This window comes from Molothrus aeneus, chromosome 6 (assembly GCF_037042795.1).
Source record: "Molothrus aeneus isolate 106 chromosome 6, BPBGC_Maene_1.0, whole genome shotgun sequence".
Taxonomy (NCBI): domain Eukaryota; kingdom Metazoa; phylum Chordata; class Aves; order Passeriformes; family Icteridae; genus Molothrus; species Molothrus aeneus.
Genome location: NC_089651.1, coordinates 21,969,333 through 22,113,511, shown reverse-complemented (window position 1 = coordinate 22,113,511; position 144,179 = coordinate 21,969,333). Strand labels below are relative to the sequence as shown.

The 144,179-nt window shown below is 42.9% G+C and overlaps 3 protein-coding genes across 3 annotated transcripts; all 3 read right to left on the bottom strand.

Annotated features, from left to right (window-relative positions):
* Nucleotides 1-26,943: 26,943 nt before the first annotated feature.
* On the bottom strand, nt 26,944-28,089 carry C6H11orf96 (chromosome 6 C11orf96 homolog). Its single transcript, XM_066552202.1, has one exon. The coding sequence runs from the start codon at nt 27,662-27,664 to the stop codon at nt 27,302-27,304; it is 363 nt and encodes a 120-aa protein (XP_066408299.1). The 5' UTR covers nt 27,665-28,089; the 3' UTR covers nt 26,944-27,301.
* An 11,689-nt stretch (nt 28,090-39,778) lies between these two features.
* ALKBH3 (alkB homolog 3, alpha-ketoglutarate dependent dioxygenase) lies at nt 39,779-58,349 on the bottom strand. Its single transcript, XM_066551760.1, has 9 exons — nt 58,260-58,349; nt 56,877-56,989; nt 55,698-55,732; nt 54,777-54,824; nt 53,082-53,185; nt 51,821-51,909; nt 48,768-48,977; nt 41,633-41,731; nt 39,779-41,089 (listed from the first exon to the last, which is right to left on the bottom strand). The coding sequence occupies exons 1-9, from the start codon at nt 58,327-58,329 to the stop codon at nt 40,997-40,999; spliced, it is 861 nt and encodes a 286-aa protein (XP_066407857.1). The 5' UTR covers nt 58,330-58,349; the 3' UTR covers nt 39,779-40,996.
* A 1,379-nt stretch (nt 58,350-59,728) lies between these two features.
* On the bottom strand, nt 59,729-142,842 carry HSD17B12 (hydroxysteroid 17-beta dehydrogenase 12). The gene is given in 13 exon segments (XM_066552824.1): nt 59,729-61,431; nt 61,590-61,739; nt 68,155-68,220; nt 71,571-71,652; nt 77,047-77,081; nt 87,140-87,184; nt 88,055-88,119; nt 92,810-92,920; nt 106,630-106,705; nt 111,008-111,054; nt 142,410-142,583; nt 142,586-142,748; nt 142,750-142,842. Coding segments are annotated over 13 exon segments (1,212 nt in total). The 3' UTR covers nt 59,729-61,326.
* Nucleotides 142,843-144,179: the final 1,337 nt, after the last annotated feature.

Sequence of the window (144,179 nt, the reverse complement as noted above, 5' to 3'; positions counted from 1 at the left end):
TATTGGAGTAAGGAACTCTGCCACAGTTAACATTTCTGCAGGTCAGCCCAAGTCCTTGTTATGATTGCAAATGGCTTTTCAAGTACAGCGCTTCCTGTCAAGGAATGTGCGTGTGGAATATCGGCAACGCGTCGCACACAGACGCTGTGTCCCAACAGTGCACATGCACGCTCACTGCTCCAGAGCTGCATCCCTACAGTGCACATGCACGCTCACTGCTCCAGAGCTGCATCCCTACAGTTACCTCATGCTCCTTCCCGATCAACAATCTTCCAAAAGCCAGAAAACTTTTCGGGTTTGGAGAGCAACCTGGACTTGCTAGTTAATGTCACATCAGCTTGTTGTGACAAATCAAGAGGATTGATGGGCTTTCTGTGGTCCTGGCAAAGCAGATTTCTTTCAGACTAAATAGTCCAGTTTCTCTGACTGTTCCTGCCACCTTACAGCTACCTGGCACAGAAAGCTGACAGCCCTGGTGAGGGAAAGGGCCACAGAGGAACACAAGACTAGCAGGCAGTAATTCTTGCACTTGTTTAGAGCTGGACTAAAAATAGAGGTTCTTGAGCCCATTTCACTGTAAAAAGCCTGCATAATTCAGACAAGTTTTACCAGTAAGTTGCAGCTACAAAGGAAAAACCCCACAGCCTTAAAAGGTCTCTGGAAGCCCATCCAAAAGAATGTTCTGTCCAAGTGCCCTTTACAAGAGGGTGGTGGAGAACAGGGTGGGAACTCAGATGCTAAAGACAGCTCTGGCCTGTCGGGAAAAGAGCAAACTTTGCCCCCTGTCTCTGGTGTGTGCCTGCCACCAGGACAGCATGTCCAAGTGCTCTGAACTCCAAGCAAGAGGCAGCCCTTTGCTTACTCATTTCTGCATTGCCACCCCCAGAATACGCGCACACTGTGTACTGCCTCTGCCCTGGGAGCTGACTTTAAGGGAACTCTGGGAAATGAGGAGGAATCTTTGCTTACCAGACTGCAATGAGAGCCTTTTATGAAAAGTTCTACCCCTGTGTTTATATAATTATCCAAAGACAAAACCAAACATTAGGTGCATTTTCAAAAAAACCTAAACAAATACAACCCCCAGATACACAGACCTTGCTCCCCTCATTGCTCAGGTAAGAGCTCCCCTTTGTTTCTGCAACACTGTGAGTGTAAGGAGTTGACACTCTCAACCAGTCACCAGCCTTCAAGTGTCATTTCTGGTTTCCTCTCCTTTTATTCCTTAAGCCCCTGCTTGCTTCCTCTTTCCTTCTTACAGTCTACCCTCAGAATTTCCTCAACACAAAACGGAGACTGTGACCTTCTGCAGATGGTGTAGTCAAGTATGAACTGTCAGAGCTCATCCCTTCTCATTTGGCCTATAAAGATTTCCCCACAAGTACTCAGTTTTATTTCATCAGCTATCACTTTTAGATGCTCAGAGATGCAAACTTTCTTTTAATTCTAAATGCCAAACCCTCTACTTAAATTCAATGCCCCCCTGAATGCCCCTTCACTAGGTGAGGAGCAGCACCAATCCCTGAAAATGCAGGGGAGAGAATTCAGCTGAGCCAAGATGAAAAAAGGTGGGTTTAGTCCCCAGTTGAAAGTATTGTAGAACTTTTAGTTGTCACAAGGATGCCCAAGCTTTACTACATAACACCTATATCAAAGCTGACTTCCATGAAAAATCTGCATCAGGGTTAATCCATCTTTGTCCTGAGTAGGAATAGCTGTGACAAGGCAGTTGGCACTTCAGGCTCTGAATTCAGGAGTGCATGAGTGGAAGGACATCTGTGACTCAAATCTGCTGGTAAGACCATAAAATGTCCTTTCCAGCTTTCCATGAAACTATTTGGACTGCTGTCTGACACTGCTGGCACCAGCCCTCCCTGAGAGGGGGATGCTTTCATCTGTATTTGCACTGGGGAATTTACTGAGCGATTAAATCAGCAGCAGCTCTCCCAAGGCTCCAGCTGGCACAACAAGTAAGGCACCAAGGCAGGAAGCAGCCAAGAATGTGGGGCAGTGAGCCAGGAGCAGCTGCCTTCTCCATGGGACTTCAGGTGCTATCCCCAGTCTCAGCAGAGTGGTCTCTGACGTGTTCTGGGCACTCTGTCGTGGTGCAGGGCCTCGAGTCATGCAGGAGTCGTGCTGCTGGGGTTTCCCATTTAGGCCTGCAGCATCATCAGAGAGACAGGTGCACTTACAGATGGCAGACCCAATTTTTTGATTGAAGATCCCCCTAGAAATAATGGGGGAAGCCCAGGCAGGGAAAACAGGCATGGTGACATTCAGCAAAACTCCTCCACTTTCATGATAAATTAATTAGTCTGGAGGCAGTGAGCAGAAGCATCCTCAGCTTGCTGCAGCAGTGAGTCATCCCCTACTCTTTCCACTGTTTAAAGACTGCCCTGCTCAACAGCCAATGCAGCCAATCTGTGGAAACAGAGTGAAACAGAATTGACATGAGCCAGTAGGTAAGGGCTCCCTTATACAATCAAGTTAAAGGTATTTAATAGGAAAATTTTAACTGCCCTACTGGTGTTGAGAGGATGACACACAACTGGCAAGTCAGGTTTATTGGCATTTCCCAGGCAACAAATGACAGGTCATGAGACCCTGAGAGTGCATGGATGGAGGTCAACAGTAGCCACAAGGACTGTCTAGTCAGCCTTCAAACTTGACATAATTAGAAATATAATCTGCCTGCTCACCTCCAGCCAAATCGTCTTTCCTCTCACAGTGAAATAAAATAGGGAGACAAAAATTGGCTAATATTCTTTGAAGGCTTGTTTGTATCTACACATTAGCATGTCTGATGGGTTCTGTTGCTACTGGGCTTTATCCTCTCAAAAAATAAAGAAACAAGAACCTAGCAATATTGTGAAAATTCCCAGATCATCCTGAAATGTTTATTGTGACAGTCAAAACATACAAACACATATTTTGCACATCGTAAAACATGTAACTGGGTCTCAGGTCAGGAGAGAGAGAAAAGTGGATCTGTACCATTGTATTCTTGCTTAAATGCAACAATTCCCCCCTCACAGAAAATAATTTATTATTATTATGCTGACGCAGGGCCAGGATCATGCATCCAAAACTGTCTCAGGTATCAGAGACTCAACAGGCTTTCTGCATAGTACTGCTCATGAACTCCTGCTGATCTGCATTTCAGATGCCTGGTTTTGAATACAAGAGATATAAATAGATCACGGCCAGATCAAGTGGTCTTCAAAGCCACTATGACAAATGCTGGAGGACAGCAATGCACCATGAATGCAGCAATATTTTCCTAAATTTCTCCTATGGCAACCTCGATCAGATCCCAAGATCTCTCATGTTACCCCCAGCCCTCTGTTGAACTTTCTCCTTTCCCAGGGAAGTCAGGCAATAAGTCACCATACATATTATTCCTAAGACACGTTATAATTGACTTAGAATTGATGAAAGATTACAGCCCCAGAGTCCAGGACAGAGCACCAAGGCAAGCTGCCCAGGTACTGCCTGGTATCAAAATTTCTCCAGGGAAAGGGGGCATTTAATCTTTTAAATAATTAATCATTCAAGCTTCAGCCTGCTCCAGGTGTCCTTCCCTGGGAATGCCAATTAATATTCAATATGGCATTTTCTAAAATATAACTTTGAACAGTTTATGAACTTGGCAAAGATGGTGAACTCACCGGAGACCATGGAGTGGCCATGAGATGACTGTCAGCAAGGATTTTGGAACACAATTAGCTAGGGTCATGTTCTAAGCAGTGACTCAGAAATGAGTGACTCTCTAACCTTTTTGCCAACCTTGCTTCTTTGCCTCCTAATGATTGCTAAATTGAATCTGAAGCAACCCTACTGATGACAGGAACAAGAGCTCTGATTCCTGGGAACAAGTGTTGATGACAGAGGAATGGCTGGTTTAGTAAAGCACTGGTTCCTGGGCTCTGCTCCATCAGATGAATGTTTCCTTATTATGTTCCCAAAATCCCTTGGGCAGGGGAACATGCAGCAGAAGCACACTCAGTCTATTTTTCAGAGACTTGCCCCTCCAGGCTGTCAAAGATCTGAAGGAGCTGGCAACCAGCCCACACTTATTCTGATAAATGCTATTTGCAACTAAAAATAGATTAAAATAACCTCTGAAAGCTTGTCTGAAGGGGAACAAGCAGTCTCTTCAGAGATGCCATTAGCAGGAAGATGTGGAGAAGGCTGTTCTGAGGGCTGTTTATTTTTGCCTTTCACCCCATTTTGTCATTTGCCCTGGCCAAATATAAAGAATAAGGAAATTATAATTAGCACTTGGGACAGTGTCAATGGGAGCAGCAAACAGTCCATGGCCAAAATTCAAATTCTGGTCTCCCCTGCTTCTTCGTCCATTCCTCTCCCCATGGTATGGACCCAGGGAAACTGAGCTTTGGCCACTGCATCCACCAGAGAGCATGAATTTTCCATTTACCACAAAATGGTGATATATCAGGAATTAGGCACTGACCATCTTTTTTGCCTGCCTAATCCTGCCCTTAGTCTTGTGGATATCCAAATATTCCCTTCACAGCTATCTGGAAGTGAGAGAAGTGGAGAAGTTTGAAGAGAGAAGTTTTAAGGGTTAAGAGAAGGAAAATGCCAATTTCCCATTACATTTTAAATCATTAAATAGCCATATACAATTCAATGGTCAAACTGGGAGGAAGATATGAGCTGATGCTGTGAGAAGACAGGTGCACATTGAGAAATGAAATTGAGCCTTTGGTCCTAGAAGACAAGCTGGTAGGTCAGGATTTCCAAAACTCATCCCACTGCTGTAAGACAGTAGCTGACAACAGTGGTGGGAGCTTTGCCATCACTACACTGGGAGCAGAGTCTCTGGGCCTAATATCCACCACAAATTCAGGAGTTTTTGCTGTTTCCAGAGTTAGCTGTTGCAGCTCAGCTCTCCAAATGAATCCTTCTCAGAAGGGACAACCCCACCAAATCTCAGACATGACCAAATAGAGGAAGATGGGGATCCTGTCTCCATCTGATTAGCTGGCTGGTCTGCATGCCCACCCCTCAGCACCATGAGGCCCCCCTGGCCAGCAGACCAGATGCCCATTTCAGTCTTAACAAACTGCTTGTTTCTTCTTCCCAGCCTCCTGGGGGTCAGTGTACCTCATTAGACATCACAGGTCACAGGCTGAGCAATATATTTTGGCTTCATGGTGAGGTGTGATACACTCTGCCTCTTGGAATAATCCCGGGTTGCTGGGACCTAGGACACTGGGTTTGCTCTTCATCATTTACGTCCTGTTCCTGCAGCACCTCAAAGTTGTTGCAGGTATTATCCTCTATGCTGCAGGTCTGAAGTTAGTTTGCAATAAATTCACTGTGTGCAGGGAGTGCTCAGTGATCTGGGCTGGGAGGGATGCAGGAGTCAGGCAGGAAATTCCAGTTGTGCCCTTCCAGACAACAGGGTACCCCACTCAATGGCAATTCTGCTTCAAGGTACACTATGACTCAACAGCTTTGCTGTCTTTCCCTGTTTTCCACAGGCTCCAGACTCTTCCTAGGCTACAGGAGTCAGCAGTAAGCCTACATTAGCAGCCTTTTCTTCTCCTAGTTGATATTCTGGTAATCATCAAGCCATGAAGGAAAAATTCAGTTATAGCTGATACTGATATTTAACCCAAGGTGCCAAGCTTACTACTGCTTAATAGCAATGGCCTCCTGCCTCCATGTGAATATATTTTTGCACTGAAATACCTGTGCTTTACATATTTATTAGTTAATTACAAATAAGAAATTAGAAAATCAGTCCTGTGCATGTAACAAATCATAAATTAATGTATTTTCCCTTAAAAGCATCATGGGTAACTGTAAGGAGCTAGTAAGAACTTGGCTGCCTGTTTCACACATCTTCACAATCCTTACCTTCCTCCTCCACTTATTTGCTGACAATGATTCTTTGCAGTCTTCCTTTTGCTATAGATTTGCAGTTTGTGGGTCTTTGCACTGAAGTTCACAACACTCTGCTCCACTGGCTGATCTACTAGGATTCTTCCAGTCTTCCTGCTTAGAAATCCCACATTAACTCCTGTATAAAGACTAAGAAAGACAAAATGCCATTAGTTTTCTGTTGCCTTTTAGTTAACAGAAATAAATTTACAAAGACCCATGGTTCATAAAAGGAATAAACAGAACAGGTTGTTTCTAAACCTCTTTGTCTCCCTCTGTTATGAAACTGCTGGAAAGTCATTATTACTTTTTTAATAGTTGATGCATTTCCTCTCTGTCTTCCCAGCCTACCAAGAATACTGGAATCCCATTTTAATGCTCTTTCTTTCCATAACAGGAAGTGTGGAAAGTGTTATAGAAGCAAAAGGAGAGATATTTGCCAGACCAGAGGCTTCCAGAAGCCAAGACAGTGAGAAAAAATCCTGCACTAGCATAAGATTTACAGTCAAATTGCCAGAGCTGGGACTCAGAGCTGGGTTAGGGTGACATGAGTTACCATGAGTAACCAGCCATGCACACAGGACGAGCCAGGACTATTGCAAGGCAAATGAAATTCAGCTCAGCCCGTGATGAAAGGCAGTAAGTTGATCTGCTCATCCTGGGCTGCAGCACGTACACTCAGCTGCCCCAGCTCAGCAGCTGCACTGGGACCTGCAATGGCATGGCAAAGCCAGGGAGAGTGGGAGCTCCTCAGGACCCAGAGCCCTTCAAAGTAAACTGTCCCTTAGGGGTGTCTTTGTCACAGGGACCTGAGCACACAACAGAAGCAGGAGAGATGGCCACAGGACACTCTGCAGCACCTTCCCAGAGCAGGCTGAGTGTGCAGCCAGGGGCAAGGGCTGTCACTGCAAGAGGAATCACTGCCCCCAGTCTTTGCTCCCTTTGCCCTCTCACATGTCACCTCCACCTCTTTCCCTTACCTGCAGCCAAGCATGCTCCAGGTTTCCCTTTATGAAAATATTGCCTGTTCAGCCTTAGGTTAGCCACGTTCTGTCCCCATGCAGCCAGGTTAAATAGCAGCAGTGGCATCAGCTGTACTGCAAACACCTCCAAAGGTTTCTGCTTTAGGAAGAGGGAAAGCCAATGCAGAATCTCCAAAATTTGCCCTGGTCTGCAGGCCAGAAGCAGCATTTCATTCATTATGCCATGCTGGTTCCAGGAAGTGTGCTGGCACAAGATAAATGGGATGCACTCCTTGATCCTATCAGCTACAAGAGAAAGCAAAGCTCAGCCCTAGAGAGGACAGAACTGTGTGTACCTGGTACAGCAGAAGAGACTTAGGATAAGTGTCCTGCAGTATCCAATTCTTCTCCTTACTCCCCCCATGACCACAGCTGGCTCTGGAACAGCTGAGCTGCTGGGCTTTCATTTTACAGAGTGGTCGACTCTGAATGCTAAAAATTGTCCTGGAGACATTTTCACCTGAAATGTTAAAGAGATGTTTTAGTACAAGTGTCCACCTCACCTTTTGCTCACAGCAGGGCACAGTACTGGGGAATGCCCCATAGGAAAGTTTTCTACCCTGTTCCCCCACTTTGATCCCAGGGCTGACAGACTTCACTGACCTCACAGGGCCTTTTGTGGCCAGAAGACAGCACTAGAAATTGGTAGCAAGAAATGCACTGCAAGGGATATATTTTGAGCTGGGCTAAAAATAGAGCTCTGACCCTGCTTGTATATATATAGCAAGATCTATATGTGCTCCTGCTGGCAGTCAGTCAGTGTAGGGGCAAAGACATCCCTGCAATGCACCCCCCAGTTCTGCTGAAAGAGCAAAACTGTTGGGTGCAGCTCCTGGGTGGCCCCAAAGCAGTGTCTCCCAGGGGCAGAGGGGCAGCAAGCCTGGCTGCCATGAGCAGAGGTGGCAGCTCCTGGTGTGAAACAGCCCTGACAATACCTTCTTCTCCAGGACATGGGATGGGACAAATCCACAACAAGGGGGAGCACCACCAGTTCAGGACTGCACCTGGAAGGTTCTGCAGCACCCTCCTGCACAGGATTTGTGTGGCCTCCCGCAGGCACCTTGGGAGAAGCTGCAGAGTGAGAAGGAAGGCACAGTGCTGTAATGTGGAAGGTGTAGAGCTTGCAACAGGGGTGCAAACTTCAAGTGCAAGACTTCTGGTTTGTGGCTACCATCCAGGCTGCAGAAGAACAAACCCTTTCCTTTCACCCCACTGCACCCAAACACTCACACTCCAGTCTGGAACTTCATCCAGACCCGTGTGCCTTGGGCTTTTATCCTGATAGCTCAAGACAGGTTCATTACTATCTTTAAATCCCAGTCTTTTTCTTTGCACAAAATTCTCAATTTCTGCTCAGAAAAAACCACCACATTTTTGGTCCTCCTTTAGAAATTGTTTGAATCTCTTGAATTGTAGTTGAAAACAAGGAAAAAAACCCAAAATTAATACTTAGTTTAGTCTCAAAATTTTTCTGCACAAAATTCCTATTTTTCACAGCCTGAAGCCATGGCTGAGCAGGCAGGGGCAAATGGGGCTGATTGCCTGAGTCCTCTATGCAGAAGGGAAGCAGGTGTCTGATCCTGTTACATCAGGACATTGCTCTGCTGAGCCTCTATGGAAAGAGTAATCCTCTCTCTTGCCTTGGGCCTCTTGAGTCCTCCTTGTGCCCATGGTATTAAACACACCAGAAGAATTGCTTTTAAAATCCAACAGGACTATAAATATCAAAGAGCAATACAAAGCCCTGTACCCTTCCTCAATACCACATTGCCCATAAGATGTGGACCTTGTTGCCTGAGACCAGCCCTGTTTTTGTAAGCACTTCCTGAGATGTCTGTGAGCTTCAGAATCAGGAGCTAGTTTTGCAATCATCTTCCTCCTCTGTGATTCTTTGAGCAGCCATGAAAGGCTTAACTAGCTGTGCACTGTGCTGCCTCACCGCCAGCAGCTTCCCACATGGCTGTTGCAATCAGGGCTGCCAATGGCCCATAAATAGCTCACAAGTTGCCTGGCAATGCCAAGCTCCTTGGTGTCTGCTCACCCTTGGGCAAGTTCAGTCAAGAATCAGGTTCCCAGGGCTCACTGTACAAGACAGGGAGATTGTTAAGGCAGCAGCAGCAGAGGAAGCTGGAAGTCAGCTAGATAGCAGGAGGGGCCAAGACAAGGGCTTTGGTGGCAGCTTCTAGGTCAAGGCAGCATGTCTCTCTCCTCAGGGCCATGGAGCTTGAGACCTTCCCTAGGGTGACAAAACCGGACACAAAGCTGGACAGGGGTTCCACTGTCTCCTCTGCCTCCACTTCCCTCCAGGATGTGGTGGAATCAGGTTTAATCCCAGCGCCAAATCAAGCAGAGTAAGGTCAGGACACAAGTCTTCATCTCTGTCCCACCAAAGGTTAGTGCTCTGTCTGCTGGCTGCAGGACAAAGTAACACAAAAATGCCAATGTTTGTTGACCTTTACCTGAGGCCTATTACAGGAGACTTGGTCTGAGTTATGGGGTCAGGCCAGTCTGGGACTTCAGAGAGTGTGTTGTGCAGAAACCCAGAAACTTCATTATCGTGATTAGCTGAGCATGTGGGTTTAAGGTAGAATGATTGTGATACTGAAATGTTAGGTACAGAATCCCAAAGACACAGTGGGTCCCATTTGGATTTAGTCCTTCAGGACTGGAAGGTGCTGCCTTTGGGGTGGATGTTCAGCCTTAGCTTTGTCCTCTGAGATCTGGCAGGACAAAAAATTCAATATCTGGTCAATACATGACTAACTCCAATGCCTGCACAAAGCAGATAACTGAATGGAGAATGCATTAATAAAAACAAAAAGAGAAATGTATTAAAGAAGAAATACATAAAAAATATTAATAGAGATCAATAAAAATAATGAATTAAATTAATAAATAACAGCTCCTGGAGTTGTCTGGTTCTGGGATCCTGTTTTCTGAGACTGCCCTAAATAACAAACCTGCTTAGAGCTAAGCACACTGGAGGGTCTCACACTTGCAGCATGGCTCCAGCACCGCCCTGCCAGCCAGTCCAGGGAAGAGGCTCCCTTCTTTGACTGCTGTAGCCCTATGAAGTCTGTGGCAGCCCCAAGGCCACAGTAAAAAGCTTCTGCCACTGCCCATCTGCACACACAACTGCTGCAGCCTCAGGTGCCACATGGTCAGGTGTAGGGGAGCTTGCCTGGATGACACAGAGTACCTCCCTAACATACCATACAATTTCCCTTTGTGGGTTATACAGCCAAGGCCCCCAGAACAGACAGATGGCTTTCTTACCTGAAGGTTGCACTGCTTCATGGATAGATCCATCCTGTCTGGGCTAAGATGTCCTGTCACACCAGCCCAGAGAAAAACCCTTCTGCTGCAAGCCAGTCCCCCCTGCAGAGTGCAACATGCTTCAATCCACATTGCTTCCCTTTGAAATATCAGCACCTCCTGGGAGTTGTTTCCTACCCAGGAGATAAGGGCTGGATCAGACTTGTGGCAGAGTTACATCCAGCCCCAGCCTGCTTCCCCTGGTTCGTGCCCTGCAGACAAGATGCTGATGTGCATAAAGTGCCTACAAGGCCATGGCCAGGCTCTTGGGAAAAGAAACAGGCAGCCAAGGAGTAGGGGCTGTGCTTCCCACTCACGCAGAGACTTTGGAAGAATCACAAATAAAATGCTAAGCCCATTCCTCACCTCATCACAAAATCCTCTCTGCTGACCCCTTGTTAGAAGCAGAAGTCTCAAGCAAGGCCCCGGTGAGAAGCAGCAGCCTTAGGTCTGCCATGCAATGCCCTGGCTGTATTTCAAAAGCCAGTATTGGATTTTATTGCTAAAGATACAAGGATATGTGGTTCCCACAGCCATGAGGAGCATTTTGTTCTTTCCAGTGATCAATAACCCACGACTGAGCAGAAACCCCTCTTCTAAAAGCCTTTTTGGATCCCCGTTTGCTGGAACTTGATATGTAAGGAGCTGAGCATTTTGTCTCCAGGGAACATTGCACAGAGGGAGAGCTGCTGGTTGTTAAACAACAAATCCAGTTCACTGGAACACACAGAAAGGATTAACAGGCACCATTTATCTCTTGGATTTTATTTGGTGTCTTCTTGTCCCAGCTAACAGCAAAAGAAACCTGACCTGAGCTCAGCTATAGCCCTGCAGAAAGCATGGAGAGCAAGAAGTGGGGCTCAAAGCAGGCTCAGTGGGGTAGCCAAGGGCAAAACAGATCACAGAGGACACTTTTGGATGTGTATTACCATGCTGCCCATCTGCACAGCAAGCCTCCCAGAGCCCAACCTGCCCTTCCACAGCCTGGTACTATCAGACATCATCTTTCACAGTGTCACCCGTGGTTTTCCTGGGATACAGAGCAGATACCTGTTTCCACAGCTTCTCACAGATTCAGCATTGCTGTGCATCAAGGGTCAACAAAGATGCCCCCAGTGTCCAAGCCTTTGTAGCATTCACCCCTGTTTTCTTCCAGTCTTACACTATTTTCCTGCCACATTAAGCCTTCCTGAAGACAGAATGGAACAGACAGTTCTGACACCTTCATACTGCCTCCAGCAAGAATCCTTCCCAAAATGCTGAAGTTTTTTGGAACAAATAGCACTTACCTCACCTGACCATTCCAACCTTGAATATTTGAGCACCAATGGCCAGAACCCCAAATTACCATAAGGTAATGCTGTTCTGATTTTGTTTTGCAGGAGAGGAGTGGCGTGGTACATGAGTGATTATGATAAGGGCAATATATTTGAGATTTCTGTTCTTTATTTTCCATCTCAAAAGACTTAAATGGAACTACTTATGCCTTCAATTTTCCTCCAAGGAAATTTGCTCCTATTAACAGCCTCCTGCACACTCAGTCTTGTTCTGGTCTTCCTAGTTGTGTCTCTGCTTCAGCATGTACATGAAGTATGAGAAACCTGGGGTGAAACCTTGGCTCAGAGGCATGCTGTGACAGCAGCTGTGCAAGACAAGAGGAGCCCTAACTTCCTCCCTCAGCCTCAATGGGCTGACAGAGATCTACCATGATGGAGCTGAGCTGGCAGGAGCCCAGCCCACTCTGTGCCTTAGCAAAACCCCCCTGAACCCCTCAGTTTACTCATGGCCACTTCAAACTCCCAGGGCAAGAGAAGACTCCAGAAATTTCTCCCCCAGCCCAAAGAGGTATGAAATCAAAGCCTTAGATTAAGTCCTTGTGAGACTGCTGCTAAAACACAATGATCATGGTCCAAGAGCAAGCAGTCATAATGGGAGGGCTATTTGTGCTCTTTTTATGGTTTTCAGTTTCAAGGACCAAGAAATAAATCCCTTCTCAGTAAGCCAAAGGCTGATTTTGTCTTGTCAGAAGTGCATCCTTGTGTCACCACCATTAACAGCAACCCCCTTCCCCTCTGGTTATCCCTTCACCACTAGCCAGCTGATGTCCACTGCTAATTACAGAATCATAGAACCAGCTAGGTTGGAAAAGACCTTTGAGATCATCAAATGCAACCCACGACCTAACACCACCTTGTCAACTAAATCATGGCCCTAAGTGCCACATCCAGTCTTTCCTTAAACACCTCCAGGTACAATGACTCCACCACATCCCTGAACATCCCATTCCAATGCCCAGCCACCCCTTCTGTGAAAAATTTCTTCCTAATGTCCTTGTTCCTAACAAGAGGATACATACAGAGTATTCAGATGCCAGGAACCAGAGGCTATCCCACCTCTAAAATCCCCATGGCATTTCAGTTTGAGGTCTATCCACTGGCCATCCCTAAGAGCCATGGCCACTCCCGTGCCATGGACAGAGCCAGAGGCTGCAGGTTCCTCCACATGGATGGGTTTTCATTGCCATGCTGGCACTCAGGTGTGCAATGGGTGTTGGAATTTGTTTCTGTGTGCTGCATAGGGCACCTCTGATCTTCTGGATTTCCACGTGGAAGCACATGGAAATGTGTGCACAGGGCATGCACTAAGGGCACACATTTCTGGATGGCACACAGAGCTGTGCCTATGGCTCAGCTAAGCATTGACACAACAGTTTTCCCTGCAGCTCAGTCTGGCCACAGCAGCCCCAGACTGTAAGGAGCCTTTGTCTTCAGCTGGCAGCTCTGGCTTTGGCAGGGGCCAGAGGAATCCACTCCAGCAGCAAAACTGGGCTGGAGGCTGCTTCTCTCAGGGAGCTGCTTGTGCTGCTCATCTTCTGCTGCACACAAAAGCCACCTTAGGGTACCCTTTGTGCTCTTTGGAAGACAAACCCTATGCCATGAGGACACATTTTGCATTCAGCATACACATGTACCACCAGGGTAAACAAAGCTGTGGGTTTGTGTTTGTGCACTCAAGCAGGAGTAACCCAGGATGTGCTGGGTTTGTGTTCCAGTACCTGTAAACGGTGGCTAAAACAAGAGGGCCTTGTGGTAGGTTGTAACCCATGTTTTCCAAGGTGTGGGCTTGTGTGGGTGTTTAGGTGTGTTTGCAGGTGGCTGAAGGGTCTCCAAGGAGCAGTAAGAGCAGCTGGGGCTGGCACTGTATTAATCATGCTGGAAAAGCAACACAAGGGGATCAGAGCTCTTCCTGAGCTTTCGTCAGGTTAAAGCATCCACAAAGGCAGGCAGGGCTGAGGCATGCTGGCTGTAGGTGTGTGCATGGGAAGACTTTACCCAGAGCTGTGTCCCCATGGCTCATGGGTCAGCAGCACACACCCCCAGGACAGAGGAGTGTCTGTCTGTGCTGCAGCTTCTCCCATGCTCACACAGCCTCCCGCAACACATCAGCTCCTCCTGCCTTTTGCTACACAAGGGAGCCCTAAAGTTTTCCTGGTACAGCAGCATTAAATAAAAAGCCTCATCAATGTTTTTTTTTAAAGTCTGAAGGTTCTGACAGAGACACTGGAACAGTTTTACAGGAGTAATTGCAAAGGTTACCTCAGTCCGCTGTCCCTGCTGGTGTGCGGCAGCAGCGTCTCCTTCCAGCCCTCTGCCTTCACACCAGGCTCTCCTTGCCAGACCTGAAATCAGCAGTGGCTTGAAGAGTTAGAGGCAAGAGCAATTCCCCCCTGAAAATTGCTGTCTCTCAGGTGAAACAAACAAAAGCAGAACATTTTGAGAATTTGACTTTATCTGTCACTTGGGCATCTCCAGCTGCCCTTTTTCCCAGGTGACCCCCCCAAATGGTCCACCCACCTCCCCCTGTGCCAGCAACCTTCTTGGCAGCACTGCCTCAGGAGGCTTGCACTGCCCCAGGGTGGGGAATGGGATGGGATGCCCTCATCCACTGCAGCCAAGAGAAGGGCAGTGTCCGGGCACAGAGCCGTGCCCCCCAAGGGACACTGCTGCAGTACAGGCACAACTAAATTTTTCCAGTATTAATCAAAATCAGACATTTAAGCAAGGTAAAAAAAATCAAGACAGCAGAAAAAATATATTTCTTTTTCTATGGCCAGCAATTTCCTGGCCAAAGAAAAAGAAATAAACTCCACAACATTTTCAGAGGAAATATTTACTTATTAGTATTTTTATTTAATTCTGTGTGCTGTGGTAGTCAGAGATAGGATGAGAGATCTCCATAATGCATCAAGTGTGACATAGAGGTTTTTTCAGGCACACACAAGGTGAAGCACGAGGAAGGCCTGATTCTGGCTGAGGCTGCATCATGGGAACTGTGAAGTGAGGCTGGCGATGAGGGGAGATGCCCCATCCCTCTCCAGGGCACAGGCATCCCTGACCCTGCCTATGTGATGCTCCCATCTCATTAGATGGAAGCTGTTGGCCAAAGCATCTGTTGGCCAGGACACTGCTGTGAGAGCTGCTTCCAGATCAGTGCCACCAGCAAGCAGAGGGAGGTGGTAAAAATAACCCCTGGTTGGAGAACTGTGATGTACTTACAAGCTGCTGAGAAGGAGGCTGAGCCTGGTGTGCTGTCCCACTTGAGAGAAACACAGCAAAATGGAAAAAGTGAATCTGCTGGGGTACAGAGACAAACAGTCTCTGGGCAGTAAATCAGAGCTGAGAGCACAGGGAAGACAGGGGAGAAGCAGGCAGGCAGTGCAAACACTAAGCAGAGTTACAGCTTTCCGTGAAGTTTGTTCATTTTGGGATGATGGCAAAAAAGAGCAGAACACTGTGCAATGTATGGGGCATATGGCTGTGGAACGAGGGGCCCAGCTCTCCAGTTTCAGCCCTGCACCTTCAGGGCAGGTTATATTCTGCTAGGAACATTGACAAACCAGAGCTTTACAAAACTAAATGTACTTGGGAAAAGCTGTGCTAAGAATTGTGTCAACCATATCTGTATTTTGAGGAACACACAGCTGAAAGAGGTAGCTCTCTGTGGGCTGGACAGCATATACTCCTTTAACAGCCTCTAACTGGTGTTTCACAGGGACACAGCGGCAGAAGGTGTGACAAAATAGTCCCCAAAGATCCTGAGTCTTGTCCTCCTTTCCCTGCCAATATGCAGGGAATGAACTGGGACAGGCCAGGAGGAGCTCATGGATCGCAGTCTGCAGCCAGCCCAGTGAAGCCCAGAGGAGCTTGCTGCAGTCTGGCCTGGTGGGCTTTCCCTACAGACCTCGGGTCCAGCTCTGTCTTAAGAGGTTCACAGAGGACAGGGCAGCATGTTGATGGCTTCAGATCACAGAAGCCTGAGTTGGATTTGATGATCCTGGTGTGTCCCTTCCGAATCAGCTTATCCTACTATTCTATGCTTCTATAAGCCTTAAGGATGGGCAGGATCCAGAGGACTCCCAAGAGCCTGTGGATGGGCAAGGGAGCTATGGACACTTCCTTGCTTTAACAGCATCTGGTGTGTTTAAAACCTGAACAGTATTTAAAAAAAAAAAAGTCTGAAGGCCCTGGCAGAGAAGTGCAAACAGCTCCTGCAGGAAGCCAACAAGACCTCCCAGCTCCAGGGGTTTCCACAGGGAATTCTGCTCCTGCCCGTGGTGCACCAGAGACAACTGCAAACAGCAGCAGCCTTCCTCTTCAGCCTGCCTCCCACTCAGATGGCCTTGACCCTCTGGAACTGTAAATCAATTCCAAAATGCAAGGAAACCACAGGCACAGGTCTCCTGGGGAAGCTGAGCAAGGAAGGAACTTGGAGAGCTCTGAGCAAAAGGTTCAGCAACACAAGGACCCTCTCCAGAATTTCACTGGCCTGGTCAAGCCTAGCAGATAAGAAGCAGGAAATACGTCAAGCCAAGCTCCAGAGATCAGCCAAGACCTTCACACATGTATGAGTTTGTTTGTGCAGGAAGCAGGGGCATCACACAGCGATAAGGGCTTTCAGCCCATGGTACATGAGCTAAGAGAGTACTTGACAAAAATAGGCACTGCACATTTGGCAACAGCAGGGAAAAACATAATCCTGGGTTTTCATGTACAATCCCATTTACCTGTTATTATTGTCTGGCCTCCAGCAGCAAACCCTGAGCCAAATTCTGAGATGATTTATTCCTCTCTCAGTATCACTCGATTTATTGAGTGGAGTTACTTAGTCATTGCAAAATTTGGCCCAATTATTTTATTTGGACATCTACTTAATGCTTTTAGTCTTGTCTCTGAAATGTTAACCCTGCATCTTATGAAAATAACCATTTTCTCTAGCAGGACCAACACGGCACTTGGAAAAGAACCATATGCTAGCACTCAAACTCTGCTTTATTTAGCTGTGTTCTGGAGGTGGTGCTGATGCGCACTTGAAGATCGGTCTCCAAGTGCCTACGCAGGAATTAAACACAGGATAGGAGATAAAGCTCATGTCCATAGGGACACAGACATGGCAGAACAAGAACATACATCTTAGCTTTCCTCTCATAAATCTGAATTTCCAGGCACTTGAAAACAGACTAACCTGTCAGCACAAACACACACAAATGCACGCGCTGGGCATGGCATTGCCACGGGGGCAGAGAGGAACAGCACAGGGACAGGGACAGGGACAGGGACAGGGACAGGGACAGGCAGCTTCTCCCTTCAGCCCGCCTGTGGTGGTGCCCTGCCAGCTGGGGCTCAGTGCAACCAGCCTTGGGGGAGTCTTGGCTCCTAACAAAACTTTCCCTCAGTTTTGGGTGTAACTCAGCATTTGTGCAGCAAACACCACAGCCTTGAACACTTCCTCCATGGCAGATACCTATGATGCTCTTGGAGGGATCATGCCAGCAGCAGCTCCCTGCTGGATTCCTGCTGGATTCCTGTGTGGGCAAGGAGCTGCTGCTTCACCATAGCCATGAAAAAGCCTCAGCCAAGTTTTCCACTGCCACTGGGGGAGCATTGGTAGGTGATCGGCACCCCTGACCTGCCCTTGCTGTGCCCAGACAGACAGACAGCTGTGGGTGCCACACAGGATGGGCCAGGCAGATGGACTTCCCCTGGAGAAGTGCAGGCAGCCAGCACAGCTGGGCAGCAGCTCAGGGGTGTCCAGAGGCTGCTGCCATTTGGATAAAAGTCCCTCATCCCAGCTGTAATTGTGGCCATGTGCAGAGGCTGCAGGGAAGCACTGGGACATCACTCAGGAGTGCCCACCTGGCTTTTGGACACCAGGGGTTTGGAGAGCCTCTGTCCCCCATGCCCATATGATCACTACTAGCTCTGCATAAACCTGCCTCCTAGGAATCTGCCTAACTGCATCTTGAGTGGGCTGGTCCTTCTGGCATCTTTGACAGTGAATTTTGGCATTCTGTTACTCATTTGCAAAAGAAGTTTTTTTTTTTTTTTTTTTGTCCCATTACTCATTGCACAAAAGAAATATTTCCTTTTGATTGTCCTAAACCTGCTGTCCAATAACTTATACATTGCTCCAGCTTTAGTATTGTCAGAAATAATTAAGAAGATCCTCACTGATCTTCAGAAACTATTCCTGCATCTCCCTCCTTTCTTCATGTTTGTTTTTGGGGTTTTTTTTCTAAACAAAAAGGTTCTACTGTTAAGTTTCTGTTCAACAGCAGGAAATACAAATCTTTCTTTGATTTTTTCCTTTTTTAATTACTAGGACTAAATAGAATATTCGCAATACTACACCAATGTCATTTTAGATGGCTGCCAGATTAGGATTTTTGCTTTGCTCTTGATTTTCTCCTGTCATGGTTTAACCCCAAAAAGCTACCAAGCCCCACACAGCCACTCACTCACTCCCCACCAGCAGGTTTGGGGGGAGAATTGAAAGGGTAAAAGCTGGAAAACTCATGAGTTGAGATAAAGACAGTTTAATAGGGAGAGCAAAAGCCACGCACACAAGCAAAGCAAGGACTTCATTCACTGTTTCCTGTGGACAATTCATTAATTCACTGTGAATTCACTACTTCACTGTGGACTTCCAGGTGTTCAGCCATCTCCAGGAGAGTGGGGCCCTATCACATGTAATTGTTATTTGGGAAGACAAACACCATCAACTCCAAACATCCCCCTCTTCCTCCTTCTTCCCCCCTTTATATACTCAGCTACATGGTCTGGAATATCCCTTTGGTCAGTTGGGGTCACCTGTCCTGTGTCTCCTCCCAACCTCCCATTCACCCCCAGCTCCCTTACCACTGTGGCAGCATGGAAAGCAGAAAAGGCCTTGGGCTGTGTGAGCCCTGCTCAGCAATAACAAAAACATCTCTGTAATATCAACCGTGTGCTCAGTATAAATCCAAAACACAGCCCCAAACCAGACACCATGAAGAAAGCTACCTTTACCCCAGCCAAAACCAGCACACTTTCCCTGTAATTGTCAACATTCCTATCACTTAATAGTTGCTGAGCAGCAAGTTGACTTCAGACTATCTGCAATGACTCCAGCATTTCTTTTGCCATCATAATTGCTCTTTTAGACTACATTGTATTGCATATATAGTCAAATATGCCTAATTGACAGTGTTCCAGGAACAGAGTTAGATTTTATGAAACTGTCTTATTCTCCTTGAGTGTTCACTTTAGTCTCCATTCAGGCAGGGGTCCAAAGACTTTCTAGTGAGCATAGAACATATCTCTTTCAAGGTGTTTGCAAAAGTTTATAGCAGAAAATTCTAGCCTTTTTACAAGTGATTTTTCAAAATCTTATTTTAAGCATGTCTCCTTATGATTTCACATTTAACATCCGAGTATCTATGATCCTTTCTGTTTTCCCCCTTTGGACATGAGTTATGCTTTTTGTAGGATATCTTTTTACTTCTAATAATATTCTTTCATCTACTATTTAACTATGCTAGCTATTTTTATTCTTTTTGAAAAGGCTTTCTGGTAGTTTATCCATTTATCATGGACTCCTAATATCCAGAACCTAGATATCCTCAAGCTTTTTTTACTCTTTTGGGTTCTTTTAATTTTCATCCTTGAAGCTAAAAGTTTAATATAGAGGATGGAGGAAGGAAGTTTCACCCTGCAGAACTAAAAAAATTGAATGCTTGATTATCTCTACTGCAAAGTGCCTCTTCGTTGCATCTGTGCATTCACTGAGCAAAATCAAGAGCTCTCTGCAGCTTGTGGGTGCTCAGACCTCTTGCTCTAGGAAGCACTGCTTGAAAGAATAGTACAAAACCAGCATCACTATCATTCCCTTTTGTAATATTTACTCAGTCTGTGTCAAGGTAAGTGAAACCTCTTGTTACTGCTTTATTGGCCACCTTTGCACGCTGTCTTTCTGTCAGAATAGCTCATTCATTGCAGTATCCTCTCAGTTTTGGAGGCTGGCCATATACAGATGCTATGGAGACAGACACCTCTGCCTGTAAAGACTCTTGTGTTACTTGCTGGCCCTGTTTAGCTCAGGTTTGCCTTCACTGGCTGACCCACTCAGCCACCATGCAGTTCCTTTCCTTAAGTAAGCATATTTCAGCTCAGGCACCATGCTGCTCTCTTCCCTCAGATGTTTACAGGAAGCCCTCCTTTCTCCCTAAATCGGACTCACATTCATGCCAACAAAACAGACCCTTTCCTAACACAGAGACACCATGGGATCCCTGCATAGGAGAAGGAAGAAAGGCACCACTCTTGGGTTCCTGAGCAAGGGACACCTGAGAAGGCCACATGCAGTCCCAGTAATGTGTACCTACCATTCATCAGCTTCCTCAGCCTGAAATCCAGTTCACCAGCAGTGGCAGAACACTGTTTTCCCTCCAGTTCCTATAAATATCTTTGAGCAGCCAAAAGAATGTTTGTGTCCCCAACGAGCAAGTGCCTCTGGCCAGCCAAGGGCTGCACACAGCCTCTGACAGGTGACATGGGAAATGGTTTTAAACTGAAAAAGCTCAGGTTTAGGTTGGATATTAGAAAGAAATTATTTACTGTGAGGGTGGTGGGAACCTGGAACTGGTTGCCCAGAGGAGTTGTGAATGCCCCATCCCTGAAAGTGTTGAAGGCCAGGTTGAATGGGGCAATCTAGTCTAGTGGAAGAAGTCCCTGCCCAAGGCAGGGCAGCTGGAGCTGAGTGATCTTTAGGGTCTCTTCCAAGCCAAGCCATTCCATAACTCTATGACTCTGGCCCAGAGGGGCTTGGACCCTGTGCCAGGCTCTCCAGCAAAGCAAAGCCTGCTTCCATGGCACAGGTGATCTCACCAAACAGCTGGGCTTTTATAAACCTGACATCACATTGCTAGGCATTTGTCCTCTGAATAAATCCATATCCTTCCCATTTGCCAACCAAACTTATCTCCCATGGCTACAAACCAAAAGATCTCCATCTGCATGGATTCATGAACCAAGCCTCAAAAATTCCCAGCTCTCTGACGTGGAAACTGAGGTCCAGAGAGAAGCACTTTTGTCAGGATCAGGCAGTGTGTCACTAAGGTCAGGAATAGCACTCTCTCCTGACCCACCTCCCTTCATCTGTCCCTGAAAGCACGAGACCAAATTCTGCTGCTTAACAAGAAGCTGAGAGGAGGCCCAGCTGACAGCACCCTTGCTCTGAGACCTGGAGCACGTTGGCATCTAAAGCTGAGCAGAAATCTCTGCAATCCTGCCACCTCCCCTGTTTTGCCTGCTTGCTTGCTTCCTCTGTATGGTAAAAATACACAGGAACATGATATCTGGGAGTAAACACATACATAGTCACAAAATTCATAACTAAACTCATAAAACTAGTGGATTTGTTATTTTGGTTTGATTTTCTGGGAAAAGGAGGAGTTGGTAGATAACTCCACAACTCCCACATTTATTTCAGGAAAAAGAACTAAAAATGTCACATGAAAATGTCAATATGCTTCAGAACTTGTAAAAGCTGACAAAACTTCATTCTTCAGTTCATTGGATCCCAAGGGTGTATATACTGTGGGGTACTACTGACAGAAGTTGATTAAAAACAGGCTCTTCTTTGCTGTCTTAGGCAGGCAGGCCCCATCCAATTTTGCTCTGAGTTTGGGTATTTTTGTCTTCACTCCTCAAATGACAGAGCTGTGTCCTTCCAGGTTTCTGTGCTGCTGCATCTTTCTGCCCCTTCAAAACCCAACCATCCCGTCTGCCTCTAGAGCACAGGAACCTCAGGACATCCCAGCCAACAAATGTCAGCCACTTACAGTTGAAATGCATCCAACTTCTCTTAACAGCAAATGCTTAACAGTGAGCACACGTGATAACCTATGTGTCCAGTGCTGCTTTCCTTCTGTTTGTCCTTACATAGAGAACAGTGAAAAAACCATGTTACCTTGCTGAATTTCCCCTAAAACATTCGAGCCATCAGATTGCAGACTCCCTCAGACATTAGAGGTTGTTGTGAAAAGAGCCTGAAATGTATCTTTAACCATCACGGTCAGGACATCCAAATATTTCTCCAAGGGAAAACTCTCACTTGCAAGAATCCAAGATTAAAAGTAACAAGCACATAAACATCCTTCACATGGTTTTGTATTAGCCAAGAGCTGTTTCACAAGCAAGCTCTACTGCCTCTCTCCCTCTCTCCCTTCTCACCAATCCCCTTCCCTCTTGCCCAAGAAAGGTAATTTTCTTCACAAGGAAGAAAAAAAATCCCCACTTCTACAATGACAGTGTTTTAAATCACACTAAAGAAGAAAACTTCCCTTTCACCAGTTCCTAATAAATAACTTCAACCTCTTTAATGCAAGCATTTCCAAACAAAGAATCTCTGTTTAGGACAGAGTAATAAATTACTGAGGTAGATCTTGTTTCATGTGAAATCAGATCCAGGTGAACCTCACCTTGGTTTCAAAATAAGTCATCTGCGGTCTCATGTTAGTATGGACGGACAGAGGAGACAAAGGAAAGCCCCCTCCCCTCTTGCTGCAGTTTCCCCAGCTTCTCACCATTGCTGCTGTTGGCTCTTACTCCATGTGGGTGAAGGGGACAGATGTCCCAGCCAAGGGCACGTACATCATTCCCACTACTTCCAAAACACAAGGATGGTTAAAGTTGTGGAAGGTTGTCTGAAACCTCAGAGCACCCTGAGCATGATGGAGCAGGGAAGAAGTGTCTTGGACACTTCAAGCCAGTCCAGAAACATGCTCAGCAACATCAGCAAATAGCACGAATGCAACAAGAAGCAAATCCAGATTGACTCCTGAGTACAGCTGAGCCAAAGCCAACATAACACCAGTGCAGCCAAAATCAGGATTGTCTCTAAGCTGTTTGTAACATACCATGATATTTGCTAACACAAGAGTCACAAATGCATAATTACCAACTTTACACATTTAATAGCCTTAAAGCTAATATTCTGGCACAAGAAACCATTACATGACTCTGATTTCACAGCTCTTGATTTTGCAGTAAGAATTTCCTTCTCACCTGTGACCAGTTAAGTAATTGCACTTCCAGTAAAATATCTGGCAGTGCTTTGTTGTACAGTCAAAGGTTGGCCAGCTTTGCTACTAGCAGCATTCACTCCAGACTACACAGACCAGGCACAGGGACACACACATATGGCAAGATGCTGCTTGAGAATTAATTAATTCTCACCATTAATGAATTCTTCCAAATTCAGTCACCTGACTTCAGGCTACTCAAGAAGTCTGTCTACTTGACAAAGCCCTCAGGGTTGACCTGGTAACCTCCCTGTCCTGTGCACTCGCTTCCTGCTTCAGGAGAAAGGAGATCCTCTTGTTGTGTGGTTATTGGACACCTGGTTATTTTCTGCTCAGCATGTAATCTTGCATCTTTACAGCTTAAAAAAATACCCTAAAGTTAGGAGCCCGCCTTGCTGAAACACTTTTTTCAGCTTGCACACTCTATTTAAAATGGCTGTGAAAAGTCAAACTGCAAATCCAGGGCACCATCACTGCACAAACAGTCTGAGCCCAGCTCAGGGATTTCGGGTTATCTGCACCTCCCCAAGGTTTTTCTCCCCACAGAAATGCAAACCCAATGTACAAAAGACAGCCCAGGCTGAGCCATGCCATGGGAGCTGAGGTTCAAGCAAGGCTCAGTGCAGCCTGGGGAACCATGCTGGTCTCTCTGATGGTGACTCAAAAGCCTAAGACCAGGGGCCTTGGAGGCTGAGGTCCATGCACGCTGCCAGGGAGCCAAACTTCATGGAAGGCAGCCAGCAAACTGCTGGCACTGCTGACATTTGAGAAACCACAGCAACCAGATTTGCTAGAGCTCACTCACTGGCCTCTGTTACACTGCAATTTGTTTGCTGTCAGCCTGACAATTCAATAGATGCCTCAGTTTGTGTTGTGTCCCATGGCTCTGCTGTCACTTTGGAGGTTAGATAAGAACACTGTGGTGCTTCTTACCAACAGCAGTGCCCCAGTCTGTCCACTGTGCTCCTGCAGGATCAGATCCCCAGCACTGGTAAGGGTCATCATTAACCAGCTCGTAAAGCAAATGCATTTTCAGGATCCCAGCACAAAAACCTGCAGGAATTGGAAGAACCTTCTCATATTTGTTCCTGATAACAGCTCTACTCTGAAGTGTTGCCAGTGAATTATTGGAAGCCCAGGGGTGAAAGAAGTTATGCAAGAGCAGAACTGGTGCACACACAGCTAGGAGAGGAGACTGTCCTCAGCCTCTTGAGGTGAACACTAAATTGCACCCAGAAATCCTCCATTAATTACTGAACAAGCCTAGCTAAAATGTTTGCAAAAAGAACAGAAAAAGCTTTCTCATAAGATGAACAGAGAGGATTTTTTTTTCCTGATTCCAGTAGAGCAATGATACTGCACTGTTCCCAGATCCCCTCTACACTGATCAGGCCAAAATAAGCATGGAGGTACAGATCCACCACACCAGCATGATGAGCTTTACAATAACACAGCATTTAAAAACAAGCACATGGGAGAAATGCTGACAGGCATGGAAGGGACTGGACACAAAAGAGAAAGAGAATAAAAGAATTGCTTTCAAGTTCAAGTTTTTACTGACCGGATGAACCTCTTGACACGAGGACAGAATGATTTATATATGAAGTGATATGAGAATAACAGGCAGTCCTGTTAAAGACAAATTCTCCAGTGCAATTTCCTGTAATTTGGAAAAATAGTGTTGAAGACACTCCAGGGCTGCTCAGTCTCACCTGTGCCCTGAGACATGTCCTGCTGCACCAGGGGTATTTGGCTTACAGCTCCTTCCTGTGCAGGCATGGAGTGCTCATGCCTACTCACTGCCGTGCCGAGCATCACTGTAAGTGGCATCTGTGGATGCTTTTAAGCTGTGAATTGCTGAAAGGAAACGTACAACCCACATCTCAAGCCTAGGGAGTGGATGACAGACTCAAACCCCTTTGATGCAGTCATTACCCTCACTAAAGTGAATGTAATAAGTCATCCTGCAATCCTTACAGGACAGATAGACACGATAGCCATGACACTAAAAAGCACAGCACAAGAAACCTTCAAAATTAGCAGCACAGGAAGACTGGGAGGGAGGTTTATTTTTCCAGCTGCATTCAGGAAGGCCTCTCCAGGACATAGCTAAATCACCCTGGCTTTTCACCCTTTTGCCTTGATTGCAACTGTTTGGAAGATAAACATTGTCCTATCTTTAGCATTGGCATCTCCCATGTTATTCGCTCTGAAATGGAACAGAAAAATGTCAACAAAGAACAGTTGAAGAGAAACTCATTTATTCAGCCTAACCACTGGAATATGACATTTTCCTCAAACATGCTAGGGCAGATTTTCAAATGCTCTTTGTAGATGTGTTAACATCTACATTTGTCTCTTGAAACAGAAAAGAGAATACAGCTATTCTCACCCTTCCAGGAAGAGAGTATCCATGGCTCTGCTGCTGGCTGGTGCAGCACAGCCTCCTGTGCCTCCTGCATGGTGGCAGCACAGCTGCACGCTGAAGGAGGGATGGCAACAGCAATGGTAAAGGGCCTGCTAGCAACCCCAGCTGCTAAACAAAAATTAGGAGCAGAGACAAGGATCATGTGCTCACAGCCTCTTGAAGCTATACCCCACAGTTTGTGTATCACAGGGATTTGTACCAGACCTGAAAGCAAAGGGAGACTGAAAAGTAGCCTAAAACCTCCAGTATTGGAAGGACACTACACAATCTCTGGAAATCTTATGGGGCTTTTTAGCTGTGTACATTATGCAACATAAGACACATGGCTAGAGTTACCACATGATGTTTGGGAAAGGGTTTGCAGATGTTGCAAACCCTTTCCCAAACCCAGAACTCCCAGAATTGAATTACTGTTAGGAATTTGATGAGGAAAATTAGCCCAGCTGTTGACAACTGATTTTGTCTTACTGATTCCAGTTGCCTGCCTGAATTAAAGTTGTTCTGGAGGTCAAGTTGCTTTGCTTTGTGCATAGATATTATGTACAGGCATGCCATGCAGAGAAAGCAGCCACAAGGGTCTAACTGCAAAGGGAGAAAAGCTGTTTCACAGGCTGCATGCAGGGAGGCACACGGGGTCATTTAAATGCTTTTTCATGAGGAGGTTGGGTCAGAGTCCAGACCTGTTTCCTTACCTGCTGAATTGTTTGCAGAACCCTCCCCTGGTGCTGGAGGTCAGCTGGAGGTGCTGATACTGTAAGGAACTTGTGAAGGACCTGTCCAAAAACAAGCCACACCCCATGCCCCCGGGATTTTCCTCAGCTTTAGGCTAGAAAGAGATGAGCTTCAGTTTTGCTGTGTCCAGGAACCAGTCACACGGGTCATCTGCTGTACTTCAGTGCCCAGAGGGCAGAGGTCTGTGCTTCTCAGTCCTGCCAAGACACCCTGCTCACCAGCACCATGTCCATCTCCTTCCTCCACCCCAGCCCTTACCCCTCCAACAGATCAGTATGACTGCACCTCAAACCACGACATTGGAAACACCATAATCATACCAGAGAAATATTAGCTACAGCTCAGTATCAGCTAATACCTTCTGAATGGGAAGTTTTAATTTCCAGAGGCTTGCCTTTAAGGAAGGTGCTACTACAGGATTACACTATTAGCACAGGAATGTTTCAAGAAAATGGAGAAATAGAGGCAGAATATTCCCAGTCCAGGAATTTGTTTTCCATTCTGCAGAGGGCTTCAGATGCTCTTCAGCATGTATCCCACAAACAGAGAAAATCTTACATGCACCTGCACACACACACATGCAGCAACCCAATAGAAGCCTCACTCCTACAAATTTACCATCATCAAAATCCCCTTACTTTTAAACTCCAAGAAAAGCACATCCACATTGTATCAATTGCTCTGGTAAATAAAACTGCATGCTAACCAATTACCAAAACAATCTAATCAAAATCAAAACCATCTGCAGCACTAAGTAATTTATGGGTCAGAAGAGGAAGGGGAGAAGAGACAAAACCAACTTAGATGAAAATAGAAACTATATACGCAATTTTTGTGAATGCAAGAGTCTTGCCCAGTTTCATTAAGGCTCTTGGGTATCAGTTATAGACGCTCTTTAAACCTCAATTCACATTCACTCAAAGATGTCAAAGAAGTAAATAGTTTTAAATCAGTCAACTCGACTTTTGTCTCATTAAGTACATTGACAGTACAGCCTGCAAAACCTCCCTGAGCAGCATCACCGAGAAAAGCATTGCTGGCTCTGCACTAGCTACCGACAGATTTTAAATCCCTTTACCCCTGAAAGCTGAACAAGGACAGTTGGGTCCCTGAAATAAGGACAGCCCAGTAAGTACTGTGCAAATATATCAGATTTATTACTCTTTTATGGAAATAATAACAGACATTCAGGTAGAAACATATTAAATTAATGCAGTCAACAGTTTAAATGCAAAAATAAATATAAAGTCCGGCAGCTCAATGCATCTAAAACAGCTCATTTCTTCTAACGAATAGAAAAGATTTTTTTTTTTTTTTGTCTTTTAAATGGTGAGTTTGATACAATCAAATAGAAACGAAGGTACAAGCGCTTTCTTAGAAAACATCCCGAGCCGGCCGCCCGTCCGGGCGCTCCTGTGCGGGCGGCGGCGCGGCTCCCCGCAGCTCCGAGCTCAGTCCGTGCGGCCGCTGCCGGGCCGGGTCCCGCCGCGCTCAGAGGGCCGAGTCCGAGTCGCTGGAGTCGAGGCTGTTGCGGAGGCGGCAGCTGCCCAGGCGGTCCCGCTGCAGGCAGAGGTTCTGGGTGCTCCGCCGCAGGCACTCCAGCGACTGCAGGAAGGACTTCTTGGCCTTCTCTTCCTCCATGGGGGACACCCCCTCCTCCTCCACCTCCTGGATCTCGTCGAAAGTCACCGGCTGCGTCTTGAAGCGCGACTGCCGCGGCCGCCGCAGCTTGCCCTTGGGGGTCTTGGCGGGGCGGGCGGGCGGCGGGAACTCCTCGGACACGCAGACGAAGTGCGGCATCACCGCCTGGTAGCTGGAGCAGATGCCCATCAGCTCGGCCGGCTTCGCGGCCATCCTGCCGCCCGCGGGAGCGCCCGCCGCGGGGGCCGGGGCCGGCGGAGCGGGGCGCGCTGCCTCGGCCGTGCCGGGCGCCGAGGCTCCGGCGGGCGGCGGCGGGGCAGGGACGGGCCCCGCGGGGCCGTGCGGGGCCGTGCGGAGCAGTGCGGACCGCGGCTGTCCGGAGAGACCTCGGTGCGAGCGGAGCGCTGTGCTGAGCGGAGCGCGGTACGGAGCGCTGTGCTGAGCGGAGCGCGGTACGGAGCGCTGTGCTGAGCGGAGCGCGGTACCGAGCGCTGTGCTGAGCGGAGCGCGGTACCGAGCGGCGCGCTGCGGTACCGAGCGGAGCGGAGCGGTGCAGAGAGGCGCAGTACGGTGAGGACCGGAGCGCAGTGCCGAGCGGAGCTCCCCCGCTGCCTCAGCAGAGCCGCTGCCGCCGGCCCCCCGGCCCCGTTATATAGCCGGCGGAGCCCCGCGGGAGCATGCTCAGACGGCAGCGCACTCGGGCCGCAGCGGAGCCCACTCGCGGCCGGCCGGGCTCCCCGTTCCGCATGACGTGTCCCGCACCGCCGCCCCCGCCCGCCGCGTCCCCTCGGAGCGGGGGAGTCGGGCACAGCCCGGGGCGGGGGAGCCATCGCGCTCCAGCCCGTCGCCCCTCCCGCCTCCTCTCCCCTTAACTCCAGGGCATCCCTGTCCTGCCCAGCGGCACCCGATGGAGCTTCAGGCGGGTCCCGGACTGCCACGGCCGTACTTCGGCTTTCTGCGTTTCACCGCGCTGCTTTTTCTATCAATATCCTGATTTCTATAGCTATGAAAAAGTACCGACAGACCCGTCACATCAGCTTTCAGCTTATCGCTGCCAGTCAGAGTGACAAACCCATGCTCAAAGGAAGCCCAAATCCGAGAACCCTAACGTTACAGTGACCCAGATATAAGCTGCAGAGGTTGCACGGAATGGACCCAGACAAGAACCATCACCATCAGAGGGTTAAGCAGGATTCTGGGATCTTGTTCCCAAGTCTGCCACCTCTATCGAAGCTTAAATACCTCCTTCAGTGTGACTCCATTTTTTTCCATTTAGTAGAGATCCTAAAATTTTCCATTCCCCTGTGGGCTCTGTGGTGCTTCTTTGATATGATGCAGAATCAGATCCTCAGACAGAAAATGGCATATGAGTATTACTGAGCTGAAACAAAAGCTTGCAAATTAGTGACAGCTGGAACCATGCTCTAAAGCTGTGTGTGCCAAGCACTCTCAGTGATAGAAAATCCCAACGGCATAAGAAAAACATACAATAGGAATAGGAAAGGAGGTAGAGGGAGGAGGAGTAGAAAAGCATGAGGGAGGAAGAGCCTGAAATGGTTAGTCTGTCCCCTCTTCAGGGCTCATGTTAGATGATTCCCATTCAGACACTCTCCATATAGCTTCACCCACTCGAGGATATTTTTGAAGCTTGATTAGGAACCAGGAAGGAAGTGGAGGCTTAGCAACTGTGTCAGGAATTCTGTGATGCTCAGGGGACAAGGACAATGCACTGAGGGCCCGAGGTTTGCCAAGCAGTCAGTCCCACAGTCCCCCATGCCCAGTGTGCACATGCAGCACAGCACTGCAGTGCAGAGGCACCCAGGGCACTGCAGGCACACACTGCCAAGCAGCCCACAGCAGAATCTACACTTACCCCAGCAGCTCTGGCTCTGTGCCCAAGATGGGGCACCTGCAGCCTGCTATAGTCAGCACACAGAAATGGCCTTGGTTTTGTGAGCTCACCATCAGAAACTCTCAACTTTGCCTTTGGGTAACTCTTAGGAGTAGTCCCAATTGCCTTAGCAGTGGCAGTGTTTCGGGACCTGCACTGGAAACAAACCATTTTAATTACAGCCCTGTCTCAAAGGGATAAAATGGAACAAGAACAGAAGAACACACAGTTTCAGGAGAGCAGGGACCAGAGGCACTTGCTAGTGTCTTTCCAGAAGGCTGGCTGGTTTGCTCCTTGCCAGTGCAAAAGCAACACGAAGAGCCTTGGCTTTATGAAACACCTGGCTGCAATCTCTTGGCTTCTTGGCTCCCCAAGGTAGCTTTAGGGCCAGGGTCAGTTTGAAGCCTTTTTGTTGGGAGATACTATTAGCTTAATAGGGGAACAATTTTATGTTTGGTCAAATTGAATCATTCCAGCTTGCAGAGGCTGTGTTTTTTACAGTTTATTTTAGTGGCTAAATTTAGCCCATACATCCCTGCTGCAGTTCAACAACTTTCTCTCCAAAACTCCATTTACATATAACCACTTAAATTCCTGACAACTTGATTCTGCAGCACAGGAAAGGCCGAAATCTGTTTCCTCAGTACAGCCCTCCAATACAAGCCTGATAATGAACTTGGAGGATTTCTGGGGCTGAGCTTGCCTCTCATGCAGAAACAAGATGACATAGGAGCCTTGTTCTGGCGTTACATATCCCAGTACAAACTGCCTGTCTGGTTTCCTACAGAAAGTTCAGTATGAAGGCAAACTCAGATATATTTAATACCCTCACAAATATGATTATAAAATGCTTTGGGAAATTTCAATGCTGAGTTGGAGCAAGATCACCATGGTAATAACTGAGAGGACTTGAAGATATTATTTGAGAAAATTTAGAAAATATATCCTATGACATAATCCCTAGAGTTAGATCTCCAAGGTACTAACATAAAAAAGTATTTACTCAAGCAGTTTAAATAATGGCCTTCATTTCATTTTCTCCCAGATTATTTAATGAAAGGAAATGAAATCTTGTGATTTCAATGAGTAACATTTGGGCAAGTTTCAGTCCATTTCACTGCACTTCATGTCAACCCATTCAATTTAATTGTTTTAATTTAATTTCAGATATTTCCTTTTTTTTTTTATTGCATTTCATTTTATCGTAATTCCTCTCCTGTGTGTTCAGCTCACTTTGCTCCCTGATATGGAGAATTCAAGGGGTATAATTTAGAAAAGTTTTGGAACTTTTCAGTGCAATTTATGTAATCCCATTCCTCTTAAAAGTTTTCACTTAATTTCAGAATTTTCAGGTTTTCTTTCAATTGTTTTTCATTTCATTGTACCTCCTGTCCCATGTGTTTGGTTGCCTTCCTTCTATGGTTTGGAGATGTCATTTCCTTTCATGAAATGAAAATTCTTCGTGAATTGAATTTTCATTTCATGAAAGGAAATGGAATTGCATGAGTTCAATGAGTACCATTTTGGTATGTTCCAATCCATTTCACTGCAAAAAAAACCCCAATGCACTGCATCACCCTTGCTCCCTCCATGCTTTTCTCCTTGGCAGCACCCATGGGCTGGGCACCTCAGCCTCAGAAAATGCTGCTTTCAGCACTGCTCCTCTCAGGGTTAGGATTGAGAAAACCCCTAGCCCTAACAAAGCCCAGAGCTCCGGGGACACTGCAGCTGCAGAAGGCATTGCCAAGTGGACCACAGCTCCCCCCCAACACTGCTCCCTCCACACCTTGCTCCTTGCTACCGCCCACGGGCTGTGCACCTCAGCAAATTTCATCATAATTCTTTTTCTGTCTCTCTGGTTCACTTTGTTCCTTGATTTTGAGATTCCAATATGTGTCATTTCACCAAGTTTTGAAACTTTTCACTGTACCTCATGTCATCACATTCCATTAAAATATTTTCATAATTTTCTAGTATTCTTTCATTTCATCATAATTCATCTCCTTTGTGTTCTGCTCATTTTGTTCCCCAATGTCAAGATTTCATTTCCTTTCATGAAGTCACATTGTATGCCAACACACTGCACAGGCACGGTATGGAACCTTTACCAGAGCTAGGAACATTTTATATTCATATTTGGGGCCTTGTGTAGTTAAATCACCAGTTTTATAGGAGGAGACACAATTATTGCTGCTGAAACAGCATGGAAATTACCAGCATGGAAATTGTCATCTGGTTATTCCTTTAAAAATGTGATTATTGGAAAACACACACAGCCTTTTGCTGGCCATCAGATCTCATGCCATAGAAGGGAAAGGAATGATTAAAAAGAGGATGTAGGGATGGATAAAAAGGGATGGATACCCACCTCTTCCTGTAGGAAAAGAAACTTTTGAAGGGCCAGAGCTTTTACAGAAACCACCTGTAGCTGGGCACTCACAGTGAACACCACAGTTCATGCCCCAAAACAGAGCAGTTACTTCACTGTCTGTCAGAGCTGACGGGGTCCCTTGAGAGTCAGCAGGATAAGCTGCTTCCCAGCAAGATGCCTTAATCCATGGAAGTTTCAAATATCCTCCCAAAACATACTCAAGAGTAAAAGCTGCTTCTTGCTGCCCTGGCAGGGGGCATTTCCAGCCACCTCACTGTGTACATCTCCACTCAGCCTCCTGGTCTGGGTACCCATTTCTGTCAGGAGAGAGGAAGGAGTTGCTGCTCTCTCTCCACTAGAATTCGTATCTTGGAACAACCATTTTTAAAATAGCAATAAAAACATTCAGCAACTGTGACCTAACAGATACTGCTTACAAACTGGAGAGGACACACCAATAAACAGGCATAAAATACAAACTACCTCTGAAAGCAAAAGTCTTTGTGTCTCTTTCTCTGCATGCACATCTGATTTAAATTCCAAAGTGTACCTTTCTGATGGGGGAACCCAAGTTACCCAAAGAGACCCACCTGAAACCCACTGTTACACTTCTGCTTGGAAAAAACAAACTGTTGTTTCTTTCTAGCTATCCTAACAAAACTGCAGCACACAGAAGGCAGCTTACCTGGGCAGCCAGGCCTCTCTCCAGCACACGTGAATGCGTTTACACCAGGGAATTAACTGGCTAACAACTCACAAGAGCTATGCACTCAGGGCTGTCATATCCCTGTCCTTATGTATTTGGTTGGATATCCTTTACCTTCCTTTCCACTGTTTTGACTTCAGTAGCTTTTTAACATTTTCTCCCCTTGAAATAATTAAAGCCAAGCCAGTCCAGCAGCTGACTGCCTGAGGGTAATCCTACAGTAAGGATCACACACCCTCACACTCAGGCAGCCAGCAGGCCAACATGCAGCCAGCATTTTAAATGCTTGACATGACCCTTGAAGTGTTTTTCTAAACTCGTCACATTCCCCCGGGCCATGGCAAGGGGCATCCTGCCTGGCATCATTTGGGGGCAGCCATGGAGAGCCCTGGAGCCATCAGCACAGGGGAGGAATAAGCACATCTCCCCTTGGCAGCAGGCAGGTGTTGGCAGAGCCTTAGCTGCAGGATTGCAAATCTCCAGAGGCAAGGGAAGATTTGGCTTGTTCTGCAGCACACTCTGCTCCCAGCCCCCTGCAGGCTGGGCTCTCCTGCACACCCTGAGCACCACGATTTCTGTTCCCTACAGCAGGAGATGGGGGAGAAGCCTCAGGTAGTAAAGCATGAGGAAATTCCCTACCAGCCCTCGCCATGCACTGCAGGGCAGCCATGCAGCAAGGCACCTGCGAGGGGTGAGGAGCAGGAGGCTCAGGCTGCTGCTGCTGGGGTCTTTGCAGGCAGCTCATGGAAACTTCCAGCAGAAAGCTCTTCCCAACGCAGCAGGGAATTGCTAGGATGGGCAAGTTCTCTGAGGGATGTTTCAAACTGGGTATGTCCAGTGTACAGGTTCTAGGAGCACAGAAGGATTTTTACATCTCACCAAGCAATCTGCCACAGAAATGGTGCCCTCTTGACACTTACTGAGGTTTTAAGGTAAGTTTTAGATAAAATAGCATTTTAAGAGAAAAGGTTTGTCACATTTGTATATGTCTCATATAACTTGGCTATTTTAGCTGAAATAATTTCTTTCCAGGTCTTCCTAAAGTAAGGAGTAGAAAATTCAGCCAGGTTATTGATTCCTGACCTTTTCTTTTTTTACAGAGAGCTTCATGGTATGATCCTGATAGACATGACAAACACTTGTCAGCACTTGTGGGAAGTTCATGATCCCACACAGTTAATACAAAATATGTGTGTTCAAAGCTCCTTTTCCCTCAAATATCTCAGTTTCAGTCTTGCCTGCCTTTTTATGAGCTGCAATAAATCCCATAAACATTCTGCCCCATAGCATTAGGAGAAAGTACAGACTAAAATATTTGAATGTACGAATGCTTCTCAGAGAAATGTATTATTTTATTCTCTACATAGAATTGCTTCAATTGTAAAGTGACAGCTGAAGTGAAAAGTCAGTCTTCCAGTTGCACTTCACAAGTTAACAACATTTGGCTGTCAGCACACCAGTAATAATAAATGTAGTAATAAAACTCTTTGTTTTGAAAGAGAGCTGCAAAGTGTTTCCTGACAAAAAACTGCTACATTAAATTTCCCTTGTTTGGCCTCAAAGGCATCAGAAGGGGTGGCAGCCTTTCCCAGCATTGCTGTTGATACATCAGGGCACAGTGATATGAGGACACAAGAAAAAAGTGGGGTTCCAATGACCGAAGACCAGCGATTGCAAAAAACTCAACTCTTTAAAGAATGAAAGTACACTTTAAACTAATCAAGATACTGACTCTTCTTTGGATATTCCTCCTGGTACAAGTTGCTGTCACATGAAGTAAAACCTCTAACCTCCCATGGCTCTAAATGTCAAGGTATTACCATGTCCAGCTGTTACTGTGACCCTATCAAGTAAGCAGCACAGAAATTAGGATTTCTAGTTCAGGACATTCTATCTCAGGTCCAAAATCCAGAAGAAATATTTTGCCCCACAAAATTATTTAAAATTTCTAGGAAGAAAAAAGACTTTCTGTGGGCAGGGAAGAACTTTGCTGATGAATCCTGGGAATTCCCAGCCCTCCACATGCTCCACACTGAGCTGGTGGCTGGGACAGTGCTGATGGCCCTGCATTCTGAGCTGCCCTCTGGGACACGAGTCAGCTGGAGAGCACAAATGCTACAGGCAAGGCAGGGAGGAGAGGAGGATTCTCCTGCTCCTTGCCAGGGAGGCCCAGAGTAACCCAGAGCTGTCAGAGCACAGAGCACTTGTCTTGGTTTCTCTTCTGTACCCAACTGCTGAACTTTGCAAGAGTGGAATTAAATTACTTCTGAGACCTCCCATCTTCTCTCAGATTTGGACAAAACTGGCCACACATCTCAAATATAACAAGGAGGGCCTGACCTTGTTAGGTCAGAGACACCTAACAGAGAGCATGGCCACAAAGGTTCTGTCTGCTCTGAAGGTCAGACAAAAGGAAAATCCTTTCTGTTTGAGTCAAGATTAAAAATCTTGAGTTGGTGCCACAAATAATATCTTAACACTTCTGATGGATTTCATCTTCCATTTTCCTCTGCAGCTAAAAGCTCTGTAGAGCATCCACTTATTTCAGCAGAATAAATTTCATTTTTTCTTCTCTTTAAAAGTATATTTGCAAGCAATCAAGAAAGAAATCAACTGTGGTCTAGAGATTAAAAACAGAAGTTTCTAGACAATTGAACTATCAGGCTTCAAGTAACCTAATCCTTGAGACATTTTTGTTCAATCTCTAAACGTTTCTGGGGACTTTAGACAAAAGTTGTAACAACCAAAGTAGTAAATTGCTGAGTGATGGTTCAGCAACTGAAGCCCTGCCTTGCCAAGAGGAGCCAGAGTGGTGCCAATGCAGACAAGCTGTGAGAAAAAAAGCATAACCCCATTTCTGTCAGATAAAAGCCCACAGTGCCCAAAGCTGAGGAATGATCTTTTCTAAGGTAAAATAGAGCCACTTTGGTCTCTGCAAGGGAAGCAAAGCCAGGAGATAACTGGCAAGGTCACCAGGAAAAAATGTTTAGTGCAAAATACGGGGGTGTTACAGAGGAGCAGTCAATGCTCAGGACATTCTTTTTTACCCATGGCTGCTGCAGCACCAAGATGCTGTGTCCTGGCTACCCTGCCCTGCCTCACTCAATCGCTCTCCTTGCCCTGAGGCCTGGGAGGATTTCCTCAGGCTGGCTTGTCAGCTTATTCCAGGGTAACAATCTCTTCTCTGCCATGAACTGGCATGGCTCCATCAGTGCTCTGGAAGTGCAAGTATTGGCAAATTTTGCATTATATAGTTTGTCACACACTGTCTCACTGATGTGACCACCACTTCTCCACCCTCTCCCTCCCACTTCCACCATTTTTTGTCCCAAAAAACTGGGGAGCCTGCACCTTCCTGCACTCTCCTCTCCAAGCTCCCACAGGTGTCCCAAGCTAAAGGCATGCCACGTCAGTTGGCCTGACTGTCTCCTCCTTCACACAGATCTGCCCCCAAAAAGCAGGAGGTGGGGAACAGAAACTGGGAACCATGTAGATTCTGCACCCTAACAAACCAGCCAGCAAGTGTGGGCTGTACATCTGGCCCAGTACACCCTCTAGCAACTCATGTCTCTGCTCACTCCTGCTTTATCTTTTGCTCTCTGCATCAGAAGCTTTCAGGACAAGCCTTCCCACAGCCCTCCCTAATGATGATGAGGACCCAATGATAAGGCTCTGATAAGTCACAGCTACAAATCCCATCCCATCCAACACTGAGGCTCTTTCTAGTCCACGTGTTCTTCCAGCTGCATGGCAGCTTGCCTTGGCACAAAGCATTTCTGGAAACACATGCCCAGGGGCAGAGGGCATTTCAGAGATCAGCTGTAATGTCAATCCACTCTTCAGCATGGATCTATGCATTGCCTCCACAATGGGAGCAGAGCAACAGAACAAGCACCACCCTCTGTGACCAGCAAAGCAGCTGCACACCCAAGTTTAGATGGAAACAGCTTCCAGCTGAGCACCACTCTGGATCCAGTGAGCACTGTCTGTCAGGAGGATCCTGTGATGCGAAGACTTTGCTCTAAGTCTCGCTCAGCCAGCAATGTCTCCTGTGTGAACAGAACAAAATTTGTGTTTCTGCTGGGAAACCTGAATCAAACAAACAATGGGAGAGCCATGGAACAGACCTCATTGCTCCTTATTCTGATTTAAATTCTTCAATACAGTCCCCACTGTCTTTACTTAAAACAAGGCCTCCCATATCCCTCGTGAGGTGCGTTTCCAGCGTGAGCCACCAAGGACCTGCCAGCTACAAGGGAGCTGGCAATAACTCCACAAAGCTCTTCTGAACACTACACAGGAGGAGGAGGTAAATCAAATTGGAACACAGGGGAGAAAGCACACATCTGTCACCTTGATGAGTGGGTGACTCTTTGGGAAGGGCCAGCGCTCTCCTGGCCAACCATCACCAGGCACTCCCCAGCATGTTGAGATGATACCTGCAAGATCTCAGCAGAACTTAGGTGCAGACAGGACAGGCCAGGATGCTCCAATTTAAACAAATTATCCAGGTTGCTATGGAAACCTCAAGGATGGAAAAGCACTTTGAAAACAAACCATAGTGAGGTAGATTTCCCATCCATTCTGAAAAGGTTTATGACCAAAATAGGCAAAGTGGGTGTTAAGTGCTTTTGAGCTAAGGCAATAGTAGCAGCACTTGAGGAGGAGGCATTATGGATTCACAGCACCCATCATACATGCATCTTTTTTCCCAAACCCCAGGAGAACAGTCCTCTGTGTTTTGCCAACACTACAGTATGAAAATTCTGACTTCTTAACCCCTTCCTGGCACCCTGTCTCCTTTTCTATTACTATTGTAGCTATAAATTACCATTTGTAGCTATACTAACCCTGTAAGTCATGGCAATCAGAAAAGACACAGGTAGAATTCATCTGACATAGATGAAGTAAAATTATCAAATTATCTATGGCTTTAAAGCTAATCAAAACTGAATAACCTAAAGAGTTCTTTTTCACAAAAAAAAAAAACCAAAACAAAACAAAACAAAAAAAAAAAACCAAACCAAACAAAAAAAACAACACAAAAGAAAACCCAACAAAACACCAAAAAAAAAAAAAAAGCCCCAAAACCCAGAGGAGAGAAGCGACAGAACTTTTCTATTGATTTCAAATGGTGTAGGCTCAGATCAACCCACTGTGGCCCAGAAGTGCAGTATTGAATCAGCAACACTCCAACCTCACCAAGAGTTTGTGCTTGAATATTCAAGTATTCTGTGACAAATGATTAGAAGTAGCATGGGAACAGAGTGATGCCTGACACCAGCATGGTTAATTAATAATGTCATTGCTTATAGAGCTGCTAAATAAATGAATGGTTTCATATGGATCCAGGTGTGGTTTTTTTTCAGACCAGCTCCATCCTGCATGCTCCCTGAGAAAGGCAGGCTACTGTCCATCCTTTCCCAAGAAAGATTCCATTCATCTGCTCCTTATCATCAAATCTGAGGGCCATTACATTTTGGAAAAGGTGATGTCTGTTTTGGAAAAGGGAATCTTACCTGGGGTTATTAGTAGATTCCACCTGTTTGAAAGCCAAAGACGAACAATTTTGAAGAATGCAATTTTTGAGCATTTTTTGGAAGGGACACATACTCTGCTGAAATATTCAAGGACCCTTCCAACCCAAACCCATTCTGTATTTCGAAGAAAAGGAAAAAAGTAAACCCACAGTTTATATCTTCCACATAAAAATAGTGACAGAGAGGTGTTCTGTAAGCAAAGCAGCTCTCAGCAGCTGCTGCAGCCCCTCAGATGGATAGAATCTGGTGCAAATCACAAAAACAAAATCCTCTGTGAACATATAAATAGTATATTTTACTTTAGTGTACTCTGAGTTTAAATTATTTTTCAAAAAGTTGTTGGCTGAGAATCTCACAATAGTCCTGAGAAGGAAGAAAGCAAGCTTTTAAACTGGAAAGTAATTCTTTTGGATGACATTTTTAGAAGCACTGTTTTCAAATCCATGTAACTAGGGGAAAGGTTTCTCCACCTATCTTTAAGTTAAAGAATGGAACCTAACTGCATATTTACCATCCTAAACATGCTGCCCTTTGCACTTGACTGCAACAGCAGAAACAGCTGAACAACAGCACAAGAAACGTGCACGTTGCCCTGGTCTCTAGTGAAAAATCTTTAGGTGCCAAGAGAACACCACCAGCTCAAGAACTCTCAAATCTCACTTTTGTGCACATTCATTTTGAGAACTCAGCAGGAGGGCCTGTAGCATTCAGGAACAAATTTCTACCGACAAGAAAGTCCTTGCAGAAAGGTCTCCTGAGGAGTCCTGGGCTGGGATCTCCTCTGCCCAAAGCCATTTTCTGCTGTCCTGGCAGGCAGGGGGTTGCAATTTGTGCTACCTGGCTAGCTGACTTTTCTGGCCAAGAGGTGGGGGAAGGAAGGAAGGAAGGACCACAAGCTCCCAGCTGACAAAGAAACTTGTCCCCTAGGCCAAGTGTTCCCCTTGCAGCCAGCACACACAGGACAGGCTGGGGAATGATGCCATATGCCTTCCCCTCACTGTCAAACAGATTTGGATACAGTGAAGCTGACACGTGAGAGAAAGCAGAATGCAGTAGTCTCCAGCAACAAAAGGAGCACTGGGGGATAGAACATTTCTCCTATAAATCACTTCACTTCTGGGGAGGAAATCTTGGTCTTTTCCCAAATCAAAGGAAGTAAAGAAACTAAACCAAAATTTGCTAACATGACAAATTGAAACCAAGAAAAGGAGCTAAAAAACTGCTCTTCCACAACAGCATCAGCCTCCAGGGTCCTGCCATTAGTTATATGCCATAGATTCACTGAATTCAAATGAGTTGCAATTTCCACAAGCTGAGGTTTGGGGGTTTAAAAGTTTCCAACTCATCCCCATCTCCTACTCTTTCTTGCAGCCTGGCTGCTCTTAACACAGTTAAAACAAATGGAGCTTGTATGAAGTGATACGGGCAAAAGTGTTGCCTTCTCAGAGTACCTTGACAAATTAGCACTGTCCCTTGGTTAAGGACCCCCACTCTGTCAGGACTGCCAAACCTGGACACACACAGGGATGTGCACAAAGCTCCAATGACCCAAAGAAAGTAAATATGAAAGTGTCTGCCTCCTTCAACTCTGATTCCCATGAAATATATCACAGAGCTTAGACAAAAGTTTCAAATGCAAGGAAATAACATTAAAATACTCCAAAAACATTTCTGTAAAAATTGGGATGAAAGTAAAGACATAATTAGATAATGAATTTAAGTTTTCTAGTAACATTCATTCATTTTAGAAGAATAATGTATGGTGGTTTAGGTAGAGAAGCTGTTTCTAGGAAATTATTCTGCCCAATTTCAGACCACAGCGAGTGAAATGGCTCAACATTTATGTCTTTTATGTCATCAATAACATTAAAACATAGGCATAACTAAGTATTAATAACTTGACTGCTCTCACCAAATAAGAACTGAAACCACGACAAATGCTGGCTAAGAAAATGCAGATATTTTCCCAACACCAATTTATTCTTACAGTGAAGATGGACATTAGCTTGCTTAACAAAGTTAACGTGTTGCAAGGCATAGAGTATTTACCTGTGCTTAGATCCTACTGCAGGTAGGCAGTGAAGATGGACCAAACCTATGATTTGATCCTGTACAGTGATGATATTTAGCTGCAGTAAGAACTTAATCACATAGGCAGCACTCCTGACTTAACATCCAGACTCCAGTCATGAGCCCACTGCTTCCCAGCAGCAGGTGAGTTGCAGCAGGCAAGCTTGAAGGATTCCAGCAAGTCAGCCTGGAATCTGCTCTGAGGTGCTGACTGCTGATCTGTGGCAGCAGAGGCTCAAGAGAGATATTCTTTAATGCAAAATGCACTGACCCAGAAGCAGGGTTGTCAGATGTCTCTGTTGCTTGCCTTTGCCTTGTCCTGTCTACATGGATAAACAGTGAGGATAAAGTCTGACCACAGAGTGTATGGCAGAAGAGAGCCTTGACCCTCTGTTCCACTAGACACCAGTATAATTCAAGTAGTTATTTAAGCTATGAAACTGATTGCTTAACTGGAAAAGACCCTGCAACCTACAGATGAAAAGCAGTGTTTGCACCACCCTTTGGTGAAATGAGTAATACCCAGAGATCATCCCCAAGTGCAGCTTTCTCATTTCTGTACAGACACCCAGAGGTGGCTTTACATCACAGAATCCCATCTTGTCATTACTTCCAACAGAGATCACAACTTGGGAGTAAAGGAGAGACAAGACAAGGTGCAAACTATGTGCTCACTGAATCTGTCTGCTCCAGTTGGGACCTCTCACATCTTTCACCTGCTTTGTGCTCTTTTAAGAATAATAACTGCTCAAAAACTTAAAGCCTGTGATTTAGTCTCATCTAGTAACATATAATTTCTGTCCACATAACACAGGCAGCTTCTGATTGCCAAAGGTCTTCATAATATCAACTCTTTTCCCCACAACTTCAAGGAACTCTGTTTCTGTAAGGCTTCCTTTAAATCTCTAGCAATCTAAGGCTCTAGATCTGCTCTGGGTGTACATCCAACAATGTCCAAAGTGGCTCTTCACTTCCAAACTCCATCAGGTTCTGGATAAATGATCCTAAATGTCAAGTTTATTCGTTCATCTCTAGAATGATACTCCTTAGGCACTCGATGCTGTAAGTGGCATTAGAGGGGGGGGAAAAAGAAAAAAAAAAAAAAAAAGCATGAGCTTGTGCATTTTTTAAAATACAAGTCATCAAACAATTAAACAATGACTAAAACCTTCATTTCCTGTGATGGCTTTTTATTCATCTTTCTTAACACTTAGCTAAGGTACAAAAAGGTTCTGACTGCTCAGGGCCACTGAAAACAAGAAGTCTTTGTACATTACTGTAGACTTCCTTATTAAGTTACAACTTTTGATATTCTAAATTTCTATATTGATTTTGTTCTTTTCACTGCAGGCTGCAACTTTCGTCACTGAACTTTAATGCTGGAACATCTGAACTGATTCCTACTGCATTACTTGGCACATGAAAGCAAACCCATTGTTTCTGTGGGTGCTTTCGAATTCTCGGGCAGAAAGTATTACCAATGCCTTGGAAAACAACTGTGCCACTGGAAGCAGAATGTCCCATACCTTCATGGGAGTGCCTCAGCAGATCTGGACAATTCCACTGCAAGTAAAGCACATAAACAGTGCCAAGGAGTTCTTACCTGCCAATCCTCCTGGGTGGCTCCCTCCATCACCAACAGAGTCCCATGATCAAGTGGGATCCTAATCCTTTCCACATAAGTATAGTCTCCATCCTCTTCCTAAAAAGAAACATCAGACACTGAAGAAGCAGGCACGTGCATTTGCTAGAAAACCAGTCCTTTACAGCAGAGCTTAAAACACCTGTGAGGGAGGAGGCTCTTCCAAGATCAAGAGGTCTCAGTAAACCTCTCTGCATCTGTATTTCATACAAAGCCCAGGAGCCGAGCATTTTAACGATGAAAAGAAGCCACTGTATCTCACTGGCCGGATGCCACAGGTAAAGTTCAACAACTAGTTCCTGGATTTAGGGCAAAATTCGGGAGTGAGGGTGCAAACCTTGTGGAAACATCTTAAACAGTTCAGTGTGGAGACATGCTGCAACAGCCACCCTATAGTGGTTGTCCAACAGTTAACTACTTCATCAAAAGTAACATCTTCCTGCTATTCTGAATTTCTCTTGTTACATTACATGCTGCTATGGCACTAGCTGCTGGAATAAGTTTTTCTTATTTAAAAAAAAATCTTCTTTTCCTATAATATATGGTAAAACAAGTTGTATTAATCACCACTAAGCAAAACATAATGCTAAACTAAAAGGCAAATAATTTGCAAACTTTTGTTAAGCCTTTAGATTATGTGCAAGTATTTTAAAAGTCGAATATAACAACTAGACATAGTGACACACCCCAGCAGTGGTCTCACACATGCCACATTGAGTGGGAGCAGCAACTTTCTATTGCTCTGCACTATCCTTTCCAACTTGAAATCAGAGTTATACATTGCTCAGTGTGTAGCAGTCCAGCTTGAAGGAGGTTTGTCCTTATAAAAGTTCACAGCTTGCTGAGAAGCTCAAAATAATGGGGTAGAGTAACAAATACTGGGGAAATAATGTCCTAAACTAAAACAGTTTGATTTTCAGAAAATCACCAAGGAGTGTGTGTGTGTTAATAAATAAGATGCATAGAGAAAAAGGACTGCACTTCCTGAAATGCAAAGAGCTTGGCTGGTATCAAGTCAGTACCAGGAAACATTTTCTTATCGTCAGTGGAAACGAGAAAAAAAATTCAAAAATAGGTATTATAAACATGACTGCTGAGGAAAAGCAGAGAAATATCACTGCATGCATATTTTCTATTTCAGAGGATTACATCATTTCACTTTGTGATGGACAACAGTGGGCTTATTTTTATCCTTTGCTCATCTTAATTAAAAAGGAATTCTGCTAAGATAAATGATTTAGGAGAAAACATCCTTTAGGCTTAGAAAAGTCAGTATGTAAAAACAACAATTAGTTTCTGGTTTAAATGGGACATCTCTGAACTCCATTTTACTTAGAAAAAGAGATTATTATTTCCATTTGCTTTGCAAAGCCAGTGAAGTTAAACAAAAAGTTCTTACTTTCTTATGTGCCATTACTGTCAACCAAAGCTCCTTTCAGAACTTTTATTCCTAAAGCTGATGTCAGACATACAGAAAACTCACTTGACTTTCAGAGGTCAAGAGGTTTATGAAGAAAATTAATTTTTGGCATTGAAGGTGAAAAAGACTTTCTGGTAACAAACATGGAAAGTGCATCAGGTGACTTCTTTATGTTCATTTTGTAACTCTACATATGTACCACAAACCCACCTGTTTACAAAAAGAGGTATAGTAAAGCAACTGTTCTGCTTTTTATATATTAGAATTTTCATACTCTTGAGTTACACATTCAATACAATCCAAGCTTTACACTATCCAAGTACATTGGTTAAACTTTTTTAAAAATCCTTGATTACAGTAGCTACAGTTAATAAGTAAGGAAAGCTCAGTGTGAGTTGATGGGAAGCTGTGAATACAAAATCTGTAAGAATTCCTGGACTCCATCAAGGTTGTTTTGTTGAAAATCAAAAAGAGAAAAGATTTAGTACAAATCTATATAAATCACCCAAGTTTGTTTCTTAAGTCTCAGTAAAGTTCATTGCTATAGTTGTAGGAAATGGTTTCTGGACAGTGTAGAGGAATCTTCTATTATAAGGAAAAGTAAATGGAAACATCCTGTAGAAGAATGTATAAATAATAATGCATTTATACAGGCAAATGATGCAAAATCATTTTCAATTTCAAAAGTCAGCATTTTTCATGGAGAATACTGGCTTCTAGTCTTCTGCTTCACCTATTTACCAAGTACCAAGAGCATCACCCTTACAAAAAGTTCAAATCTTGAATTTTTCAGATTTCATCTTGATTGTATCCCTGTTCTCCAGTATACATCTCTAGCACCAGCTGTGTAAACATCCTCCTCCACAACAAAGTATTCTCACCTACCAATACTTCTGCATTGAACATGTCTATTTTCACTGACTCTGACAAAGTCCTCACTGCAGTTCCTTACAGATTCAGTAATGATGAGTATCAGTTCTACTGCCCTTTGCTCACATAATGCACTGGTCTGCCTACACAGGCCTAACTTGAGACTCCCTCAGTCCTGCAGCTGAGCACTCCTTTCTTCCCCTCTGCTTGCCTACAGCTTCTCAAGCCTGCCACTGCTGGTGGACAACACCTCCTCCTCCACTGCAGCCACCACTGTCTGTGAATCTCTTTGATGCCAATCTGAAAGTTTAACCTGCTTCATATCTTGGTCTGAATCCCTGCTTATACCATGCTCCAGATTCCCACATTCATCTTCAATTAGGTCTGTTATGACACAAAGGGTTATTTTTCTACTCTTGCCAGAAGTACTAGGAGAGCTTTACCTTCTGCTAGGAAAAAAGGACTGTGCTTCAGGTATTCATCTGAAGGACAGACCCATCTCAAGGCTGACTTTCTGAACACCAGAACATCCTGCTATTGTCTAACAGGTGTGAAGCTCCCTCCTTTCCCAGCAGCCATCAGTTTCCTTGGTTATAGATGGAAGAAGGGCAAGCAGACAGCTGGCTAACTCCCTCCCCAGTTCACATGGCCATTCTGGATGACCACCCAGCTTTCCCTATGGCACCCACCCCACCCTGCCACAGGGCACTAATAACCTCTCTGATTTGGCCTTTTCATAAAGCAGAGCAGTAGGGCTCAGGAGCTCAGTCCCTGGGTAGGGACCGGGTGCCCAAGGCCAGCTCGCTCACGCCAGCGCCGCGGGGCTGCCATCTAGCAAGCATGGTGATTATCAGCTCTATGGTGATTGCAAGCTCTCAGGATTTCAGCCCTGCTTGCTAGGTAGTGGTGCCCTGGGCTTGAGGCTGCAGCAGACGGAGAGAGAGGAGAAGGAGAAGGCGCAGGCTGTTCCACGGACATGGCTTTGTTTGGGGAGGTCCGTGACGGGTCTCTGCTCTTCTTCTTTCTCCCCTAATGGGGTACAGTATGCTTCTTTTATAGGGTTGGAAAGGATCCAAGCTTGACCAATGGTAAGGGGTTAACATGACATTGCCTAATAGGGTTACAGAGATAGGTTAAAGGGTGGAGGACAGGGAAACAGGAATTTTCTTTTGCTGTTTCAGCATTCCTATTGTTCATATTCTCCATGGTGCTTTTCCTAAATCTATGGGGTTTACTACAGGGCACCTCCCGGTGGAAGGCAGGACATCAGGTATCATCCTTGCCCCCACAGTAACATTCCCCACTCAGCTTTCAGGAGGACACAATCAGATAACCTGGCCCTGTCTCAGAGTTGAGCAGTGAACAAGCAATAGTGGAAATGGTGGTGAGGCTGTACCAGAAACACCCATCCCACAGAGTGAAACCAATTCCTCTCCACTGGCAGGATGAAGTCATGTCCAGGTGGGCCTGGGGGCTGAGGCTGTGTGGGCAATGGGAGGAGGTCACAGTGCCACAGTGGTGACACTCAGGCTGTAGGCAAGCACACGAGGACTCACTGACTCAACAGGAGCTGTGTGAACTGTGTATGAATCACAGCTCCAAAGCAAAGCACTTCTCTCCTGATTTCAGTGTAGGCAGGAGCTACAATGATGGGGGCAGGAGGAACAAGAAAGCAGGAGCAAGGTTAAAGTAAATTATTGGAACTGGAAGAAGAAAATAGAAGAAGCCACATCACTGTAGACTTTTAACCATGAAGTAGGCATCCAAAAAACCCTAGAAACCATTTAAAGCAAAGGAAAAATACCAGCTGCTATCATGTAATTGGTCCAAATAAACAGAAGAGGCTGTATTTAGAAAAAAGAATGCTTAAAAATTCCAGCAGGCAAAATAAAACTGTTGCTGGAGTCATGTTAATTCCCATGAAGTCTCCTTATTCCAGTGATGAATTTACACCTGAAATGTATTTGCAGCTTTTTTAACATGCACAGGGCTGAAATCCTAGTAAGAATTATTTCTACTTATCCACAAAGAATGCTTGGTTAAGAAGATATAAATAGTCTATGCATGTCTCTGCACTCCTGTACCTTCTATTATATGATGAAGACTTACCCAGTACAGTGCTCACCAAAAAGAAAAGCAGAGGACTGAACCTTTCTTTACCTCACCCTAGAACAATTTTCAGGATAATAAAAAAAACCACTTAAACCTAAGTAACTTTCTTTTCATTTTTGCCAAGTGAAAAAAGATTTCAGATTGCGTAATTGTTTCAGAGTGACTTATATAAACACTAGCAAACTACTAACAGACAATTGTCAAAATTCACATAAACATGTACAGAAAATGCAACCCATCAACACTACTGGTCATCTTTTCAATTACAGAAACAGGATTTTATTCACTATCAGGTTCATCCACATTTCAAGTGATAATCTAGAAAATATTTGTAGAGATACCAACATGAACTGAAGGCTCTGAAGGCTCTGATCTGGTACTCTTCAACTGCCCTTCACGCTGCCTATGTATTGTGGTACATTCAGTTTTGTACTCAATACATGGTCCCACACAGGAAACCATATTTTTTCCTAGGACCATTTATCCACAGCGATGTTCTACCATAAGTGATGTTCTCATCACTTGTATGTTCATTTTATCTTTCATCTCAAAATACTTAAAAGCACTTACAAGAACAGAGGGAAATGAAGGTCTTTGAAACCCTAAAATCTGAAATAGCACAGTGTTGGCCCTCAAACGGGTTTAATTTTGGAAGGAAAAGGATTTACTTTCTATTTCCCTCCTCAATGAAGGCTAACTCTGGAAAACTCAATGTACTGATACTGGCTGATACTGAAACCAGGGAGAGCCTGAATGCCTGTGATGACTGTTAATATTAATTCCTTTTCCCTAGAATACATTCCTCTTCCTGTAACTTGCTTTTTAAAAAAGGAATGATCAAACTTCAAAGATCTACAACCAGTTTTAACTTTCTCTCAATGAAAGAGAGAACACTACAGTACAATAGGGTATGGAAATTACTTATTTAGTACAGCCTGAAAGGTTGTAATTTCCATCAGAGCCTCTTGTAATTCCCATTTGGCAAAGCATCTATTGTCATAGGATGCTCTGAGGAAACTTAAGTCTTTGGGAATGTGCAAAGAATACATAATGTGTGCCATGTAATTATTAAGTATGAATTCCCTCAGGCACAGGACACACTTAAAAGCAACTATTCCAAAGATCTGCACATGGGGATTCTACCTCAGAAAAAGGTATGTCACTTGCAAAAGGGATACACTTCATAGCAAGACTCAGCTAGTCAGAAATATCAGGTCAAAGGTGTTAAAAAAAAGAGGAGAGCTTGAGGGATACATCTATAGAAAACCATCCATCTCTGGAAGAAATCGTGCAGTACAGCTCAAACAAGGCAGTCAAGTACAAATGGCACAGACTGAATTTCCCCTTTGCTAATAGTGGGTGTCTTTTCAGAAAATCTATAAAAAAGGTATCTTACTCAAGAACTAGGATTGATTTTTAAGAGAGAACTTGCAAAGTTTATAATGAAGTTTAAGTGTATTTTATTCTGATTCTGTTCTGATTGATGGGGAACACGGGGACCTCTAAAATGAATCCAAGCACCATTTACAGTTTTCTAGAGGAATAAACTTTCCAGCTGACATTTTATTATCAAGACAGCATCAGGGATACTTACTCATGCTATGCTCACTGACATAATAGACTGGTTATGTGATCTCATGCTCAGGGACCAAGATTAAATTCACTTCAGGCAACAAAGAATTTACAAGTTGGAGATCTGGTGAAAACTACAAACTCTTTGTTTTCTGGTTCAATTTCTGACCTTTTCTGTTCAGATTAGGTGACCCAAGGTGACTCTGGATGGGCAGGCTTCAGTATGTCAGCAGAGAGTTTTCCTGTACGCTGTTAAAATTATCACCTCTGCTTTCTGTACTACCTACTCAGAATAAATAGCAACACAAGCAGCTAGCAAACTTCTTTCCAAAGTGTCAAAGACTGCACAAGCAGAAAATTCATCTGAAACAGGACACCCTAAAATTGTATTCTCAACACATGTGAATCCTTTACTTGGATAAATACAAACTGGGAAATTTAAGCTGGCTTATAAACAAAGCGCTCTCAAGCACAACACTTTATCTAGAAAGGGACTACTGAGTCACCAATTAACTCCCAAAAGGATATTCCACAGGTCTCTTTATCCAAGTAGAGGATCTCTGTTTAGCCTGCCAGTATATGATGTGACAGCTTCCAAGGCATTTCATAGAAAAGAAATGAGCTTCTTCCCTTTGTTCACTGTCCCTCAATCTGAATACACACACGTCAAAGTGCAAACACTGTCAAGAGGATTTTTACTTACAAGAGTAGTCAGAACTACTCTTCACCCCATGTACACTCTGCATTACATAACATTGTCCTGAGTTTAAGAAAATGCAACTCTTTGATTCATTTGCACAGTTTAAGTCCACTTCCAGCATCACTGATTTCATTTTAAGTACCAGAAAGGGCCCTTATTTGGGCAGAAGGCTGCCCAGGTTTCAATTCACTGCAGCACTACACTACACTGCTGCACATTATATTAGAGTGCTCCCATCCCCATCCTCAGAATGTCACGGTCCATGCGAGAGATTTCTTGAGCCCTACACTTATTCCACAGAACTTTCCAAGTTGTGCTTTCATTAACTTAGAAATGCTTTAGTAATTAAGTTTCCTTAAATGGGGAAACCAATAAACCTGTTAGTAGCTCTAAGAGTCTCTCAGTGTGGTATGAACACTCACAGGGGAAGGTTTTTTCCTCATCTCAAAGGTCCGAGTAGCACCCAAGCTGAGTGAGGCAATGACAGGATTTTCCCCCAGCGATGGCTCGTTGTCACTGTGCCAGTCCACGCTGTCCTTCTCGCTTCGGTACAGGTTGCAGAGCAGAGAGTTGAAGGTGTGGCCAGTGAACTCCTCAATGCGCTCTTTCAGCACGCTCAGCAGAGGATGCCACTGCAATCGGCACAGAGGCAAATGTAAATGCCAGGAACAGAAGGCAAAAACCACCAAGAAACAAAATACACCGCACTTTATTCACAATAAACTTTAAATCAAACAAATTACAGCAATTCTGATGATATTTTTAGAAGAGAAGAGGAATGGGTGGAGCTTTCTGCGAAATATTCGCACCTTACCCATCACTCAATACTAAATCGTCTCTTAAAACTCTGAAGCCAGACTGCCCTTCATACTAATGGAGGCAATCAGTGACTAAATGACACTGCTCTCAGTTGCCTGCAGCTGTTGACAGAGAACAAGAGGAAATGGTTGGCATAGCACAGCCTTCTGTCCCCACTCTGTTAACACAGCTTGTTGAGCTCAACTCATCACCTCTTGGGGTTTTAACTTCAACACTGTAACTCTTCAGTGGGTCTCAAAACCAGTGTCACTGGCCCTGGATTTCATCCCTTCCTTTGCTAACACCTTGCTGAGCCCACAGCCCAGGGAAGCTCTGTACATTCCATTACAACTCAGTCCAGTTATTTAATGTTATGAAGTTACATCATGACTTTCATCTGTCAGAGTGCTTTTAAGAACTTCACAAATATATAAAGAAAAAAAAAGCCAAAGCAATGTAGGCCAGAATTTTTGCCCATTATGTAAGCAGAAACAGAGAGCAAGAGACGATAAGAAACTGATTCCAAATCTCCCAGTGCACCACTGACAGAAAAAGCAACAGACACCTGAGGATATTTTCTAGTATTCATCTCAAAAAAAACAAGGCTGAACTACCTTCTTTCCAAGCTTCCTCAAGTTTAACAGGTATTTAACTTATTGGTTACACTGCAGGAGCCTCAACATACCATCTTTCTCTAATGGGGTATTTCCAGCTAAGTCATGCCTTCAACAATTAATCATCATGTGATTAATTAATTCTAGGTAAACACAGCTTGCAGTTATGGAACATAACTGAAAAGCAGTAATACCACCCCAAAAAAGTTTGCTTTGCAACTGGGCTGCCTGAATGTGCAGAGGAGTCCAACAAGAATTATTGAGGGCACTTTTCAGTGACCAACCAGGACTATATTTCTTCAACTCCCATCACAGAAGTATGTATTACTAAAATGTTACCATACAGTGAATTTTACAATGTAATTGAAAGCCCACTACAAACCTGCAGCAGTGGAAGTAGTTTTGTTGAAACAACTCTATCACTGCTTACAGAAAAACATTTTCTAATAACAAAAATCATTGAGGCACAAACACTGGATTATATCTAGAAGTGCTGCAATCACACCAGTTCTTACCAAACAAAAAAAGGAGGGACACAAAGCTAATTACTCCTACAGATCAAGTGTTTAAGGGAATAATCAGTTTTGGCTGAGCTGTGCACTAAATTACATTTTACTCAAGATATTTTTGTGCTAGAAATCCTATTGTACAGGTAGGGACTGTACTTTTACACCACCCCTACTCTTCTAAGCTGCAGGTACTCCCACCTGCAAAGCTGTGTGAAATATCAGTGTCCCTGTGCAGTGTACCCATAGATCTGCCTATGGGCAACTTCCAGCTGGGGAAGGGCTGGCTTCCAGCTATGCAACTTCTCCAGTGCATCTCACTGCCTGCTTGAGTTTCTTCCTCTCAGTAAAAAGCAGAAATATTCCAGAATAAAAGACAGAACCACAGCCTGAGTGATTCATTTAGGCCTTGTACCTTTTGGATGAGAGAAACAAGCCAGTGGTTCAATGAGTGCTAACTCAGAGCTTGATGCAAACTGAAATGAAACCTTGAATTCAGGGTATATGGGCTCTATCCAATCTCTGAACAGCAATGGATTTCACAACAGGCAGTTCTGAACTGGATTTAAATCATTAGTGTACAACAGAATGATTTTGTGAGGGCACTTCCAATCCCTAAAGCCATTCCGCTTTCAGAAAAGCCCATCTGAAACAGTACTCACAAATGAGTGCTAAAGAAATGCTTGTTTTTCCACCAGAAGTTCCATAGACCATAGAATTTTTAACTACAGTATTTTTGAGACTACGAAATCTTCACAACTCATCATGTTAAATAGTGCCTTTCCAACTCTTCCCAAACATCCCACTTTGGCAGCAGTTCTGGGACTTGGGACACCTTCCTCTCATGCTATCCAGCTTTCAACAGTGACACCTAATTACTGCTGTGGAAATTTTAAACAAAGCAATACCAAGAGACAGGCTGATGGGACAACAGGCTGAGAGAGAGAGAGGGGGAAGGAGAGAAAACATGAACAAAACATCACTGAGTCACTTAGAAGGCTTTTAACTCTTCCAAAACACTGTGGGAAATTACATGCTACAATCTGGAGTTGCTAAGCAGATGAGCTGCTCAGCAGCTCACAGATGTGTGAATTTCATAGCATCCACATAGGAACCAAAATATGCCTAAACTTTCATTTAAGCAGTATTGAACTTAAGTGTTTCTGAAAGTAACTATTTCAGTAATTAGTATTATGGTATCTTTACAGCAAAAAAATCAGTATTATTGTGGGCAGTAAAATCTACCATACAAAGATGCTTGGAATAAGTCACACAGAGCAATTCAGAGTTTTGTACAAAGCTACAGCAACCCAAAGCAAAACTTTAAACTCTAGAGTAGTAACCTCCTTTTGACAATATTTGACAACTAAATCACGCTGCTCTCAGTCAACTCCCTCATAAAGTGTATTGTATAAAACTGACCACATGCCAGTAGAATCTGCTGCTAACAGATTCTCTAGATAGCTAGAATAGAGGATAGAGGGAAATTGTGTCTCTTGATCTCTGCAAAGGATTTCTCTGTAGACAATAATAAAACACATACAAACATATACATACATTTGGATTTGGCTGCATTGTTATTCTGGAGTATGTGTAAGGAAGTTCCCCATACCAGGATGTAAGCCGTGGTTCCTCAAAAGATACTTCTGAAAAAAACAGGAAGACTTTTTCAGTTGACTTATCAAACGATTTCAAAATGGAAAGATAATGCAATTCTGCCAAGAAACTTGATCAAAAAGATATTGTCCATTTACCTAAAGTTAAAAAAGCAGCCCCTTAACATAATGAACTCAAGTGAAGGAATTAAATTATTCAAAATCAGGTGTACATCTGCAGGAGGAATTACCTTGCCAAAATCTTGGAAACATATCAATTTTCTTACCCCTAAATGCCAGACATAGCAGAGACTGGATGAGTTAAAGATAGCAAACAAAACTGAAAATTTATCTTGCTTTAAGTTGACTTGGTTCTGGTGCCCAGTAGGCTGGCCTAAGTTGCAAGATGCAGATGGATGCACTGGAAAGGGTGAAGTAGAAAGGACTGTAGCATCCTTGGGACACTACAGAAACAAAATGTAGCAAGGCTGGACACAATATTTTGTCAAATGTGTTCGTGCTCTGTGGTGTAACACAAAGATTAAAAATACTTTTTTGGCTTCTGAAAAGACTATCTTGGCAACTATTTCTCATGCTTGACAGGTAGCATTCTCCATTATATTGTCCCTTTATTGCCAGCCAACAAACACACAGGTTGAAGACAGTTTCCAGTCCCATCCAGTAACTGCTCTGATACATTATCTTACATCAGTTCCTGACTGAAAGCAAAATTTGGCTAGAACAGGTGCCCCTTAGTGAACAAATCCAGAATAGCAGCCTCTTCACCTACTGCATACTGCAACCAATAACTAAAGCCAAAGGAAAATGAACATGCTCTGCTGGGATTTTCAGTAAAAGAGGCAAAAATATACCTCATGAAAGAAACCTCCAAGAACACAGTTTTTAAGTATTGCTGGAAGATTGCGTGATAGTGGCCAGACTAAATCTTAAAAAATGAGTGAGAAAAAGAACTGGAAATGACAGAAGAAACAGTAAAATTCCAAGATTTTTACGACAGGAGATTTTATTTTGGAAATATCCCATTTAGCTGGCAATAGTAACATGATATTAGAGGTTGAAAAGTAAGCTGCAGTAGCCTTCAGATATGCATGGAAAACCTGCACGGAAACTTGAAGAAGTGGTAACCAATTCTAAACAGTGCACAGATTCTGGTATGGAATTGACCTGTGAATGACCTGAAAAGGTGGTCACACACTCCTTACCCTGCCTGACGTGAGTGCGCTGACCCCAGGGTATGTCTTGGAGGAGTTGCTCAAACATCCAGTCTGCTTGTTCTGAGTCAATAAAGCCAGGAATCAAATGAATCCTAAGGATGAAAAAGAAAAATGGAAGGAATACACACTTCTATACCTGCTTTGGGAAAAAACTTTCATTTCCAGGATTCCCAAAGGAGTTAGAAATGGCTGTAATGCACCATATCCAAAGTCAAAGCCCAGTACCCCGTTTCTGACCACAGCCAAAAGCAGATGTGAAGGAAAGAATAGAAGGGCTCCTGTTGAGTCTTACCCTCATCAAATGAATGTAATTTCTTTTCAATACTTATAAAAACATATGACAACCAGCAACATGCCATGAATTCCAGAATGAGCCATATGCTGTGAAAAATGGCATCCTTCTGCTTGTTATTAACTTTACATCTGATAAATCAGATAGACCTGATTATGGCATTACAATCAAAATTAAGTAAATAATTTATTCACCATCTCCACATCACTTAGAATCTGACAGCCCTTTATCCCTACTGCCATTTTTGCTCTCTTTTTCAAAGCATAAGGAAAAGTATTTAACATCTCCTATAAGGACAGTATTTAACATCTCCTATTTTTTCATTTCCATATGTACATCTAATATTTTGATTGGACTAAAGGTCACCCAAGAATTACAACCACTGTGGTGGGCTGCAGAGTAGGAATGCTGCTAACAGCAGTTTACTCTCACAAGTACTTCATGCCCCAAAGACGTCACAGTAAGAGTATATAGTAAAAGAGTTAAAAAAATACACAAATGTGATTATTAACTTTCCAGAAATATATATATTCCATCAGTGTATTATGAAAACAAACTCCAGAAAATGCAGGATAACCCAGCTGACTGTGTATCTTGTCTCCTTCCAGCTGGTCAAAGCTTTTACTTTTCAAAATACTTTAAAGATTTATTTGCATCTTCAGAAGAAACTAAGATGAAGGCACAAAAATAAAATAATACAATAATCAGAAGAAATTAAATACATGCACAAAAAATTACTATGTCCTTGGCATTTTTCCCACTATTAATAAAAACCTATAAAATTCAAAAGAAGAGGCTTAATACTGATATTGCAGCTAAGTCAGCAAGGTAAAATGTATTTTAGTTAGTAGGAATCACAGAACAAGTAGGTTTTGTTTTGAAGTGCCCTGAAGCTGAAATAATTAAGGCATGGCATATAAGCACAAGGGACAATCCTGAGGTGACCACAATTGCCTGAAGTTAAATGCTTTCATTAGATTTATTTAAAACAATTCCAATTTACAGCTACAAGTTTTGGGCTGCTCTTAACTGTACAACAGACATCACACAATTGCTAAGACAGGAATACTGATCCAAATTCTCATCAGCAACTTATTGTGAATCATGACACAAATGGACAGAGCCCCTTGTCCTTATTCTGGAAAGAGCACCAGATGCAGTACACATGATAGGTCAAGAGATTTCTTTTTCTTCTCTTCAGTGCTGCTCAGAACCATCTCAGGCCCTGCTATGTGCACTCAAAAGTATTTCCAGAAGTACTCTAGACAGATGATGCACAAGAAGTGCCATGTACAGCTGATGAAGTCAAAACCCTCTGCAGAGACTGGACTTCAGAAAGCTGAGTATCACCACATTACTCTGCAAAAACCATTAACATTTCATCCACTTACCTAGAAATGCCAGTGGGTCCCTTGCTGAGCTCATACACACCAGGCTTGCTGAGGATGTAGAAAGGAAAGAGCCATCAGAAAGACAAACAAGAAATTATCTTAGACTGAGCAGCACAGACTAGAATTGCTGTAGGCCTGGACTAGGCAAAGTTTTCTTTAAAAGAGAAAAGAAAGAAAAGGGAAGAACTAATGTCCTGGACATAAAGGTCAGAGTAAGGCAGCAAGGTGTGCTGCAGAAGCCAATGAGTTTGTGTGTACTTTCTGTCCCTCCCTTCACCAAAGGCTCTGTACAGCTTTAGGGCTCTTGGAAAAAACATAAGAGGGATGTCACAGGGAACCTAAGGAAGACAAACATACATGACTGCACTCAGATTCACTATGTTTACATTTATAGATACACTGAGAAAGAAAATTCTACCAAGTCAGCCAAACTGAGCCAAGCTGGATTTTCAGTATCTCTAACTCCACCATACAGCACCACACTTTGTCACGCTTCATGCCAAAGTTATCCTGGGAAGATCCCCATTTCAACACAAAGGGTAAGTGACATACAAATACCCAGCTTCACTATGAAACTTACTATCAGCTACTTCTCTGAGTCCTGAAAGAAGCTGCCATACCAGCTATATTTCTGGTATATTCCAGAGTAAGTAATTTCTAGCATAGTTTACACTGGGACTGTCCCAGAAAAATGTACACTGCTAACAAAGGAGACATACTGGCAATTGTGCTGAACCAGAATGTTCAACTCTTCATGGTTACTGGCTTGCCAGCTATACAAAAGGCATAAAAACCAGTTAACAGACTTGGGCTCTCCTGATAACACATTCAGCTCACGATAAAAGGGTTAAAAGTCCACAGTTTCTACTCTTCCCAACCATGACAACAGTAAAGGTGCAGAGAAATCAGCAGGGTACTCACTCTATCACACCTGCCTCTGGAACTCTGCGCTCCACCTGAAAGGCAACGAGACAGTACACAGTGAATATCAAAGTACCTGGCACTCTCCAGTCAAACATCATCTCTAGTGACTCTGTGTAGCCACACACTGTGTGGCCAGTGAGAAAACACACCTCAGGGCAAGAGGGAAGCAGTAACAGCTCAGCCACTCCCTCCTCACCCCAGAAACTCTCAAATGCAGCTACCACTGCAGGCTGGTTTTTAGCCATCAACTGCCCCCTAAAGGACACTGATTTCTAAATTATTTAGACATCACAATACTTGATATTTATCAACTGCAATCAAGAAAATTCTTATTTTTATATTTATAAAAATATCCTCATGTAAGGAAAATTTCAGAACAACCCTAAGAAACATGAACAAACTGCAGGTCTCAGTCAAATGAGCAAAACATGAAAGATCAGACATAGCAGGAGCTTACACTGTAAAGCTGTCTGCACAGCTGAGATAGCTGTATTTTGTTAAGAGACAAGAGTAGTTTAATCCAGCCTTGGCTATCATTCTGCTTGTCTAAGGGATTTATGCTGCTCTTCTCTGAGCTCAGTACAGTTCTGATTTGCAAGGAGTTACTGCATTGAACCAACAAGAGCATCAAAATATAGTACTATACAGATAGCAGGTCTCTGCCACGGGGGAAAGAGAATCTTCCCAGGCCATCTTCAAGGCTTCCAAGCCTAGATGACAGCTGTTTAAACAGGTCTAGCTTAGAAAGAAGAGCTCATTATTATTTTTCCCCCAATCAAGGAAGTTTCCATACACTGCATAGAGCACAATATCCTTCATCAGCTGATGGGACATAAAGTCTACAAAACAAATACCATGCTCTTCCCCTTTAACAAGTTAAGACAGAAGACAGACACCCCACCTGAGGAAAACAAGAAGAGCTCAAATGTGCTTAGGACATTGCAGACTGAATATTTAGTAAAACATTCTTTTGGCTCTCTATAAAAGAGTAGTTTTGAACAGAGGGACCATAACCTTCTTTTCCCCATATACACAAAACAATTGCCAACTCTGTTTAACAAAAGCTCAAAGCTCAGCTCAGATTTTAAACAATTAACTATATTCTCAAATAATTGTTACCTATCATATGAAGTTTTATAACAGATAAGATTCTGCTAGTTACCCTGTAAGTTTTACCTCTGATGGCTTTTCAAAGACAAATTGCTTTTGAGTGTGAGGCTGATCTTTCTGTCTCCATGCTGGCCTTGCACCTGCAAGGGCAAGGCTGCTGGCCACGGGTGCCTTTGGTGCTAAAAGAAAGAAAGAAGGAAGAAAAGATCACATGAATTGAATATCACCATACTAAAAAATAGACTTAGGAAAAACTTATAGAATCATTCCTTGGAGTATTCTCCTATGAGTCGCAGAGACTTCAGGAAATTGCCAAACCTAAGAGTCAAAATTGCACAGGAACTGATTTTTTTATATGTATTTATTCGTTATTAATTTTGTTTCCACAAACAAAACTGAAAACGTACTTTTATCTGAAAGGATGACATCTATAACTTTTCAATTCTAAAACAAACACCTATCACACACCAGCAGAAATTGCTCCATGCAGCTAAGCTGCTTCCCTCTGTATTCCTTTTCTTAGGGAAAAAAAAAAGACAAAAATATTTTTATTAAAACAGAATTTTTAAACCAGGGAGAAAGCAGAAGAGCAACTTTGGCACACTACTTCAGGTGTTTTATTTACACATGCAAACAAGCTTTAAAATGGGCCTGAAACACAGACAGTCTTCACTCTGCGCAATTCAATGGGGATTTTTTTTTTTAAATCCCTTTAGGAATAGAAACAATGAAATGTACCTGTGACAGAAAATTGAGGCCACATGCACAAGTCAAAACAGTTGGCTATTCTCTTTCATGATTTAAAAAAAATCAGCTTGCCTAGAATGCTCAGTCTGCAGAGATATGGGAGCTTTATGGAAACTAGAATCAATGAGTGGAACATGTTTTGAGCATGTTCACAAAAACAAACCAGTCCCTCCTGCAAGACTGGAAACCTTCAAAGTGCTCCTCTGCCTCTGCACTCTTTGGTTTCAGTGTTTGCTAAAACCACTAAAACTCCATCCCTTTTCGCTACTTCTCTTTGTTTTAGAATGTTTTCCCGTGACAAGCCAAACGAAGGCACATAACGCGTTTTATGGATAAGAAGCGGCTGACTGTCCTTAGAGAAGTCCCCTGCACCAAACTCCACTCGTCCCATTGGAGCTGCCGGAGGTGCGCCCGACGCGCTCACCTCACCGTGCGCCTCAGCACACACCCGCACCCTGCGTTCCGCAGCCAAAATCGCCGCACCGGGGGCACAGGCGCAAATTTCCACTGAAAAACTGGGTTCGAACACCTGCAGCTCAGTTACCGACGGGAACGGGGGGAACGGGGCCGCGCAGGGCGGTCGGAAAGTGCAGCCGGAGACCGGCGCCCGTGCCTGCTGCTCGCCCCGTCGCGCCCAGGCCGGCGGCGGAGGAGTCCGGGCCGTCGGGAAGGAAAGGAAGAGCGGCTGTGAGCGCTCCTTACCTGCGGGCCGCCCCGCCGGGACGCCGGCCCAGCCGCCCTGCACCCGGGCCCGCTGCCGCCGCTCCGCCATGCCCGGCCCTGCCCAGGGCCCCGAGCCCCGCCCGCGCCTGGGCCCGGCCGTGGGGCCGCGGCTCCGCCCGCCCGCCGCGCACGCAGGGGCTGAGCTTCCATTAAAGGCGCCCCGCGCCCGAGCCGCCTCCCGCCCTGCTTGTCCCGTTCCAACAGGGGATGAAAGTGCAGCCCAGGTCTTGCACGGCGCCGGGAAGAAAAACCCTCTTGGAACCAGCAAGGCACGGGGCTGAAGGCACCAGAAACCCCCTCCTGTTTTCTGACAGGTGCCCAGGGTAGTCCCAAGGACATGGACAGCTATTAAATGGACATTACCTCCACCACTGAGGTGAACAGACATTCAAAATCAAAGTCGAGGTAATTTAGGTTAAAGTGTAAATAAAATTTAGGTAAAAAAATAGTTTAGTGATGCCCTGCTGCAGCTTGGAAAATAGAAGACCTTAGGGCACGAGAGTGGGAACCCAACCTGCCGCCTGACACCATGTGAAAGGGGACCAAGGGCTCAGAGAACCTCCTTACCTCGGTGCCTCCCTCTGTGCCAGCTGGATGTGCATGCTATTCCCTCTGCAATACCTTTTTAAAGACCTTCAGTAGTTAGAAAATTGTTCACTGGAAAGAAATGTTTATTAATAGCTTAACAGTACTAATAAAATTTGTATTCTGCTTATTTAAAGCATCGGCACCATAAAATCATAGAATATCCTGAATTGGAAGGGATCCACAAAGATCATCTTAAGTTCAGCTACTGGCCTTGCACAGGGCAGCTCCAAAAATCACACCATGTGCTTTTTGAGTGTTGGCCAAACACTTCCTGAACTCTGTCAGGCTTGGTGCCATGACTACTTTCCTGGGCAGCTTGTTCCAGTGCCCAAACATCCTTGGGGTGAAGAACCTTTTCCTAGTATCCAACCCAAATCTCCCCGGACTCAGCTTCATGCTGTTCCCTTGGTTCCACAGGGATCAGTGTCTGCCACTCCACCTCCCCTTGTGAGGAAGACCATGATGAGGTCTCCTGTCAGTCTCCTCCAGGCTGAAGAAACCAAGTCACCTCAAACTGCTCTTCACAAGGCTTCTCCTCCAGCCCCTTCATCATCTTCACAGTTGTCCTCTGTACACTCTTCAATAGCTTTGTATCTTATATTGTGGCACTCAAAACTGCACATAAAGTATTCAAGGTGAGAGTCGGTGCAGAGGAGAGCAGGAGAGTCACCTACCTTAACTGGACAGAGATGCTGTGCCTAAAGCACCCCAGATAGGGGGTAGATGACAGCCAGGAAAACAAATTAATATAAGCATTGATTTTGGCATGTAAATTAGAGTAATTTTCATTGTTATTACTCACAATGAAGGACAATGTACCCGCAAACATTTTTATAAGAAAAACATAACACATTAAAGACTCAAGAGTAATTTCCATTTTATTAGTTTTACAAAGTCAAAAACATACAGATTTTTTAGTCCAATGCTTTCACATCAGATCCAGAGCAAACCAAATCATGTGCTCGTAGAGAACTAATACCACCAACTTCACCATCCCTGTTCCAAAAAATTAAGAAAACTAAGGGATAGGATCTGCATCTCAGATTTGATCAGCACCATTGCATCGGTATTCAGGTTTTTTCAATGTACAGAAATGTTAGCCCCAAATCATGTCTCAGTGCAACACATCTTACTTCAAAATCAGAGCTTGAAATTATTCTTTGAAAGACAGAATAAAACTTCCCCTCTTCAACCATAGGATGTCACCACAGAAAACAGTGGTAGCTGCTTGCAATTTCATTTGCCTTGCAAGTTTTATACATTTTGTGTTTATAAAAAGGATTATTAGAGACCAAAATCTTTAATAAAGAGTAGGTAAACACAGACAACAGCAGTGCAGACTTCTCATGTACTCTGATTCCTGTGTCCAGGAGTTAAGTAACTTGAGCCTTATAGGAACATTCCACTTTGGAACAGAACCATGAAAAAAATCAGTTCATTTTAATGCAATTAAATTAAAACTGTTCTACTCTTTAAGACATTTCCTGGTTCTCATTTTTAAAGCCATCAAATATTCAGGAGTCACATTTTGAAAGACCTCACCAGAAAGACAGACTGATACATAACTTCAAAAAGAATTTAAACCACCGTTGCTAACAAGGAGAGTAACTCATTTCAAGCTCTGCATTTAAAGTACCCATAATCTTTTACATAGCAACCAGCATGTAACATGTAACTTGTGACATTTATCTACATTGTGTTACCACCACCTATTACAAAGAGCAGGCACTGAACTTTTAAAAATGTTATTACAAATCATGAAGATTACATATTACTGAAAAGTTAGAATCCATATTCAAGACCCAAGATTTTAAATGCTTTTTGCAGTGTTACTTTATGTATATATTTATAGATGAGCTATTACATTTATTTCTGGTTTTGGCCCATTTCCCTCAAGTTCATAACCAAAAAAAAATCACACTGGACCATGTAAGCAGGGGAGCACTCATGAGCTGACTCATAGTGCAGAATCCTTGCAAGTATCCAAAACCTCAGCTTCAAGAGGTCAATACTCTGGAAATAGTACTAGGTTACCTTTTAAAATAATTATGCTCCCTTTCCTCTCCTGCCCACCTGCGCAGGAATATATGAGAACTGCTTCTTTTTCTGCCCTTCACCCATGAGCACAAGAATAGATATGATGGACACTATATAACCAAGATGTTCCTCAAGAGTGTGATGTCTGATCAAGTCCATGAAAGTATTTCGTAAAGCACAATGCAATTTTAGTTCAAAGCACTTCCCCCCTCATAATAGCTATAAACAAATAAAGCCTATTTTTCAATCAATATTAGAAGTCAACAGTCTTGTTTCATCTGTATCCTCAAAACAAGACTATTCTCTTGTTAGAAAGCACACCTATGATTGGAGATGTTTAAAACATTAGGTCTACTTGATGTTGCAGCATGGTGTGGAACTTGCAGGAGTCCCATGTTCCCAAGATCAAGTTGCTTCCCACTTACTTCTCTTTCATTTTTTTAAAATAACGAGCCCGTATTTGTTTGTTTGTTTTCATTATCAAGTTAATGGCAGTAGATGTAGGTAGAAGAGAGATGACCCATCCCTAAAAAAAAAAAAAAAAAAAAAACCAAAAAAAACAAAACAAGAAAAATAAAAGAAGGGAGTGAGGTCTCAGCATTTTGTAACCTGTACTAATTACTCTTTTTTCCATAATAAACACAAAGGACATTTCAGATCCTCACATTTTCCAAGGTGACTTACCATGAGTGCATGAGGTAGGTACCCATTGGTCTGGGACTGCAGGCCCACCGTGCCCAGGGCAGCTCTGACATACCTTTCAGGACTGGGCTTATCGAGGGTCGGCTTGCGGATTTTGGACATTTTTGTTGCCACATAATATGGTAGAACACTCTGCACACAGGAAAACTCATGTCAAGCAGGGAATGCTTTCAAGATAACTTACAGATCCATAAGTGTAACTGGAAATCAGATAATCTGTACACTGAATTCTAGCTTAAGCCAGCCTTATTTTCAGTTCTAAGATCACAATGGGATCCCAATATAAGATCAAGAACTTTTTAATTAGATAACACATGGGTCATATTTGGACATAGTTCGGTTGTCTCCTGACAGTCAACATCACCAGCTGGAGCCCTAGAAAAACCACTCTTTCAAGTGTAGGGTTGAAAAGCCATTTTTACAATTGGCCTGTAAGCACAAAACTTCATTCCAGTTGTTTAATAGAAAATGCTGTACTGTTGTTTCTCTGTAGTAACCCCCCAACATTTGCTTGGGAAGGAGCTGCAGAACCCAAGACAGGAAATTTCACAGCAAAAGCTCCTCGGTTTGGCACCTGTACAAGGTGGGAGGAGGAAGGAGAAAAGAATGTCCAGAGACTTGAAACATGGAGCTTGTAACTCCACAGCAGGGCTTAGAGGACAGAGGAGAGTATTAGTACCAGAGTGAAAAGACAGAAGGAAGGATCAAGAAACAGAGGACAGTTAATGAGCTTTTATAGCCATGTTTGGAAGCAAGACAGAAAATTATGCTAGGTCTCAGAAGTGTCTGTAGTAGAGAAACAAGAGGAAGCAGCATAGATACATGTTGATGGAGGGATGCTGATAGAACAAAGGCATGTCCATGGTAGGGCAAGATAGACCTGGAGGATCCAAAACCTCATTGCACTTATCCCAACCTCACCCTGCTGGAGAAGGAAGGCAAATGCACATGTACAGTAGAAAGCAATATTCTTTCCTCATGGTCATGCTTTTGGCAACGCTTTCAACGTGTCCTCAATTTTTGCCTCTAAAAAAGTAATCAAAAAAGCCCTGGTCTACAGCCCTGAAACAGATATTAAGCATACCATAACTCAACACACCTAGAGAGGTTGGAACTTGGTCACCACTTTACAAGGACCTCCTAAGACACTGTCAGTGGCTCTAGCACTGATTCAATACATCCATCCACTACTGCCCATCTATGAGTGCTCCCATTGCCATACCTTAACAGCAAGTGCCTGAGAGTGTGTCCACTTCTGCTAATTCATCTCCAAATGAGAATATCGTCTCAAAAAAGAGTCTATTTGGGCAAATTACATTTTGTAAACCTGCTTCCCATGTTAGTCTCTTAAAGAACAACCACACATGCCTGAATTCAGAAACATCTGCTGTTTCAACAGCAGCACAGCAGGGAAAGGGCCCCTTCAGTTCTCATTGAGTGTGTATCCATGCCATAGCTGTGCACATTTCAACAGAAATTTTACCACCACAAACAGGAAACATTAGTATGTCTGCTCATTCCTTCACCTGAGAACATAAAAACCGCGCCCTTCTGTCTATAAATAGGACTTTCAGTAATCTACTACATGAGTCCACTTTCAAATGGGAAGGAAAATCATGGAGACCTAAACTTCAGAAGTGAAAGCAGCTACTACTGCCTTTAAAGTCACCAAAAGCTACAATTCTTGGATAAGAAAACTACTCATTCTGCTACCACAGCAGCACAGGTACCTCATTTCAGCTCCAGAATGTGAACTGCATCTATTTTTCAGACTGCATTTTAGAAATGCAATCTGAAAAATATTTTTAATAGTTATTATTTTAATATTTTAAAAGTTAAAATTTTAAGTTTCTTATTCACCACCAAATTATTTCTACAACATCCCCACCAAGAAAGGAGCAATAGACGTGATCTATTATCTTTCTCTGCTCAAAACAACTTCAGAAGTGAACTGCATTACCCAGTTACACCACTGGATAGCATGAAGGGGCAAACAATTGTGCATGAGGATACCTGAAAAAGCAAGCATATGGTAGCACTACTGGATTGATCCACAGACTTGAAGGCACATAGAAACATGGGATTACACTCCAACCTTTTTCTTCTCCCAGATGCACTCCCGAAAACAAAAAAGCAGGTACTTAATTTCAGATACATTAGATTTACCACCTTTATATTAACTGGACCTTATTTTAATAGATATCAAGAGACCTGCTGAATCTATTTCGTTTTCTCCCCTTCTTCCTTCCCACAAGGAATTCAGAGATTCATGAACTGTATCTAAAACAGGCATAACAGATTTTAAAAAAATCACTCCTTCAAGCCTTTCAGCATTTTACATTCTAACAGATATAACCCACACTACCTGGGCAAATAACTCTCCTTATTCAGGGAAAGCTTAGCCTGCACTATAGTTTCAAAACATGCCTGAAAAATAGCTTATGTCAGTACAATATGTCTTGCTCACTTAAAACATTTGCTACTGCTTATAGTTCTGATGTGTATTAAAATTGGCTCACACTCAAAATTGGGTTCTTGAATATTATTTAGATGTAAGAAGTCAGATCTCAAGACCTGAAGAGTTAAGTCATAAGTCCTCCAAAGTCAGAACAGCTTGGTTACACAATTTTATCACTGTTTTTACCTTACTTTTAAAAAAGTAAAAAGATCTGAACTCTCCAGTGTTGCCAAATAAGTTTCCTTCCCTTTCTAATGTGGGAAAAAGGAGAGTGGGGAACATAAAAGGGAAACGGAAGAGTTGCATCAACCAAAGCTGATCTGCATAGAAAGCTGAACAGCAAAGCAAAAATGCTTTCGAAGGAAGGATGGTAATGCCAGTAAACATCACTTTGGTGACATCAAACTTTTGTGAATATCTGGAGATACAGCTGGGCCTGTTCAGTGTTGTGAAAAGGAAGCTGGTGGTGACATCTTACCTAAAATTATTTCAATGGTAGTTATGAAGATAAGAGCCAAACTCCTCTTGGTAATGCCTGATCAAATGACAAGAGGGACAACTGTCAATTTTGGCTGTAGACTGTCAGACTGGACATTAGGGAGAAAGCCTTTTCACTAGGAGAGCAATATAAAATTCAAACAGACTGTCCAGAGAGCTCACAGCACCCCTGCCCTTGAAGGTTTCCAAGATTTGGCTGTATAAAGCCACAATTAGCCCATGACCTGTATCTAAATACAGCAGCAATCCCTCTGCTAATTGCTAGGCAATCCAGCTGCTGGGAGAGCAGGAGGTTAGGGTAGAAAACTTTCTGGTAATCCTTTTAAATGAACATTTTCATGAATTTGTGGTCTAGTATTTTATGTAGTGAATACAATAAAAGAAAACAGATAGTTCAAGTTCCTAGCACTATACTTTTGCTATGCATAGTAATGAAGTACAGAGGGACAATGCCAATAACTACCTGAAGTTTAAAATGAGAGTAAAAGAAAGGGTCAAAGAACCAAGCAATATTTCTAGACATATTAAAAGAGCAAAAATTTCATAAGTCTGCAGAAATCTTTCAAGGGGAGATCTTTTTGAAAGTCTTGAGAAAAGTTTGTCACCTTCTTCCTTGTTTCTTTTCTTATGCCTCTTTTCCCTATGTAAATACACACAAAGTTTTAACCTATGCTATTACTGTGCTGCTTCTGAAAAATTAAGCAGACCTATCAGCCAGAAAAGTATATTTTTATTCCAAAGATGGCTACACTACAACAAAAGCACTATCAAAACTAAGCTTCCACAGATGGTAATCCACTTCAGCAAGACACATACTTGAGGCTGCTACGAAGAAACTGATAAAATCCCTCCAGCATTTTGTTTCTGCTTTTCACACAGTGGTACTCTGCAGGTATTGCATGGCAGAAGTTAACTGGTTTCAATGATGATGATCTAGCTGGAAGGGCAAGTCTGGAATTAAAAGTGTAATGCTTCTGAAGGTTATAGAGATGTACTTCAAAAAAATCTAAGAAGGATGCAATCTTCCTTAGGGATTGAAGGAGATAAGTCAGCTAGTCTTCACAGGAAGGTACTTGTAATACTCATTAGTGGCTTATAGTGACTTAGGCTGAAACAGGAGGACAAGGACATGGACCTGCAAAAAATTAGCATAACAAATTGAAGCTGTGACAGCTATTGATAATCAGATCCACATAACTCAATGGCAATTCACTGTCTACATTTAAGGGATAAAAAACAGCGCTGTCAGGAATTCAGCATCCTAAGCCAACACCAGAGTCACAAAAAGGCAGTTTACCACAACCTGTACAGCTTTGTACAGGAAAGCATAACTGAAAATACAGAAAATTAGATTAAATTCTTCATTTGTTTGCAATCCTAAAAATGTAAGACATTAAAAACCCTTTCCCTAGCTTTTCTATATCCAAAAGCTAGAAAACCTTTCCTACACTATGTACATTCATATTGTGCTTAATGCCTTTATCCAATCATGAGTTACTGGGGTATTTACCTTTACAGTCTCAACAGGTACTCCTCCATAGGCATCAACAAACAGTCCTTGCTCCTCCTTCATTCTCCTCTCAAACTGCTAAGAGTACTATTTAGACAAAATCTGGGGAGGAGGAGAAGGCTGCACATAGAAACAACAGATCCCAAAGACGTAACAGCTCCTTCTCCTGTAAGCATCTGTCTCTAAGCACCTTCACACTGAAGTAACTTATGAGTAGCTATGCCTAAGAAAACACCAGAAAACAGAGGCTGGATGTGGTACCACAACACAGGCCCCCACAAATTCATACCATCTTTATTGTCAGTGAAGCTGTGTGTTGAAGGGGCCTATGGCTCAGCTTGTAGACAGACTTCAGCAGGAAGGAAGTCCACCCAGAAGATTTGATACTCTTGATGTAGGAAAGGGCAATACTTTACCAGTTCCTTGAGTCTCATTTTGAGACTGTGATGTGACAGACTGAGAGAGGGCTACATTGCATGTAGATGAAAATTACTGAAGAACAGCTGTCTGATAGTGGAGCTAAATCTGCTAGTAGTACAATTTGAAAGACACTGAGGAGGTAGAAGTAATCAAGCAGGCAGAAATGGTGAGAAAGCTGTAAGGAACTTGCCATGTGGTAAACATTGGCCCATTGCAGGACAGTTTGGAGCTGTGAGAAGAGAAAGTAACAAGAAGACATGAAACACTGAAAGTTATTCCAGCTAAATCCACTTCAAGAACTGAGAGCACACAAGATGACCCTGTATGCTGAACCTGTACCTGTTCAGAATGCTACCTTTTTTATGCATGCTCCATTGCTGCACATTGGTCTGGCTGTACATACCAGAGTGCTAGGGCACAGAATCAAGCACCCAGGGGAGAAGTGAAGCTTTATTTAGTACCAAGTTTAAATCTAGGTTTACAGGAGGTTCCCACTAAAAGGCCGGTGACTACATGGGAATAGCTCACCCAACAACTGTCTTAACTGTCTTTTTTTCTTAATGCAATCCATTCTCAGGAAATGTGACAGGACATTTTATGGTGAGAAGTTCTTGTTTTGCTAAATACACTTAAAAGGAAAAAATAATCTAGCACATCAAAAAGGTAACATAGCCTTAATCTGGTAACAATTTCCCTATAGTATTAGCCAGTAATAAGAGTTGTGCTCTTTTGTATAATGATTACACATTTAAAGCAGGCAACTTTGTGCTTTGAGTTTCATAAAGCCTTTGAAGTTCAAGTGGATTTGAGAACCACCACACAGAACAGAGAAATGAGAGGCATGGACATAGGCAACCCTGTTTGCAAGATCCCTAACTGAACTTCAAAAAGAGATACCATTGTCTTCACAGTGCAGGTAAGATCTCATACCACCTTTATTAACCTGATTCTTGCTCTGGAGAGGTTTAATCAGCAATGGAAGGTTCACTGTGATCAAAGCTGGAAATTCCAGCTTTGGAAGCAAACACTAAGAGTATGTGAGAAGTGATATTAAAGCAAAATCCGATAAAGCTGTGAGAAACTGGTATGGTTTGCTTTTTGCCATGCCAAAAATAATTAAAATCAAGGCAGGTAAACAAATGGGGAGGGGGCAAGGAGGGCTATGAAGCAAGACTCTTTAGCAATACAGAAAATTAAATCAGTCAGTTACACATGAAGGCTCTTTGAGGCTTTTGTTCATTCTTCAACTATGCTTAGATTAGCAGTTGATTCACTGACACTGCAGGGATTCTCCTATTCTAGTTGTTAGGGCTGTTACCCATGGAATGCCTGTACAAATGCATTCCACAAGTGTATTCCAGTAGATGAAGCTTCATAAAGATGTATTCTACAGCACTCTGCACAGTTTTATGGAATACTTTATCCATAAGGGTTCAATTAGCACCATCAGCTAAAACCACACAAAATCAAACCATGTCTTTTGTTGCTTCAAGACCCATGGTTTCAGAGTAATTTAAGAAAGCTGCTAATGGGATCAAAGGAAATCCTTATCCTTAATCTGTGTCACACACTCATGAATAAGAGAATATGCTGATTCCTTTTTGTTGCCAAGACACCAATGTTGCTGTGGTAACCACACTTACATGAAACAAGCTACTCACCTGCACAATGATGCCCTTGCTCTTGTATTCTGCATTGAGGCCTCTGGAGAAGTAATCCACAAAAGCCTGCAGAGAGAAGAAGGGAAACATGCAGCATGCTACATGTTACAATGGAAACTCTAGTTTAACAGTTTTGTGTAAAAGTATTTGAGTTACTATTTGGAGTTCCTGTTTTCAAACTGAAAACCCTAGGTTTTCAATGAAACTTTGCATACAAGAGCAATGTCATTCAAATAGAAACTGTATGCTTATGAAGTATTTTTACAGAAGCAAGGCTCAACCTAAACAAATAATCCCCTTTTTAATTTAGAAGGAAAAGGAACTCAATTTGTTAAATAAAGCCTAGTTAAAAGAGGAAAAGACAACTTCATGTTCACATTGTTCACTACTTTATGTCATCTTCTTGGATATTTTTAAGAGTGATTTAATTGGGTTCCTCTTGTGCATGGTTTTTAGAACACAGTGTTTAAACACTTAGTCTTCTGCCTTTACACTTCTAAAAAATGACATCCTATGGTGACACTTCTTCCTAATCCTCAAGTCCATCTCCACAGATTCTCCTCCAAACTTCTGGAAGTTTTAGAAACTGCAAAACTGAAAGTTCAAAGAAAGAGGTTAAAGAACTTAAAAGGTGGATGTTAACACCTGCCTTCAAGATGCTCTCAAAGCTGATACAGCCACCTCCTTAACCTGCCAGGAAATATTGTGCTAAGGCTACTCAGCAGTTCAAACCAGCATAGATTCCCACTTCCCAAATTCTTCTAAACTACTCTTTCCCCTTACCCTCTTGTCCAATGAGACAAAATACCAGGTTCTGCTACGGTTTCTTGTTTTAGAGAAATGATACAGCCAAGTAGGATGAATAGAGTACCTTCAACTGAATGAGCTAAACCATCCCATCCATGCTTGAAGCTAAAATAAATACTAAGTAAATTAGTTCAACTATTTAAGAAGCAGTTGCTTCACACCAGATTCAAACCAAGCAGCAAAGCTCTGGTACTGCACCTCCTTTACAGTTTTCCTTTGGTCACCATGTCCCCAGTGGTTTAACACAAGTCTTAACTGAAGCCAGCACCTAAAGTTCGCAGTGGCCAGTCTTTTTCCTACACAGGCCATCCCACTGAATTCAGCCTATACAAGAAGCAACAGAAACACTCCCACACTACTGGACTATTTCTAAAGACACTCTGCTGAGCATACTTGGAAGATCTGAAATAAAACTGGATTTTGCTGTATAGCAGGTAGGTCCTTTTCTTCTTCAAGTTGCATGTATAAGCTAGCAGGAGGCCCCTTAAGCCATAAAAAGCTTATCTGCTGTTCAGTTGCTCTTTCTTTCTTTCTCCCTCTCCCCTGAGTATAAGTTCGTAACAAAATTCAGTACTCAGCATGAATGAGACTGAAAGTCTGGCCTAGCAGCAGCTACTGAAATGAATCCTCTGACCATCCTCTTGGACAGGAAGGTACCTGCATGGACATGCCAAATGGTTTGGTGCAGTAACTGAACACAGCAGTCAGGTGCATGTGTAATACCTGCACAGAGTATACTGATAATCTATTAAAAAGAACTATATTATGTTAATGAAAGTGCTTTGATCATTCAAATTTCTAACTATTCCTCCATGACAAAAGTCCTGATGTTGGCTACTGCTCCAGATATGGAGACAAAATACAAAAGACCGTCTTCTCTACTGGTTGCAATGAGCTTGCTATAAGGAAAATGTTCATTTTACATGAGAAGTGAAAGCTATTTCCTGTATACAAATAAGCTTTGGAGTTTTTCTTCTTGAAGAATTTATTTCAAGACAAGTTGGTCTTTCTACCTCCACAAGCTCAAGTCCCCCAACAACCTTGAACCTGAAGTTTTAAGAATGCTCTCTAAGTAAACATTCCCTGAATAAGCAGATAAGCACTGCATGTTGGAAAATTTATTCTCCTTGGATATCCAATACATAAAATACATAAAATAGTCATGAGTAGAGGCATGGGGGTGAGGTGGGAAATGATATAATCATATTTCACTTCTCATTAGCATTAACACAGGTAGATAAACCTGTCAAAATATAGCACTATGATTCCTTTAAAAGAGTCTCATTCCAGTGTAAACTAGGGAATTCTCCACAGGAAGGTTAAAGACCACATTTGTTCCTGATAATTAGTCAAAGTCATTGACTTACACCTGAAGGGTATTATTATGCTTTAAATCCCCTTTAAATAGATGAGGAAAAAAAAAAACCAAACTAGAAACTGCAGATACTGTCTTTCTATAGCTACATTAGGGGAGTCACTTTCATGCCTACTAATCTTGCTGTAGGAGAAGATGGGCAGTGCTGAGAATAGGCAGATTATTCAACCTGTAACTAAGTTTTTTAAGGGGAGGGGAAGAAATATTTCAGATTCCTGTTAGAAAAAAAAAAAAACTTACCAAAGCAGTGTAAGATATATTATCACTAAAATCAGAAGCTCAGTTGATTCCATAAAGCTGAAAGCACTGCCACAACAAAGTGACCATTTGTATTAAAACAAAAAATTGTCCTCTCAGGAAACATCTATTTCAAGGGGAAATTTTATCACCTAAAGCTACTTCAGGCTTCTAAACTTAAATATATGCCCTCCTTTAGTATGAATAAAATAGTGTGCATCAACTCCCTTCTGGAAATATGAAGATGTTACTGAGAATCTAGAGGAAATGCGAGTCTGTTTTGACACGAATGACACTACTGAAGGTTTCTTCATCCAGTCAAGGTTCTGCTTAGACTCTGAGATGCTTGAAATATTCAAGGTAATTACCAGGTATGCCTGAAAAAGCTGTAGTGCCATACTGCTTTAATGCCAGTGTAAATGTCTCTTGCATTCTGTTTTATCACATATGCCTCAGTTCCATGCTGGGTAGCCACATTCTGTTTTTACAGTGTTCACTGGAGATATTTTAGGGCAACATTTTAGAATCCCCTGAAATTATCTTTGGGGAAAAAAAAAATATGACCGGCTGCAAAAAGATGAAACTGTCCCAGCAACACAAAGGGAAACTAGAGCAGATGAACTTAAGATGAAATATAGATCATAGAATTATCACAGAATTTAGGAGAAAGACATTTCAAAACCAAAATAAGAAAGCGTGTTAAACTTAGTCAATGTTCTTTCTCAGATTTGCACTAAGCTTGCTTGGTAGACTACTATCCTTTTCAATTTAAAAATGGAATACATGAGGAAATACATAAAATAGTCATTTCTATGCCGGTAAACCCTTGCACTCAGTTTTCTTTCAACCTTCCAGCTTCCCCTATTGGAAAAACTCAAGACAGAGACTCTGAGCTTTTAGTTCATGAAAGCACCACTAGATGGACACCAAAACATTTATTCCTGTGAGTGTTGCCTTATGTTTGACACTTGATTTCAGTGTGGAAAGGAACACTTACCTTGGTTGCAGAGTAAAGAGTCAGCAGTGGAGTTGGACACATCCCTGAAGCTGATGAGATATTCAGGATTATCCCTTTTGATCTGAAAGGAAGCCAAGATATATTATAATGAAATAAAGGAAACAACTTTCATGTTTCCAAAAATTACAGCAAGCCTAATAACACCCTTTAGAATGCAACTGAGATTAAGATCTGGTTAAAAATCCCAACCAAATCCTGAAGTGAAATTCACTTTATGCACAGTTAGAAGTATCCAAGCAGCTGGCATAAATCAGGAGCAACTCCAAGATCAATACAGCAAGAGAATCAAAGTTGTATTTATATACACATTTACATACACACACAATGAGCTAAACGATGCAAAACCACTGAGTCAAGCTGGCACAAGTTCAAGAGGAACTTCTACATCTTGGGATAAGATGGCAGAAATGGCAACACAGTTGCATTGTATGATTTACACTTTGATAATTACTTTCATCTTCTAAATATTACTTCATAATGGATCTTCAAGATAGCAAGGATCTGAATTTACTGCTCAAATACAGAATTTAATAAATATGGAAGATATTCAGTGGATGAACACAGAAAATGAAACTTGTCTTACAGCTGTTTTACAGTAACACTGAAGGTATTTATCAACAGTATTTTGGTAAAGATACCTGAAATTAGGTAAAGGTACCTGAAAAGACACCTGCTCTGTCAAGCCTTTCAAAAGCACATACATAGGACAGGAAGGCTCCTGACCTCCCAATATAAACTGATTTGAGCCATATCTATTTCTGAGGCTAGTTTTACCTACAAAACCAGACATACTTAGTGCTAGGTAGAAAAAAGAAATAATTTTAAAAGCTTTATGCAAATTAGGGCAATTACTCTGTTAGAAGGTCCTGCAAGACAGTCCAACATAGTGAAAGATAAATCTCTACTTCTTCCCACCCTGTTGGAAATTCAAGCCAGTTTATCTAACTGAACATAGAATAAGTATGCCATGCTCAGTGCAGTGAGAACACTCATGCAGGCAGACATCACACAGCTCAAGTCCTGCAGATTCACAACAGTTTCCATCAGATTTGTTCAACCAGGTGCACCCTACACCACTGCTGCCACAATCATTTCAGTAACCATCTTATAAAAAACCAGTAATTTAAGTCACTGTTAAAAATTAAAACAATATAAATGCTTTGGAAATCATGACAATAGATTCAAACCAGCATGGCTTGTGCAATGATACAAGTGTAAATTACATCTGTGACTGATTTGTCACAAGGAATGAGATGGCAAATGTGACAGCAAAGAATAATTTCAGTCATTCAGGATTTCAAGCACCTTTGCCAAAGTTCATTGTGTTTTTCAGGACTTCCCTGCGAGGCTTGGTTGGTGAAGTAAGGTAGTAACACTGATCCAAATATGTAGCATGGAAAGGGTAAGATCACAAATTAATCAGGAATTTTCAAGACAGCAAAAGGTTAACAGTGGATCATAGAAGTTTTTTGTATCAAGACAGGCAGTGACTGTGATATTTTATTTATGAGCTCAAATTGAGATTAGCAATGAAATGAGTATTTATTCATTTTTTAAGAGATTATCAGATTGGAGAATGTGAACAGACTACAAAATGGCAGGTGAAAAATCAGTATTAAGAATGCATCAATAATCTATTATCAATAACCAAAACAATGCTTACTAAAGAAAAAAATTGTGAATTAATCACAAACCTTGCAGGGCTCTAAACCAACTGTCCCCTCCATGAAAAACCTGAACAAGAAGTTCTATTTTGTGCAGCAGTCACCAAAACCAGCCAAACAACAGGATGCTGGGAATGGCAGGGACAGATCCTCCACCACCACCGAAATCCTGAATTACAGTCTACAAACCATCTTTATCCCTCCAAATACTGAACAGAAATATTAAGAAACTGATGATTTAAGAAAGGGGAAGAGAAGAAAAAAATCCACTCTGAGACATCAATTTATTTATTTAAGAGACTATTAAGAGCAGCCATGATAAGAGTACACACACTAACAAATGAAAAAGATCAAGATTTTGATTCAGCTTCTCAGAATACAAAAGAAAGATGACATTTATTTAAATGGAAGACTGAAATTTAGATCCAAAAAACCAAAGTGCTCTTCTCATATTCAGACTAGGGAGTACTTGCCACAAAACCTAACTGAAGACAAAACCTTAACAGGATTCAAAGAAGGACAAGCATTGATATGGATAAACACAAGCCTCATGCTTTTAAAACAAACTGAAGCTTGGGAAGAGAGGCTGACATGCAGGCTGCAAGCACAGGTCTCAGAGTGCCTGGCTACACTGCAACTTTCTAGCAGGAGTCGTGACCACCACCTAGATGGAGTGAATTGAATTAATGGTCTGACCCAGTGAAGAAACCCTTCCTGGAAACACAAAACATTAACAGCAGCCCCTTGCAGAAGCTCTGTGTATTGGTCTCTTTGAAGCAGTCAGTGCCACTGGGGGTTTTGCGGTTTGTATTTTTACATTTTAAAGAAAACAGTCCTAGCCTTAAAAGCTCATAACGTAAAACCTCCAGATAAAATGAAATTGAGAAGCATGTGAGTAGGGGGAACACTTCCAATTACTCCAATTACAATTCTGCTTCTTTGAGGAATTGCAGAATAAATGTTTTTAGAGAAGGATCTGAAGAATTACTCAAGCATCAGCATGGTAAAAAGAAATTTTGGCTCCATCTAATTCAACTGTGCCCTTAATGGGAAATAAAAAGCAAAACAAAACCAAACAAAAAAAGTTGGTTAAGATGAAGAGAGCCAGGCCCACACCCTCACACCTCCCAGTCATTCTACCTTAAGTGGTCCAGCACCAGGGAGGCTATATTTAGCCATCTCCCTGTTGCTGTGGCAACCAGCGCCTGCTCCAGCTGCATGCCAAGTGGAAAGAGCAAGCTTCTTCTGTAATGTAATTATGCACTTGCTACTTTCCTGGCAATAAATACCATAGTTTGGTGTTTGTCTAGCAACAGCCAACTGATTTTTTGTGGTGGTGGCTTTTTTTTTGTTCCCAAAGACATCAAGCCTTGATTTTCAGTTCTATGAGTTTCCCATCTCAGACAGTAGCCTGAGTATTTATACAGGAACTGCTCATTTAAGTATAATAGGAAGCTTCAGATAATAAATTGTCACTTTAAATGTTCAAAACACTGGAGAGAAGTCACAGCAGAGAATCTAAATGCCATTACCAGAAGTGGCATTCATCTAATGCAGCTGTGTTTATTATAAATAGAAAAGTAAAAGGCACACCAAGATGTAGCTTTGTTTACTCTTATCAGACCTGGATGCAAAGCATGCAAAGTATGCTCTATTTTTGTATTTATCTTGCAATATATTGTCATAAAGCCAACATTCAAATACGTGCTAGAGCAAGCTGCAAGATGCTCTAACACGCTACGTCACATCTATCTACTCAACATGCTCTCCTCCTTGAACAAGTGAGGAATGACAATGAGGTTCTTAGTCTAGCCTTATTCTTAGAGCCTGAAGCCCTTTTTTCTAGCCTGTGGTCCCATGTGAGAAATATATGGCAGACCTGAAGAGCAGCAGAATCCAGCTCCAATTCATTCATGCCCTTGGATTTGCTGGACATCCATGTCCCCCTGTGGTTACAGACTCCTAGCAGTGTTAATGACCTGTGAGCTGTGACTGTGCAGGAGCTGGCAGCTGCAGGCACTGCTTATGTGCACTGCAAACCCAACCAACTTCACAAAAATCAAAGAGAAAACTGAAGCTTTTTCAAATATTTTCCCCTGAGATGGAAAGCAAGGCTGTCATCCAAATGGACCAGTCTTTTAAAGTGGTTTCTTATAGTCAGGAAAAAGCTCAAGATGCATATTCAATTCTTTTTAACTAACATTAACCTTTTCTTTCCAGGCTTCTCGAACATTTATCCTCAGAACCCCTGAGGTAGTCATGAAGTTAGACAACTAAGAGGAAAGACAATGTATGCTCAAGGGCAGTCAGAACCAGAAGTCAGCAGGATCCTGATTTGCTGCCTTTCATTCAAGTCATCTTACCTGCATGGATGTGGAACAGAAAAACCTATGCAAGATATTCTGTAAGTAGAGTATACACCATTCTGTCCTGAGAAGCTGAAGAGATAACTCTGCCAAGTGGACAGCTACAATATTTCTTAAAGAAGAAACTGAGGCAAGAAACTTAGGAGTTTTTAAGTTCCAAAACCTAATAATGAAACAACATTAAATCCCCACAAAAGTATAAATGTTTTGGTCATGTTGGCACCTTCAGAGGACAGTGGTTTCACAAAAAACAAGTCCCTTTATCTATCAATAACAGTACAAGGACAAGGAGTAGCTTCTGACCTAGGAGCCCTGAGTATGTATCACCACTATACTATAATAATCCTCACCCTCTACACCAGCTTCATTGGGAAATATTACACTCCTGCCCCAGAGCTCAGTCTTGGGCTCAAATCTCTTTACATGAAATGAACTTATTCATATCTCCTGATTGGCTAAGTAAAAATCTTAGCTCACCATCATCCTGATGTGCTAGACACTGACCTCCATACTGACTGCTGGCTCTGACAATTTGCACCCAGGAAGAAGCTTTGTTTTAGAAGTGAAACATCTGTGTATCTGTGCAACATGAGAATAACTGAATTCTGGTCTGCACTGAAGACTCTCAGACAGTGGGACGACATAAAATAACCCTTTTTATTTTTTTTTTCTCATCATCTTTGCTAGATTTGGAGGCTTGCCCCATACAGGGACTCCTCCTGCTGCATTCGTTTGCATGGTTCTACTGAGTTTTCCCCAGTACTGTGAACACAGCTCAAGCCTCATCCAGGGCAACCCCCAGCAAGGCGGGGTTAGCACCCCAAGAGAGATGGCAAACAGCCAGCAGAGCCAACAGCAGCTGCAAAACAGCCTGGGGGAGACTAAATGGAAATCACGAACCTTTTGGTTTCACCTGGGAGCTAGCTGGGAAGTCAGTACACGTCTTCCCTGTTGACAGTGGTGTGTTATTCTAAAGAGCTGGTCTTCAATTCTACTCTTCCAAATGATAACAGCCTTTCCTCAATATACCTCCTACTGTATAATGAGAACATATTCTTTGCATCCATTTTACTTACAATGACTTAGAGAAATAGCCTTAAGAAGGTTATTCCCAGGAACTGTAACCACCCCCTCAGAATAGCAGGTTGTTGAGTTAGTGCTGATGAGTCAGACGGGCTTTTTAATTCTGTTCTAAAAGGAATCACCACAACAGTGGAGAAGGGAGAGGAAAAATAAAAAGGGAATCGAGTGGAAAAGGCTTCCACCGTCTGATGATTCATGCACCATCAGCGTGACTCACCCAGCAATACTCTGCCATTAAAACATGGAGACTAGGCTGATTAGTCACAGTAATGAATTTTTCAAGAAAGGATTCTCCCCTATAAATAATGATGACTTTGTCTGGATAGTGTTAGTGTGACTCACCTTTCCAGCATGCCGGGCAGCACCAATCGTGTCATCTGCAAAAGGAAAACATTGGTGATGGCTGAGAATGCAGCCAGCAGCCAGCCAGAGGCCGAGGGAAGCCTCCCTGCCTCCCAGAAGCAGCTGCCACCCCCTCCACCCCAAGCACAGCTCAGGGAAGCAGAGCCCATACTTTGCGTAGGCAGTTTATTTTTATTCTACCTGGATAACTTGGCTCTGTCAAGTAGTGTGTGCACTGAATCTGGTGAACCCATCTAGGCAGTAGCACAAGAGTAAATAAAACAAATGTCTTCACCACTCTGCAGCATCCATAGCCTCTACAGAACATTAAAAACCAGAGTACTACAGTACATGTACCATCTTTCTCTCCCTGCAAAAAACACCTGTCTTCCTCGACTCTGACTAAATTTACCACCTATGCCAAGACTCAAAACATTATCCAATACATTTTAGCTAGGCTTACTGAACTGCTGAGTTTAAGACAAATTATGGAGCAGCAAGAGCACTGACAGAACTAGTGAACATATTATTAACTACAGAAAATATTTAAGACTCCAAAATATTTTTGCTGATTACCCAGGTGTTTTCACACTGGAAAAACTACACCCCCAAGAGAAAAGTCACCTGGCAAGCGTCCTCACTGCTTTGGAAACTCCTGCCTTTATTATGACTCTGAGCAATCCATCTACAAGCTGGCTGAAGGATTCTCCTGAGCAGTAATCCTAAAACAAGATTCCCAGTTGCAGACAGAGCATCTCTGACAAGGGAAACAAATCAGGCATTGATCCAAACTTGGACAAAATTTTAATTAGTGTAAAATAGTTAGTTTTCCTACTACTAATTACTACCATCCTAAAACACAATTTAAATCCAAAACTTCTGCCTTCCTGAAATAGTATCAAAATTCTCCCTGTGCCAAATTCAGCCCTGCCCCATATAAGCCTATGAATAACTGCCACTGACACCAAAGACAGATCACACAAGAAAAATAAACTGCTACCACATTTGACATCTAAAAGGTGTTCCAACAAAGTTTTTGAGAACATGGAGAGGTGGGTAATAAAATACCAAAACCAGCACACACCAAAACATAATGATACTTCCACTGATCCCAAATTACCTTGATAGCTTAAAATAAAACACTGAATATTTGAATAGTATGGGAAGAAAAACACACACAAAAGAAATCAGCATATACAGGCACACAAAACACCTGCAAGCACTTTGATTACAAAGAAACAGATTTTATTGTAGGAAGCTACTCATTTTATTATCATCACTACATTAGCCCTCACATATGACTCAATCTGGGTTTGAGGTTTTATTGTTTGTTTGTTTTTATTTTTAATTATAAAACATCAGGAATAAGGGAGAAAAAAACACAAAAGAAAACAATCTCAGTTGATTCCAGCTGACACACAGAGAAAGTGCTAGAGAAGGGCTGTGTTTTCCATCTTATTGGCATTTCTCCCTTAGAAAAGATTCTGCCATCAGCCACACTGCATGACAGTTTTGATAAGGGACTGTACAGGCAAGAGTTGAACAGGCCTTCCTTTCATGAAGTCAGCTGTTGACACACAGTGCTGTCAGCACTGCCCCAGAAGTCAAACTAAGTATTCAGAGCTGATAAGCATCAACAAGCTAAACAGATCTGATGCAGCTTCAAAAAACCCTCTGGTATTAAGTTTAAGTATACATGAGCTTTTTCATACACTAATGCTCCAAAAGAGATGTAGAAACAACTATTTATTTTAATCTTCAAGGATAAAGAATGATTTGGACTGATTTTAAGACTAGTTCAAGATTGGAAGAGCTTTTATCTGATCCAAGTTTTATGATCTCTTCCACAGATCCCTTGGCAAAAAGCAGCATACTGTTTCTTGCCTCTCAGGGCAGTGGAATGCCACATATCATCTCCACAGATTGGCACATGGACGTGGACTGGAACTGCCTTCCCTTAGGCAACCCATAAATGATCTGAAAAACCAGTACACAATTTCCCAGTAGTGTAGGGGAGACCCCACATTTGAAACGTTGTCATAAATCCACACAAATGCATTCATGGTCTAAATCCAAATTGCAACCCACCAAGCAGCTCTAACAGTTTATCACAAACCTGCTGGCTATTAAAATATGCTACAATAATTGGTGGACTTACATAAAATAAAATAAAAACTATGAAGCCACTGACAGCTGAAATACAACAATAGGTACACAATTTGGAGAGAAATCAAGAAGCCTCTCACTACCAACTGCGTTAAATGGTTTGTTTCTAAAGTTCAGCTGAACAGGCAGTCAGTTTTTTTCCCCTCCACAGAAAAACACTGATGGCAAAACTGAATTTCATACTCAACATCACTTCCATTTGTTTCACTAAAATTCTTATTTTGAGGGAATTGCAAAATTCTGTGAAATAGGGCAAAAATTTCTATCAGTATTTTTATACCTTGTGATGTGTGAAAAAATGTATTTATGAATATTCAGTACCTTGATGTGAAAATACTGTTATTTTTAAAGAGCAAGATAACAGAAGGCAGAGCTCTGAGTCAGCCTCACCTGACCCAGCCAACTGCACACTCAAAGTGCATGACTGGCAAAATGCTGGCAGGGTATTCTGCAGCCATCCTCAAGTCTGGCAATTTTATACACTCTACACACATGTAAAATATTTTCAGCATTAATTCAAATAAAACAATCAATAGCAGACATGTAGTTTTATCACTAATAATGGTGTCAGTGGTGTCTAACCCTGCTTGCATTGTATGATCCTTATCCAAAACAGCCAAACCAGTTAACACTCATCTTCAACAGCTGTAATATCAGACATGCCATTAGGAAAAACAGCAGTTCAAAACCAAAACATCTAGAACTGAATAAATATCTCCCAGATAAAGAATCTAAATTTCAGCTAGATCTTGTTTAGAGATAGTCAATTCTATAATGGTGTATAACTCGTAAATGGCAAAGCCTTGCAAGTCAATCTATAGGAATTTGCATGTAGGATGTCAGAGAACTTTACAGTAGTGTTTGTTTCTTTGAAGACAATTTAATACAGGCAGAAGGAAGTGTCAGGAAGCCTAAAGGAGAGGCTGGGAGGTACCCTAAAAAGAGTGCCTTCAGTTGGTGATTACTGATCATGGTTAGGCTTCCTTCACATAACCTTTTTTTATGAAGGAATACTATTCCACAGAAATGTGTGCTACAGTTGAAAGTATGAATGAAAACTCAGGTAATTCCAGAAGAGCAGTTAAGCTACATGAAAACTGCTCATCCAAAACAAAGTGGTTTTTCTTTCTGAAAATTTGCATTAGGGCAGAGTGAGCATGTGCATCTGACAAATTGGTTCAGGACAGACTACTCAGCACAAGAAGTTGTTCATCTTTGATATTTTACAGGGTCTGGCTAAAAGTTATGTTTAGCACACAACCATGAAGAGTGGTTGGTGCACTCTATGTTTTTTGTGTGTTTTCCAATTATTTCACATACACTCATAATGCTACCACAGAGTTTGGGGTTTAGTTCCTTTGGTTTGGAGGGTTGCTTTGTTTTTAAGTCAACTTCTTTCACACTTACCTATCCAGATCTCAAAATTCCAGGATGCACAAGGCAAATTACTAACTTTAAGTAGAGATTGATTACAGACCAGTTCAATAATCTTTTATAGACAGCTATCATTTCCTTATGTCCTTTCATCTGCAACTGCATTTATTACATTCCTGGCAAGCACTGGTTGCATTGTCCACTCTTCCTTACCAAACCTGTCTTCTACCTTCTAGTTCTGGAAAAAGTAACATCACTTTTACCCTAACAAAGCAAAGATTCCTACTTGCAAATACAAGGATGCACAGACTTATGGTTAGATTTATGTTCTAAAGCAGGCACTACAATTAAAAGCTGCAATTAGAGGACCAGCAAATATAGTTGGAAGTCATAACCATGGGTTTCCAGTGATTTTTCTTCAGAAGAAAACTTCCCATTCTTAGTTATCACTGCATTGTAGTCTTTTCTCAATCTGGTCCAATCAATAGCTCAGAAGTAGAGCCTTTGAAAAGAATAATAATATGCAAAACTTTGAACATTTTTCAAGTGATGTTACTCAGATTATTAAAATACAGCAGGCAATGGTGAGATAAATATTCAAAGTCACCCTATGACCTTATAACAACTGTTATACAACACCAGAAATCTAACACCACAGTTGTATATTTACAAATATAAATCATAAAGACAAATCATTCTATGATGTTACGACTGCAAGTCATTCTTTCCACTTCAAAAGAATATAATGGTACCCTTTCTGTAACTAGAGCTATACAAATAAAACAAAGGGTGAGGCTTGAGAATTTGGACAAGTTTGCTACAGTGTTATGCAGCTAAGAAGCTTCCCTCACTCAAAAACCTGGGGTGAAATTTTAACAACACAGAGTAACATAACTTTTTAAAGATCAGGAATTCCCTGTGGTGCACCCACTCATGCACAAAAACATCACTGCTACCATGAGACAAGTCCAGAGGATTCACACAAGCTCACAGATGCAGTAGCTGTTTAACAAAGTTAACTGGCACCCTCGCCCGCAGAGGGTACACTGAAAATCTAAGGACCTGTTCTCATGCACTGGCAGTTAAATTGATTGTGAGGTCTATTCTCAGCATCTCTAAAGTTTTTAATGTGTCTCTCTTGAAACAGTAACTTCTTAATGCAGCTCATACCCCAAAGCCAAACAAGAATTATTTACATTTGTAAAAACTAGCAAGTAAACCTGAGGTCAGCTCAACTCACACAGTAACTAACCCATGTGGCCATGTCAGGGGCACCAGACATAAAAAGGGAAGTATAAAAGTAACAGGGCATGTTCATTTTCAGTGACTTTCCTCTGAACAACAGTTTTAGAAGAGGAAGTTGTCCCTGTTTAGAGCCACAAACTTTTGGAGTCAAGTTAAAAACTGAAAGCTGTTGAAATAAGCATATTTCTTCTCTTGCACTTTACACATGACAAAGACTGCTCAAGTAATAAGGCTGAACTTTCTTCTCTTTTCAAGAGGCAAAATATGTGTTCGTGTAAACCTCAAATCTACAGAAAGCCACAGAACTATAGGATTTCCTTAATTTCTCCAAGTTACTTGTACTTTGAACAAAACCTCCCAGTGCTTCTCTGACTATTGCTTAAAAATATTTATTGCAGCTACATTTCCCTCGATCCAGCTTTCTGTGTAACACACTCTCAAGTTCAAAGTCGGCAAGGTGGGAAACCACAGCACTGAATTTCTCCCTTGACCATCTGAATGATATGCATGACCACCTTCACAGGAGGCTTACTTGTTTTCCAAGCACTGGTAACTGTCCCTCTCTGTTTTAAACTTGTATTATGTACTTGGCTAAATCATCAAGCCCTTCTTTGATTATGACTTTGTATATAAATGTAAAAAATCTCTTTGCTAGACTGGAATACACACACACACACAGAGTGATCTCTTCTTAAAAGTCAGTGTTGCCACTGTCCTCAGAATTATGTTCCACTTATTGTGACCCTTTCCACAGAAAATACAAAAATTCACATAGGGTTCTTGCAGGGGACAAGCAACTACCACCTGATTTCTGGTAAGGTACCTTTACAGATGCAGTATTAGGCTGCACTAGCCCATCTGAACATACATTGGATGCCATTTCCTACTGTCTTTTCAGGACTGCTGCTCCCCAGGCTTTTCTTCTTTCTACATACAGGCCTGCATAAGAATATTTCCCCTCTTTCTCAAATACACTAAACTTCTGCTCCTCCTTTCAATTTTATATTGGTTTTGGGTTCTGTGTTGCTTTCTTTCCTAAACTCAGTTTCAGACTTTCTAGTAGTCATTTCCATGTCCTGCCTGGGATTCACAGCCTGGTGGTATTCACCTCTTACTTCTCCTCCATTAAGGGGGCAGCTGACACCATATCTCTCAGTTAAACATGAAGTATTTAAGTATTCTAAAATCTCGAGAAAATTAAAAACATATCAAATATGACAACAAAAATCCTTGATGTAGCAAGGATTTTGCATTGACACTCAGTATAAAACATGAGTGAAGTCATCAACATGACAACTACCACAGACACAAGGGATGGACATGGACATAATTTACTCTCCTGCTTCATCTGTTAATGCCAATTTCCAAGCAAAGCCTGGCCTGCAAGCCTAAAATTTGCATCCCCCCACAATATAATAGCCTGCAAACCAATTCAGCTCCTTGCTTAATCAACCGCTAAGCCAGCACTCCCTCAACTATTTAGTCCTGCTTATTTTTCAAGAGAACATAAGTTTATGCCTCACTCCCAATGCAATTAGCATATTGTGATGCTGCAAGAGAAATAACAAACTTGCAATTCCTTCCATATCAAGTAACTCTTGCAGCTTTCAAATGAGAAACAAGGGCTCCTGGAAGTATTTGAAGCTATTCTCTGTCCTCATTACCTACCCACTTTTTCCACTGGACAGCAGTTCTAGCACCCTTGGCTTTCAGGACATTAAGCCAACAGCCAAACCAAGTTTGTTTTCCCAAGTGAAACTAAAGGCTGTAGAATACAAAGATGAATAGACTCAAGAAAGTTAAAGATGAACACTTGAACACTTGCTGGTTAATGAAAAAACCCAGGGATTTTGACCTAATATTTCACTCAATGCCACTAATATTTGTGTCTCAAAATGCAAAAAAAATCCAAAAGTTGTAATACAAACCCACATTACCTGAACTGCTACCAACAACCATTAAAGTTCTGCTATTTAAATCCCTCCAGAAGCTTGAGATGAGATTATGACAAGAACCATGAAACTACATTTACTACCTCATCTTCTTCCTCATTTATTTGTCAATTCAATCCTTGTATATGACTGTATTAAGTTTCAGGCTCTCCTGAGAAAATAGCACAAATGAAAAATTTTCATTCTATTTATGGCATCAAGACCCATAACACTTATTTTTTTGTGTGTTATATGAAGACCAGAGTAACTCCTGCACTGCACATCACCATAAAAATGTGATTTTGCCCAGACTGCTTAAAAAGCATCTACTTTGGCTGGGGGAGAGAATGGTATTTTGTCAAATTTTTAACCAGCATTTTAAAAGACATGAGATTTTCAACATGTTTCAAGTAGTTTTATGTGGCTTATCTTCAGTGATGTACAAGGCACTGTAATCAACACTTCATGCCAGACTGAGTGAACCCCAAAATTGCATGACTTCGTGGTTCATGGGTGATCTAATCCAACAGTGCTCTAAGGACATGATGGGGGCAGGCAGGGGAGCATGGAAGAAGATTTGGGAAAGACAGAGATTTTAAAAAGTCTGACTGGAAACAAATTTTCCAAACAGCTGACAAAATTCCATAGTATTAGATACTTTGCAGCTGGGAAAAATACTGAACAGCGGGACCAACTAGGCTGCAAATTTGTCCTGTGAGGTGAAGATGTCTTCTCTCTCAGTGTACCCCTTCTCACACACTGCATATCCCCTAGGAGCTCCAATGAGCTGACTAATGAAGAAAAAGATGGATCAAAAAGTTAGGGGATGAGCATTATGCTTCTAAACTGTCTATACTTAGAGCAATAAAACAGATTTCAGCATTTCTGTGCTAATTATCCAGACTTTCCTACTGCAAGTCCAAGGGGTGTTTCAGCCAGAACTGGAGTTACTTGACACACACACCAGAAGAGCTGTGCTGTCCAAAAGGTGCTGCTGATGGCACATGGTGCAGCTTACTGAAAGGACAGGGGATATCAGCATCTTTTAGGCTCTGAGAAAGGCTGGTCCAAAAGCCAAGGAAGTGGATGCCAATGCTCTAGAAAATAACAGCACAAGTTATATGACATCTCTGAAGGATCTGGAGATACTGTGGGTAGAGTGTGAACAGGTAGTAGCTCTGCTTCTCCTGTACTTTCACATTTCAGCAGACCTTCAGCTTCTTGCCTAAGAACTTGGTGCTCTCTTCCATCACAAATTTGATGCTATTAGTCAGACAAGAAGAGAGAATATTTTTATTACTGTTTTTAAAAACATACCAACACACATATATAAAAAAGAGATGGTATCAACCTCAAAAACAGAACTAAATATTCACAGGATTACATCCTAAAAGTCTACATAAAACGATACACAGACTCCTCATAAATTTATTTTTTTCCTACCATGATTCTCTAGTTCTATGGGTTCTCCTGAAAAAGTGTCTTACAGATGGCACACATCTCTAATGTGTTCTTCTCCCCAAATCACTAAGCATCTGGCCTGCCTACTGTTTAATTACACAACACGCTCGTGCAGGAGAAAACATTTGCAAGCTTGGAATCTTATGCTCAAATTCTGATTAAATGCAGTAGCAGAAGTTATTCACAGTCAAGGCAAAAGTTTTCAAACAGAAGCAAAAAACACTATTAACACTCAGCAAGCAGATCTTGAGTAAGTTTCTGTATGTGCAAAAATAGCCATTTTAGAAATCTGAAGAGGTTGAGAGGATGCAAATTTTACAAGAAGCTGTATGACAATTTTGTAAAATTGTTGATGAACACTGACACTACAACTAAAGCATGAGTCTACTTTGGAAAACAACACAGTCTAGCTGCATCTCTGGAACTTCAGGTGTATGCTGAATTAAACTACTACTCTACCCTCCCATCTTCAGAAATACATATTGAAGTAGTTCATCTGTAACTTTTCTACTCTAACAAAATGCTCCCAGGAAGACTGACACCCCAAATTCTTTTATCACTGAATAGTGCACTCCCTCTGCTGGCACAGCACAGACCTCACATCTCAGCAGAGGAGGTCCGTGCATGACACTTCTTCAGATGTACACCTGATGCAGCTCTGTTAACTTAAATGACTTCCTTAAGAGAAAACTCATTAATAACTGACTTCTCTGATTAAATCCTGTTGGGGGACAACAAGACACCATGGGTTGGCCTTCTTGGTCAACTGGAAAATCTGTACTTGTCAGGCTCACAGTCATTTTCCAGGTGAAAGGCTTCTGAAGACTCACTGTTAAGAGCATTTCTAACTTTCCAACAAGTAGTTCTGAGATGTCAAATCAAACACACACAGATGTAAGAGCTTGCAGCAGCAAGCTGACATCACCCAACTCCCCAATTCAGTCATGCAACGGCTGCATTTTCATTGTTTGTCTATGTTTTAATAAAGTGTGAGAATCTTATTAAAGCATTGTTTTAAGAGGTGCTGTGCCTCCTCACATGGAAACCAAACAGAGTTTAGACTCACCAAAAGAACCATACTAGATGAATTTAGTACTTGACCTAATCAGAAGAGCTGCAAAAAAATCTTTGGAGCCATCTTTGAAACTTCTAATATTTTAGCTTTGAGGCAGAAGGTTAACCCTCAGCTGATAGAGATACACTGTTATGCAGTGTATTCTGTATGCAGAAGGTTTAGCAGCCAATAGTCACAAGGAGTTCCATCAGCACACACTGGTAATACACTAACAGCATCCCTGTGACGTGTAAGCAACTATTTCCTCTGTCTTTTTTAAGCTTTGATATACTAAGATGAAAATCTTATTTTTGAATGGGCCTCATGTTAATCAGCAAGAGAACAGCCATATGTTTTAGCCTCAAGTCATGCTGATTTCTTCTCAATAAAAACTTCAGTTTAAATATCCAAAAGTGAAGGTAACTTCTGAAGTAAAGTTAATGCATGCTTCTGTGAGTTGGGTTTTCCTTCTTGCTCATATATTTTGCAGAAAAAAAATGAAGTGCCTTCTCACTGTACAAAAACCTTAGACATGCAGAGATAAGGGCTGCCCACCCCAAGAAACACAGATGCAGGGGAAGAAGAAAGAAGCATTTACAAGAAGGACTAGTAGAACAATTGTCAAAAAGCATTAGGTGCTGTTTTATGTACTTACCTTGCTCCTTTCAAATAGCTAATAGGCATCTTTGCAACAAATTACATTTCACACATCAATCAGAACAGTCCAATATTACAATTAGAACCGCTGGGTTTCTCTCCAAGACAAAAAGTGAACCTGTAGCCTAACAGGTCAAAGTAATTCCCTCACTCAACTGAGTCTTGTTTTCTGGTTTTGAATTATCAAGAAGTGTTGCTAACTTACCTTACAAACAGACATGATGTTAATGCTGACCATTTTGTCGATCGTCTGCAAGAAAACAAAGTTTTGGAGTTTACTCATTTTAAGTTATTTGAACAATATTTATACATCCTCTGGGTTTAAGTGCCAGGATAAATTATCTGCCTTTCTTCCTTGCCTACCTGCTTAAGTATCAGGAACAGTAACAGGCTTTCAAAGCAAAGTCTGTGAATTGCTCTTGGTCAGGTTTCATCTTTGATTAGGGACTTGCATTAAATATAGAACCACACAGGTGTATCACACTGACACTCTATTTCCTAACACTATTCAGTACTTATGAATTTTAATAAATTCTTACCTTTGACACGTGTTTTAAAATTAACTACTTATTTTACTCTTCACCATTTCAGTGACTTTAAGTGTATTTGGATATATTTAGCAACACTTAGGCAGAAAACACAGTGGACCCAGTGAGCTAGAGGGGTTTCAGAATGAAAATCATGCACCAGTGAAATTGTCAGAGTCTTCTATGTATCCAGTACAACCAAGATTGTCCCTACATTATAAACTGTCTAAAATGGTCATATTAAGTTTTTAAGTGTTATGGACTATGCAGCTTTCATCCATGAAATTGCTTGCTCCCCCCTTCAGTCACATAAGAAGTGCTCCAGCACAAGCCAAAGCAGCTCATAAACACCAGCCAGATGAGACCAGGGACAGGAGCAGAAGCAGCACGGAAGAGTACGTAAAGAACACCACCAAAAAGTGAGACTGCCATCATCAGCATTGTGTTACGCTGCTTATGGAAACCTCCAAGCTTTTGAACACTTAATTCTAATCAGAAAACCTCATTATGTGGGTTCCTTAACCAAACCTAAATACTTCTGAAATATCTGCTAACCCCAGTAGAACACTAGAAGGTACCACAAAAGCACTTACCTTCTCCAGCTCTGGAATATCAATAAAATATTCAGGATAAGCATAGGATATTCCCACATTGTTGACTGAAAGAAAAGGATGAATGAGATCACTTGGATGCCCCCTGATTAATGGCAATTTTCAAGCAATTAAATGCTTAAAATGTTGCATTTATGACATTCTAAGTGCTTTGGCCGAGTTTCCTTCAGTGTAAATATCCCCGGGTACCCGCGGTGGAGGGCGGGAGCACACGGACGGGGCATTTTAATGTGTGAGCGTTAATTCTGCATTGTTTACCAGCTGCCGAGTTCAGCGCCTCGCACCCACGCCCCACAGCGCGGGGGCCCGGCGCTGCCTCTGCCACCAACGGGGGTGTCTGCGGGGTGCCGAGGCAGAGAGCAGCTGCCTGGCGGGACAGCGGTGAAGCCGTTTCACACCCTTTTTCCCGCTCAATCAATACCCCGAGTGCGGTAAGAGCCCAGCCGCACTCCCCGCGGAGGGAGCGGCGCGGCGCGGCGGGGCGGGGAGCGGCGGGCGCAGTGCGCGGCGCGGCCGGCAGGTGGCAGCAGAGCCCAGCGCGGCGCGTCCCGCGCCCCCCGCCCCGAGCGCCGCCGCGCCCCGCGGGGGTGGGGGGAGCGGCCGCCGCCGCCGCCGGGGACCCCGCGCCGCTGCCCGGCCTCCCTGCGCGGAGATCCCCCGCGGGAAACCCTTCTCCCCGTCATCCCCGCACCTGCATCGAATTACTTAAACCTCCTAGATCTGGTTTTTTCTATACTTTACACTGGCACGGTTTTATTCTCGGACGTGAAACCAACAACCCATTCTCTAAATCCCAGCCCCAACAGGAGAAAACTTCTAATTCTGTTCGAAAACAGAGCTGCTCTGCAGCCTCGAACTCCACAGAGCACATTGATATGGAGACAAAAAGCAGCAACCAAAAGGGATCTCCGCTTCCTAAGTATCTGTTGTTCATCTTACGCAAGTGAATCGCGTGACATGTGGTTGCTGTGGCAACATTTTACATTTATATAGTGTCTTACACCCCAGAGAATCCCAAAGTGCTATGTATGCTCAGCAGCACTGTGCACCTCCAGGCAGGAGTCTGCACGGGGACAAGAAACGTCGTCAACAGGCACTGATGCCTTTTTCAAAAAATAAAATAAAATAGCCCCTCCATCTGTGCCAAAAGCTATTGTTTTAAGACCCAGCCTGAAAGATAATTTAGGTATCAACAGAGATGCAGGATGTGCAAGAAACAGGAGGAAGAGATTCTGGCAAAGTGCGCCAACTTCATTCGGAATTCCCTCAAGCTCTTTTAGTCCAGATCTTAGTGTATAAATGGAAGTTCATTAGTTATGCTGTGTGTTTCAAATTTTTAACTTTTAGATAACCTTTAAAAATTGAGGTGAGGAATTGAGGGGAACACGGAGTTGGCAAAATCCCAGCAGACATTTGCTATATTTAGAAAGAGTGAAAAGTTTTTGAAAGGAAGACGATACAGTCTGGCTACTGCCAGAGTGAACCAAATTTTTTTCTTCTTTTCATCCAAAAACAAACTATTTTTTGTTCCATCTCTCTTGAAAGAATTTTGGCTATGAATTGTGGCAGGGTTATGGGACTAATCTTGGCAATTCTGTCCAAATTTAGAATGCTTATATGATTCATGCTACAGAGACAGTCACACGGAATTCACACCCCTTACTGCTGACTGGGTCCCATTTTCTGCAATCATCTCTGCTGCAAGTTTGTAACAGACCATTAAAAAAATCAGGTTTTGGGTTGCATCACCATATTTTACCTAGAAAAAAATGGATAGCAACAGGGTAAGATACTGTCCAGCACAAACTCCTTTCAATAATCAGAGCTATTTAAGAATGGCAAAAGGAAGATTTCCCACCTCTGCTTGTTTAACATATTGCTGTAGCTAGCACATGTTCGAAGTCACTGACAGACGCTGTTTTGAACACACAGCAAAACATTATGCAAACTCTTTTAGCCTTCCTACGTGGGTGAGAAGAAGCTTCCAAATAAGAAGTTTACAAGGATTTCAGTCTGTATGTACTTTAGTTAGACTCTGTGCAACTCCATAATTAGAAGCTCATTCTTGAGCAGTACGTGTGGAGACTCCTATGTCTCTGAGTATAAGATTAAAAAATAATCAGCACTGATCACTGGTAACTGTGCTGTGCTACCAATGCTTCTCATACCTACTGTTCCAGATGAGACCTGAAGGAAGAAAATATGCTGGAACCTGAGAACTCAACCCTTATGGCTGTTCTCATTTAAATCCATGTTTTCCCTCACACTAACATGGAAAATACAGCTCAACAAAAGCTACATTCTGGATTCCAACAAATATTACAGAATTTAAAATATAAGGCACTAAAGCATGAGATTAATTACCATAAAAGCATTAAAATACTATCCCCTACAGGAGTAGCCATCATCTGTGTGGAAAAATTACATTGGCAAATGGTTGCTATTAATACAGCTATATCTGGGGGAAAGCAAGTACCCACATATCATGTAATCTGGTGATCTTGGGCACAAGATCTACTAAAACTGCAGGGGACTAGTCAGAATAGAGGTTTTTGTAAACCTACACTGACAATGGCTGCAAGAAAAACAAAAAAGCAGAGGAACTCAGCTAGAGAATACCCAACTACAGAGCATTTAATTGCCATTTTTGCCATGTTTTTAGCCAAGGTGCTCAAGCAAATAAAAGCAAGAACCAGGCTCTGTTTAAGGAACGTGCTTTGTTTTCCTGTAATGAGCTTACACAAAATTTGACACACACACACACACACTGCTTTAGTGCCCAGTTTGTGCAAGGCTATAAAAAGTCAGATTTTCATTATTTTGTAGATCACCATAACCTAATCACAACCTAAGAAATAATAAAAACCCTTCCAGTGTGGATATGTACCTAGCACAGTAAAAGGTTTGCTGGTGTTTTGAGACATTTAAACCCTCTACCAGTCTGCAGCAATTGCTACGTGACAGGCAGCTTGCAAGCCTTACAGTCCCTCAGTGGATTTTGACAGGACAGATTAGAATGTACATTAATTTTACTCTTCAAAGTTTCTTTGGAACTTATTTCCTTCAGAAACAAGAAACAAGGCATTCACAGCTGTGTCACAACTACTCTTTACACAAAACATATCCTTGGCAGTTGAAGTTACTTCAATGGCTTTGAATTTTTATAGCGATTAAATGCTGGATGCCATGAGTTGTATGTACTCAAGTCTGTTAAAAGTAGTAGGGAGCATTCTGGGGTTTATCCTTTAATGTTATTTTTTAATTGCATTTTTATATACACTATTTTCTTAAGCATTCTTTTCAAACATTGTATAACAAGATTCATCTATTAGCAACAAAGTTAATACAGTATATTATCATGTATATAACAAATTTGTTTTGAAATACGCCTAAAACACCCCACAGTTAAAGCTCCAATTACTGCACTTCAGGTTAGTAAAACGAGTTTTGTAGTGAGGAGTGCTTTATCAGATGACAGGTTCTAGTAGATGTCTGAGCCACATGACTTTTTTCATGTATTTAACCATCACAGGTTCTCATCCCTTTGCTGACTAACCACAGAAATACAGGATATGCACAGATATATGTGTTTCCAAGGGAAAAAAAAAAAAAAAAAAAACAAACAGAAAACCAATAAGCAATTGCTGCCTTTACCCCCCTGTTCAAAAAGGATTCGGGTAAGCTGCTGGTATGCTGAAAATCTTCTTAGCTTGTGATAAAACACCTATATGAAATCACCTCAGTTCTACATTTGACAAAGTAACTGGAGGGATCACCTTGTCTTTTCAGGGACTCCCACACCACCTACACTCCTGTGATGTAGCAATTGTCCTATCAGCATATTGTCCTATCAGCAAAAGAAACACAGCTTACCAACATGGACAGAAAAGTCTTAGGACTTTGGAAGCAGGAGACAGTTACTTGATGTTCTATTGTAATGACTGAATTTCAACAGCTCTGTAATTAAAAGTTCATGGCTCTCCCACAGGGCTGTACTCCTAACTGAGTATCTCCTGAGCTAAGTATGTGAAGCTTGCTTAGGATCTAAGATGGCATTACATCATAGAATCAGAGAATAGTTTGGCTTGAAAAGGGACATTTAAAGGTCATTTAGTCCAATCCCCGAGACATCTTCAGCCAGGTCAGGTTGCTCAGAGCCTCATCCAACCTGGCCTGGAATGTTCCCAGATACTGGGCATCCCCCACACCTCTCTGTGCAACCTGTTCCAATGTTTCAATATCTTTTCTTCTTTATGCCTAATCTAAACCCACACTCTTTTAGCTTAAAGCCACTGCTCCTTGCAACATGCCTATTACACAAGCCCTGCTAAAAAGTGTCCCCATCTTTCTTACAAGCCTCCTTTAAGTACTGAATGAGCACAAGAAGGTCTCCCTGGAGAGAGACCTTCTCCAGGCTCAACAACTCCAAGTGTTCACATCACGGTGTTTGCAGTCACAAGCTGCAGTCAAAGGCCTTTAACAATCACAGAATAACACACTGAACACATTCAATAAACATCATAAGTTCCTAGAAAGTAGGCACACATGCAAGCACCATCTCATGTAGTATATCAACAGCAAGCTAGAAAACATCTCAAGCATGCAGCAACATAGCCCTAGTCAGACAAGTAACAGCTTTTGTGAATTAGTCTCAATAAACATGAACATGGGAAGAAGTTAGTAGGCACGTCAAGACAAAACACCACAATGAAAGACTTAGAAAGATCAGATACAAACCTAAAACACCAATCTCCAGGCCTTCCAATCCTGTTTTGATTCCATTGTAAATATCTTCTCTCTCTCCAAAGTCTGCGACAATGACTTTTGTTTCCACTTTGTACTTCTCCGCTAGAATAAAACAGTTTTGAGAAGTCTGAAATAGTTTACCATTCAGATATTAAGACTGTATCAGTTATTAGGTTTCACAAAACATTTTAAGTAGCTAGAATTACACAGGAACATTTCCAGCTCTGCAAGGAATCCTTGAATTTTAACATTACCTGCACAGAAGTTCATTACGTTAAGCTACTTCTGATGAGAACAAAAATTCTCAAATGATTCTGCACATTTTATTTCTAAGAGACAAGAAAGGTGGCAAGATAGCAAATTATACACTTTTGCATAGAACAGAAAAATGGAGAAATCTGGAAGCACATGTACACAACAGCGTTCACGTACAGCTTGACAAGGACATTTTTTTTCAACTTAAGCCAAATGGCAAATTAATTGCTTCAGACCAAGCAAAACAATTCTGTATTGCCCTCCCTTTTCATTCTTACTTCTGGTCCCATAAAACTTTTTGAATCTTTTGTTTTTTGAACATGTACCAAAAAGAGAATGTGTGGGTGAACAAGAAGAGCAGAACTTCAAACTCGATCATTCCAAAGCCCTTCTGATGTGCTGTCATCTCCAGCCTTACTAGAATAGGAAAAATACACGCAGGCAACTACATTTTGAAAAACAAGAAGGAACGTAGTAAAAATACTTCATATAAAAAGCAACTCTGCTTTCATCAAGCTAAATTATATTGACTTAAAAGCAGTACAATGTCCTCTCAGACTTCAAAAGAACAGAACAGTAGCTTAACATCGCAGCATCTCTGTTCTGCTGCGCCCGACTCCCACCCTAGCATTCCTTAAGGGACCTGTATACAGCTCGAGAAGAATTTTGCAGCACTTTGCCCCCAGAGCCATTCATAAAAACCAGTGCCATGTTAAAGGAAAAGAATCATTCACAAAAAAGATTAGAAGCAGCCAGATTCCCATGATGCTCCTTCCCATTCAAGGGAAAGCCGTGACTCCCATGATCCTGCCATCCATTCATGCAGAATCATGAATCTACTGAACTCGGTGGTTTGCTCACTGCCTCCCCTCCCCCCCCAATATCCCTAATGGCAGATGAAATTATTTCTGCTCCTTTTCCCATCCTCAACCTCTTCATCTCTCCCAAACAGCTGCATTGTTTAAAAATCCCCTGAGAGATGTTGCTATGTCAAATGACGACGTAAATAGCATTAAGCCCCTACTGCAGCAGCAGTCTTGTGATCGCGTCAGAAGAAAATCAAGTTCAGCACTGGAGGGGGGGCATAGAAATAGTCTATTTTTGAACACAGCTGCTCTAATGTTTAGCACACACATTTGGTTTTTTACAGGACACAGTATTAAGGACAACATTAGAGGCTCATCTCATATGTGCAAATGGACTGGATGGGCAAAGCCCAAGTCACACACTTTACACATGTGCCATTTTTAACTGTTTTGTGGGAGTGCAGCTGTTGTCACTGCCACTCAGATGCTTTGTGAAATGCAAGCTTTTTAAAGGACCCAAACACCATTCTCACAAACTTGCTCAATTGCTACTGTCCTTTTTATACTAAACACTCTTCATTAGGATTGCTACCAATCCATCTTTAAAGCTTCCTGAAATCACTGCAGAGATACTGAGAGGACAAAGTAAACACAAATCAGAATACTATAAACAGAAATAATACTATAAAATATATACATATTACTATACATAACACTATAAATATAAAACAAAAATTGAAGTGTTCACACTACTATTTATATAAGGCCCTTCTTTGATCCTTTAGAAAATTAGCAAAGAGCCATTACACTTATGGTAGTTAAGCAATACACCTGTACAAAGCTGCAGCATCCTTTGTCGGCAGAGTGCACAGTACAAGGTATAAAACCATGTGAGAAGTAGAAGGCTGCCCACTAGTATAGCCAGAGTGGACAAGGTCTTTGTGAAGTTGCTCACGCAAACACACAAGACTGTCTTGCCCCCGCAGATACCACCAGCTGATCAAACCCTCCCTTCCCATTTCACATCAGCTTCCAGGTATCCTGTAACTTTTTCATATCCTGTGCTCTGTCCCAGAACCTGCAATAGGTGGGAGGATCCCCTACATCAGAGAAAAGACTACGAGATACACCTGGAAAACCAAATGACAATGCAAATAGCATTAAGTCACTTCCGTGCAAACTTGGTCTAGTAGTCAGAGCACGAGGTGCAGAGAAGAGCAGGTGTACTCTGCTCTGCATGAAAAAATGGAAAAGGGAATTTCTTGGATCTTAAGGATTAAGATGTTCTCAAACAGATGGGCTGCAAGACAGAGTAGAGCACACTCCTATTTTATCTACCAAAAAGACACTGAGATGTAGAGTAATAGAGAAAGAAGCAAACAGGCTATGTCCTTATCCAGGGTATCTAGGATAGCAGGTATCTGGGCTACTGCTGTCCAAGAGAAAATCTGAAACTCCTTAATGGAGCTTTCAGCTTGAGGACCAGGAGATACTTGAGAGCCACAGGGAGTGAAAGGAGGGTATTAGCCAGTTTTTGCAGCCACAGCTAGAGGACCTGAAAGAGCTATTACCTGCCAGCATGTCCAGCATTCCTGATGATACTTTGAAAAGTGGATCTGATGTTTTGTCTTTGGAACTGGTATTTCAAATACTCCTTAGCAGGAGACTAAATACTACAAGCACCAGGTTGTCAGCAGTTGTGCAATGGTCAGTCATCACCTATCCATAGGATGGGAAAGGAAATTCAGCAGATCTCCTTCACAATTCCCAATTCTGACGCACTAGTGTCCTAATCATCTCACTTACTAAAATATTCAGTTGAGACTAGTATTGACCCTACAAATAAGTTTTAACCTAAACATTCACAAGTCCAGCTAATTTACAGGGTCTGTATTACCTTAGCCAAGACATCTGATCATTTAGCAAGATACCAACTGTGCTCAAAAGTATCCTGGTAAACCAAGAAAAGCAGACATGATCCTCTGCAATCACAGCATCATTTGAGAAGTAAGTTGTTGACCATGAACAAATTTTCACAGCTGTGGAAAGGCTAAATGAACCAGCAGTCCCAATAGTGATAGAGCAGGCTGGTGTAAACAGTGTACAAGACAAAAAGATGAAGTGAACTTTTGCAGAAGATACGGGGATGTATTCTTCCCAAGATCCAGAGAGCAACCCAAAAACACAGACTCCAGAGGCAGAGGCACAGTGCAGTCCAATACAGTGGTCATGCAAACAAAAGCAGTACATAAAATACACACTGAAAGGGGAATATAAGACAACTGAAAAAGTGCCTATTTTTGCAGTGGTAAAAGAGCTACTGACTTACTGAGTCACGTTGCCATTGTGCGTTTCTGCACAATACAGGATGAGACAGTCTGGAAACAAATACACTATTTAACTACATTCTTCACACCAACAGAAGTACCAACACTTTCACATACAAACCCTTGAAGGACACATTACTTTCAGTATCCTCAGAAGAGGACTCCAAATAGCGCTTGAAACCTTGGCTAAGGTGTTACTTATTCCAAATAAGCATAAGAAAACCTTACAACCATCCCGAACAGCCAACAGGACAACACCTGCCTGATTTCTCATCTAAGATCGTCAGTTACAGTATCAGTAGGTGAAGCTTAATTCCAAAGGCCAGATATGTCTGACTTACAGGAAACGTATCCAGTCTTGCTATGCAAGGAAAATTCTAATCTTAACTATCGGGAGAAGTAGGGCACACCTTGTCTACTAAAAAGATTCACTTGCAAAATAACACCACATTGCCTAGAACATCAGGAAAAAAAAAAATCACACTGTAATTAAAAAAAAAATAAAGCAGAAAGCTAGAAACTACAGTGAGCTACACTAAATAATAACAAAGGACTGTAAAATGGCTAAGAGACAACCGTTTTCAATTTTTTTTAAATTTGTTTTAAAATATTTTTAAGCTTGCAAATAATTGAAATCAGCAGCCCTCCTGAAATCTTGGTTCTTGGCGAAGAAAATGCTAAGGAAGTTTTCAGACACAGATAAACTGTGCCTGAAAGAAGGTTCCCCAAGAGGAGCAAGCCTGTGTATTTTGATGCAACAGCAAACAGACACCAGTTTGGTGGTCAGGAGAAGCAGCTCAGTTTACCAAAGAGAAGCAGTGTCAGGGTGTCTGTCATACAAAGTCTTGCTGGGACACATGAAAATTACAAGATCTTCATCCCTAATAAAATAACATTAGCTCTTGAACCACCTGTTTCAAAGCAGTTTGCTGGAACGGCTTGAATTTGCACCTTGAGGCAAAACCAGTCAACTTTGCAACAGAGAGGTTTGAGATACAAGGCCCACACTGTAAGCAGGTAATGGGGATGGTTCTTCCAAGATCAGGGAAAGGACATTAAAAACTCTTGCTAGAACTGAAGCATCTCACTACTTTACATTCAAAGCCAATATAAATATTGCCATCACAGTGATACAGTATAATGCAACTGCTTGCAGAAATATAAAGTCTCACTTAGTCTTTAGCTTCAGGACAGTCAGAGATTCTAAGCAGTAGAAAAATAGCTCTCTGTTTTTCATCATACAGGAGAGGACAAATTTGTTTAGGTAAGGAGAATCAACTACATCCACAAATAAAGATGCCATCTTCCCAGTATCACTGCAGTGGTAAAACTCATCCTAATCCAGCACTCAGTCTCCAGAAACAGAGTTTGTAACCTTTCAATATAGGGTAAGAAGCTAAGAGATGAAAGCAAAACATTAAAACCTCCTGCTTTTTAGTACTCTATCTAAGCAGGACAGAGATGAAGAATTTAAGACTATAGAGTGGCTGCTGAGAGCTCTACAAAGTATTTGGTTGGTTTTAAGGGAGAGCTATTCATTTTGGGAATGTATCCAATTCGGGACTTTCAGAGTTCACAGAAGTAACTCATAGTGTCATGGATGGATGGAATTTGTTTTCCAGAAGTATCAAGTACTTCCAGACTGGTGGTAGCAGACTGTTACTACACAGTGATATATTCATCATGTAGAAGCATGTTAAAATCAGCTAGGTAAAAAGAGAGCTAGTTTTTTCTGAACATTTTGAAGGGTCTGAAACTCTAAAGCCGAATACTGATAATCGAAGGAATCAGTAAAAGGAAGCTCTGTTGCACCTGTTGCAAAGGAAGCCTATGCTGTTCCTGCACAGCTTAAGATGCCTGCCTACAATTTAACAGAACTTGCTATGTTTCCATAAATTGTTTTAAGTATATGCATATGAACACTTGGTCAAGCCTCTAGGAATAGGTTCCAATTCCTTTCATTCAAGTACACATGCAGGACTTCCAGGGAATTCCTTACATACCGCAATAGTTGCACATGTAATCTCACAGAAACAGCTTCCTTAAAAAGAGAGAATATTTTTTAAAAATCTAATCACATAGAACTGTGGAGCAGATAAAACAACGACAGACCTTAATTTAAATGTTCTGTTAACTTTAAGTTTCAATATACACAGACATAAAAAAGTCAGTTCATCACTTCTCAGCTTTCACAGATGACTTCAGCTCTCCAAGCCAAAGTCCAAAAACCACTGAGCCATTTGGGTGCATAAGTTTTTAATGTGTATGTACAGTACTACAAAACAGAGGGAAAACACACTTTATTAATAATTGCCTCCATTTGCTCTCCTCTGACTTCCATTACATCAAAATACATTACAATTTCTAAAACACACTAACCAAGTCAGAAACACATTCTGAGCAACGCAGGATCAATCAATAAGGCCATTCACCCAAATATTATGCTCAGCATTGCAAGCTTTTCTAAATCAAGCTTGTTCTAATTACCAAGCTAACTAAAAACACAAAATCAAGCAGGCTGTGACAAACAGCTGCAGAGGCTGGCAGCCAGGGGGGCTGCACACTCGAGTGCTGGCAGTGTTTGCAGTGCCTGCAGGCAGCCAGGCGAGCTGAGCGCGGTGCTCCCCACGCACCCCTGGCCCCGTGTGCCAGGCACGGGGGGCTCCCAGGCCCCGCACGTGCGGCCGCCCCCGTGCTGTGCTGTGCTGTCAGGAGTGGTGATTCCCAGAATAGCTCTCTGCAGCACAGCCCCGAAATATCCACTCTGGCTGAACTGCACAAGGAGTGGCTAGGGCACAGTCCCCAGCTATTTCAGGGGGATGCACAACGTGAAGCGTGGGAAGGTTGCTATTGTGTAGTAGGCAGCTTCTCAAACTCCCCTTCCTCTCCTCTTTCCCCAACACTATTTCCAACCCTCCTATGATTTTTATTTTTTTTAATATTCATTGATGTATTTGTTGTTACTAAGCATGAAGAGAGCTATTTTTCATTCACTTAATCATTTTAGGAAGGGCATACAGACTATTTCCCATACTTCCTGTAACATTTCCTTTCCCTTAATGCCATTATTATTGTCTGTGACAATGTGTACACCTGACATGTGTATACATGTAAACATGAATTTTGCATCACTTTTTGCAAAACGGAGTCTAAATTCTTCAGCCATATACTTATTAGAACAGTAATTATTAAAAAAAAAACCCAACACCTTTTTTTTCAGATTTAGGCTCAACAGAATGCATTTCAGAAAGACCAGAAAAAATACACTGAGAAGAATTTAGTGTCACTTATAGAGACTGAAAGGTGTCATACCATGGATTAACAAAAAGAACTTGTGCCCTTACTCTCAAGTCAATTTCAAGACATTTAAGTCTGTCACTCTACTTGAATTAAAGCACATTTTAAAAGGGAAACAAGTTTCTAGGCTAATTCAGCATTATCTTTTATACCTCCAATTCAGCATCCACAGTAAAATGTTTGCTGTATCCCAAAGTCAGGCACTTAAAAGGACAAGTTTTCAGGGTTCTCCAAAGTATTACTTGTAAGGAAAAGTCCATTGTTAATTAGTCCCCATCTACTGTTTGAAAAAATAGAGTACCCACTCAGCATTGGAAGTGTGGCATATGCCTAAGGAGTTACAGCAGTCATACTTTTATCCAGTAGCTACACAAATTTGAAAATTGTTTATTTCTCATATTCAAGGATTTTTTAAAGAAGAATTTGTTGTGCAGAACAAATCAACTGAGTTTCCTTTCTCTATGAAGAGCTACTAACTAGCATATTTTTTCCTCACCACAACATATTCATGAAAAACCATAGAAGTGATTATCACTATTTCCTCAGTAGAGAAGTCTATCAGGGATTTTTACAGCTTTGACAGATAAAAAGGACTTGATGTAAGGGAACTTAACCTGCTAAAAAAGTGACATAAGACTAAAATACACATTCATAGAATGAAGTTGCAGAAGGAAGACAGAACAGTTTGCACCACACAGTCCTTTCTTGTGCCAGAGAGAGACTACTCCTTGCAGAGACACTTAAAAGGCCTGATTTTAAGTCCCTTGGTAATAGACCTTCTACCAGTTGGCTTAAACTAAATTTTCAAAACAGATTTTCACCCAATCCAATGCAAAAACAATCCAATACTTATCTTTTCATGTGCTGATGTTCTTTTCAGCTTATTTTACACTGAAAGTGATAAGCAATAGATTGCAGCTTACATGTTAACAAAAGGTGTTCAAAGGCCCAGAGGCTCTTGTTTTGGCATCCCTAAAGGCTTATGTTACAGATAGGTTGTTAGCAGAGACAGGCATTATGTTTCTGAGCATTACAGAAAATGCAGTGTATCCTCCCACACAACTATTGCCAGGCAGAGGCAGAAGTGACCCCAAACATTTGCAGGGAAGACAATTCCTGGTTGTTCAAGTCTGGCTTTCAAAAGTACCAAGGAAGTCACCTGCCCATTGATCCAATTACCTAACATGTAAAGCTTTAAGACTCAAGAAAGCATTAGGTCCTAGAGTTAGTCCTGATCCTACAGGCACAATATACAGAGTATGAAGCTACTTCTGCTGTGTTTATATTCAGACAAGGAAACCCAAAGTCCCAAATTCACATTTTAAATAACCTTCATACATTCCTTTCCCCGGACTTCCTGGGTTTATGAACTATTAATAGGTACTGCATAGAAACACACTGGCAGTGAGGTTCACAGCAAGAACCTTCTTTTTGGAAGAAACTCACTCAGTCCTATCAGGTGTGAAAAAGCACCATCTCCTAGAGCTTGCTAACTCACCTACTGCTTTGTGGAACCCCTACACTGACCAATAAAGTTCCTGGTTTTCATCCTTAAAACCACCTGTGACACGTGGTCTGTTACTCCATATGTTGACAGATGATATGGAAAGGAAGTCCTTCTGCAAGGATATCACTGGTCATCTGCAGAACATTTACCTGTGTATGGTCCTACCAGATTGCTACCTCAAAACTCTCCAAAGAGGTGAAGTAGTTCTAGGACTGCATCCTGTAGTTTGCAGGGCATCTGTCTACTCTCTAAGTATTCTGTTCAATTTCTTTAAATGAATCCAGACAAAATGTCAATGAGAAAATTCAAGAGAAGACCATAAAAAAAGAGGGACTAAGTGGGAAAAATATCCAGCCACAGAAGCAGAATTCTTCTTAAAGAAGAAAAAAATTCAAAAGTAAAAATAAGCTCCCTTTCCAACAGCTCTCTTTTTTACATCAGGGTCATCTACTTAATTTATTAACAAATTAATGAAAATTAATTCAGTTTGAATCCTCTGTCCACTTTCTACAGTGCCCACCAACTGCTCCTTTAGTAAGTGGCTCACACAAGGCAAAACCAAGAGAACTTCCTTCACTTCATCCAAGGGAAACTTTCTTCAGAGATTAAATTCAAGAGTTTGTTATCAAAGACCCTCACACTACAGCTTTATGTGAAAGGTGACTTCAGTGCATCAAAACAAGTCTAAAATATTTGAAGCCATTTTGTCAAGTTCAAGAAATATATGAGGATTTCAAGTATGTCAACCTGAACCTGGCTCAAGTAATAGAAGGCTACAAACATATTCATTTACCTTAAAATAGATCACAAAAGGTCAGAATAACTGCCAGATTCATTTTGTCTTCAAGTTAAGCTCAGGCAAGTGAATCTTGTCATTTCTGTGCAAAAGATGTCCCCTTCCTCTCAGAACTTGTCTGCATTTCAACCTCCTCTATTAAACACAAATATTCTTACTTGCCAACTCCAAAATGCGAGGAGGATGTACTGGGGTGCAGCAGAGAGGAAATCTGAGAGACAGGGCAGAGATGAAGGAGCCAAGTGCTCCAAGGGAGGTGAAGGTGAGCATCTGCAGGGGTTAGGTTTGTCATGGGGGCATGGCCCATTTGCTGCAGTGGGTCATGGTGAGGGATGGGGCACAAGCACAGGGGTCAGCAACAGGTCTGCTTCAGGATGCTGCCCACAACCTGGGGCATCCTTTCACCAAGAAAGCAGAAGAAAATTGTAAAACGCACCCACCTAGGAAATGGGGAAGAAACATTTCTGGGTTTGGCACTACATCCCATTTTTGTACTCAAAAATCATGCCAGAGTATTAGAACACAACAGATCCTGAATATAAGCATGAGAGTTATCAGTTACTGATACCCAAAATCTTAGAGTTAGAGAGTAGTTCAAGATGAAGCTACCATGACCAAGCAACTTAGATACACTGCACACTGGGCTGAGGAAATGTATTGGAATGAAATAGCTACATAGATTTTTGCAAAATTACCAAAAATCTTTATTTTCTTATAGAAGAAACTTGTATTTTCTTACAGATATGTAGCAGAATCCAAGTTTTGAACATTAGTTCCCAATGCATGTAAGGCTGTATGTATGTAGTTCCCAAGTATGAAAGGCTTATAGTGTATTCCAATGTTAATTTTTGAGAATACATTGGAAAAACAATTGATTTCTCTAAATTCAATTAATTTAATTGGAGCCAATTTTATCATCCGTGTGTATGTAAAACTAAACCACCAACTTGAAAGCAGTACATAGGAAGTGACTTTCATTATATAATAACAGATGACAGAATCTGCCACGTTGCTTTTATATGCACTCACCTACAAGTAAGTAGTTACTCAGACTTGTAAGTAGAAACACCAGCAAGGAGTAGCATTTTCCTCGCTTTTGCAGCTCATGCTCAACTCCATAAAGTGTCCTGTGAAGGTACCAGCTAAAAATGGACACCAGTACCAAATTCTTTTGACAATTTCCCTATAGACAAACTGAAGTTTTTTCCTTGCTTATCTGGTCTGCACTACATTCTTCATATTGCAGCCCCTGGGTAATGAGTTTCTACAGCAAAGTAGTTCTCAATTCCCTCAGGAAAAACTTATCCAGTGCAGTAACTGAAGCTTTTCTGCCTGCAAATCCATGGTTCAAGAACCAACTGCTGGCACAGAGCACCTGAGATGTCTTGGACCATGCTCATTATTAAATACAGCAAATCAGGGAATAGACTCAACATGTGGCACTCAAACAATTGTCTCCATTCACAGAGAAATTTTTTTCCTGATCCTCCCTGAATGTTTGGAAGTGTTTAACAATGCAATGCATCAGACACTTCAGAAAAGTGGTGGAACAGTGAAGCAGCATGAACTAAACTAGGGAAGCCTTTTTTACAGTGACCTTAATAGTCTGTGCTTGTGCCTGACAACTTGATTAAAAGATCCAATATACTTCCATAAAACTTATATAATTCCTCATAAAGGTTGTCCAAGACGACTGAAGAGGAAATTCTAAATTTTTTCTTCAGTCAGTGGCCGATACTCTATTTCTTAATAGAGTATCCCTATTATCCGATGTTCTCCCTATTCTATCCTATATTATCCCTATATCCATATTTCTTAGGGAACAAAAAGCAGAATTGCTCTTTTATAGCAAATCCTACAACACCTAAGTACTCTGAAAAAAAAAAGCTTTAAAACATGCTTGAAAACACAGTGAAAAATCTTATAAAGTCTTCAAAAACTTGTAATTAACCCACTAATTTTTGTTGCTCAAACTGAGCTGCACATTCAGAACATCTGGTGTTCCCATAACATCAATTCAGCTACTTTAATGTGCATATGCACATTAAAAAAAATCAGCTCCAGGTCAGCTGGCATTTAACATGCAGAAAGACATATGAGTATTTCCCTTATGATGGTGGCTATACAACTTGTAATTTGTAAATAGATGTCACTCCTAGTAGAAGTCTACCCTATGAGCAGATGAGTCTTCTGAAGTAGAATGAACACACCTGAGTCTCAAAATCCCTGTCATTATTTATGACAGAGTGTATCTATCCATTCAATAGGATAAGCATGAGATTGATTAATGAAAAGGAGGAGCAAACTGAAAACATGCACAGAATCACACAACTCAAAGAACTGGAATTAGCTAAACATGTATTCTTCCTTAAAGTGATTAAGAGTCATTACTCAAGAGGAGCAAGCTCTATGCCAATTTGAAGAACAATGGACCACTATAAAGAAGTTTAAAGTTACCTTAGAAGCCTGCAAGGGAATCGTTTAGGTAATTACAGACTTAGCATTAAAAAAGTCACCCACCTTATATATGACAACATCTGAGCAGACTGCAGAGACCACATGGGACTGAATATAAGACAATTCTGTCCAGCTAAAACCTAGCAGGATCTGAAAGTGCAATTCAGGCTTGCTTGTTCATGCAGACTATCCTAATCCTTCAGTATATGCCACGATGAACAAGATATACTTTTCAGTAGCTCAGTGTTGTCAAAAGAAGTGTTCTGAAAACCCAGCATGAGTCATCTCATTTCAGAACGGTTTAGGAAAGGGAGCAGAAAAATGTTTGGGTGAGGCCTAACAGTAATTATGCATTACAGGCTGCTTCACATAGGGAAATGTACCTATTTTTTTAATCTGAGAACCTCCCCCAGCAGCTACCATGTTAGTGCTGAAGCTTAAAGCAGTAGATTTATCTATCTTGTCAGCATCATGCTTAATTCCCAGAGAAAGAGATACCCAAACTGTTAAACAAGGGGTTATGACCACTCTCAAGAAGCTTGCCACTTCATGCATAGGTGTTTCATTCCTGAACAAGACTATTTGTAGAAACGTCTTTCAGTTATAGTTTGACTTGGCAAAACAAGTTTATGTAACGTTGCTAGAAACGTGACTGCACATGCCCACACAAATGCAGCAAACTATCATTCAGCTACTGCAGTGAGCCACCAAAAAACACCACCTTGTTGTATCTTCCTTATGTACAGGCAGCAAGCTTCAGCAGTGAGACAGGTTATCCAGGCAGTGACAGCTATTCTGCTGCATTTACATTGTCACTACATTGACCAGAGTGTCACAGGTAGGTCCCGACACTGCAGTGACAGCTTTAAATGAAGGATACTAATGAACAATGCCACTTACTTCCAAATCAGTGGAAGATAGAGCTTGATGACAACTTTGCTCTAAGAAGGAATGCTCTCTACAACTTAAACATACACATAAGAAAGAATAATTTTCTGTCTAAAAAACAGTTTGATATGCCATCTTACATTGGACACTAAAAGCCAGAAATAGTGACATCAATATCAACAGAACTGTATGCCCTGATTTACAGATCTAGTACAACAGCTACTGTTTAGCAAGTTGAAGTCCTTGAGTTTTTCAGTGATCCTTACTTACACTCAGCAATCCTTTACAACTTCATACAGCACAGTGTGTTGACTCTTGACTTAGGGGATTATGCTTTATAGTAAAACAGTGCCACTAACAAATACACAGAATTTTTAGTAAACTTAAGCCAAAATTATACATTTATGACCTTGGAAAGAGAGCAGTTCTTACCATTATCTGCATTACATACACAAACCATTTTAGAAAGCCTAAGCAAGACAAGGGAGGGTAGCACAGAAGCATCATCTTAAAGGTTTCTTTGCCCAACATCATTATGCTGAGACACCTGCTTTATAGTACACAACTTCTGCTTATCAAAACCTTTTCACATGGTTATATTTCTCACTTTATCTTGACATACACTGCACAAACTAATAACCTTGCATGAAATATGCCCTAATAAAAGAGATATAGATTAGAAGAGGAATTCTTGTGGTTTAGATTATACTTTTCTCTGATTGGGAAATCCTTTGTCAGCATGAGACTTGAGGAAGTTTTTTCCTAACTGATCCTGTAGAAATACCCATTTGTGATTGAAACACTAAAGTTGCTCCCTTATTTTTCCATTACAGCCATTTACTACACACTTACTGAAGAAACAATCCCTAATACAGGTTCTTAAACACATTAACTCATTCCATATATTCTTATGACTATGAACACTCATCACCTCAAAAGAACTTACAGGTCTCTAATATATTCTTTGAGTAGTTTATTCAAACAAAACAAAAAAGAGGGAGATGGGGCAAGCTACCCACAATAAATCTGTATACTTGGTAAGACAACAAAAAACAAAGAAAACACTTTCAACAACTTCTAGTTGCAAAGAAACCACCCTTATGGGTGGAGAGACAGAGAGAATATTCAAATGGAGAAGTGACTGCATGTTTCTTGCCTTATTATGATTTTAGACAACTGCTACTATGTGAATAGGTGGTATTTCAGTCTGGCCTGGTAAGCTTTTCTTATGGAAGACTAACAGTTTTAGGAGTACTTATTCCAGAATTAAGCCCTATTGTTCTCAGAAGTTAAATGTGAAGAGCTGTAAAATTGAACTGCAAGGCCTTTACCACTTATATCTGTAACATTTGCACTGTGCACAAGAGCAAACTCTTTTCAAAATCAGAGCTGTACATATTAGCATGTATGAAATTCATGTGCAATTGCATTTATTTATAAGCATGCCAGTGAAGTTTAGGGAAGAAGTTTTAACTCACTTATTTCAGTAGAAACCTGGTCCAGTTTTTCTTTTGACCTACTGATTAGAACCACCTTCATTCCACGTCTTGCTAACTGCAAGAAGACAAAACAGGAGACATTAGAATAGTCATAAATCACTTCCAAGTTAGTAACCTAATCAAAGCATTTGCAAAATTCATCAAACATCCCAACAATATATGATCAGCAAGTCTGAAAAAAATACAATTTTAAATAGAGATATAAAGGGGAAAACCAGGATAAATACTTCCATGTTATTTATTATTTAACTCCCTTCACACCATGCTATCTTCTCAGTCATCTAATAGAGGTGGATAGGCACATTTATAAGATAGAAAACAAACAGTGGATATTTTACAGAACTTTTACACTACCTCTGCAAGTCAGAGCAAAGATATTATTACTCATAATGAAGTTTAACATGTCAAGTTAAGATATCCACGGTCACTTGAACACGTGCGTTGCAACTCAATACTTCCTCCCTTTAGTAAGGCTCCACTCTTACTTTGTACTACTCATAGGTATTAAGGTTAATTTACTTCTAAAACTCTTTTAGGGAAGCTATCTGAGGAAATTAAGATGGGGCAAGAGCATACCCTGGTTATCAAAGCAGACCTGCCACTGCAAGTTTAAAATGAGATCCAACAACTCAATTGAAAAGTGTCTGCAGGAAGAAAGTTACATATCTGAATTACTCTGAAATGAAAATTATGTTTGTGACTACTGTAAGTACAAACAATATCTCTATCCACAGTTCAAAGTGGCTCTGCCTTTTAGACACTTAAGACCTACACATAAAAACCATGTATGTTGTCATTGCTCCAATAAAGCTCCTTTGCTGCCTTCAGAAGCTGATGAGAATGGGACTCTGATGGAATTTTTTAAAAACCACAACAACAAAAAATCCCAACTAATCAACAAAACACAAAGACCCAAAAACCTCAAAACACTACACCACAGTACAGCCGCAACCTGAAGTGGCTTAAAGCTGTCTACTTTTCTAGCAGGAGTATGCAAAGCAGTAGTGATTCTGTCAGACAGAGGTATGGCGGAGTTCATCAGTGAACTCTCTGCTTCCAGGTGTGATCTCTAAGCAGTAGAAAACTCATACTAGATCTCATGAGCATAGAGTGAGGTGTGGTGACACCAAAGACACCACAGGAATCACTAGCAAACAGGTGCCAGGTTCAGGCTCACAGGCAACTTAAGCCTTCAGCTTCAGGAAATGATGCGGTGTTACAAGAATTAACACATTCAGCCAACTGCAGAGAAGCACCTGGCTCACTGGAACACACTTTACATGAAGCCCATAGTAGGCTTGGAAGGCACCAAGAAGGGAATAGCACTTTCATTCCACAGGATCAAGGCAGTGAAGGCCTTAATTACCTAACCTGCTAGGACAATCTACTCAGAATCCAAAATAGCTGTCGTCCCATGAGGCAAAAAGCTCCAGAGATCTTCCTCATGGATGCAAACCTCCAGACTGCAGACAGAGGAGTTTGCTCTCTTTCAGCAGTCATGACCCTTGGGCTCTCAGAGTGCTTCAGTAGGTACCTGGGCTTAATGGATAAGTATTCACCTGCATTTGTCTCAAAAGCCAAGGAAGTAAAGTGATGCCAATACATCCAGTCAATGGAACTTCACCACATTTAGAGAATTTCCACCACAAGGGCGAGCTTGAGAGAAACCTCTGCTATGTTCACACTGAAGGGATGCACTCTGAGAAGTAGTTTGCAATCTGAAATTGGAAACCCTTTTGCAAGTGGAGTTCTAAGTAGAAAGCACATAAAAGAGCCAACAGAAGACCCTGTAACTAGGAACAAATATCACAAAGAGAAGTAATCAAACTTGAAAAAGATACAGCACTTGAGAGCAAGCTCAATTAAGGTGCCTGATGAGCACTCTGCCTTCACTGGTATAGACCTAGTTGGTTGAAAGGAAACACAATCATCCAAAGAGAGATAATGATCCCCAAGATCCCAGTTACTAATTTTGTTTTTATATAGGAATCAAGGAAGACCCACTTGCTTCGTAGATAGACTGTGATTACACTTGTCCCTTTGGCCAATATCCTTAGGGTCCTGAAACGGCTGAATGACAGGACCTTAAAACTTACCATAAAAACTCACCCAGAGTAGCATATCTTGGGAAGCTACCCTTGTAGCCTAAGAATTGATGCAAGCCAGGGTTACCATTCTGTTGGAGCTGATGAATGGAGGTGTTTGATTTTCTTAAATGCCACGTTAGTGACTACCACATTTTCCACACATGTGCATAGTAGAGTACTGCAGAGTAAGCAATGGGATCACAACCTCTAGTTTATCACCAGCACACAAATAAGGCTAAGGTTGAATTTATACTAATGATTTTCAAAAACAAACAAAGGATAACGATAGAGAGCCAACGAATACTGACTCCTCACCATGTCCTCAAAACATGAAACCTTTCACAAAAGGCTGATCTAGCAATGATAAGGATATCAGTGCTGGGCAAAGATTAAAGGTCTTAATACTGCAAGAGTGAAAATATAGAAACAGTTCTTTGCTTGGAAAAGGAAAATAATCTACAGAACAGAGTATAACCCAAGATTCCACACACTCATAATGCTCTCTTCCATCACTTTCCAGTGAGACCATATCAAACTTTCAAAGAGGCAATTCTCAACACACAGTTACAATTCTCACAAATTCCTCCAAGGAAAACAAAGTTGTCTACATGACTATAATCACAGCCATCAAGGCCCAAGCAGCCATATGCCAGCAGAATTTATAGTAGCCAGGAGGGAATTTTTAGTAGAAAATCAAGCCTCTTCTGGCAGACTTCTGTAGATGTCTCTAGAGTTAAAGACTGAGATGTCTCTTCAGTTATTCCACATTTCACCCCACATCCACACTTGACTTTATCAAAGTATTCTTCATCCATTTAAGCTGTCAAAGGAAGGATTTGTGTTTTATTCTAAATAACTGCTTAAGTAACAATAATAACTACAACTCAAAGTATGTTTTATTCTGTAGCCCAAGAATGAGTACCTGTACCCTTTGGGGTGCCCTCTGCTTACAGCAATTACTGCAAGGCAGCTGTAATAGACATTGTTTTCCAACAGTATCTCATACTTGTGATGCTTTCCTAATGGGGGTTTGAATGCAGGAGTCAGCCAGCAGCAGACTTCCATGCTCAAAAGCAGCCTAGTTCTTAGAGACATTACAGAACATAAAGCAAGCTCTCATTTTATTCACCCAGTACCTTGCCATATAGATCCTGAAACTAATCTCCCATGATGTTCAGGGGGTGTCTCCCACACCAGAGGACTTCCTCCTGATAATGCTCTGCTGTGGACACAGTAACCTCCTTCCACTTGCTCTAGACAGTTAAAAATTAAGTGTTGCATCGTTTGCTTTGGTGCCATGTAACTGGGGTACCTGGCAGCTATGAGCAATATGCCAGGGTCAGGTGCTGCTGGCACCAGGCTTAATGCCTTTTGCAGCCAACTCCCCTTTCTCAAACTAGGACTATGAAGTACTACTTCCTGCAAAGTAGAAATCAATTTGGGGGCTAGAGCTGCAGATAGCAGGGCAAGGCACATCTGGATGACAGGAAATCCAAAGGACAAGGACTACCCATGAAGAGGAATGCCATTTTCCCCGTGGGCTTTGCAAAACAAAAAAAAAAAAAAAAGAAATAAGAAAAAATTAAGGAAAAGGGAAACTCTCACAGCTGATCTCGCACAAAATCATGCTGGTGTTTCAGAGAACACAAAAATGAGCACAGACAGGCTCACTCTGATACTAATGCTGAGTTTAAAGTTATTTTTGCTATAAATCGTTGTAGTCAGCACTATTTGTCATTATGTTCTCTGGGCTTATAGGCTAAATTACCCTATACTAACAGGCACTTTCTGTCTTAAGCAATACATTCCAGTATATGAAATATATTTGGAGCCCACATATCCATCAAGAGCAAAAGTACAGTAGAAGAGATAAAGGTAAAACCCAGCTTCAGAGACTTCATGAACTAGAGAAAATAATTGGAAGTTACTGCTGGCAGCTGTAAATGCTATTTAGTCAGTGCCTGGAAGTACCAAAAGGAATTACTAAGGGCTGAGAAAGTTAAAATTCTTTTAAAAACGAAGGAAGTTAAAAATAAAAACTGAAGGACAAGGTAAGAGCTGAAAATATAGTTCACAAATAAAAGAAACTAACAAAAAGAAATACAACTTTTGGTTGGTTAGCAGAGGAAGGCAAGGTAGGAGACCTCTTTCTCCACAGATATCTATGTTAAGATAAGGTGAGGAAATATCACATGCAGCTTGACGGAGTTGAGACAGCTTGACGTATTGCCAAGAATCAAGACAGACTTCCAAGTGGTAAGAATTCTTACCTCTTCTGCATAGGCTTTTCCAATCCCATCAGTAGCTCCCGTGACCACTGCAACAAAAAAAAAAAAAAAAAAAAGACAAATCTGCATTAGTTGCTTCACAGAAGTAATTGCAATGTGTGTGTTTGTTTGTAGGCTATTAAAGTACTCATTCCAGACAGAAACACATCAAAGTCTCTGGAACAAGTGTACAACTCCTATGAAATTACTTTAAGAACTCACACTAAAACCTTTCCATAGGTAAGAAAGGAGAGAAAGAAAGGGAATTAGGAGCCTAATGTGTTTCAAGAATCAGGTTCAGCACTCCTTCTAAAGCCAGGCCTCTGTCCTAATACTCTTCTTCAGAAACTTTGTGGAGTAAGAGATTTCCAAGCCATTTAACTTAAAAAAAAGCTGATTTGTGACTATTAAACCAGCTGCCAACTTAGTTTTACTGTACAGTAAAATAAAAAGTATCTCAAATCCAGTAAGCATCCAAGAAAATAGATTTTAGGACACAGGCAACAGCTTTCTGTTAGTGTTCCTCCAGCAGATTTCAGTTCCTTATGGCCATTGTGCTCACCAGCACTAGTATGAGCGACTGATCCAGGCATCAGTTGCAAGCTGGGCTTCTGCAGCTTAAACTTTCTCACCTGTGGGTGACTGGATCTGAGTCAAGCTTCAAGTCTTTCTAGGATTCTTTTCCACAAGCTGAGAAGCTGTGAGTGACTCAACATGCCATTAATTTGACAGATTATTCCCGGGCTCTCACCACACTAGTAGCTGATCATCCCAGTAAATAGCAATTCCTCCATACAGAAACTGCTTTTCCAACCTCTTTTTGTGCAAGTAAATTAAGCGCCACTTTTTTTTCTCTCTCAGCTTTTTCCTCTCACCGAACCCAACACCCACACCTCAACATCCTTACATTTTTACCTCTCCTGTCCAACCTGTCATTTACCTGTCTCTGCTCTCACTCTCCAAGTAGCCACAGAACATACTGGATTTTTTCTGTTTGTCCTTTTATCAGATCAGAAGAGCTTGGTTTGTGCTTCCTCTGCTTATCACTGAATGTAGCCATGGCCAAATAACTGGACTTGTTTAATGTTTCAGAACAGTGAACTGGGAGTGTTGGTTTAACTCTCAGGTCAACCTCTATTTGAATGAAAGTCATAGCAGACAGAGGTGCTGAATGGCATTGGGATTCAGCAATAGCATCCCTTTGGAGCACTGGAAGGAGATGTGCTTGCAGATGATTTGATTAGTTACTGCTTGCAGATCCCCTCTAACAGCATGCAAACTGCAGCCAGAATATTTCTGTTTGAGTAATAACAGCTAGGAAATGCTGTAACCCTTTCAGTCTCTGTGCCTGCTACCTATAAATAAGTAGCTATAATAACAAAAGATTAAACTGCTGCAAAGGTCCTATTTGAGTTTGAATGGTCCAGCAACAATTCAGGAACAGGCTAGAAATAAAGATCCAGTCATATCCCTGATTTAACTGAAATTCACAGATGACCACAGATGAAGGTACATGCATATATGTTTATCCCCTCCCTGGTTTCAGGGTTTATTTCCAAGATGACATAACTCCAGCATGATAAGGATATGCATACTGCACACACTGGATGCTCCAGCTGCTAAACAGAGCTCTGGCTGCTGCACTGTCAGTGCCAGGGAATTTTATTGAGAAAACCATAAAGTATCTGTGTCACACTGCTCTGCCACTTCCTATCCAGCCACCATTAGGGAAGTGTGAGTGACAGTTTTGGTACAGAAACAAAGCCATGTAAGGAAAGGTGAAGCAAGGGTCCAAATGACCAATAAAAATCAGACCTTAGGGAAGAAATGAAGAATACTTTCCCAGGAGCCCATTTCCTGCAACCAAACTTGGACCAATATTGTTACCCATTCAGCCAGACACACAACAGTCCTGGAGGACAGCATGTTCCCTTTAACAAGCTTCAGTTTCAGCCTTGTTGACCTGGGATTCACATTATGTATTATCAGAAAAGTAATTTTTGCTTCAGCAAAACAATGGAGCACACAGGAGTACAGTGAAAACAGTACCAGGACCCCTCCCCATAAGGATCACAACAGTAACTGGACAAGTTCTAAGCTGGCCCAATGTGGAAAACATTCAACTTCAGTGACTTGATGAAAGGGGTTGTTTCTTTCACCATAGTTAGTGAGGCACCTAAAGAAGAGCTATTCCCTTTACCACTTAGATTGTTTCTTCTCTTCCAACTCAGAATTTACAGACTTAATGGTTTTATTCCCAGATAACAAGCTCAGCATTTCAAAACACTGTTTTCTGACACTGCAAGTTATTCCAGTTCTAGCAGCTGCAGCCAAAAATGCATGCTCCATGAGGCAGGGACTCCAAAAAGCACCTGTAGCCCTTTAAAGGCTTAGTAAAGTACAAGTAGTTTCAGTCAAGGATATTTACTCATTTATTGAATCCATTGCTTAGGTAAATGGTAATGGAATCAGCTGGAGCACGAGACATAAGCTGAAGATCAGGGATTTCTAACTGAAGTGTGAGTAACAGGATGGTTTTTTTCCCTTTATAAGTCCAAGTTCAAATTAAAATAACCTGTAGTCCAGAGATTCAAGTACCCTCCAGAACAGAATGTGAGAAATTTAACTAAATCTGATGTACATGAAAATTACAAAATCCCATCAGGAAAAAAGCAGTGCTTGAGCCATCACCTACAGAAACAGACTCCTGGTTAATACACATCCCTGTTTTGTTTCTGCTGCAGGAAAAGGCCTCAGGATAGTATGCAGCTAGTTTTTCTTAGCAATAAGGGAACTCCTCACAAGATGACACTGAGACCACCATTTAATTAGTGGTTCCATGTGGAGAAGAATAACTATATTCTGCTCCATGCTCAACCATCTTGAAAAACAAACAGTACAAGGACTGCTTTCCAACACCTAACCTAAAACCCCTTTTTTTCAGGCCACACTTCCCTTCCTAAGGCCCTTTGAGAAAAGCCACCTGGCTCAGTTCCCTCCCATTCCAGGCAAATGGATTTCCCATCTACAGCTGCACCGGGAGAGGCTATGGAGGTCAGCACCCACAGACTGAGATGGGAAACATGCACCGGCACAGACCTGGCCTGCTGCTGACCAGTTCAGCCAGCTCTGGTTACTACTCATTTGCTGGATCCTGGTGAGCAGTTTGGAGGGTCAGAAAGGCTGCCCTGACAGGAATCTGCCAGAGCAGAAAGCAAAATTTAGACTTTACATTGTAAAATCAGGGAAAAGAGGTGGGGTAAAGGCAACTGATAGGACCAACATCACAGAAGTCAATATTCAGCCACCAATTCTTCCTCCACATTTTAGATGACCTAAAGCTTGTACATTAGGAAGTCACTTAAAATTTTCATATTGATTACATTCATCTCAAGCTTCCATACTGGAGAGAAATGTTGCAGTTTCAACCACTCCAAAGCTGTGCCAGTGTTCAACTAAGTTTCTACTATCAACTTGATGTGCCCAAGCTAGTTTGACTCCAAGTGTGTATTAAAAGCTTTTGAATTCTGTTTCTTCTACAGACTGCCTTCCAACAAAAGTTACAAACTGACTGCAGTTGGCAGAGCTTAAAGAAGGCAAAGCAAGTAGGACAGAAATAAGTTATTGTCTATACAAGAAAGCTGCACCAGCACCTAAGTGTGATTATACACATTTACTCAGTAGTCAGACTAACTGTAGTAGCTTCCCACTTCAGCCATCTGCTGTCTCCAGGAGAGAAGCAAGAAGAGTGCCCAGGCGACTTGTGTGTGAGCCCACCAAGTAAATGTTTGCCTGAATGGAAGCTTATATTGCACCATTGGATAATTTTAGACAAAGAAGTCAACACCCATCTTTGCCTTTTCCCCTGCAACCCTAACAGTCAGGGGACAAAAAATAAGGGAAGGTATCCAGTAACACAACATACTCTGAGAAGAGTTCACTCCTAATAAATCAATATGTGCACAGGCATTGGGCTGGAGATGTTCTACCCTAGGAAGCCCCCACTGGCCAGTCCTCAGCAGCTTAGGACACATGGTATTTCACAAAATAATTAGTCCTCACCTGGAACAGAGTCCCATCTCAAGAACCTTTTTTGAAACTAGTATATGCATGACTAGAGAGCTGACATGTACATCATCTTTTTTACGTTGCAAAAAAAGCCTGTCTAAAAATTCCTGTTCTGAGTCAGAGTCCACAAAGCCTGGCCCTAGTGAGTCCAGCACACTGAAAGAAACATCTCTTGCTCTTCTAGGAAACGGCATTTTGGGTAAGACTGGCATAATCACTGTTGTAATCAGTGACAGATGTATGTATAGTAGCATCATCTAATTCTAGCTTTCATTCCAGTTTTACATAAACAGTCTTATATTCCAAACCCTACACTGTTTGGAGTGGTAGACAAGAAGTTGGAAAGCTGATAAGACTAAAATCATTATTCATGCTAGCCACTAGGGTACACCACCTTAGTATAAATTACTGTGAACCCACCCATGCTTTGGATGCAGTGATAGGGTGCAAAAAGAAACTGCCAATGTAGTATCAAGGTCTCCAAACAATGAGAGCAGTATGGGGCATCATCTGTTCCCACTGCTGGAGGAGGTTACGCCACAATTACCATTGTATATATACAAGTCATCAGCACAAGATCACAAATCAGCAGTTAAATTTTTATTACAGTATTATCCTTAATATGTCATGTAATCTTTTCCCTAAATCACCAAAATCTACACCTCAGTTCAGTATAGCATCCTTGTCCTAATGGCTGTGCCAGAATTTTGCTTCCTATGTGGTTGTGGGAAGAGAATAAAGAAAAAACAAACTCACACCTCCCCCCACAGACTTTTCAACTCCCACTTGGAGTTAAACTACACAACTTTGACCTCTTACGGTGATCTCTTTAATTGAAGATACAGCTATACAGGCACCCACCACAGCCTCTACTACCAGAATAGTTATTGACAGACACAGCTCATTAATTCTCTACACTTTAATACCCCCGAGTCAACTTACTTTCTAATGCTTCATAGCTTTTGCCCATATACAAGAGGTATGACATAGTTCACAAGCACTGGCAACATTTCCTGGCCAGTACCAAACTGGCAACCCTCGATAAACAAAGTTAGATAACCTCACCAGTCTGTGAGATGTGTCATCTTGCACTAAAAGGGAACAGCTTTCCTGTAATCAAAGAAGCCATAGACCAAGCCTGTGGCACACATGCAACCAGAGAGTGACTTTAGTCTAGAAGATTAAAATGACCAGTGGTACTTTAGGGGATGAAAATATGGACGAGTCTCCAGAAGCCTTACATAGGGGTAAATACACAAATGTTTCCAATAGCACCTGCATCCTTCAGAAATCCCACAGCCCATGGCTAAATATGAGAGATAAAGTGCCACCAACCGTGTGGGGGAACTCACATGCTTTTTCTGCTTATAAGCAGTAACTGCCACTAAGTGGCAAATTGCCAGTAATTGCCAAATAAGAGGTCACCAAAAAACATCCACCACCTCCTAAGAGGTACAATAGAGTTGTATTCCTTGCTCATAAAAAAGGTACTGCCATTCCAGAGCCAGGCAAAAGCAGAACCCAGTAGTCACTGGCAGTCTGTTTTGTGACTGAAGTGAGTATTCAAGGCCCAGGGAGAACATTTTACTTGCTTCTCATGCAGCCAGGACATCTTAAAACAAAAGCAAAGAGTGGTGCAGTAAAACATGAGGCAGGCATGTAGAAATCATCTCATCTCAAGCAAAGGAGCAAGGACCAGTGTTGAAACAGGGAGAGGGAGCAACAGCAAGCATAGAAAATTCTACTGCAGTTCTGCAGAGCAATCACGCTGAAACAAGATTATAGATTCGTGACTCCCCAACTCAAGGTTAGACTACAGTGAAAAAAAAGCTTAAAGAGATCAAGCCTGCCTTCAGATACAAACACACGTTTTCCACAGCAAAATGAACTTTTGAGATGCCTAATGGAGATAAAGCACAGAATACCTTTATCCATATTGCCTCTAGCAAACAGCACCAGGCATACTCCTTGCAGTGCTTTGACTACCTGCACAATGAAGCTAGCAACTCTTAGGCATGTTCTCTACTTGTCTCTTCAAACTACAAATTCATTTTGGTTCAGCCATTTTCCTGTTTTCATTCAGAAAAGCCCGAAGCCCGAGTTTTTAGGCAATCTTTCAGAGTACTGCAGATGCACTCATGCATGTCATTACCTAGGAGGGAGAACTCAGGCCATCAGCAATGTTATTCTCCATGGACAGATGTGGGTCCAGCAATTTGGGAATACACCCTTCCTGTCAAAAAACTAAGCTAACTAACAGATGTCAAGGAGGGTAGCCTAGGCTACATCTCCGATCCCCTGAGAAGGGTTCAAATTTGTTTCAAAATGGTCACTGCAGATCTAGTCTGTCTGCAACATCCTCCATTCACACAGAAGAGCCATCCCTGTCCTGCAAGACAGAACCCAGATACGAGTGAGGGTCTGTCACAGCTGCAGCACGCATCTACATAAACTAGGACCCTCTGTGTATTGCCAAAGCAATGCAGTTGAGAGAAACCTCACTGCACAGCTAACCTTAGCATGGGTTTAAAGTACAGCCCATAAATAACTGAAGACTCGAGATTCTTCTGCTACGAAACACAGAGGCTATATTAAGAATATGACAGCTCCTGGGGAAAACAAAAGCTGGCAAGGGGAGAAAAGACTATCCCTGCTTGGCATCAAGCAGTGCTTCATTTATTACAGATTTATATAAATCACTGGCATTTGACCAATACCAAGCTTCTAGATTATCTCCAGCCAACAAAAGTACTTTAGACTGTGCTGGTTAAAAATATTCTACTTTTTGTCCTCAGCTTGCTAGGAACAGCTATTTTTAGTAAGACTCCAATCAACCTTATCAAAATCAAGCATCAAAAATAGACTGGAGAAACACTGGAAGCATATACTATTTTTAGCTGCTCCATCTATCCCTGCCGTTATCCACAAATTCTGACTGCACAGACCATGCATGAATGCTTAGTTATTCTAGGCAGATCTTAGTCGTGACCCTTTTTCTCCCTGAACACCTGAATGCAGAAAACACTCGATTGATTAAAGATTAATACAGCCGCAAACCATGACAGCTGCCTTTCGTCTGAGTGCTTTTGGGGAGGGGGAGAATACAGGATGACAGAGAGCTTGCATCAGTATTCCTCTTGGGGATCCATTACATGGAAAGAAAATTGCTATTTCAATTCCCTTTTGTTGCTAAAAATAGCAGCCCCAATTGATTCTAGCAAACAGGGCACCGGCTTAGCAATGCCAAATTTAGAAACCACTGAAGTCCCAAAGAGTGAACGCTAACGCAGTCTAACACATGCCAGCTCATATTTAACAAAGAACAAAGAAGATAAGCATGCCGGCTGCAAGTTAATAAGACAGCAGCAACTCCCTGCATTTTTATTAAATAAAAACAGAAAACTCTCCGCAAAAAATAAGAAACTTCACATCTATTCTCAATTTAACTGCTGAAATAGGAAGCCTCATCACAAAGATCTGTACGCAAGCTGGAATCCTAGAAGTACATTCTTTTTTTCTTTTTCATATAAAGGGTTTTTTTCTGCACAGAGGAGCTAACACCTAATGGCCAGGCTTTGAAAAGACAGGCTACAGAAAAAGGTTCAATTCCCAAAACTAAACACTTACGTGGTAACAGCTTGTGTCTAGGAGCTAGGATTGTGGGTATATTCTATAAATATCCCAGCACTGACAAGTTCCTATTTCACCCAGAACTACAGCAAGAAAGGGTTTTGGACAGTGCACTCTGAAGATTCTTTATATTTGAGAACTAGAAGCAATCTAGACATCTCTACAAGAAAAGCATACTGAAGAATTAATGAAAGTCACACTCAAGGCTTAAGCAATTCCAGTTCCAGTTGCCTCTATGGGAACACTCCCAGTTCAAGCTGGTTGTCTTTTATGCACTCAAACTCCACTCTTTGCTGTGAGGTCTTTTTTTCTTCTTAGTCAAGGGCTGCTGCATTATGGACATGGGAGTCTGGAAGGAGAGTGGGAATTCTGTTATCCTGTTCAGAAGCCCCCACCCCCCATCCTTTGCTCCTTTCAAGCCTTTTGATCCAGAAAATGTCAGGTGAAACCAAGATTGCCCTGAATTAAACTTTCTGCAGTAGCAAGTAAGTTGTTCAGATCACCTGCTCAAGCCAGTTCAGGTTGAGTTAAGCATTTGCAAAGGCTACAGCTGCCTTGTGCTCTGTAAGACACTACAGTACGAGTTACTGCATAGCATTAATATTCAGCAAAAACAATTTCTCATTTATTCATCGCTCTGAAATACGTGACAGATGCTGACTGTCACGGCAAGCACGACCAGGCCAAAGAAACACATGCATAGAGGTCATTCAAATTACCATTTCTGGTTCTTCCTGCCTCTAGGAGGGGGTGAATACAACACAAACATTTTAGAGATCAGATAGCTCAGGACTGGCACCATCTGAAGGCTTTCAGTGTGTTTGCCACTGGAAACACGCATAGATAAGTCACTTTTCTGAGAAGAAACTAAGCAGCCAGAAGAAGGGCCTCTGGGTTTAGAGCCTGCAATGCTGAAAGACGACTCTACATCAGAAGTCACTAGAAGAAATTTGAGATTTTCTTTCCTCTTTCACTAAGTATTTGTAGCAGGCAGAAAAATAAATTCCAGTTAGCGACGTGGCAACAAAGACCCAACACTTGCAAGCAAAAGAGGATAACAAGTGATCCTGGCAAGCTGTGGGCATTTTCATTTCAAGTCAAAGCTATGCAAGGTGTCAGAATAATTGTGAGCATAGAAAAAGTAGAGACTGGTATAAAATGCAGCACTAGATCCATTTTTAATCAAAAGGCAAACTGTGTCAAACCTTTAAAAGGTATGATCTGTTTAGACAAGAATAATGCTCCAGACCTACCAGCAAGCAAAAGAAAAATAACTTTATATGATGAAACATAAGTATCTTAGAATATCATGCGGGGCTGCCTGGGGAGTCATCTACAATGGTTCAGACCAAAAGCAGACTTGTATCAGGATAAAGCAAGTGACTAGTTACACTCCTCCGAGACTGATCTCAGCACAAATCCTGTTCAGCACTGTGACTAGTGACCAGCACACAAAGAAGGAAATGCTTTATGAATGTCACAAACAACCTAGTTCTCAGGATCTAGGATCTCAGTGTCACACTGCAAAGAATTACATGGGTCTACAGACCACAGGAATAAAACATAATATTGCCAGATATTCAAGATACGCACTTGAGACTACCTCGGTTTAGAGGTGAGGTGACCATTGTAAGGAAGGGAAAAAAAAGTATCTGGTCTTTCTATCTAAGGTATCAGTGTCTGCATACAAAATTGTCTGTAAATTGTCCTTCTGATGCAGCTATAAAGACAACTTACATAACCACTGAGGTGCTTCCTATAGCAATAGGATAAAGTAATTTAAATGGGAACAGCTGCAAAAAAGAATTTTAAAAAAGGGCTGCTAAGATGATTTAGAGTTAGTTGTTCTGGGACATGAGTTTAAAAGAGTTTTGTTTGCTCTTCACAAGCTTCCACAGAGTAATCACCAGAAAAGGAAAAGTTTAGGCTAACATTGGGAAGACAGTATAAGTTGGTTGTTTGCAACCAACTGGAAATCACTATATCTCAAAGAAGGAAAAAAAAAACCTATTTCTGACTCTGAAGAGCAGAATAAGAGTAAGGAACCTGACCTGCTGGAGGAGATCTGAGATATGGGTCAAGCCAGAGCTAACTCTGGAAACAGAGCTACAAGCTTGGAACAAGAATCTGTTCATTACTATCCATTTAATGGATCAGACAGAAAATGGGAAACAAAATAAGCCAGACTGAAATTTGTTTTGTTTTTTTCATACATTCTGTCGAGTGCATGGTTCTACACATCCTCAGGTTGTCAGAGGGAATCGCAGAAATTATCCTTCCTCCCCCACCATCTCAACATACAATTTGACTTCCAGAGGGTGTCTGTTCATCTCTTCATGAGAAAGAGGCTAGCTGCAGCTAGAGATACAAAACAAAAACAATATGTGAGTCAAACACACTGTGGTCCTAACAGAGCAGAGACTCTGGTTCCATGAAGCACTGGAACTGGGAAGGGGTTCCCTCTTGAACCTCATATCCTGCTAGCAGTAAGTCAAATCATCTTACTCAAGCACCTCCCTATTCACAGCGAGGACACCAGTCTCCATTTGGGGCATGAAAAAAACCAACAGCACCCTGCAATGGCTTTTTAAAGATCAGACCGTGGGCATGAAATTGGTGCAGTGCTAAATACAACCTTTTCTCTGCACCTTTGAAACACTGTTTGACCTTTCACAGCTTCACGACTAGGACCTGAATTATTTGCAGTTATACAAAACACAGTCTTGAAGAAATTTCTAAATGAAGCTTTGGGTTTATTTCAAGCATAATGCATCATTCTGTATAAGCTTGGCACATCTAATGCATCGGGTCATTAGGGGGAAAAAAATCCATGTTAGCAATCATCTGTTCCTTTGTCTTTGCACACATCCAACCATTTTACTGGAAGCAAAGGGAAAAAAAACCCAACACAGTGTAGACAAGCTTTCTCACAGTATAACCATTTTATCCCAAGAACAAATCTTCCAGCTCAGAACAGAGATGCAACCAACCCAAGACTTTGGTAGTGGTCAGCAAGAGGTACTGAGGGGAGATTTTGAGAAGTCAAGTATAATGATACCTCTCCAGGATGCTCCTCCTGTCTCCATCTTGCAGCCCTGCACTTTACTAAACAACAGCTGGTGATCTTGGACAAATCCACATGAGATAAAGCTGTTAAGGTATTTTAGAATAACTTTTTTTTTTTAATCCATGTACACCTTTAGCATGTAATACAGACTGTAACAAGAAGCCACCCAGGTGAACTATATCCTACATGGGACAGTATCAGCTCCTCCTATTCTTTTTGAAACTCATCTGTTAGTTTGGATTTCTTCACTACCTCTTGATCATGGTAAGCCAATGACACTCATCACTTTGCTTTCACTTTGCTTAACTTTCTCTCTGTCCTTTAAATTGATGTTGTGAATTTTCAGGTTATTTTATATATTACTGAACAAGTAAATCTAACGGATATAACAAAATTTGTAAGATTAGATATTTAGGAAACCCTTTGATGGAAGCCTCTATCAGAATCCCCTTGGACTACAGGTTTGCAGACTGAAAATTTAATTTTAAAAATTAAGTACATTTAAAATACCAAAATAACCATATTCCACATAACAGAAAAACCATATTCCTTCCCTACTCCCAGAATTAAAAGCTTCATTTCAAAATGCAAGTTACAGAGTAGAATTTCACTGCATCAACAATACACCAAAAGTAAACAAACTGAGAAGCACCAAAAGACTATGGAGACTCTCAGGAATATATTTTCAAAACACAGCCTGCCAGCTTTCAGCTAAAAAGCCCATCCAGACCTAATCAGCTCACCCAGAACCACTGGGTGCCTCCATATGGAGCCTTCTGAGCTCCTGAAAAGCTAAGAAATGCCTTGGAGTCATACATTCATCCAGCCCTACTCTCACCCAACAAACCTCCTTGCAGCAAGCCCCTGAAAACAAAAGCAGAGAGCTGCTGCCTCGTCTCTTCTTCCTGTAACACTCCTTCCAACTGGATATCATTACCCTTTATGATATTATAGGTCTAGTCTCCAATCCTTAACCAATTATTTACAGTGTGGTTTCAATCCCATCATAGTCAAAACAGATATAGGAAATCAAACACATGGGTTACTTAATTTTTTCTGGAATACCACCTACCACTTTACTTTCTTCTACAAAGCCACTTCCTTAAGGTTTCCAAATTCTGATATGCAAAAATTAAAATGTTCCAAATTTAGGGAGGGATGATACAAATCAGGACAGCTACTTAGCTGTGCAGAAGCAAAAACAAGTTTTAACCCCGAGAAAGTGCTGTATTAGCTCATGTAGCAGAAATATGATTAGGCATATCTTTGATATGGCTGATAAAGTCTATCGTTGATAAGCAACTTTTTAATTACAGACATTTAAGGAGTTTACAAGGCACACTATAAGCACAATATATTATCTTCCCATAAACAAATGTGCACAATTGTACCCAAGAACCTCCCTTAGGAAGATGTCAACCTACTACATCTCTACAAATATGATCAAAATCTTACCCATTTTTTCCCCCTTAAAGCAGGTTTAGCATGTGTGGATATATAGTTTAGGCATATTAAATCTCCACTTCTAACTCCAAAAGTATCAGTAACCAACCATTCTTAAAATTTTATTGCTCTTGTACTTGAGAATACCTTCTATTACTTATCATAAGCTTGGCCCTGCCACAACAAGCCATCTTAGGTACCAGTGCTCCAAAGACTTCAAAAACTTTTAAAATTATAAATAAAACTAATCAGGATAGAGTTGACTTAGACCCTCAGTTACTAGTATAGTATATTCACCCTTTTTTCTTGTTTCTCTCAGCCCCCTGTGAGCATTTGAGACCACATGATTCAGGAAAAGTCTTAGTAAGCAGCCAGACCACTAGAAAACCCATCACCCGCACAGGTGAGTCCTGCCTGGGTTACAAGCAATCCCTGCTCCAGCAGCAAGTTGTCCCTGGCTTCCACTGCCCACAAGCAACAACTCTTCTCCAACACAGAGCTGAAGAGCCACTCCCCTCACTGCTACAGAAAGATTCCCGCCTTTGAGTTCAGGGGAAAAAGGGAGGGGACATCAGCTCTACCAATTGTTCAGATGACAACAGTTCCCTGCCAACCCAGAGGCTCTTCAAGGACACAAAGAGCAATTCTTTAAGGAAGCCTCAGGTTTTCTACACATAAACAGGACAGCTGCACCATGGAGGTTCTGAAGTCCAGCACCCTAGAAAGCAACTGCAATGTGGCACTCCTGCCATGCCATGGAATTTGTGCTGCAGATTCACACTTAGTGAGTTACTACCTCGCCATCCAAAAACTGTGCGGCTTTGAGCCCCTCCTGCCAGGCACTAAACAATTCTAAGTATTACACACCAGAAGAGATCTCCCATTTTCTATTGTTAGAAGTCAGCTGGCCCATATCCGTTTATTGCAAAGAGACCTTGAATAGCTTCTCCCAGAAGCAATTTTATACCTGACCAGCACCCCAAAACCATACATGAAACTATTTCTCCACAGCTCTGCCATGTGGGGGTATTTTGGGGCAAGCAGAGAGGGCAGCTGAGGTGACCAGTCTGGCAGGAGGCTGGTTTTGCCCAACTCATGCCTTTGCTGCTTGCACCAGAGCAGTTCACCCTCTGCAGACAATAAGCAAAGATGCGTAAGCAGCCGAGCACAGAAGATGAATGAACCGTGTGACGCTAAAGATCTGTGAATTGAAAAATCTAATGCATGAATTAAAATCTGTACCCTCGTTCCCCCTCTCCCTTTCCCCCCCAAAAAAGAAATGTATATAGCAGAACATAAAAGGAGAAATAGAGAGAGGTGGAAAAACGTGGTCTGACACATTTAAAAAAATTGATGGCCTGTCACCCAGACGCTGATGAATATTTTTTACAGGATAAAAATGGCAACCTAGAGTCTAAAAATAAAATGCTGTGCTGCAGACCTGTCTGGTTCAGCAACACCACTGGAATACAAACACACTCCTTTGCTGGTGATTCTTGACTAAGATTTCAAAATAAGAGAAGGAAAAAAAGCACTGTATAATATATATTCAATTTTCAAGAGAAGGGATTTGGGGTTTGTGGGGTGCTTTTTAGTAAGAATTCAGATTAGCCTTATATTTCACTTGCATTGTGTAACTGCCAATTAAAAAAAAACCTGCTAAATTTTAAGTGATTGATGAGAAGAGCAGAATACCTCAAGCTGCACAAAGCTATTTTTTTCTTCCCCTCCCCTGACAATTACAATATAAGAATATATTTATCAGTGCCTTTAAACTGTAATTTCAGTAAGCTTAAAAATGTATTTTTAGAATCATGCTGCAGACAGAATTGTGGACAATGCTATTTTGAAACTCACCCCACCCTCAGAGACAGAAAATAAAACCTTTTGCTTCATTTTCTATCACAGTTCAGATTAAAAACGTGCTTAGGTGAGAAGTAAAAATGACTGAACATCATTCACAAGAAGCACTAAATTCTCAAGACTCTCCACACTGCAGACAGGCTGCCTTATGCAGTATAGATGCTATTTTTAGCAAGTGATGCAATAGCTGCAAGGGCTCTCCCAGAACCTTTAATTTATGAGCCCAAGCCATACTAAAACGTGTTTCAAGATCCCTAATATGCCTGCACTGTCACCTTCCCATTCTCTGCACCAGCCTACTACCCACACAAGTCACTCCTTTTTCAAGTTTCATCTTCCAAGAAAGAGAAAGATTCTGCATGTGAAGAGAAAATCTGTATCTATAAATTCGTCAGCAAACACACCTGATCTGCAGTGTATATGAAAAGTAAGTTACACAACACTGTACAGAGATTTTCTGACCTCTTGGTTTTCTATTGAAATACAAAGCAGTTTGGCTTCCTTGCTGAATTTGTGTGAAGACTTTGAAAAGCCCACTAAGCTAATACATCTAATCCTTCCCCAAGCTGTTTCCATTCTTGGAGATCTTTTCAGAAGTTCTCGTGTCTAACAGACAACTGTTAAGACACATTTCTGCTAAGTGACTGTTTCAACAGCTAAAAATTCTAAAAAACAAGAAGAGTTCCTGAAATGCTAGGGCTTTTAATTTTTTTTTTAATAGGGATTTTCCAGTCCTTTGGATCTGTGGATCCTTTATGTTCTGCAATAGCCATGTGGACCTCCATGTAACAGAGTCAAGCTTACTGGTAAGCTTTGCACTGGCCCCTTTTAAATTCTAATTCCATCTGCTCCCTCCCAAAACCCCCAGAGTTAATCCCAAAATCAGAACTACCCAAGCAATGACTTTTGTTTAACTTCCTACCTCCAGGGGCCCAGGGGAGGGGACACCATCCAACAGTTCTAAAAAAGCTTTTATGTTTTGCTTGTGTGGTCACAGACAAAATATATTACGAGTGTGCTATATAAATCCATGATTTATATAGCACACTTGCTGCCCTGCAGAGTTTGAGTCCTTTGCTTATTAACACAGGCAGGGGACATATAAGAGCTCTTACCTCCTATTTCATACCATCCATTTATCAGTCATGGCCAGCATTTAAGGCTCAGGAGAAATTCCTGTATGTGTATCACATTCCCAAGTTTTACACCTCAGCTCCCATAGTGCATTAACAGATTGTGGGAGAACAGGTATAGAGATGGCTCTGGGCACAGCAAAAGCATTTGCTTTGTGTAAGGATAGCTCCAAGATCTTCCCTCTTCATGAATTCTCATCATGCCATGTGCCACCCAAGAAAAACAGAAGTAGGAAAGCTTAACAAAACTTCTTGTTTGAAGCAGCAAAGGTCTGCCTCCCCACCACCCACACAATGTATGCCCTTCCTCCCTCACCAACACAAGCATAGGGAAGCCAATGTCAGCAGAATTTGTAATATCTCTAGGCTGAGAAAAAGGATCCAACTGCAAAGGGGTGAGACTTAGAGATTTCATTCAGAAGCTCTCTCTTTCTCTGAAATCCTAACTGCTCAGAAGTAGAACAGAAATTGAGCAGGAAGACACCCAGTGATATTTTATTCATTTTGGCTGGAAGCAACATTAAAACAAGCTGTACGCTGAGAAGGTAGCCTTAGCTCCAGGGACACAGAGGTATGAAAATAAGGATTCTGCAGAACAGCTGAATTGGAAAAACTCATGCCCAAACATGTAACCTGCTCAAAAGTAAGGAAGTTGAAGTACAGAGACTTACATATCTGATACCCCTAAATAGCAGTATGGGAAGCATCACATTGGGAATTTTTCAAGGCCTTGTGAAGGTATCAGGAGAGTAACAACTGCAGAATGCAAGTTCAGGCCCTTCAATGTATATACAGTAGAAAACAAGTGGACAAATGTACATCAGCTTCACTCCAGCACAGCAGCAGCAATGACAAGCCAGAAGAACAGACCAGTTTCCACAGCCAGTTCCTCGTGGTTTTACTGGGACTAAGTAAGAGCACAGTGGCCACATAATATGTGTCCCATTAGACACAGAAGTAAGAAACATTAGTGTCCTAAGAGGCTGAAAGAGCTGCTCCCATTTCACCCAGCCCACTGCTCCTCACTTGAGGCTGTAGAACTGGGGGACTGCAGGACATTCACAATCCTTATTACATCTGTAGGCAGCTTGGCTAGGATAAATGAAACTAATGTGACCACTACAGGTGAAAGTCTCCAGCACTTAAAATGGATAATAAAAATGGAAGGGTTTAGAATAAGAAGCCATCTGAGCTAATTAGCAAAGCAGTTCACATTAAGCAAGAACCAAAATCATATTGTTTAGAGACAATACTGGATCTCCTAGTAGAATCTTATGTTTGTGTTTTCATGACTGGAAACAGCTAAAACTTTAGGTCACCCAAACCATCAGTTCCCAAGGACAAAAAATGGTGGACTGGACCATTTAAGCTGCCTCTTGCTATCCAAGACACAAACTACCACCAAATACAACCCCTTCCTTCCTTCTCCCTGGCTGCTTTGGAATGAAGAATCTGTGGAATCTTACTCAAACCAACTGCTAAAGTAGCTCTTTTGGGGAGAGAGGAAAACACCCCTCAGGGTGTCCCCTTTCACAGGTTGAAGCACAACTGCACATACACCAAGACCCACAACAAGCCTTCAATCATCTTTATGCTGTGCTAGGAATGGCTCTAAATCTCTTGTAATTCCTAACTCTAAATAACACCTTTATCTCTGTTAAAAAGTGGAGCCCTCTCAGACGTACTGGAAATAAGTTTCTCATGGCTTGTTAGAGGCAAAGATGGCTTCAGGATCATATTTTGTAGATACTGTTTTTTTAAAAATATGCAAAGATGAGCACAGATAAAAGATGCCATAGCTGACAAGCCTTTATTCTTTATTCTATCAAGATCCTATAAAGGTAAGCCTTACAAATGTAGAGAAGTAGCACTAGAAGAATTTAAATTTCTACTGCCTTTGAAAATTACCTAATTATAATGAGAAACAATCTACTCAAATAGATGGTTCATACAAACAACAACAACCCCTAGAAATTAAGGTTGTTGGAAGCCATTAAACTTATCTTCCAAAGACACCCTGCCTACCACGAGTGTGAGGTACTCCACAGTATGCTGTTTCTCAAGCCCACATTTTGCATTCTAGCCTTTGCACTGGAAGGGGACACAAAGGGGCAGCTCTGTTTAAACTGCAAGCGACCCGATCACGTCGCTTCCGTGCCCCGGAGCCGCCGCGGAGCCCAGCCCGAGCCGCACCTGGGCGAGCAGGACGCCCTCGGTCCGCACCGAGCGCTCCCGGCAGCGCCCTCTGCCCGCAGCCGGCGCGGCGGCGGCAGCGGCGAGCGCGCCCGGCTGCTCAATCGAGCCCAGCCCCATCATTCATAAACACGGGGGTCGCGCAGCACTGAGAGGCGACTGTGCGGTGCCGGAAACCCAGCCAATCTGAACGCCACTCTGTATTTTTTGACCCTAGAATATATATACAGTTTCAGCTAAAATGAGCATATTTGGTAATTACTGCTCCACAGAGGTCCCTTCCGTCCCACGCTCTTAATTACGTTCGCTTTAATTAAGTATTTCTATCCATCCGCCGGGGGGGGGGGGGGGGGGGGGAAGGAGATGAATAATGTTAACACGCCCAAGTTAATCAACTTAGAAGGCAACAGTTGTCTCATGAGAAATGCCCTCGATAAATTACCATAAAGCATTAGGGAGACTCTTACGTTAAAGCGCTCTAGAAATCCTTGACTGTTTTTATGTATCGGCACTGTTTTGCAATAGGTGTTTGCCTTAAAGATTTAAGGAAGAACTCGGGCAACGCTGCCTTTGCCTTCCCGTTTCTAAATAAAGTAACGCCCGCCGATGCCTTCTATATTTCACTCCAAGCCCTTGAAAACTTGCAGTATTTCCCCCGGCGGAAAACTCCCCAGATTTTCTCACAGAAATGAGGCTCCCACCAAGCCTCCTTAAATGTTTCAGCTACGATTGATTCGGTGCACTTTCTTCTCCCTGGCAGAGCAGGGAGGCAGAGGAAGCGCCCGCGGGCACTGCGTGGGCTGGCGCAGGCTGCCCGGCCCCGCTGCCGCACGTGGACTAGCCAGTGTCCCCGGCAGTATCCCTGTCACGCGAGGCGGCCGCGCATCCCCGGGCCCGGGATGGCGGCTCCCACGGAGCGGCGCTGAACGGCGGCTCCGCCGATCCCCTGCCCGCCCGGGAAACTTCGGGAGGAGAACACGGGGAGCGCTCCCCCGCCGCCGCCCGGCCCTCGGACGGGGCAGCCCGCCGCCCCTCGGGGCGGGAAGCCAAGGGCGCCCCGGGAGGAGCGACAATGCGGGCGGGGAAAGCCATGCGCTCCCGGCAGGGCTCACACTGGCTGGCCCCACCGCGGCCCCGCAGGGTCTGCGAGCCGGCCACCGTGATGGCCCCAAGCGCTTCTTAAGCGGAGCGGAGGGAGCCCGTTATGTCACCGGTTAGGTAACGGCGCGGGAGCCGCCGCAGTGACGGCACCGCTCCCCCTCCTCCTCCGCCCCCTCCCGCCGCGGGCAGGGCGGCTGAGGTGAGGCAGCATTAACCCTTGTCGGGGCCGGCCTTCCCCCGCGGACAGCGGATGCCCGGGAGCGGGGCGGGCTTCCCCCGCCGCCCACCGGAGGCAGCGGGGCCGGTCCCGCCGGGAGGGCGGCGGGGCGGCCCCGAGCGCCCGCACTTCGGCGCGCCGTGCGGGCCGGCAGGGGGCGCTGCTGCGCCGCGGCGGGAGGGCGGGGGCGGACGGACGGACGGACGGCCCGGGAGCGCCGGCGCCCTGCAGCTACTGCTCCGCGCCCACGCGTGAGGCCCGGCGTGCCAGGAGCACGTCCTATTCCCGGACACTGATCCCAGCACGCCCGCGTCACGGCGCAGGGTGCGATCAGCCCGATACTAAGCATGCACGATCCCGGAGTGCTGGATCCCCGCTGCCTCCGGACAGGAGCAGCGCGGAGCCACCAGCGCGCCCAGCCCGGGCCAAGCTGGGCTGAGGCCCGGCCGAGAGCATTCCCCGCATCCCCCGCTGCCGCCTGCCCCGCGGGTGTCCGCAGCCGGCCCGCACACAGGATCCACCCGCAGCAGAGAACTCGCCCTTAGCTCGTGGCCAGCAGCCCTGCGTGCTTCTGTCCCAAGCACAGGGTACCAGGGCACACACGCCCGGCAGAGGGAAGGACCTCCGGGCCAGCCCACACCATGCAGGGATTTCAGGTCCTATTGAGCCCCGGCTCCATCAGGGAACACTGGCACAAGCACAGCACTATTCACCTTGTCTTTAACATGCATCATGTCCCTGACAAAGTGGAGACTTCTATGGAGAGTTAAACGAAAAATGCCTCCCCTATCAAGGTCCTCCACAACCTCTTTCCAAGGTCTTCATTGCAATCTCCCCAATGCCTTTTTCATTTACAGAGTCCACTCAAGCAAGTGGTGACAGGACTCTTCAGCTTGTCCCAAGCAAGGAAACCAGCAGCCATGGCTTGGAAAAAAAGGTAGCTCAGAGGAATTTTCAGCAACATCCCCTATCCATAGATGCAATGCTATAAAGGGAGAACAGCCTCCACCAATTGCCAGGATGCTCTGGAAAGCAGCATGCTCAATAGGTTTGTACCCCTCTAGCTCCCTGTACTTTAGATACCAGCCTGTATCCATGACTTTAGATACCTCCTGCCCCATCTCTCCTCTACTTGCTGCTTTCCTTCATTTTTGACATCCCATTCTTGCAGCCCTCCTATCCCAACTTCTCAAGGACTCTTTGATTTAGAGAACTTTATAGGTTCCACAGCAGAAAAGGTTTTCACAACCTTAGTGATTCCCCAACTCCTCTTTGAGTGGGACTGGGGGCCAGCAATTGAACTTCTCTCTCCAGTCCAAGAGAAAACCCTCCTTTAGAAGTCAGACACCAGAAAGATCAATGGAGGTCATTCTCACCACATCTGCATAGACTGATCTTGGCACCTTCAGTCCACTGATCAGAACCAGACTGATAAAGCAGCTTTATTATCCACAGGTCCTTCTACTCTCTGTTTAAAAAGACCCCTCAAAATTGAACAAAGCTCCCCCCCGCCAATGGGACCTGTTCCAGCATTCCTACTGCTCTCCTTCAGGTCCGTAAACCTTTCTTAGCACGCAGACAGCCAGTGCCACCTCACCAAAGCACTGCTGTCCCACAAGCACAGGACAAACACAGCTGGGGCACAGCATAGCCTGGTTAGAGGATGAGCAGCCCACTGCACAGGCAAACTGTCAGAGCAGTGAATTTAGGTGCACCATTCCTGCTGAAAGCAGCCAGTGTGGCTAGAGAAAGTAGTAGTCATAATTCCTTGTATCTAAGGAACTAAGATACCTGAAGGAAGACAAGGAGAGGGGAAAAAAAACCCCAACTTTTTAAGAACAGGATCACTGCTCCAAGATTTAGGAATAACAGCCAACTTCACACTGCAGAAAATCCACAGCTAGTAAGAATATCAGCATATAGTACCATACTGGGCATTCAAAGTTTTAATCAGCATCCCATATTTACATGCATCCCATAGTACTAATTCCCCCCAAAGTAAAGCTTGAAAATATAAACCAACTGCTACAGTAAAGGCTACTCTAAAACAACATGCTTTTATTAAAAAAAGATATATTGTTACTCAAATCTGCTTCCTCACTTGGTAAAGAATTTGTGCTGAAAGTCAGTTTGAGGAGACTAATTCTAGGTTAGTGCACAAGAAATACAGTTTCAATCCAAAGCTTACTAACGATGACTGAAACAAGCTAGTCTATGCTGGAGCATCACACATTTTTCTGAACAAATGCATTATTTTCAAATGTTGCCAAGGCAGTGTTTTACATCAGAAATTCTACACTTTGATTTAACCACAACCAGCAACAGCAACCAAGTGACAAATCCAGCTGAGATGAGATGCTACCAAAATTCTGCCTAGCTGGCAGATTGAAAATCCACCTCTTTCATTTTACTAAAATTTCTTGGCTTACAAAGACTTTCAGATTAACAGATTCCCACCCCACCACTTTCAAACACTCTAAAGCATCAAGAATTTGGTTACCAGAGGAAGAGTTTGAAACACAGCCAAGCACAACCTGTCTGTCCCCAAGGACAAGGTCACAGGAAGAACAATGTTATGAACTATTGTAGAAGGAATGACAAAGAGGTTTCTTTCTTAAAATTAATAACCCTAGCTATCAAACCAACACAACACCATTATCCTAGTCTTTGAAAAGGAAAGGAGCTAGTTAAAACCTGTTAGCAGGGACTTCCAAAATCATACTCTGCAACTCATAAACAATCCTCTCAAACACACAAGAGGTACGTGCCACCCATCTTGACCCACAAAGAACCCAGCAAAACAAGACTTTGGAACAGCCCATCGAGATGGGACCAAGCAACAGAACTAACAACAGGCTCCTGCAATTTCAGGCTCAGTTTCAGCCAGCTCAGCTGCAGGGCATCACCCAGCAATCCATGCCTACCTGCTTCCTCAGTATCTGATTGCCAACTGCTTTCCAGGCAGCTCAGGAAGCTGACCCAGCTGACTGCAGCTGGTCCTGCTTGCAGAGTTAGAGGCCAGCCACACAAGGACCTCACCAGCAGCACCACCACACATGGACTGAGGGAATGTGAGGGAAGCACCAAGAGCTCCCAGCCAGCAACCAGAGCAGCCACAATTCTTTTGGCAGCAGCCAAAAAGACCAGCAGCCTGGTCTCAGAGCAACTCAAGCTGACCACAGGGCTCAGCTGAATCTTCAACATACAGTTCCATAGTACTACCAAGTTTCCCTTCTGTTCCACCAGCACTGGAATTCATATGACCAAGCAGACTATGGAGCATAAATAGCCCCAAGGGACTAATTTTCTGCAGGGCACACTCCTTAAGCGGATCATCACACAAACAGACCAACCTCTGTGCCAGCATAAGGAAGAAAGAAGCAAGGTAAGAGCTCTCCATCCACTTTCTCTCTCCCCACCAAACTTTTACATCAGAAAGCCATGATGTAAAAACACACACTCACTCTTGTGAACAACGGCATCTCATTTATAAGCTGAAATCATGTGAGAGTGTCAGCAAACTGATTCCAGTGCAAAGGAACATGAACAAGGTTCTGGAGGTTAGAGTGAACACCCAAGGAGAAGAACCAAATGGAGGGCTCTAGATCAAAATCTAGGAACAAACACCAAGTTGAGGAGCCCCAAAAGTTTTGCTATAGATCTGGGTCTACCTGGACGAAAAGACTGAGGTAAAGAGTTTGTATCAGGACAGGTAACTTGCCTTTAAGCACACCTCTGTGAGTTGACAGGAGTACACATCCCTTTCTGCCATGCCATACAAACACTGCATTGGACGTGCAGGACAACTGAGGGCAGGAACAAACTGCAAGACATCCTAAGTCTAATCCCTTGTTCAACTACAGGCAGGGTAGCAGCTTCTTCCAGCAGCGCATTGATCCTTTACTGCCCTATCCTTGATGCTTCTCCCTCCTGTTAGAGAGCTGACTCATGAGCCATACTGAATCCACACTCTGGGGATGGAGAGCCCTTTGGCAGATGGGACTGAGACAGCAGGAATACTGGGCATATACACCTCTTTCAAGAAAAAAATATTTATGCAAAATAATAGAGAATAACAAGTTTCTAGATTAAGCACCTTTGCTGGCAGGATAAGAATCCTGGGGAAGGGAGCAAAGGGGCACAAAGCCTAGGGGAAACCAGTCTTCCAGAGACTTCAGAACAATGGAAGAGTTCTGGAGAAACAGATCAGCCAGTCACAGAGGAATGTGAAAGCAGGACTTGTTGGAATAAGGATCCAGTGATGAAGTAGAGTGTGGGGAAGCAGCATGCAAGCATAAGCAAGTGTTGGTTGGGTAGCAGCAGCTGCAGAAATGGAAAGCAGAAGGCAGAGAAATATTTCTATATCTGTATGTATCCTCACACACATCTGCAAACCTCTCCATGTAAAGGCAGGGACCAGATACCTTGTAAGGAGACCAGACTCTTTAGTGCCTGCACAACAGTTTCCTCCCATCAGCAACAAAAACCTTTGTCCCATTGAGCTTACCACCTCCCATTCCCCTTCTCTCATTACAGCTTTTCTCCCTCTGTGCTTCTGTGGTAGCCTTCTAACATACGTGAAAATCCTGTGGAAAAATTGCTGTGATTAAAAGCCCTAGAGCTGAGCTCCTCAAGGCTGCTCTTCTTTGTCTAGTAAGTACAGAGCTCTTCAAGAAGTGGAAACACAGCTGTCCCTCTGCATGACTGATGGAATACACCCCTCTGGAACACGTGGCTCACAATTGCTTAAGAGGACAAAATAGAAGGGAGGTGTAAAAAACAGAAAAAACCAAACATGCGACCAAAACCAAATCTGTACAGTCAACCAGACAGTAAATTCTGCATATACACACACCATGCCTGAAGCTGAGCCACCCAGCTGTCTTCCACAATTGACAGGCAACTGAATCATGGGAGAAACATGAGAGAACCCTCAGGAGAGAAAGAAGGAGGAAGGGTAACAAAAATGGCAAAAGGAGTAGAAGAAACAATGGAACAGGCACCATTTTCCCTGAGGCTCAGCTTCTGGACATCTCAACTCCAGTTTTAAGAACTACTAAACAAGAGGTTTCTTTCAAAACCTACAACCAAACCTCAGGCTTTTAGGTGTCACCATCTGCTGCTGAGGGCAACAGAGTGAATTAGAAGCTCAGTAGGAAATTCTGTATATAGCTCTCTTCCCATGTTAGCTGGAGATGCTTAAATTGTGGAACAGGATTTCAGCACTGCTAATGACTCACCAAGTGGGTGATGGTGCACTGCTCTAGACATTATTTCCAGGAATCTGGGAACTTTCACAGATTTGAAAAACAATATATTATTTTAAGGTTAAATCAGGAGTCAAAAAATAGCAGATTTAAGGTAGAATTCTTTTGTGTGATTAAATGTAATACAGGGGAAGGAACTTTAATTGCCCTAATTCTAGCATTTTCAGATATTAATGTACTCAATCTGAAAAATCTTTGGCTTTTCTCTACGCACCCACATTTTCCAAAACTTATCAGTAAGTGAGCACCAGAAGTCATTTGAAGCAAGAGGTAGCAACTTAGGTAAGTGATGAAACCATGCAAGCCCAACACATGGGTGTTTTACCTACTAGTTACAGAGTTTATCCCACATTTTTGTTCATATACAGGCCTAAAGAATCACATTTGTCATTTCTGTTAGAATAATCAGGAAAGATATCTTCTTACTGTTATCCCTTCCATAGCAGAGATGTTCATCCCCACCCTATGGATTAGGAATTAATATATTCACAAGACCAAGAACCATGTATTTCACCCACCTACCAAAAAAAAAAATTCCCAGGTGGAGTTTTCCCAAAGGACACTCTCAGCTCTGCCCTCAGGGTCTCCTGCCAGCTTACTTGTTCCTTACACAGGATTGCATTTACCTAACTGGCACTAACACCCAGCACAATTCCAGATGGGACTTCCTTGCTGAAGACACTCCCCACTTCTACACAATGCCTTTCCTTGCTGTCACCAGGGAACCTCACAGGTAATCTTCCCAAAGTGAGGGAAGCACACTCACAAAGAGCAAGCCAAAGAAACTGGAGCATGATATTACTCTAGATTACATCTTTGTGTAAATTCTCTAGTTTTAAGTAACTAGTTTCCATTACAAGTATTCCTACTTTAAAACACACAGAGGACTGAGAGAATGAGCTAGCTTAAAATAAGACAGCTATTCATCTCCAGGCTAATAAATTGTCAAGCATTTCCCTCTCAGGCTGTTTATCAGAGATGGGTATTCTTTTCACCTTAATGCAAACATCTGTCCTCCACTCACCATTAGCTGGGGTTTTTTTGGGTTTTTTTGCAGGTGGGAAAACCATACAAAAGCATTTAACCCTCCTCCATAGACATCTCTCTGCTCCTGCAGATAAACAGGGCAAAGCTCGTTCATATTCTGAATCAAACTGCAGAGCTGTAGATTATGAGGTTGGTTGATGCTGAGGCTGCTGATGCCCACTCATGCCACAATTTAGTGTGCTGGCATGAGCCAGAAGGGAAGGGCTGAAGTCCATCAGCTAGGACACAGCAGAACTGGGACTCTGGACATCTGGGCTCTGAGCAGTTGCTCTACCTCTACTTTTCTGACCAGAGAGTATAAAAAGGAGCACACAATGCACTAAGTGTTGAGCAATCCTACTAAGTGGAGGTTTTAAACTGTCAGCAACATCATGTGCAAATGAAGACACCTGAAAGAAATAAGCAAGCACCAAAAAGAGAAAAATTGTAGAAAACAGCAGAGTATGGTTCATTAGTTTATACTGTCTAGGAAGCAGGACTGATTTTAGAGTATGTTAATAGCAGTAGCCTATGTAAAAAATATTAGAGAGCCTCCCTGACTCACCAAGAGTTGCAAGGTCTCTGAAGGATTTACAGCCCCCTCAAACTCCACACAGCTCATGCTGCCAAGTCTAGAGAAGCAGGGTCAGAGATCCCACTTCTCCTGGACTGCTTGGAAGTTTGTTCAGCCCAACAAAGCACAGGCTGAAGGGATATGTTGACAGAAGAGTTTTAAATTACAAGTTATGAGCAGGACTGATGACTCGAGGCAGACAGCTAAAATTTTAGAAGAGAAAATTTAGGATGGATACTTGGAAATATTACATGGCAACTAGGAAAAGAAAAAGCCATACACATTGGAGCACAGTACTCCTAAGAAGTACAGACAGGATTAGGACACTTGACACTTGCATCAGACTGTTCTCTGAGCCACTCTTCAGTGCAGTAACCCTTCAGAAGCAGCTTGCAAATAATCATACAAAAACCAAAACATGCTCTGAGTTCAGTCTGCACATTTCACTTAAGCTGTCACGATCACAAGTTAGTTTACAAGCAAGCTGGCATATTTTCACACATTCTTAACATCACTTTTCAGGTTAACAAGTGCCATGCTTTATTTCGTACAAGGGCAGCGTCCAGAATTGTGAACAAGGCCAGAAAACCTTCACCATGGACCTGAAGTGCTGAAGATGATAAATCCCTGAATAAGTGATTCAGCTGAAGAACTAAAGATAAGCAAAAGCTCCCCCCAAAGCTCTGCACACACCAGCCAAGCCCTCCTGCGCAGGGAAAATGGGAGCTGGGCAAAGCCTCTCCCCTCACATCCTGTAGGGAGAGCAAGGCTCAGAGAGGTTGAAACTCCCTTCTGCTCCACCTCCCTACCAACTACACCCTCATCACACATTGCTCCAGGGTGGCTGTTGAAATCTGCAACAATGACTTGTGACACGGTCTCTCAACTGTTTATCACTGCACATTGTGAAACACATGCAAAGCAAGACTGCACTTGTCTGTGCACACGGGACTGAAACTTGCTTGCAAAAAATTAAGAAGCTTTAAGGCAACAATTATTTCACTTGATGCTAAGGAGTTTGAAAAACGACACTGACTGTGTCGTTAGCACCCGATCAGCAGTGAATGTCCTCTGTATGGAGTTCTTAAATTGTAACTAAAATATTTTACCATCTGACTTATTTCATTAAGGATACCTCAAGAACTTTATAAGGATCAGGGTCTATTTCATAAGACACCATTTGTAGGGACTGCAGAAAGCATAATCTTACAGATGGAATCTAACTCAAACCATTTAAAAGCACAAAATCCAGCTAGTCCTCTTCTTAGACTTCTTCCTCTTGACATAAGCATCACATCTTATTAATTTAATAATATTATTGATAAGGTCTGATGCATAGAGCTTGTTATTATCTCAACTTACTAGTCAACAAGAGTTTGGGAATTGCCCCTGTATTCTTAGTTTTTAAAAGACCTGACTGTACAGACACAAAGAAGTATCTACTCGACTGCTCATGTACCCAGTTACATACATTTTTCATGTCTCCCTCAGTGGTCCTGATGCACAAGTTGCTATTTTTAGATGCTGGATATGCATGGCCCTTATTAAGTAAAAGAAGCCAGCAAGAAGGCAGAGAGGGTCATCCAGCTTTCTACTGCTCAAAGTTTTTGTTAAATATTTACACAGGGAAAGAATGGTTAAAGACTGAATAAAATCAAAATCAAATTACAGAAAGTTAGAGGCAGTTGAGAGCACCACCCTGATTAACGACCTCTCAAATTCTTTTTTAAGAAACCTAGAGCAAATTGCCCACATTTAGTTAATTTTGCACGTTAGTGAATAAACTCCAAGAAGCTTAATTAAGGCAAGCTCATCTTCACAAACCTTTGTTGGCCCAAATACAACTGTACAGCTGTATTCACCACATGAGAAAGCATCACCACTAGCAGATATCTTGTAGCCACTAAATGTACAATTATTCAACCATGACTCTATCAGAGGCATTGAAGATAGAGGAGAAGAAGTGGATGCTTTTCTAAGACACTGTGAGGCTTGAAAGAAAGCAGGACTTTTCTTCAAGTGTCATATGGCAACTCACATAATCAAAATAATTTTGTTTCCAGTTAACACATTGCTTCAGCTACAGAAAATTGGGGGGAAAAAACCCCGCATTTATCATCAAAATATTTGCAATGTTGAGACAGGAGAAAAAGAAACAAAAAGTTTAAGCACCCACACAACCAAGACGTTGGATGCTTTAGAGTACCAGATCAATCCAATTTGCGCTGCCCGTGTGTATTGAACATGCAGAGTTGATTATCTGCATACACTGAACTGCTCTGATTACACAGCTGACCCTGCTCCAAACAGGAGGTTGGACTGCAAGCCTCCTGAGGTCCCTCCCAGCCTAAATCACTATAGGATTTTGAATTCATTTCGCCAAGTTACTCAAGGGAAGGAGAAGAATGATTTCATGTTTTCCTGCAAAAGAGGCGGCTTCCTAAAATAGGAGACACGGCAACTCTCCAAATGGGAGCTGTAACAGCAGCAGACAGTTCCCTGCTCCAGACACTCTGTACTCCAGAATACACCCAGTTTTCAATGGCAGAGAAGCAAGGTGGCTGCCTGCCACTACCATCAATGGGAGAAGAACAGGACTCTCATCCAACCTAAGGAAATACAACTATGGATCGCAACAATCAGCACTACCAACAGATCTGTCTGCCTAGAGGGAGGCAGAGGAACAACCACATCTTTGCTGTACTCTTGGTGAATTCAGAATGACTCCTTAGCACTCTGGTCCTGTTGAGTCTGTTGTTTATTTAGCTACATTGTTTTTAAATCAAAGGAACTGTTATTTTTTTCCTCTTTTACCAACTTGTGAAGCACATTAAAGGCAGAACATTCAACCCAGGAGTTTTCACTGTATAGTCTCTCAAAAGGCACCCAGAAATCTCACGTTTGAGACATCCACCCAACTTCCATACTGTACTTAACAGTACAGTAGCCAAAAACCAAGCCAGATGCAAGTTATACAGAGAGAAAAACCAGAACAGCTGCATGCAGACCTTCACACATAACTGTGACTGTAGAAAAACTAACTTTTTGTCAAAAGAGGTGCTATTTCAAGTAGTACAAACCTAGTTTTTCCAGAGTACATTACCACTTCACATAGTGGTTCCTCCTCCTCACATCCCCTCTTTTTAAATACCAGTAAGTTATATCAAGCATACACAGAAGCAATTGCATATATGCATCTGAAAAAATCTCTAAGAAAACAAGGAAAAAATTTGCAACCCAATTTCAAATGTACAGAAGAGTTCAAGGGCAGTAAGAAGTCCTTCCAAAAGGACTTGTGTTTTAGGGTTTTTATAAAGTTGCTCTCTAGTTGTGCACTAGAAGGAATACATTGACACAATAACTACAGCAGCCAATTAGCATCAAAACCACTGTTTTTTAAAATATCAGAAAAAAAGGAAATGCACTTCTTCCTACAGTATTACTTAGTAATTTGCCAATCAAGGTGACCCAACATATCTGCAGCTGTGCCTCCATCTTCCTTTCCATGACAGAAAACAGAGAGCCTGCCCAGCCACAACACACTTCAGGGCAAACCACCCCAGTGCTTATTCAGACTAAGACAACCTCTCTTCATTTCAGCTGGAGACTACAGCAGCTGTCCCAGTAAAGCAGCATCTCACCTGCATCAGCTGCACACAGAGGACACACAACAGCTAACTCATGATGGCCACATGTCTTCCTACAGTGACAGCAGGCATCATCACCTCATTTCTCCATTCTCCTTGACACTGCAGCAGTGCTCCCAGTTCAGAGCAGAGCAATAAACATAGAATTTAGCTGTGCTGCCAGTGCTCCTCTTCCTCCCTGCCTTGAACATCACAATCTTGGCAGAGAAAGAACAACTTCTGTGAGCAGCCATTGGCCACATACAGTGGCCCACTGCTGCCTGCACTTGCTTAAGACAGTGACAGAGGACATTTGCACTGCAGTTCTCTGGATGTTTGAGGATGTGACTGTGGGAAGATCTGCTGTTTACAGTTTGTGGTTCCAGCTGATAAGCTGGCATTTGGCTCAAGCACAGCAGACCTCCATGTTTGAAACAATGCAAAACAAGCTCAAGTGGCCACTAAGATTTCTGTGATGCACCACAAGTCAGCAGGCAACTGATAATGCAGTAATATATTCAAAACCCATATTAGAAAGTCAAAGAAGGTTTGGGTGTCCTGTGCCAGCCATATCTTTAACAGGCATAACGTTTCTGCAGCTGAAAGGAACACCTGGGCCTTAGTTATTTGTATGTCAAGCTGTTACTTATCCAAGGCACGGCTGCTGCACTTCAAGCCTGTAAACACAGGACTCATGACATGCTCTGGCATTATGTATGCTGTGAGTAGCAGTGCTGCTTTACTGGTGTCTCACACAAGCAGACATTCAACTACCCAGGCATGTGTTCACATACAAGTTCTGTGCTGGCTGCAGAGGTTATGGGGGGAGCACAGTCATAAGCCCAGCAATCAACCTGCAGGGCTACTCTGCCTACAGGTCTGGCACCTGGAAGCAGCTGCAGCAGCTGAGCATCTGATGTCCTCCTACTCCCTTTGATGAAAGGAAATACCTTTTGCAGCCTTTTAAAGTGTCATCTCACCTTAAACTCACACCCCTTACACGCTACAATTATTTTTGTGGCCCATCTTATCAATTCCCAATCAAGCACAAAACTTGCCCTTTCCAATAACTTTTCCAATAATGGATTTGAAAATTCCCTTGGCCTGATCTGTTACACCAGCAGAGAAGCCCTTTCTATCATCTCATCATTACTTAAAGGCAGCGGCAGACTCGGATGGAACAAACTCTCTTTTCCCAGCGCGGCTCCTCTAACCAGGAATCGAAGTACTGAGAAAAGTTAGAGCAGCGTAGCACTGAAATTACCGTGGTAATAGCCTCTGCAGTACTTCCACAGCGCTCCTGTATTTCAGGGATGCCAGCTAAATGCTGCCGCCACCCCCTCCCGGCCACCGCTACTGTCACCCCCTCCAAAGGGAGGGCCACTCGTGCTTCAGCCCCTTCCCGAGCGCGGCACGGGACCGAGGAGGGGCCGAGCTGCAGGAGCAGACGGAGACGGCATAAGTTTCGCGCCGCTCCGCTGTTCTCCCGCCGCTCTCGGCACGGCTCTTCCCTCCCCCTCCAGCACAGCTCTTCTCCCTGGGCACCCGCGGCTGCCGCCGTTCGCTCGCAGGGCTCCCGGTGCCGGGCAGGGGCCGCGCGGCCTCCGCTGCGCCGGGAGCGGCCGCTCCTCCGGGGGCGGCGGGGACGGGGCGGGCCTGACGTCAGCGATGAGGTGCGAGGCCGGCGCGGAGGGGGCGGCGCGCACCGACCGGCCGCGCTGCGAACTGCGGAGCGGCCCCGGCAGCGCTGGGAACTGCGGAGCGGCCCCGGAGCCGCGCTGCGCGCCCGGCCGCCCTGGAGACACCAAGTTCACACACGCCATGCGCGTCCGCCTGCCCGCCCGCAAGTCCCAACAATCGGCGCTTCTCTCAGGACCGACCCGACCGGCGTGCTCTGCTCCCGCACGTTTCCTGGGGAGCTTGAGAGCGGCTCCCGGCTAGTCGGGGGCCCACTCGGCAGAGCAGTGGAACCCGCCGGTCCCTCAGACGCTGCCCCAGACCAGCCAGCCCCGGACCTGGCTGTCGCCCCACGGGCGCTCCGCCAGACTGCCCCGGTCCCTCCGAGGGGAGGGCCCGTCCCCGCCGCCCGCGTCCCCCTCCCCGCCAGGCCGAGGCCGCTCCCCCGCGAGGTCCCTGCCCCGGCCCGGGAGTCACCAGAGAAAGAGCCGCGGCGGGGGCGGCCGGGACGCGCACTCACCTGCCCAGGCGCCCAGCGCCGGCCCCACGGCGGCGGCGCCGGTACCCAGCACCCAGACGCGGAGCCCGGCCAGAAGGCGGTACGAGGCCAGCGCCGCCGCGTAGAGAGCGCCCAGCGCGCCCACCCAGTAGAAGAGGCCGGCGGCCGGGAGCGCGGCGGTAGCCACCATGCTGCGGAGGCTGCCGCGGCCGGACTGAGCCCTCCCGGCCACCGCCGCCCCGCAACCGTCACGGCGCCCGCCCCCGCCCCGCCGCGATTGGCGGAGGGGCCTCTCAGCCACCGGGTATCCCGGCAACGCGGCCGGGCCCGCCCGCCCTGGGGCCGCCCGGCCCCGCCGCGCCGGGAAGGGGGGGGCGGGCAGCGAGCGGCCACACGCCCCCGTACTACTTGCGGCCTGCGCCCCACGTGGTCGGCACCGCTCTCTTGTCGCCATTGGCCAGTGAGCATGGCCGTCACCCGGTCGCCGCACTTCGATTGGCCCCGCCGCCCAGGAACCCCGCAGGACTGGTGAAAGACGGAGCCTCCGCTCCCGCCCCCACTGACGTCATATGAGCCCATTCATAAAATGCTCAGGCTCCGCCTCACACTCGAATGTGTCCTTCGGTTCACCTCCCCCAGCCCCGCACTGCGCTCGCCCACGCAGCCGCGCCGCGATCGCCACGGCACGGCACGGCACGGCACGGGTCCGCAGGGACCCCGGGACAAAGGGAACCCGCCCCGGGGAAAGTCCATCCCGGGAAAAGAGGGGCTGAGCACCACAGCCCAGCTGCCACTGCACCCCACACACCGCGGGGCTGGCAGCGCTGTCCCGTCCGGCTGGCCTCGGTCTGTCTTTCCCGACAAGATCCAGGGGCAATGGAGGCTTCCGAAATATTTCCCCTGAGCTGCCCACTTGTTGTGCCATGCCTGAACTTGCCCTGCCTCGTCGCCCTTCACCTGCCCGCTTGACACGACCTCTCTCCCAGAGCCCCTCACACGATGGGGTTAGGAACGCCTGGACTTGGAAGGAGTGTAGGAGACACCTCTGAAATGACACACACACCCCAGGAGGGAGCCTGGGGCAATGGAGAGGAGATGGGGCAATGTAGGCTGTGGGAGGCTGAAGCCCTGAAATACCTCATGCTTGACATGTATTGCCTCAACAGGCTGAAACGGCAGGAGTGGCTGAGGAACACGGAAAATCAGCGGCAATGTGGTGTAAGGTGTGGGTCAGTTAAAATGTCAGAGAAGACCAGTTGAGGTCCAGGGGACTGCTGTTTTTAAAGGGAGCCCCTTGCAACTATCAGTGCCAACATTTTTCTTCTAGAAAACAAGCCTTTTATACCACTTATTTGACAATGACCTTAGTTCAAGCAGTAAAAAACTTTCTCTAGATTAGGTTTTGTGGAGATCCACAACCATCTGAGTTATTAATAACAAGTAGCACAGGGGGTAGTCTTAATGTTGTCTTTCCTTTCTCTCCTGGACTAGCAAACAGGTCATACTCAAATCCAGCCACTACTGCTGAAGATCTCCAAGCTGTACCAGCTGCCAGGCTGCAGCCATGTTCCCCTCATCCAACTCCTTTGTGTTACTTGCCACATACCATGTCGATGGCAGAGGAAGCCTCCAGGAGCCTAATCTGCCAAATCCTGGCACACCTCAGGCCTGGCCTCCACTTGCAGCTCCACCTCTGAAGACCACAATGGATTTACAAGTGCTCTACAGTTTCTCTTTTCTCATCTCATTCCACATTTCCTAACCTTTTCCTGCTTCAGACTTTGGAAAGAG

Excerpts from the sequence above, each read along its gene's own strand:
- C6H11orf96 (XM_066552202.1), bottom strand. The coding sequence starts at position 27,664 with ATGGCCGCGAAGCCGGCCGAGCTGATGGGCATCTGCTCCAGCTACCAG.
- ALKBH3 (XM_066551760.1), bottom strand. The coding sequence starts at position 58,329 with ATGGCGGAGCGGCGGCAGCGGGCCCGGGTGCAGGGCGGCTGGGCCGGC. Across the intron at positions 56,990-58,259 it reads CCCGGCGGGGCGGCCCGCAG|CACCAAAGGCACCCGTGGCC; the intron begins GTAAGGAGCGCT and ends TCTTTCTTTTAG. Across the intron at positions 55,733-56,876 it reads TCTTTGAAAAGCCATCAGAG|GTGGAGCGCAGAGTTCCAGA; the intron begins GTAAAACTTACA and ends GTTGCCTTTCAG.